General features: G+C 39.4%; 1 protein-coding gene across 1 annotated transcript; it reads right to left on the reverse strand.

Annotated features, from left to right (window-relative positions):
* Positions 1 to 45,266: 45,266 nt before the first annotated feature.
* Positions 45,267 to 86,540, reverse strand: TXLNB (taxilin beta). Its single transcript, XM_053592827.1, has 9 exons — positions 86,132 to 86,540; positions 78,909 to 79,000; positions 72,564 to 72,734; positions 64,676 to 64,870; positions 62,823 to 62,942; positions 58,659 to 58,733; positions 52,417 to 52,509; positions 49,961 to 50,056; positions 45,267 to 48,391 (listed from the first exon to the last, which is right to left on the reverse strand). Exons 1-9 carry the CDS (start codon positions 86,535 to 86,537, stop codon positions 47,603 to 47,605), a joined length of 2,037 nt encoding a protein of 678 aa, XP_053448802.1. The 5' UTR covers positions 86,538 to 86,540; the 3' UTR covers positions 45,267 to 47,602.
* Between the last annotated feature and the right edge of the window lie 57,639 nt (positions 86,541 to 144,179).

Genomic DNA, 144,179 nt, shown 5'->3' on the forward strand with positions numbered 1-144,179 from the left:
CCTCCCTTAGTCCAGCAGATTCACATTGTAGATGTTGCCCATGTGATGTCGCTCAAGAGCCAACCAAATCCCTTGAGGTATTGCAGAGACTTTTGTTCAAGTCACTTTTGTTTTACTTAATGGTGGGAAAGCCCAGTTAGAACATTGTTATAAATTTTCTCTTTTATTATTGTTGTTAATCTCTTAACAGTGCCTAATTTATGAATTAAATTTGTAAATTTTAAGTCTACAAATTGTCATAGGTATGTATGTATAGGAAAAAATATAGTGTATTAGGGTAAATTATATTTGGTACTGCATGTTTTCTCGGTTTCCAGCATCGTGTGGAGGTCTTGAAACATATTCCTCAAGGATGAGCAAGGACCACTGTATAGACCAGGCGTCCTCAAACTGCAGCCCATGGGCCACATGAGGTGGTGTGAATTGTATTTGTTCCTGTTTTGTTTTTTCTTCAAATAAGATATGTGCCGTGTGCATAGGAATTTGTTCATAGTTTTTTTTTTAAACTATAGTCTGGCCCTCCAATGGTCTGAGGGATAGTGAATTGGCCCCCTGGTTAAAAAGTTTGAGGACGCCTGGTATAAACAAATCAACTCAACTGTTCTTTATTTAAAAAGAATGTTAATGTATAACAGCCATCACAAAAGAGGGCAAAACACTTCCTCTGTTAGGCTCTGAGTGGGGCTACTTGCAACCTGGGTTTGAGATCTCCCAGTTTGCTGTCTGTTCTCTTGTATATAAGATAAAATCCTATAACTTTTAAATTTGATCTGATTTTATTTTTGTCAACAAATAAGCCTGCTTTACAAATGTTTTCTTTGCTTTCTAGGCCTGTAACAATCTTCAAATGCAGAGATTTGATTTTGTGCTTTTTCTTTCTTTTCTTTTTGCAGTTTTTGGCTGGGGCTGGGTTTGAACCCACCACCTCTGGCATATGGGGCTGGTGCTCCACCCATTTGAGCCACAGGCGTCGCCCCCAATTTTATGCTTTTTCATTTGACGTAAAGTGAAACTGCGTCTAATTAAACTTGTTGCTGACCTTGAGCATTGTGGTAATTGTACTAGCTCAATTTGTCATTGCTAAGCCTCAGAAACAGCAAAAGGAAAAAGAAAGAACTTTGTCTCATGAAGTTTGGTGGAATACCACTGGTTACATTTATCGATGTTCAAATGGAATTGGCCACCTTGGCACCAACTCTTGGTCATGGGTACCATGTAGTTTTTTACTCTCTAATAAAAATTCAGACGATGTCTTAAAAGCAGATTTAGAACTCTCTATTGTATTCCTAATAAACTCAATTATTCTAAAGTGGAAAAGTCAGTCATAATAGTCATAGAATTTAAAGAGGCCAGAATTTAGAGTAAGGTCAGTGCTTTTTGTTTTATTCACATAATATTTGTTAAATTACACTGACAATTGTATTCATTACAGAGATTCAAAAAAACTGAGGCCCAGAGAACTTCAGTCTAAATAAGTTTACACAAGCAACAGCTAACTAGGAATTGAATCTGGATTCCCTCTTCTAGTTGTCAAATGAGATTTTGGTAAATATTCAGCTGGTTAATGGTGGTTTAGAGGGCAGGTATCCAGGTCTTCAGCTTTCCCTTCTGTTTTGTTACTATTTGCATACAAGCCACCTTTAGTGCATTAATGCCCTTTTGCTTGGAAAGATGTTTGTGTGACTTGAGAAACTGTTTTTAACATGAACTTTATCGAGATCGGTGATTTTCAACTGGTGTGCAATGTGCTGTGAAAGGATCTTAAGTGTGCCATGAAAAATTTTAAAGATCATTAATTTTCAAAAGAAGTGCAAAGCACAGTAAGTATATTCTTTTTTTTTAATCAACATAATTTAAGTGTGCCACGGAAGTTTAACTACAGGTTCAAGTGTGCTGTGAAATAAAAAAGTTTGAAAAACACTGACCTAGATCCTGGAATTCTGTTTTTATGTTTACTGATTTTCATTGTCTGATGCTAATGATAACAAATTTGGGAGCCTAGTTGAATGGCAGTTAATACTTGCTGTAAGGGGGAGAAAATGTCAGTTACAAGCGTGTACACACTTACCGGGTAGGCAAAAAGGAAGATATCTATTTAACCTGTTTGACGTGTATTCAGAGGAATGGGTATAATGGGAAAACACAGAAGGAAAAGTGTCTGGACCCTCTATGGAGCAGTGAGTCCCCGGAAGTGAGAGGAGCTTTGCGGGTGAGTAACTACAGATGCTGGTAAATAGTGATGTATTTCTTATCAGTGGATGGGCACTTTGTTTTATTTGAGAAATAATTTATACTTGTATATATTTTAGCTCTACTAGGTTCTTGTTCAGTTGAGCAATAATTAGGCTTTGTTTTGACAAGGCAGCTGTTGTAAAAGGTATTGGTAGCCTTTCAGCAATGCAGATGCTAAAATGGAAGTCATTCTGCATGGGTGGCAAGTACATTTGGAAGCATCCCCTATTTTTAGAAAAAGACAAAAAAGTACTAAGAGGGAAAAGCAATATTTGAAATCAATAATTGTATCTTCTACCTCATTTTTCATGCATTCATTTGTTGACATCTGTTCCCTTTTGTTGAGATAAATTGCTTGAGGAGAACCGTGTCTAGGTGCAAGATGGTGTTTTTAACAGCCTATATTAAGAATCCATCATTTTATTCACTTTGGGATCTAACTTTGAGTTATTTTTAGATTCAGACTGTCAAGCTGTTGGATTTGAGAGCATTGATCTTCCAGTTTGGGCAGGATTTTTTTTTTTTTTTTTTTTTTACTTTTTGAACAGCCTCTCTGGGTGTGTTTCATTTTCACTTTCTTGCACTCTTGTTGGAAGCTCTGTTATCTCAGACTTTTAGGAGCTGCTTAACCTGATCACTGTTTATTTGATTCCACACAGCCTTAGAGGGAAATAATACTGGTTGCACATTTCTCTTAGAGAATTAAAATTTTTCATTATTGAAATTTGGTTAGTGATGGTCCAAGTCACTGTAAAACCAGGGGTTGAATCAGTGCTTTACACTTTATTGTTATTTTCATCATATTAACAGAGCACATATTTTTCTGAAGCTCTGATGACCCAGCAGGTGAATGACAAGGTGTGCAAAGCAGGTGAAACCTACAGGGGAGTGTTTCTCTGAAGCTCCCAGATCCCTGTGGTTCTAAAAAGAGAGTGATTTGGGCAGGCAGTGGGATAGTAGGTGTCTTGGGGGCTACTGCAAATGTTTTATGAAGCTTAATAGAGATCAAAAAAGTTACCATGAGGCTGTATGGGGTATGTAAAAGTCAGTCTACTTTTGGCAGGAGTTACAGCAACCTTGGTTATCTGAAGCTGCTCAGAAATGCATTAGCAGATGCCTTTGATGATTAATATGGGAGCATGAATTAATTATTATCTAATAAATGTTAGATATAAATGTTTACTTTATAGACACTACCTTTCTAAACATAGGGTAGGGTCATATTGGGTGGAGGGTGGCCTAAGGTGATGGCAAAATTGAGAAAATGCCATTATAAAAGAAGTCCTCTTTTTTCTGGTCCTTTTCCTTTTGCCTGTTGTGATGCTTTGCCTTATCTTATCCCTGCCTGACCATCTCTCTCCTACCTTGTCCTTTTTCTTGCCTGTCTTGTTGCATCAAGTTTCTTAACCCTCAGCATATAGTAAAAGCCCCCTGACAAATAGCAGACATGAATTGGTCAGTAATAAAACCTGTTAAAAAAAAATAGATACCTATCAAATGGTATAAAGATAGACAAGTTGGTCATATGGTCCAATGATTTTTGACAAAGGTACAAAGAGAATTGAGTGAATAAAGGATAGTGTAACACGGAGCTGGAATAATTTGCAAAAAAATTTAAACCAAAGCTGGATGTATACTCACACTCTGTTAAATGAATTCAAAATGGATTGTAGATACTAGTAAAAATGTAAGATCCAAAAATGGTTAAATTAGATTTTATTAAAATTAAGAACTCCTTCTTAGAAGAAATTGAGAATAAAAAAACACAGACTGGAATAGAAGGTCTTCTGTTAAGAATATATAAAGAACTCCAAATGTATTTTAATAGTAAAATAAATGACCTACTTTAAAAAAGGGGTGGGAGGCCAAGATATTGAACAGATTCACCAAAAATAATAAGGGAATGATAAACACAAGATCAGTCATCGACATCATCAGTCATCAGGGAAATGCAAATTAAAACCATAAGTGATGCCACTTCATGCCCATTGGAATGACCAAAATTAAAAAGACAGAATACTAAGTGATGTGAATTAACTAAATTCAAAGATGACTAACTAAATTCAAAAACACAAAGATAAGTAACTAAAATTCAATTACACTGCTGGTGGGAAATAAATTTGGCAATTTTTTAAAAATTTAAGTATGCCCCAGCTATTCCACTCCTGTATGTTTACTCAGGAAATGAAAGCATGCATCTATACAAAGGCGTTTTCATGAAAGTTTATGGCAACTTCATTTGTAATAGCTCCAAACAAACAATCCAAGTGTCCATTGCCAGGAGAATGGATGAACAGAAGTGTAATATCCCTTTAGTAGAATCCTACTCAGCAGTAGGAAAGGAACAAACTCTTGATAGATACAATAACATGAAAGAACTTCAAAATAATTACATTGGACTGAAAGAAGCCAGAGGAAAAAGTACAGACTGTAAGATTCCATTTCTGTAAATCGCTAGAAAATGCAAATGAAACTATTGTGATAGATTGGTGGTTACCTGGGCATAGGCAGAGTGGTATTAATGGTGGGAGGAGAGACAATGCTTACAAAGGGCTGTGGGGAAACTTGTGGGGGTGATGTGTTCATAATCTTGATTGTGGTGATGGATGGTTTCACAGATACATACACTAGTCAAAACTTACTAAATTGCATTCTTTCAGTAAATTAAGTTGTATGGCACTTATACCTCCATAAGGCAGAAAATAATACCCAGCCCTTGAAAGGATAACTTCTGTATTATAAACATTTAAGTTAAATTTAAATCAGTATTCCACCTTCATTTGATAGAGTTGACTCTTTGGTTTATCATCTTTCCAGTTGTAGACCATGCTGGTTTTCTTGTAGAAGCTCTGCTTATGATGCATTCTTTCTTTCTTTCTTTTTTTTTTTATTAAATCATAGCTGTGTACATTGATATATTCATGGGGCATCATTCACTAGCTTCACAGACCGTTTACCAAGTTTCACATATACCCTTGTAAGATGCACCGCTGGTGTAATCCCACCAATCCCCTTCCCTCTACCCACCTCCCCCCTCCCTCCCCTCCTTTTCCCCCTTCCCCCTATTCTTAGGTTGTAACTGGGTTATAGCTTTCATGTGAAAACCCTAAATTAGTTTCATAGGGCTGAGTACATTGGGTACTTTTTCTTCCATTCTTGACATACTTTACTAAGAAGAATATGTTCCAGCTCCATCCATGTAAACATGAAAGAGGTAAAGTCTCCATCTTTCTTTAAGGCTGCATAATATTCCATGGTGTACATATGCCACAATTTATTAATCCATTTGTGGATCGATGGGCACTTGCCATGACTTAGCAATTATGAATTGGGCTGCAATAAACATTCTGGTACAAATATCTTTGTTATGATGTGATTTTTGGTCCTTCTGCCCAGTAGAGGGATTACAGGATTGAATGGCAGATCTATTTTTAGATCTAAGTGTTCTCCATATCTCTTTCCAAAAGGAATGTATTAATTTGCATTCCCACCAGCAGTGCAAAAGTGTTCCCTTTTCTCCACATCCGCGCCAAGATCTCTGGTCTTGGGATTTTGTGATATAGGCTAGTCTCACTGAAGTTAGAGGGTATCTCAAAGTAGTTTTGATTTGCATTTCTCTGATGATTAAAGATGAGCATTTTTTCATATGCCTGAAGGCCGTGCGCCTGTCTTCTTCAGAGAAATTTCTCTTCAAATCCCTTGCCCAGCCTGTGATGGGATCCCTTGTTCTATTCTTGCTAATGTGTTTGAGTTCTCTGTGGATTCTGGTTATTAAACCTTTGTCAGAGACATAACCTGCAAATATCTTCTCCAATTCTGAGGGGTGTTTGCTTGCTTTACTTAATGCGTTCATGGCTGTGCAGAAGCTTTTTAGTTTGATCAAGTCCCAGTAGTGTATTTTTGAAGCTACTTCAATTGCCCGGGGGGTCCTCCTCATAAAATACTCACCCAGACCAATTTCTTCAAGGGTTTTCCCTGCACTCTCCTCTAGTATCTTTATAGTTTCATGTCTTAAGTTTAACTCTTTGATCCAGTGAGAGTCTATCTTAGGTAATGGTGAAAGGTGTGGGTCCAGTTTCAGTCTTCTACAGGTTGCCAGCCAGTTCACCCAGCACCATTTGTTAAATAGGGAATCTTTTCCCCACTGAATGTTTTTAATTGGCTTGTCAAAGATTAAATAACGGTAAGTAGCTGGGTTCATCTCTTGGTTCTCTATTCTGTTCCAGACATCTACTTCTCTGTTTTTGTGCCAATACCATGTTGTTTTGATCACTATCGATTTGTAGTGTAGTCTGAGGTCTGGTAGCATAATTCCTCCTGCTTTGTTTTTATTTCTGAGTAATGTCTTGGCTATTCGAGGTTTTTTCTGATTCCATATAAAACGAAGTATTGTTTTTTCAAGATCCTTGAAGTATAACAGTGGAGCTTTAATAGGGATTGCATTGAAATTATATATTGCTTTGGGTAGTATGGACATTTTAACAATGTTGATTCTTCCCAGCCATGAGCATGGTATGTTTTTCCATTTGTTAACATTTTCAGCTATTTCTTTTCTTAGAGTTTCATAGTTCTCTTTATAGAGATCTTTCACGTCCTTTGTTAGATAAATTCCCAAATATTTCATCTTCTTTGGCACTACTGTGAATGGGATAGAGTCCTTAACTGTTTTTTCAACTTGACTATTGTTGGTATATATAAAGGCTACCGATTTATGAATGTTGATTTTGTAACCTGAGACGCTGCTGTATTCCTTGATCACTTCTAAGAGTTTTGTAGTAGAGTCCCTAGTGTTTTCCAGATATACAATCATATCCTCTGCGAAGAGCGAAAGTTTGATCTTTTCTGACCCTATATGGATACCCTTGATGGCCTTTTTTTCCCTAATTGTGGTGGCTAAAACTTCCATTACGATGTTAAACAGCAATGGAGACAATGGGCAGCCTTGTCTGGTTCCTGATCTGAGTGGAAATGATTCCAATTTAACTCCATTCAATATGATATTGGCTGTGGGTTTGCTGTAGATGGTCTCTATCAGTTTAAGAAATGTCCCTTTTATACCGATTTTCTTAAGTGTTCTGATCATGAAGGGATGCTGGATATTATCAAAAACTTTTTCTGCATCAATTGAGAGAATCATATGGTCTTTGTTTTTTAATTTGTTTATGTGCTGGATTACATTTACGTATATTGAACCAGCCTTGAGACCCTGGGATAAAACTGACTTGGTCGTGGTATATAATTTGTTTGATGTGTTGCTGGATTATGATGCATTTCTCATCCCATTTGTTTGTCTTTAAAGTGGAATAAGAACTTAAAGCCACATGAGAATCTATAATTACAAAACCTGGCTAGACTTTTAGGATTTCCCCCACCCCCCATCTTTTGCTGTATTCTGTCCTGTATTTAATGCAACAATATTTTTTGTATGTATGATTTGCCTTAACTGTTCAAATCATCTTGCTGAATTATTGAATCACTGTTTTTTTTCTATAATTCTATTTCATTGGTTGATGCACTGTTTACATCACGTCATTGCAATGGCAAGCGAAACTAGCGTAAACAAGTTTGGGAACAAACACTACTAACTTTTGGTAAGCTAACAACTTTGCTCAGGGGAAACTATATGCAGACTGCACCTAGCAGAGAGGAGGATCCATGATACCAGCATTCACCCTGGTGAGGTCATTCATCACAGTGTAGTTTTACAAAAATGAATTATGAGTCAGTAAATTTGCTGGACTGGTTAAGTAAAGGTCCATGGAGAGAGAGTCTACTCCCTGAGCTCTCCATTCCTCATTCTCGTCATCTGTAAATATTAGTAAGAGTTACATGAAATAACATAAAGTGTTCAGTGCAATCCCTGGCGTGTAGTAGGTGCCAAATATATTCCTTAGTAGGAAGTTATTTCTGGAAGCATTCTTGTAATATTGGGGCAAGAGGGACCTTAGAGATTGTTTGCCTCAATACCTTTGTTTTACAGATGTGAAAGAGTGTTTAGTCTTAGAAGTCAGCATAGAGGGTTGAAGGCCTTTTCCACCACCAAGTTGGTAACCAGTAATGAGGCTGCCTGGAAACCTGGTGACTTCTCTCCCATGGCAGACACACACAGGCGCTTTTGAGAGCAGACTTTATGTCTCTCAAATGGATGGATGTGGGAAGGAAGGCTGAACGAGGCCTCCACGTGGCAGTGAGAGAAGAGTAAGGCCCAGGAGATAAAATCTGGCTCCATAAGGTGGGTTAAACATTTTGTGTAAGCCGTATTTGTTTTTTCCTACCTGTGTTTAGCTTCAGACTAAGATATATGCTCAAAAGTTATTTCAAAAATGATCCATTTTTTTCCTTAGTGTGAAAACAAACAGCTTTTAATCAATTGAGCTATAATGATTTTTTTTTTAATTGAATTACGCCTGTGAAGGATGGCATCCACACTCCTGAATTAATTCAGTGAATGTCACTTGCCAATATGATATGGAATGTGGTGGAAGCAGATTATGGTCACTGTGTGCTGGCTAGAATAATACCCTCTAGGGCCAGCATTTGCCTCTACTGGCTTGATCTTGCTTGGGGAGTGTTATGGTCTGAATGTTTGTGTCTCCTCAAAATCCATATGCTGAAATCTTTACCACCACCACCCCCTTCCCCGTGATAGTATTAAGATGTATGGTGTTTGGGGAGGTGATTAGATCATGAGGGCAAAGCCCTCTTGACTGACTGGTGCTCTCATAAAGAGGCCCAGAGGAGCTAGTTTGCCTCCTTCACCATGTGAGGACACAGCCAGCAGGCACCATCTGTGAAGAGGGCCCTCACCAGACATTGAATCTGCTGGCATCTTGAGGTTGGACTTCCCAGCAATGAATAAATTTCTCTTTGTAAGTAAGCCATTCTAAAGTATTTTGTTACAGCAGCCTGCATGGACAAAGACAGAGGGGTCTGGGTTGCAAGGTGCACCCTCTGAAACGCTGCAGGTTGCTAACCCCTGACAGGCATCTGCACTGGCTCAGCCAACCAGGGCCAGTGGGATGCAGGTTTCAGATCAAAGTCTGGATTTGAATTGTGACTGTCACAGAACCAAATCACTTAAACTTCAGGATCATGTTGTCTGTTACAGCATGAGAACACAAACACCAACTTTCTAATATTTGTACAGTGAGATTTAATGAATTAGTCTAGAAGAATTTATAAACTTTTCAATGAGAAATAGGCACAAGATGTTTGGTCTTTGGTGTTAACTATGTCTGCTTGCCAAAATTAGTCTTCACATGCCATGCTTGATAAGCTAACTGCTATTCAATTCAGCATTTACTGAGCACATTCCATGTGTGGTGGTAGGAGCTAAAAGGAGCCATGATTTTCTTTTTCGGAAGGCCTATCTATCATCTTTAATACCTGTGAACATCTTTTAAAAATGTTTGCCAAATTCTAATTTTGAAGTGGTGGTGGCGTTCTGTGAGAGTTGACAAGACTCCTGGAGGCATATACACCTAAAATAGTTCTTGCTGAGAATTGCTGTGTTCATCTGTGATCTAACACTGAAATGAAAACTTAAATGTAGGGCCTTAAAAAAAAAAAAAACTGATTGAAATTCTAACAAAGCATTTGACTTGTAAGGCTTGCAGTTTTAGATTAAGAATAATTTTATTGAACTGAAAAAAGTCTGAAAGAAAAATCTCCCTTCTGGCATGTCTCTCATTTACATTTTTTGTCAGGTTTATTAATGCATATGTAGCACTTTGTGTGCAGAAAGCAAGAGCTTTTTGAAGAATTGTGTTGGAATCTCAATCATTTTCCAGATGTCTTTAATCTGGTGTTCTGTGTAGGTGGAATATGGCCCATGGTTCTTATTCTTTTGAAACTGAGGTTTTAACATTAAGCATTTATATGATGCTTAGTGCAAGAAGTACTAATGTTGTAGCTTTTGGGATAAAAATATTGCAAAGGAGGTGACAGGCATATTCTGTTGTTAAAAACTTTATGATTTTTCTTAAAGCTGATGCTTTTCATGTTGCATATTTGGATTTGCATTAGTTGAAAGTTTTAAGGAAATATTTCTAGCAAATCATCTAAGCTATGTGAAAAAAAGCTTATTCAAAATTGCTAAGCATGAAAATTCAAGAGTGGCGATTTTATCTCAGAGAATAATGTTTAAAATAGTCAAATTGATGTTTTTGTTTTTAGAACTGCCTCTTTTTTGATATTGGAGCAAGTCCTTTGGCACTTAGCTTCTTGTTTTACATTTAATTTTAATTCACAAGATATTAATTATAAGTCTGAAGAGTTCAGAATTTACATGTATTATTAAACCCCAAAAAAAGGAAATAAGAAAGATCTGAAATAAATGGAGTTCTCAGCTTGTGGAGATGTGCTGTTTTTGGAAATGTAGACTTCCGGGTCAGATTTCTAGTTTGAGCAAAGGAAGTAAACTTTGAATTAATTCTTCAGTTGCCTTTGCAGCTGTGGGGGGTGTAGGTAGGGTGAGAACAGAGCCAAATGACAATAGTTTAAAATAGGATTTAGCAAAGATGATCTTGTTGAGCAAGTAATCTATGTCCTCATGTGGCAAAAAGGCAAAAGAACCCTGGATCTCTTTTATAAGGGCACTAATCCCATTCATGAGGCCTTCGCTCTCATGACCCACTCACCTTCCCAAGGGTCCTCCTCTTAATGCTATTATCTTGAGTGTTAGGATTTCAATGTATGTATTTGTGGAATATAAACATTAATATCATAATAGTGATGTGAACTGAGATTATTTAAGTAGTTAAATTAAAAATTGAGAATCAATAAATGTCAGAAATAGAAGGAACCTTAAAAATTCTTTCTTGATCCCTGTACTGTATAGAAAGAGAAACAGATACTGGGATTGCTTAGAATCAAGGCCTCTCTAGCTGTCCCATCCAGTATAGTAGCCACTAGTCACTTATGGCCATTCAAATTAATTTAAAAAAGTTTTTAATTAAAAGTTAAGTTTATCATCTGCACTAGCCACATTTCAGGTTCTCAACAGTCACATGCAGCCAGTTGTTACCATAATGGACAGTGGCAGTAATAAAACATTTCCATTGTTGGAGAAAGTTCTATGGTATAGTGCTAGCCCAGACTTTTTTCACTAAAGACTTTTCCTTTCCATTGTATCAGCCTTCATGAGCGAGTTCCTAAAGCTTGTCTCTTAACATATATCACGTATTTCAGTAAATAAAATTAGAAACAATTTATGAAATATTTTTGTATTATTCATTTTTGGTTATCCTGGGAATGAGAGGTGTAACCAGGAGACTCATGGAGGGTGTGGGGTTCCCTCAGACATCACTAACCTTAAGTGAACACTCACAGGGGCTTAAGAAACAGAACAGAAATGGGCTTACTTGGCCCTTGTCTGTCTCATGTGAAACATAAGGTTAATTTCAGGTCTGCCTCAAGGGAAAGTAACTTCCTAAAGCTGGAGTTCTTAATATCCCTGCTTAATTTATCCTCTTCTATAAGCAGCTAAGCATACAGTTAATTCAGTTTTTAATAACCTAATATTAATGGCTTTTTTGAGTTGGTAATCCCTTATGAACCTTCATTGGACTTAATCCAAGATGATTTTTCTTTGCTGAGTGGTTCTGATAGATCACAGTACTAATTGGATTATTCTAAATGTAACAGTGAAGTAAGTGGAGGCTGATTCTTGGTTTTTACTTCTGGTTTGTTTATTCAACCAATTAACATTCTGGGAAGCCTCTAGAGTCACAGGTCTTGTAGATAGACTTGATTGCTTAGAGGGCCAGAGCATTGAGAAAAAATCTTAGCATGTAGTCTTGCACCAGGGAGTCAGCTCTTTAAAGCTATTGCTTAAATGTCACGTTTTTACGAAGCTTACCCTGACACACTAAGTTGCAACCCTTCTGACGCTCCTGATTCCCTTTTCCCTGCATTCTGTTCTAATAACACTTACCATCTCTGAATTGTTTATTATGCTTATTGTTTATTGTTTGACTCTCTCCACTAAAGTCTAAGCCTGTTAAAGGCATGGGGTTTGTTTTGTTTTTATTTGGGTTTTTTTGGGGGGGTGGGGCCGACTTCATTGGTATATGCTAAGTGTCTCCAATAGCACTTGTCAATAGTAGATGCTCTAAAAGTAGTTAATAAGTGAATATGATCATGAGAGATTTTCATTTGATCACTCCATTAAAACTACTGTTGTGAAGATCACCAGTGACCTCCATATGTGAAAATCAGTGGTCATTTCTCAGTACTCATCATATTAAATTATGAATAGCCTTTCATATATTGATTGTTTTTTCTTCCAGGAGTCCACACATTCCAGTTTTTCCTTCTACTTTACTGGCTAGCTCCTTCTCAATTCCTCTTTAACTGGTCCTTCTTCTTCCCCAAGTCTCCTAACAGTGGAATTCCACTGCCCAGTCTTTGACCCTCATTTCTTTTTGATCTATAGTCATCCTAGAGATCTCAGCCTGTCTCATGACTTAAATGCCAGCCATATAGTGAGAACTTCTAAATTTATATACCTAGCCTAGCCTTCTCCTCTAAACTCTAGACTGTATTAGTTTGAAAACAACCCCCAAATTTCAGTGGCTTGAACTTACATTTGTTTCTAGCTCATGGGACTGCAGCTAAGCTCCGCTCAAATTTCCTCCTTGTTCCATATGTTAATGTTCTCTGGCTGTCTTCTCATTCTAGGACCCGTGCTGAAGAAACCATCTCTGTATGGTCTGTGCTATTTTCCTATAGCAGGAAGCAGGAACAAGAGGGCAGGTAGAAATTTTTGGTCCCTCTAACCTTGGCACATGTCACATCAACTTGCATTCTATTGGCCAAAGAATGGCACATTGTCAAGACCAAGGTCTGTGAGACAGGAGTATATTCCATCAGTGGGAACAGGACTGAATAATTTTGAATAGTAATACAGTCTCACAGAATATGTATCAGACATTTTAGGCTGAGCATATCCAACACAGAGTTCCTGATCTTTCTCTCCAAATTTGTCCCTCCTATATCCCCCTGCCCCATTTCAATTACTGACAACTCCAGTTGCTTGGACCCAAATCCTTGGATCATCCTGGAGTCTTTCTTTTTCATACTCCATACCTAGTATGTTTTAGAAAAATTCCATCAACTCAGTTATCAAAAAATATCTCAAATTCCAGCCCTACTGCTTAGTACAGGACACTGTGTCTTAGCCTATTGAAATAAGACTTCTAGTTGATATGACTACCCCTTTTCTCACCATATATTTTCAACACAACTGCCCTGATCAAAACGATTTTTTTCCCTTTCAGAATATAAATCAAAGCCCTTAAAATAACCATCAAAAATCCACATGATCTAGCCCCTAATTACTTCTCTAAACTCACGTATTATGTGACATCTTTGTGTTATTTCTCTAACATACCAGAAGTGTTACCACTTATATTAGTTTTTTATCACTCCTATAACGAATTACCATAAACACAACACAAATTTATCATCTTAGAGGTCTGTAGCCAAAAGTCTGACACAGGTGTTGGGCAAGCTTCATTCCTTTCTTGGGGGCCTTCAGGGACAGTCTTTTTCCTTGCTCTTTCAGCATTGAGGGGACATTCATGTTTTTAGGCTCATGGCCCCTTCCTCTGTCTTGAAAGCCATGCAGAGTGAGTTGAGTCCTTCTCAGATGGCATTATTCTAACCTTATTTTCTGCTGCCCTTACTTTTTAGGACCTCTGTGAGTACATTGGACTTCCCCCGTAATCCAGAATAATCTTTTTATTTTAGGGTCAGCTGATGAGCAACCTCCATTCCATCTGCAGTCTTCCTTCACCTCTGCCCTGTAAGCTAACACAGTCACACATTCTGGGGATCAGGAGATCTTTAAGGGAGGAGGTTGGCTATTATTCTCCCTACTATACCTTGTCAGGGAAACTATGCTTGCGGTGCTCTTTGCCTCAACTACTTTCCTCGCAGTTATCTCCCGATCATGTCCTCTTCTAGGGTTTTCCTGGATGTGTTCTTCTCAGCTAGGTCTTTTCTGACTGTTGAAAATTATAACTGCCACCTAATTTCCCTCTGCTTAATAATTTTATTTTCTCCAAGGCACTTCTAATCAGCTCACATACTATATATTGTATCTATGTATTTTCTGTTTTTCCCCCTAGAATGTGAGCTCCATGTAGGCAGGGATGTTTGTCTGTCTGTTCACTGCTGTGTCCCCAGCATCTGCAGTACTTGCTGGCACACGGTGAACACTCAACATTTGTTGAGCATGTGAATAAAGACTTTGTCTTTCATCAGTTGAAGGTGTGAAGCATTACAGCCAATTAGGGAAATCAAGCAATCAATCATTGATTGCCAAATATTCCTTGAGAATTATATGACTAAAAAGATACAAAGCAAATGGTCTCTGTAGTCTAGGGAGATTGTACACAGGAATCACAGGAACCAGTAGAATCTAAACAGATGTTCGGGTATGAAGTCAGTGTCTTAGACTATTGGTGCTATTATAATAGAACACCCAGACCGGGTAATTTATAACAAATGGAAATGTATTGGCTCACAGATCTGGAGGCTGGGAAGTCTGAGGTCAAGGTGCCCACATATTACGAGGATGCTGAAACCACATCTCTTCCAGGATGGCTCTTTGCATGCTGTGTCCTCTGGAGGGGAGGACGGCTGGATCTTCACATGGCAAAAGGCAGAAACATCAACAGAAGAGTGGTCCAGACTCTCCCTTATGCATTACTCCTGCATCATGAGGGCAGAGCCCTCAAGGCCTGATTACCTCCTAAATGTCTCACCTCTTTCTACTGTTACATTGGCAAGTAAATTTCAACATGCATTTTAGTTTTGAGGGAAATAAACATTCAAACCATAGCTACCTCCTCCCTGCCAAATTCCCTGGGAAGACTCACACCATCTCTCAGTAGCTCCATCTCTGGCAGTGTTCCCTCAAGCATGGCTTCAGGAGAGCCTACCCAGTATCCATTCTATACTTTTTTTAAACTAAAAAGTGATGATTTTGTTCTGGAAAGCAACATTCCCAAAGTACAACATACATTTTCTAGTCTCCTTGCAGCTATTGGTGGCTGAGCAAATATAATGTGGGAGTGCTGGTTAGGGCCACTGGGCGGCTCCTTAAAGGGCCTTGCTCAACTGGAAGGTGCTCACCTTCTCCCCTTTCTCCTCTTCCTAGAAAACGAGTGGGCTGTCAGGAGATCCAGAAGTCATCCTGGGATGGGAGGTGACTATAAGGAAGGAAGCCGAGTGTTAGGATGATAGATCAGAAAGCTAGAAGGAGCCAGCTGGACTCTCAGTCCTGGGGCACCTCCCTCCAGACTTGTTTTCACGTGAGCTGATTAAATCACTGTGTTGGTTATTTTCCTTTTTGCAGCCCTCTTCTTCAGGTCCATTCTCCACTCTCTCTCCCATGATCTGCACCCTACAAGGCTCCCTTACCCTCTGCCAATTGAGGCACTTGGCAGGAAATCAGTACAGGAGAAGAGAAGGCTTGTTTTCCCTACTCATTGCTGGCATTGTCTTGGGTCTATCAGAGGCCAGCTCCTCTGTGGTCATTGAACCTGACCTGCACCCCTTCCTTAGTCTGAATTAACACCATCCCTCCTCAAGTCCCTTCAGTCTGGGGGGTGGTAATGGCCTCCTACTGCTGCAAACACCTGGGAGCTTTACATTCTTAGTGGGTTTCCTTAATCCTGCTGCCACACATCTATAAATAATGGCTTCTTTAAACTTTGTTTCAGTTAAAACCCTTTTGAATGTGCCATCTCTTCCCTGCTGGGGCCCCCCAACTGAGAGAACTTCCTATTTAGGTTCCCTGTTGTATGCAGCTAAATTTAATCCTGTCTGATACAGCCTGTGGGGGGCCATGTTTGAAAAATATCTATCTTTAGACCCGAAATTCACACTCCGTTCAGCAAAATGATCACAGTGTTAGTATGATCTTTGCCTTAATTTTTCATTGCAAACTAAATGATATATTTTTTTGGATTTTCCTTTCTAATTCTCCTGTTCTAGATCTCTCACTAAATTTTTCCTCCTAAGCTTCAATGTTTTCTACTATCTAAGCCCATGCATGCTCTATTTTTTTGCTAGCCATCCTCTCCTACCTGATGTCCTTTTCGTTGTCAGTCAAATGGGTTATGGGACATCTCTTGAGCATCACCTCTGGGTCCAGTAGAGGACAAGCAGGCGGGCTCTGCTGTCACGGCGCTACCTCAGCAGAGTCACGCCCTAGAGTCCAGGCGGGTCTTTACCTGTGTGACTCAGTCCACCAGGGAGAGGAACTGACCTCTGCAGGGGCATGCAAAGTCACATATGGCCCAGTCTGAGGGAAAGAGACAGAGGAGTTGGGGAGATGGCATTTTTTACTCAGTAAAAAATACACATAGCTGGGCAAAGCTGGAGGTGGGATCAGGGCAAGCTCTCCTGGTAGGGGACACAGAATAAATAAAGGCCTTTTAGGGAAGGCTGGGTTTCTGGAGCTGAGAGAAGGCTGATGTGACTGGGGCAGTGAAAAATCAGGCTAGGTTAAGGCTAGAGTAGTGGGTGAAGGCCAGAATTTATAGAGTCTGTGAGGGTTTCTAAGGATTTGAAACTTTAGCCAAGGGTAATGGGAAGCCATTTGTGGTGGCCTCAGAGTAGGCCTCACAGACGTCCAGTGACAGGGTGCAAAGTCATCCAAGGGCCCTGCAGCTGCGTGTGCTCTGACACAGGCACAGAGGGCTCCAGGCAACACCCGACCAGAGCGGGGCCATCGAGGATAAGGCAGGCCAGCCTGGGCTGGGGGCATTTCCCCCGGCAGCCTTGCCTGTTTCCCTCAGACTCCAGGGATGCCAAGGGCACTTTTGTCCACCTTCCCTCTCTCTTTCTTGTGGGGTCGGGCTTGAATCGTGGTCCGACAGGCTCTTCCAGACTCCTTTGTCTCCCCTCTATTTTCTCCCATAGGCATCTCCCCTATTAACAAATGCCTTGCATGCTTAATCCTTTCTTGGTGTTGAAAATCTGGGCTATACATTTTAAGAGGAACATTTGCTACCCGGAGTACATCAGAGGAGAGAAATACAAGACCATGTCCCATGCAGTGCCATCGAAAGGCCTCCGTGTTTAGCAAGGACCCTGGCTAGCACACCGCGGAAGGATTTTGAGCAGACAAAAGCTAGAGAAGTTTGGGTATTTAAGAAGAAATTTTGGGATGCTGTGATCAACAGGTGGATATGTGGGGATGAGTTGGGAGGTAACGGATGCTCCATCCTCTCCACCTCTCTCCACTTCCACTCTCAAACTGGGGTGAGAGTGGAAGTGGAGAGAGGTGGAGAGGATGGAGAAAAATTTAGGATGCAGAGTCAAAGGGCTTAGCGATTAGGTTTGGTGGGAACCTTATTAGCCTTCTACTTTCTAATTTTCTTTTGACAAAGATTTATTGAGTAACTGGTAACCCAGATCCAGCTTAGACTTCATGGTCTGGTGCTTCAGTTTCTGACTTGCCTAAAATCTCTCTCCATTCTCTCCACCACGCTCCACTTCTGCTCTCACCACAGACTCACCAGCATCCCTTCCTTCCCAACTCACCCCACACATCCACCGTTAATCTCAGCACCCCAAAATCTCTTCTTTTAATCTTTTTGTTCTTTTTAAACCTAACCCACCAACCTCTCCTCCTCGTTCCCAGGAGTTAACCTTTGCCTTTTGTTTCACCTTAAAATAAATTAACAAATCTTTCCACGAAACCAGCAAACTTCACAATATTCAAAACTTTATGGCTGAACAGGATTCTACGTTAGAGTGTGTGTGGCTTCTATACCACATTCTCTTTATCAGTTGGTCTGTTATTGGATACCTAGGTTGATTCCATTTATTGGTGATTGTGACTAGTACTTCAGTAAACATAGAGAAGAGACAGATACTGCTTTGATATACTGAATTATTTTTATGTTTATAACTTCTGTCTCTATATGTTCTTTTTAAATTTCTGCTTACTATGACAGTACATGCCATTAGGTCACAGTGTTTGCACTTGGAAGGTAAAGTGCCAGTTGTGTGCCGTGTAGCTGTACATTGTACTCAGTACGTGGGATCTTATCCAAGCCCCATCCCCTCCCTTTCTTGAATTTAATTGAGTTTTTCTCTCATGTGAGCCAAGAGTTGTTAATACCAATTTCTTTTCCTTTGTATAAATAAACTCCTAATTTTAACTCTTAAAACTTTCTTGCTTGGAATTTACATTTACCTTCAGTTACTAGTCTTTCTATCTCTCTCCTTTCACAGCCTAATTCAAAGAATCATCAGAATTTTCTCTCATTAGCGCTTTACCTACTGCAGGCTTACTTCCGCCCTCCCAACTCTGGGGAAATTGCTCTAATCAAGGAAGCCAATGTCCTCTTATTGCTAAATACAATAAATGCTTTTCATTTCTTAGTTTAACCTCTCAGCAGCACTTGATAAAGCTGCCCACTCCTTTTTTCTTGAAACGCTTTCTTCCCTTGGTTTCCATGACAATGTATTCACTTTTTTTTTTTTCTACCTCTCTGGATGCTTCTTACTCCCATCTTTTAAGTTTTCTTATACTAAATACCCTCTCAAAGGGAGGAGAGAGAAATCACTCAGCAGCCTGGAAACTGCCTTCAAAGACTTCCAGACCCACCAGTGTTTCCTCTCTTCATCATCCTAATTTTCTCCAATATAAGCTAAAGGGGGTTGACAGACTGCTGATGGTGATTTGAGGCCACCTCCTGAGAAAATTCTGCCAAGACACTCTTTAGAAAATGTGGAGTGCCTTAGCACTTACACTCAGTCTTGGAACTTGAGTTGAAATTGGGGCAATAGGAAAAAAAAATCTCATTTGATATTTTCTGATATATATAATATATGAATCTTTTTTAACATTCAAAGTCTTGCTTTAGAGCAAAATGTTCTTTGCTCTAAACTTCAAATGCATCTCTCTGCCCTGTGTGACATGTTAGACAGCTTGCTAAAATGAAATTGCCATTAATGCCCTAGTTTTCACATTCTTCTTGATGGACATGGGAATGTGCTGTTGGCTGAGTGAATTACTAGGAAGAGAATGAGTATTAAATATCTCCAAATTCAGGATGAGTTCAAGAAGAAATCATGGTAGATTGATCACATTCTATTTCTTAAAAAGTTTTGAGTAGAGGCGGAGCAAGATGGCAGCCGAGTAACAGCTTCCTTGCATCTGGGCACCGTGAGTCTGGGGAAATAGGACTCCAGGCATCTCTGGTTGGTGGCATCTGCCTCCTATCACCCCTGCAAGGATGCAGGGAGTCAGCGAGAGACTTCTGGACCCCAAGAGGAGGACTAAAACAGTGGAAAACTGGCAAGTGGTCGCGTGTGTTCAATCCGTCTAAACCCACCCGCAACTGTAAGTTCAGTAGCAGTGAGACTGCAGACCAGAAAGGCCTTGCCTGTGAACTGTTTTGGTGTCTTTGGACTTGGCACTCAGCTGAACTGCCTTGGGGAGAGCCTGAGCGGGAGTGCGGAGAACTTTGGCCTTTGTCTAGGGCCCCAGTCTGAGCCGCTGAGCCAGACGGAGCTAATAGTGTTTGGCTCTGGGTCACAGCCATTGTGAGCAATCTGCCCCGGCAAGCTCCACCCTCAGGGTCCCAGAGCTAGAATTGGGTGGGAGCTGGTAACCCAGCAACCAAGTAGCCTAAGGGCGGGGTCTGAGCTGCCTTGCAGGGGGCAGAGGGAGACCAGTTTTGGCACACAGGGTAAGTGGATAGCCACTTCAGCAGTGATTCCAGCGACAAGCACTTCCCTGGGAAAGCTTCTGCTCAGCAAGTGAACAAGTTCAAAGTGCCTTTTAAGTGGGCTGAAGAGAGATTTAGGGTATCTACCTGCTGGGATTTGAGAAATTAGCAGCCTCCAGTCGTATCAGAACTGTGATTAACATCTCATACCCCAGAAGACCACGTGTTGCCCAGACAATATTCAATAACATATACATACTGCTTTGTTTTTGGTTGTGTGTGTTTTTTTTTTTTTTGGTTTGTTTTTTTTTTGTTTATTTTGATGTTGTTGATGTTGTTTTGTTTTTTAAGTTCAACCTTTTCCATACAGATCCTTTTTCTTTCTCAATTTTTCTAGTTTAATTATTTCCCATTGCTGCCTACTTCAATAATTAGAACTTCATTTTTGTTAGTGTTTCTACTGCTATTATTTGGTTTTCCACCCAATTTTATCCCGTAAAGTTTTCTGTTTGCTTGTTTTGGTTTGATTTATAGCATTTTTGTCTTTCCTCTCTACTGGGTGGAGGTGGGGTACTGTGTCTGATCAGGTTAGCAAAGAGCTACTGACCTCAAGGGAACCACCCAACTGGGCACCCCCAGAAGGTGGTTTTTTTTTAAGGTTGTATCAAAGTACCCTACTGTACACCTATATTGCTCTGTCTCCCTCTTTCTGTGCCTCTCTTCTTTTTGTCAATATCCCTTTTACCCACCCCCTCTCCTTTCTCTATTTTTCTTTTTTTCCTTATCACTTGGTCCTCCTTTCTTTCATCCCTTTTTTGCTCTTCAACCTTCTCACCCTTCTGGTCCTGTAACCCTTACTCCACAGGCACAAGAACTTAAAGAGCAAGAGGAAGTGAAAGGAAAATTAGGGCAAGGAAACAGATAAAAGAAATCACTCATGAGGAAGAATCAGCAGAAAACTCCAGGCAACATGAAGAACCAGTCCAGAACAACCCCGCCAAGGGACCATGAGGTAGCTACTGCAGAGGATTCCACCTCTAAAGAAATGTTAGGAATGACAGAAAGGGAATTTAGAATACACAAGATGAAAACAATGAAAGAAATGATGGAAACAATGAAGGAAACTGCTAATAAAGTGGAAAATAACCTGGCTTATTGTACCCTCAATGAATCCCCAACAATAAAAAAAAAAAAAGTTTTGAGTAGTTCAGAGTGGTGTGAATAGACATTGCGAGTATATGTTGCAACAAGAGATTGACAAGGACTCATAAAATTCTTGTGAATGTGACAAAAATACTGTCTTGAATCAAGGACAATTACAACTGAAAGATGGTGGACAAAATGTAGGTTAATTACTGATGTGTGTGAGGAAGAAAGTTTTAAGTGTTGTGTGTATGTTTCTAAGAGCGAATGTAGTGAGAATAAGATGAAGTTACTCAGGCTAGGGCTGACATGACGCAGCTGGTCTAGTTGTTTTGTCCTACATGACCTTCACCCATGTCTTCTATTCTTGTTGTTTTATAAATTTAACTTTAACCTAAAAGTGTATATCTTGAATTGTTTAGGGCAATTGATTTAGGACCTTAACTTTTTGTTGTTGTTGCAATTTTTGGCCAGGGCCAGGTTTGAACCTGCCACCTCTGGCACATGGGACCCGTGCCCTACTTGTTGAGCCACAGGCACCGCCCTTAGGACCTTACTTGTGAATTAGAAATGTTTTGGGTCATGGGTTATGCAGATTATTGTTTATTATGGGTTATGGGTTATGCTGATTGTTGCTTAAGCTAAGGGCTAATTATTGTTGTTTAAGATAAGGGTTAACACGATTTTTGCTGCGAACTTTTATGTATAAAACTGTGGTTTTGCAAATGGAAGGGTAGAACAGTCTTGGAGAAGCTATTCTCACTATTCTCCAGAATTGCTGGTGTTCTGATAATAAAGCTCATTAGACATATCCCTCATCTCTGCATACTGGCTGCACAATGAAGGCAGCTAGACTCTCTTTATCTGGTAACACTTCCCTGATGTGGAAGGCAGTCTAGTCAGTAGATATGGAACTACATAGTCCTGGGTTTAGATGAGGTGCATGTAGAGTTCTGGAATGCATAGTATAATTCCTGGCACTTAGTAAGCCTTTAGTAAATATCAGCTACATTTATTACTATTATGCATTAGTTGTATTCTGGGAAGCGATAGCAAGTGTGCTTAGCCAACTTGCAGGTGACAGTAAGCAACAGAGAACATTCCTAAAATGTTCTGAATGACAAAATCAGATTGGGAATGACTTTGACAGACTGGAATGATCATGAGATGACAGTTGTCAGAGATAAATGTAAAATCAGCTCAGGGCTTCCAGAAGCCAGCTGTGTATTATAGGATGAGGATGAGATAATCATTGAGAACATGGATCAGGAAGGCTGTGATATAGAATAGAGACTCTAAAACTAGGCTCTTCAATACTTAGTATTTACTATGTGTGGCCATGTAAAATAAAGTTATTTAGGTAAAGTATGAAATTTTGTTTCTCAGTTGCAGTAACCATGCATGGCTACTGGCTACCGAGGACAGCACAGGTATAGAACATGGGCATCCCTGTGGAAGGCTGCATTGGACTGCACGGCACTTGTCAAGCCACACTCAGGATAGGATTACGTTAGCATCCAGGGAACACCATTTGGGCGGACATAGACCAAATGGAGCCTGCCAGATCAGAGGGCCTGGAGATCGAGGGAAACAAAAACGATGTCACATGAGGTGTGTTGAAAGACCTTTGGTTAGCTGGAAGGTGAGATAGCATCTCTGATCTCTGTAATGTGGAGGAGGAATTAGATGCCCTTAAAGCTGAAAGGCTAGGCCAAATACAAATTAGTGGAAGTCAGAGGAAGCAGGGATCATACTCTGCATATCAAATAATTTAAAGGGGCTCTACAATCAGACAGCTTATATTCCAATCCTGTACTGTTTCTTTCTTACTGGATGACCTTAGGCAGGTTATTTAAGCTTGCCCAGTCTCCGTTTCTTCACTTGTGGAATAGGATAATAATAATATCTTCCTCAAGGCATTATTGGGGAGAATAAACAATACAATATATACAAAGCAGAATATGTTTAACAAATATTAGCTATTATTATTTTGTCATAGTCTGGCTGATATATAAGGAAGACTCACCTGAACATTGACTGCATTGCTTTGGAGTAAGTTCTTACCACCAGAGGTGTTTCAGACTTTTTGGGCAGGAGGTATAAAGGCCACTGAAGCAAGTCAGTGGTTGAATTGGAGTTTTAAGATTCCTTCCCATATAAGAATCTATGGTTGTTTTATTTCATTTGGTATCATTTCATGTTTATTTTCATAAAGGCTGTCTCCAGTCCTTGAGCATTGTTTGACTTGATCAGGTGACACTTAACAGTTCCTTGCTGACCTGGAGGGATGAGGCAAGAGGGAGAAGAAAGGAGGATGGAAGTTGATGCCCAGCCCCTGTCTCCTGACTGGTTCTGTATACCTCAAGAAGAGACCTGAGGCTGGGATTATACCTGTAATCCTAGCACTTTGGGAGGTGGAGGCAGAAGGATCACTTGAGGAGTTTGAGCTTAAGCAAGAGCAAGAGCCCGTCTTTATAAAAAAAATGGAAAAAGTAGCCAGGTGTGCACTTGTAGTCGCAGCTACTTGGGAGGCTGAGGCGGGGGCACTTGAGCCCAGGACTTTGATGTTGCAGTGAGCTATGATGACACCATTGCACTCTAGCCCAGGCAACAGAGAGAGGTGTGCACATGTGTGTATGCATGTATTTAAGTAAAGTTTTAGGATGTCATTGGACACTGAAAACATTAAAAATGTATTTTTACATAGTAATTGCATTAATAATATAATTATTAATTATTGGTAGATGCATGCTGTTAACACACATTTGTGAATACAGGGAAAGGATTTAACACTTTGAGGGTTTGTCCTAACAAGCTTTTTCAAGAGGCAGTCCACACAGATACTTAGGGGATCTGCACAGTAGCTATTTTGCAAAGAAAATTGCAAAAATATTATTTATTAATTGATAATTTAAGAACACCCTCCCAAATCCTTGAAGAAGTCTTCAAGACTTGAGTCTAAGCTTGGTGACTGTAGCAACAGAAACTAAGGAAAAGCAGAAATGCAGACCCTTTGAGACATGTTTCCTGTGAAGTGAATGATGGCTGAGTCCCTTGAGTGGATTTTGTGACTGTGGGATACAGGTGTTGGTTTACCTTCTTCCTGTTGCCTCTTGAGGGTAGATTCATTCTTCTGTTCCTGGTGCCTCACCAGTGTCTATCACAAGGTAAGTGCTTAAGAACTGCGTTCAGAGTTCTGCTCTGCATTTGCAGGCTTGCCTCCTTGCACTGAAGTGGAACACAGCCTGGGTCCAAATGCCATTCGGTTTCATTTATTCTGAGCAGAATAAACTTCCTTGAGACTTTTTCATCCTAACATTGCTAAACAATCACTGAACTTGGCAGAAGAGGAGGCCTACTTAATCCCTGGACAAAGGTGGTTTTCAGCCCCATTGCCGGTTATGAAAATCCCGCCAGATTTAGTGACAAGCGGGCCGAAGCTGCCCGGGACGCTGGCTGCATCTCCAGCGTTTCAGTAGGTGGCGCTGCTGTCCTCTCTGTGCGGGAGCCGGCCGCGGCCGGAGGCTGGGTGTTTGGGCAGGCTGGAATGCAAATCAGCTCAACGCAGCCTTTTTGGGCGAGAGACAGCGCAAACCCATTATCAGTGTGGTGGCAGCTGCTGCTGTATGTCCCCACTTGCAGGCTGTTTCAGACCAAGGCCTCTGGAATCAGACTGTGAGACTGGAGACAGCAAGAAGCTATGCCACTGGGCTAACATAAGCAGGTTAGGCGTCAGTTATCTGGTTCCCTGCGGAGGTGTCCAGGAGCAGCTGGGGGAGATTGGGAAAGCAAGCAGGCCCTTTCCTCCTGTGACTACTCTGGAAAAATCTCATCAAAATGGCCAACTCCCTAAGACCTTATCTTGGAACCAAGTTAGCGAAAATCTAGAATATCTTGAACCAGCAATGGAATTGTGTTCTTTATACTTACGTGCTAGCTTCTCCTGGTCAATCTTGATATCTAAAGCTCTGTCTTCTCCCTGACATAAGAGTATTATTCCTTTTCTGACAGCCTCTCTACTTTTGGTTTAGAAAATATGGTCACCATTATTAATTACCCTTCATTTCCTAACAGCTGAATCTCAACTGATCTTATGGACTGAATGTTAGCACCCCCGCTTCATATGTTGACATCCTTAAACCCAAGGTGGTAATAATAGGAGGTGGGATCTTTTGGAGATATTTGAGTCATTAGGGTGGGGCCTCAGGAATGGGATTAGTGTCCTTGTAAAAGAGGTCCAGAGAGTGCCTGTACCTCCTATCATGAGACAACACAGTGAGAAGGCAGTATCAGGAAATCAGCCCTCACCAGACACTGAGCCTACTGTCACCTTAATCTTGGACTTCACAGCCTCCAGGACTGTGAGAAAAAATTTCTTTTGCTTATAAGCCACCCATTCTATGGTATTTTGTTATAGTAGTCCAAACAGACTAGGACAACCAACAGTCTGCCATCTGCTTCTAATTCAAATGTGTCAAAATTCATATGCAAAGTGATAGGAAACCGGGAGTCACTGGGATTGCTGTTTGGTAGCATTTTAGTTTATGGGGTGAATATCTGCTATGTTAGCAAATCCTTGTGCACCTTCAAGATAGAGGCAGAGGAGAGGTACCACGTCTCTCAAAGCTTAAATGTATACAAAGCCATTCCTTGGAGAGATGGATCCTCTGTGGAACATCATGTCTGTGTCTGACACAGGCCTGGCTCATGTGCTGCCACAGCCCCTCTTTCCGGGTAGGTGTAATCAACTGATCTTGGCCTACTTTCCTCCTGGACCCGTTCTGGCCCTCTGGCATACGGATAAAACTTACTTGCCCAGTTTCAACCATGGATAATTTTTAATGTTTCCCTTGTATTAGATAATGATAAAGGCCAAAATCTTAGCTAAAATAATAAAACAGATCCTCCATAACAGGCTCTTAAATAAACTCAGAGGAGCCAAAATCATAGGGAATCATTTAATTTTAGAACTCAAAGGAAATCTGATGAATCTTCAGAATCTCAAGATGATAGATGACATTGTTGCTCAAAAGACAAGCTGGTGGGAATTCTGCTTCTTGTGAAGGGAGAATAAGTTGTTGCAGGGCAACCCTGCATCCAAGAATAACTAGGAAAGCTTGATAACATGCATGGAATGTTACTGGAGAGTTACCTAGGCAGTAAAAGTATGAAGGGTCAAGAAAAAGAAAAGGAAAAATGAAGTGACATTCAGGCCAGTTTTCCCCCTCTAGGCACTGGTGAAAAGGCAAGCTGTGACAGGGAGGATGAGGTGCTAAGCAAAGCTTCCTGTAGGTTTAAGTGACATTGGAAACAAAAATTGGAGTTTAGAGATGGACAATGGTTTAGGGCCTTAGCAAACACTAGGCTTTTAGTTGGGACGTCAAATGGCTATTCCATAGGAAATAAACTTCTCTAAAAAGCCTGAAGCCCAACTTTGAAGTACCTCAATTTTAAGATTAGGGATGATAATCTGCTACACCTTAATTACCGGATGCAAACCAAAATAAATATCTTCTTCAGGAAAATAACGCCGTACAGAGCTTTAAATTATCTCCAAAAAAAATTTTTTTACAGAAATCATCCTGCAGTCAAATAAGACTTGTGTACTATAAGAAAAATTGCTTAAAAACCAAAAAAATACTTCTCCAAGAGATTTAGATATTGCAATAATCAGGCACAGACTTTAAAATAATTGTGATTGTTATGTTAAAAAATTGAATGGTGAAAAAGAGAATTTCACAAGAAAATCAGAAAGTATAGAAAAGAAAATGGAAACTATGTAACTAATTTATGGCTTTCACATGAAAGCTATAACCCAGTTATAACCTAAGAATAGGAGGAAGGGGGAAAGAAAGGGACGGAGGGAAAGAGGCACGGAGGGAGGGTGATTGGTTGGATTACACCTGCGGTGCATCTTACAAGGGTATATGTGAAACTTAGTAAATGTAGAATGTAAATGTCTTAACAATAACTAAGAAAATGCCAGGAAGGCCATGTTAACCAGTGTGATGAAAATGTGTCAAACGGTCTATAAAACCAGTGTATGGTGCCCCATGATCGCACTAATGTACACAGCTATGATTTAATAATAAAAAAAATTAAAAAAATGGAATATCTAGAGCTATAAAATGTGATGACTAAAATTAAGAATTCAATGAATTGGTTTAACAATGGCTTAGATACAGTGAAGAGAAGATGAGCATGCACCGGAAGATGAATCAGGGGGCAATCAATAGAAAAGGGTTAAATGGAGATAAAATGTCTAAGGTCTTGGTTTGGCCAACAAGTGGCAAAAGCCATACATTTATTAGACTTTAATAAGTCTGACATAGATGTTCAAATTTTTCTGATAACCACTAACATCATAACAAAACATCAAATAACTGAAAAGAGCTAACAGAATGGGAAATGGGATAATAAAAGTGATAGAAACTGATAATCCAAAAGAGGATAAGAAAGGGAAGGAATACAAAGAAGCATAAAACAACTGGACAAATACAACAAAGAAGCATAAAACAACTGGACAAATACAAATAGGAAAGAGGTAAGCTTATTTTTATATATATCAGGTATATAATATTATATGTAAATGAGTCAAAACTCCAATTAGAAGACAAAAATTGTCAGACTAGATAAAACAAACACAAAACAAAATAAAACTCTCTGCTGTATAGAAGTGCATATTGCAAATTGAAAGAATTTAGGAAAATTGAAAATAAACAGAAAAGATATAGCATGGGAACAATAACCACAAGAAAGCTCTATACCTAAACTTGTATCAGACAAAGCAGACTTTAAGGCAACAAGCATTACTACAGATAAAAACAGGTATTTCATTATAAAGTGGTCATTCTATTATAAAAATATCACAAGTATACATTTATTTATACCTAATATATAAGATAATACTTGATAAATCAAAATGGAGAAATTTAAAAATCTGTAATTATATTAAGAGCTTTAACTTATAGAACCAGGTCAAAAATAGATAAATAAAAATCTAGGAATAGGCTCAGTGCCTGTAGCTCAGTGGCTAGGGCGCCAGCCACATACACCAGCCTAGGCCTGCCAAACAACAATGACAACTATAATCAAAAAATAGCCGGGCATTGTGGTGGGCACTGTAGTCCCAGCTATTTGGGAGGCTGAGGCAAAAGAATCGCTTAAGCCTAAGATTTTGAGGTTTCTGTGAGCTATGACACCATGGCTTTCTACCCAGAGTGACAGCTTGAGACTCCTGTCTCAAAAAAAAAAAAAATCTGTAGCGATAAAGATTTGAGCAATATGATTAACAAAATTGACCTCATTGTATTTGACAACTGTACATGGAACATTTGCCACAGCTGACCATATGCTGGACTATAAAAAAGTTTAAATGTATTTCAAATGATACAAATCAAACGGAATATGGTCTATGACTGTAAGAGTTAAGGATCAAAGCTAAAAGATAAGTAGAAAAATTTCTATGTTCAGAGATTAATCAGTATAATTTTAAATAGATGCCAAAGAAGAAATCACAGAAAAAAGTTAAAAATATTTTGAATTGAATGATAATAATAGATCAAAACTTGTGGGATGCAATTTGAGCCATACTTTGGTTGTCTTAGAATGCGTTAGGAAAGAAAGAAGAAAGAAATCAATGATCTAAGATTCTAGCTCAAGAAATAAGGAAAAGAACAGCAAATTAAGTATCGACAAATTAACACAGGTCAGATACGGTGAAAATGCAAGCTGTGACAGAGGACGAGAAGCTCAGCTAGGCGGGAGGATCACTTGAGCCCAGGAGTTTGAGATTGCTGTGAGCTAGGCTGATGCCATGGCATTCTAGCCTGGGCAACAGCGTGAGACTCTGTCTAAAAAAGAAAAAAAATAAATAAAAAGAAATGAACACAACTAACGATACAGGAAATCAACATACAATAGAAAAAATAAAATAGAGAAAAGCTAATAGGTGGTTCTGTGAACAGTGTAGTATAATTGATAGCTTTCTGATAAGACTAATAGAAGAGGCTTACTGCCTGTAACTCAGTGGGTAGGGCGCCATCCATGTCAAGGCTGCTGGGTTCAAATCTGGCCTGGGCCTGCTAAAAAAAACCAACAATGACAACTACAACAAAAAAATAGCTGGGCATTGTGGTGGGTGCCTGTAGTCCTAGCTACTTGAGAGGCTGAGGAAAGAGAATCACTTAAGCCCAAGAGTTTGAGGTTGCTGTGAGCTGTGATGCCATGGCATCTCACCAGGGTGAGAGACATAGTGAGACTCTGTCTCAAAAAAAAAAAAAAAAGACTAATAGAAGACACAGGAGTGGGCATCAATAACCAATATCAGGAGTGAAAAAGTGAAAAATGCTACAGGTACTTAAAAGAAAATTATAGAAAATGAAGAGGATATCATGAATAATCTAGGCCCATAAATATGAAAAGTTAGATGCAATGCATTAATTTTTTTTAAAAGATAGCATACAATAACTGACACTAAAAATTAGATAATTTATTAAGGAAGATTAAATCCATAATTTCAACTTTTTCTGCAAACTATTATAGACCTCAGTAACTTAACCAAAGTATTCTTCTAAATATTTAAGGAAAGTCACATGCTTAATACATACAAATCCTCTCCCCACAATAGAAAAATAAGGCATACTTCCCAACTTAAAATGACAAGAACATTATAAGAAAAAAAATTACATATAGTCTCTCTCACGGATATAGATACAAGAAGCCTGAACAAAACACTAGGAAACCGAATCTAATAATGTAAAAAGGATATTACTTCATGACCAAGTGGAATTTATTCCAAAAATTAAAGTTAGCTTGCCATCCGAAAACTGATTATTGTAATTTGCAACCTTAATAGAATAAAAAGAGAAAAATCATGACTATCTCAATAGATACAGAAAAAATATGATAAAATTCACACCTATTCATGGTAAACACAGCAAACTTAGTATAAAAGAGAATGTCCTTAATCTGATAGAAAATGTCTATAAAAGTCATATAGAAAACATTTAATAATGAAATTGTGTAAGCTTTCCCCTAAGATCAGGAATAAGCAAGGAAGCCCTCTATCACCATTAATATTCAAATTCTACCAGAGGTCCTTGCAAGTACAATAATGCAAGAAAAATTAATAAAAGGGATAAGGAGTGCAAAGGGAGAAAGAATTGCCATTATTTGTGAATGACACGATTGTGTGCTTAGAGAATCCAAAGCATCTGCAAATAGCCTATTAGAATTAACCAGTGGATTTGATAAGGTTGCTAGCTACAAGGTCAAATATAAAAAATTGAATTATGTTTCTATGTGTGAGCAGCAAACTATTTGAAAGTGAAATTTAAGTATGTAATTTTTAATAGTAACATAAAACATCAAACATCTAGAATTAAAACAAATAAAAAATGAAAACTATAAAATGTTATTGAAAAATAATCAAGCAAGACCTGAATAAATGCATATATTTACCACATTCATGGATTGGAAAACTTAATATTATATTGATTCTCTTCAAATTGATTTATAGATTAAATTCAATTCCCATGAAAATCCCAGTGTGTATGTGTTTGTAAATTGACAAGGTTATTCTAAATTATACATGAAAATAAAATAGCTAAGAATAGTTAAGGCGATTTTAACCACAAAGTAGGAAGACCTACATTATTATTTATAAAGACTTCTCATAAAGCTATAGTATTGGTGTTCAGAAAAACAAATCACTGAACAGATTGGAGAGTCTAGACAAAGACCCACCCACAGGTGGACATGCAATTTATGACTAAGATGGGACAACGATGGCTTACACAAGACATAAATATACTACGTATTTGCCAAAAAAGTAAATGATTGATAAATTGAACACTATTAAAAAGAGATATTCTGTTTGTCAATATATATCAAGAGAATAAAAAGGCAGACCACAGGAGAATTGATCTGAGATTATATTAATTAGTAAAGTTCTCATCTCTAGAAGAATAAAATACTCTTACAAAAGTACAAGGAGAAGACAAATGACCTGATAGGAAAAGAAGAAGAGAAAACCATGAATGTGCATGTCACAAAAGGGGTGATCAACCTCCTTAGTCATAAGGGAAAAGCATGTTGAAACTACAGCGAGATATTCTGCATACTGCCAAATGGTTAAAATGAACACAAACAGTACATCATGGGTTGCAGAGAACATGGAGCAACTGGAACTCTCACACCCTGATTGTTAAATAACTGGTACAATCTCTTTGGAAAACTGACAGATCTCCTATAGTGGAATAGACACACGCATACAACCCACCAATTCCTCACTCAGTTAATATGTATAGTAAATGTCATAGTAACATTATCTGTAGTGGCCAATAATTAGAAACAATTTCAACATCAGCCTACATTGAAATGGATAAATTGTGATACATTCATACTGTGCATTACCATATAACAATGAAAAGAAACAAACTATTCCTTCCACCCACAATATGGATGAATCTCACATACATAGTCTTGAGCAAAGGATGGCAGACACAAAAGAATAATTTCATAGAGTTAAAAAAAAATCCTCCTCATACCGCCATGCACATTCACACACAGAGACACACAGTCCACACCTATGCACACACACAGGCAAAAACAAATCCATTTTAGGAAAGTGGTTCTCTTTAGAGAGGAGGAGGGGGGAAAACTTCTAGAATGCTTTATTATACTCTTATTTCTTGACCCAGGTGGTGGATTATGTGAAAGAATTTTGTAATAATTCACCAGTTTTGAAATAAATGGTTTTTAAAGATAAGTTGAGAACTTAAAGAGAAAAAGGAGATTTAAAAAAATATTTGCTATAATACATCTAAGGCAATTATTACCATGGTGAACTCTTCTTATTGGTGCCACCCCCTGTAGCCATTTGGTCTTCTTTGTTACTCAGAGCTCTTTAGATGCAGAGGACAGCAACCCAAGCACATACCCTTAAGAGGGGAAACCATTTGATCTGAAAAGACCATCTGGAGTATGATTATCACTCACCTCCTCGTGACTTTATTCTGCATTCAGGTTATTTCCCCTTGGGTAGGAAGGATTCCGGCAGGAAAAAAACCAAGAACTAGATTAGATTGGATCCTTCTTAGTAAATCTGGGCATATTGGATGAGAGGGGCTTCAGTGCCTGCAGCCCCTCAGGTAGCTATGGGTAAAAACAATATGGTTGGTACAAAGCAAGTGTAACTTCACGGCAAGTGAAATAGCCTCCTTCCTGCCTCTCTTTCAACCAGCTTGCAGACCTTAAGCTTCTCTGTGGAAATTCTGGAGCTGCCACTGTCTATGAACTTAACACTGTATCAAGAGTTAAGCTGCTGAAGACCTCGCCTTGAGGCTGGGACTAGGGGAGGGGAGGGCTCTGTGCTCGATGGCCCCACCCAGACTGTTTGTATCCAAGGTGAAGTGCTTTCTCCAAAGGATATCCCTATGTGTGAGGGAAGGCAAAAGCCATAGGTCTGTTTTTTGCAAAATGGTTTTATTTTTGTACATTAGAAAGCGTACTAAATGTTGCAATTGCCCTTTAAAAAAACTCCTGCAAATAGACAAGAATAAAAAAAGACAGATGACCTGCTACCGTACCAACAGTATTTGTATCCGTTTGCCCTCATCCTTGCTAATTCTGGGTGTTATTAATGTTTAAAGTTTTGTCCGTTTCCAATGAGCAATAGTGATGATATCTCACTGTTCTATTTTTTTATTTGCCTGCTGTGTTTTAGTCATTTGCATTTCTTTTTCTACAAACTGCGCATTCATATTCCATGTCAGGGGCTTACAAACGGGGGGTGGGGGGGCATATGGGACAACTGCCACTGACATTATTTGGGATTGCTGTGCATAATGATAATAAAAAGTGGATCTGACTTGTAGTTGGTTTCATTACTATTTAAAAATGCTCTGCAGACAATGCACCTCCCACCCCATCCCATCATTCTCTGCCCACTTTCTTCTGAGTTGTTTGTTTTTTCTTATTCCTTTATACTATTTCTGTTTGTGTTCTGGTGGTTAATACTTCATTGTATTTATTGTGACTATCTTCTCCTGTTTTGTTCTTGACTTTTGATTTTATTTATGTTTACTTGTTCTGCTCCCTTTAACTTCTGAAGATCATCTGTGAAAGTGTATGACGGGCAATGAATTTGTTGTAAAAAGCTTCCTTTCTCCTTACTTTGGGTATTGCTTTAAATTACTCCCTGGCTGAATTGGAGGACTTTTAGATCACTTTTCTAGTAATGGGCAAAGGAGCGGCCAGATGGTCCAGCTATGACAGCACAGTTAATAGGAGGTATTTTGGGGTGGTGAATTGTATCACAGCAAAAAATCTCTTGGTGAAAAGAATGAGTCATGGGCAACACTGAATTCTTACTAGGATCTGCAATCAGTCCTGGTTTGCTACCTTCTGCAGCACTGATTGAAACATAAATAAATTGGATACTATTTCTATTTGGCTTTTAGTTTAGGGAAACATTCTTAACTTTCAGGGGTGTGGTTTCAGCTGGATAGTAGTGAAGCAGAGATGAAGGAGACTTTCACTCTGCTTCTGGGATGTCACCCAGGTTAGAGACAGTGACCATGTAAAGAGCTCCTGTCTCACTTAGGAGGGCTAGAATCAGGTCAGCCTGTCTGGTACCAGTTCTTATGTTCTGGGCCTCAGGGACAAAGGGCATTGAGAATTTGTTAAGTCATCCTCATTGTCTTGCCTGAAGGTGGGAGTTGTAATCCATGGTAGCTGTCACCTGGGGCTGGAGGTATGTGCAATTACTTCATGAATAGCTGCCACTGTATTTGCAGGCTCACCCACCTGTCCGTTAGTTCAGAAGGCAGATTGTCAGCCAAAAAAAAAAAGTGAGTCTTGTGATATTGTAACCAAAGAAGATTGGTTGAGCGAACAAAAGTCTGCAGCAAGAGGTGATCCTATGAAAAACCAACTTGCTGTGTGACTCGGATCACATCTGCAGCCTTTCGGCTTTCAGTTCCTGGCTCCAGTAAGCTGGCACTGTAAACCTGCACACAGCTGTGTACCCTCACGTGCTACAATGTCTCATGCATGAATGCAGTCACACACAATTATAAACACTCACAGAAAACGTACTCACACAAAACCAAACACATTGGCACACATTCCACACAAGGGTATATTCATATATACCCTCACACACAGGTACACACTCACACATGCACACACAAATAATCACACATGCATTTTATAAAACCCTCATTCTTAACCAGAAACCCAAACTCTTCCACTTGAGATCTGGGCATCATTTATAATAAAAATACTTCCAGGGGTCTCCTTCCTGCTTTTTAGTTGCTCAACATTTCTGGGTAAGTGGGACAGCTCAGAATCTCTTCTAGCCCCTTCCCATGGCACCAAGTTCCCAGCGCAGACCATGGGAGGCATCCTCAAGCCTGAGTTAGAAGACAAGGTGCTCTGACTTTGAGCAGACAACGTCAAGGTATAGGTGGTCTGAAACGCTTTGTTTAGCTTTGTAACCATTATCATCCTAGGGGCTGGCACAGAACCTCACACATAGAAGGCCCTCAACATATGTTGAATAAGCCTTAATTCCTCCTTCATCTAATTTTTAAATTTAATATATATATATATTTGAATAATTTCTTGTCTCCTTTCCCTTGTGTGACTTTTAATAGAAGTACCCCAGGTGATGTGCAGGTCTCTTAGTATATAACCCTCCTGGGAGAGTAGAAAACCCTACATAACTTCATGGTATTGTAAGGATTTAATTAGAGACACTAAATCCTCAGATATCATCATATCTGGAGATATTAAGTAATCTCTTCAAAGTCAGCCTGCTGGTTGGCATAGAATAAGGACTAGCAACCCCAGTAGCCTAATTCCAGGACTGGTGTTGTCCTTGATTAGATTTGAATAATTATATTCCAGGAATAATTCCTTGATAAGAATGTTTAGGGGGAAGAAGGAAGATGGCCAACTGGAGGCAGCTTTCACCAGATGCTCCTGTCCAGAGGGAGAGACACTGGACAGAAGTGGACTCGGTGAAGCCAAAGCTGGGGAGCTGAGCTAAGAAAGAAGATAAACAAGTGCACATCATCTCTGCTGAGGCAAACGGCGACTCCAAGAAAGAGGATCCAAGAAAACAAATCCCAGGTACAAAGCCCATTGCCAAGAGGGCAAGAAACCCTCCCCCAACTGGGAGGCTCATGTGGGCTCTCTGCAAACGGGCAGGGAACAAAAGACCTCTCATTTTACCCTACGGGAGAGAACTGCTAAACACCGGGCTTCCTTCTCCAGGGAGGTCCCACTTGTGAACATTGGCATCGTCCTGACTGGCATAAAATTGAACAAACATTTCCCCCCCTAACCCGACAGTCTGAAGATCTGTCCCTTGCAGAGCCCAGAGTGTGTGGCAATTCCCTGAGAGGCCTGGGCATTGTGTAGGCCACTGGACAGCAGCCAGAAACCGTGACTCGAGTGGAAGCAGGGGGGCGCAGGAATAGAGGGAGGTATGAGAGAGAGATGCACCTTGAAGGTGCACCAGAGGTGATCTTTTCTGACTCAGTGGCCCACCAGAGGGGTCTAGGCTACATCCCCTCGGGTTTGTGGGACAGAACTGCATGTGGATTTCTACTGTCAGCTGGAGACCATTGGACTCTCCCTGTTGAGCAGTGATTGTAATGCCTGGGACTATCTGATTAGAATTCTCGACATGGGCTGTCTACCTGGGGACCCTCCAAGGCTGAGTGGTGTTTATTTTATAGTTGGAGGGACTGATTCTCCTCTTCCAGCTGTTGCTGGTGGGGCGCAGAGGGCTGCAGTTGATTGTATCTCTCCCCAGCTTATTATTTTCTAATACTGCAACTTGTTAGATTGGGTAGAGGCTGGATGACTTCAAGACAGAGCCAGCTTGCACCATCTCACCAAGATCTTCAGAGTCTCTGGCTGCAGCTCTGAAAGGGACCTTTGTAAGACTGCAGGGGGAAAGCCACACTCACAAGCCCCAGCTCATTGGTAAAGGGCTGGTTAACTCCACATCCTGGGGCCTCCAATCCAATCTCACCCTACCAGTTTTAATTGCTAATTGTGGAAAATACTCATGGGGAGGAACCAGTGGAAGAACTCTGGCAACATGAATAATCAGAGTAGATCAACTCCCCCAAGGATGACAAAGGAGACACAACAGAAGATGCCATTCATAGAAAAATGGCTGAATTGTCAGAAATAGAATTCAGAATATAGATGGGAAATAAGATGAATAGAATGGAGGAAAAGATGGAAATAGAAATCCAAAGAGTAGTTCAAAAGTTGTCTCAAGAAATTAATGAGGGTGGTGCCTGTGGCTCAAGGAGTAGGGCTCCGGCCCCAAATATTGGAGGTGTGGATTCAAACCCAGCCCCAGCCAAAAAAAGAAAGTAATGAATTCAAAGACAAAGTCATCAAGGATATGGACATAATGAGAAAAGATATAGCAGATCTCAAGGAAGTGAAAAAGTTATTTGAGGAACTTTGAAATACAGTAGAATCCCTCAGTTGTGTAGGCAGAAGAAAGGATCTTCAGAAATTGAAGACAAAGCTTTTGAATGATCCCAAGCTTTCAAAGAGGCAGAAAAATGGAAAACAAGAACAGAATATTCCCTGAGAGAGTTGTGGGGTCATGCTAAAAGATCAAACACCTGACTTACAGGAATTCCTGAAGAGAAGAGTATGGTCCTCAAGGCACTGATGCTCTACTCCAGGATATTATGAAGGAGAATTTCCCAAGCATTGAAAGAAATACAGAAATTCAGATAGTAGATAGTTTCATAACCCTAGCAAGACTCAATCCAAATAAAGCATCTCCTAGACACATTAACTTTGCCAAAGTTAAGATGAAGGAGAAAATCCTGCAAGCAGCCAGATGTAAGAAAAGCACTACCTACAAAGGGAGAAATATTAGAATGACTGCAGATCTTTCACCTGAAACTTTTCAAGGCAGAAGAGGATAGTCATCAACCTTCAATCTTCTAAAATAAAATAATTTTCAGCCCAGGTTCCTGTATCCAGCTAAACTGAGTTTCATTTGTGATAGAACTTTACTGACATATACATGTTGAGGAAATTTGCCATAACTAAACCAGGTCTCTAGGAAATACTCAGACCCATTTTCCATAATGACCAGCATAATGGTCTACCACCAAAGTAAACTCACCCAGAATTTATTGAACAAAACCTAACTTTCACAATGGTGAAAGGATTAAAAATATGCACTGGACTTTTGAAAAACATGATGGTCAAGGCACTATCTTACTTGTTGATTCTCTCAGTTAATGTGAATGGCTTCAATTCTCTCAGTTAACGTGAATGGCACAGGTTGGCTGACTGGATACAAAAACTCAGCCCAGGTATCTGTTGTCTACAAGAGACTCATCTTACCTCAGAGGATAAAAAAAGACTCAGGATGGGGCAGTGCCTGTGGCTTAAAGGAGTAGGGTGCTGGCCCCATATACTGGAGGTGGCAGGTTCAAACCACGTCCAGGTCAAAAAAGGCAAAAAAAAAAAAGACTCAGGATGAGGGATGGACATCTATAATACCAGCAAATGGAAATAAAAAAAAAATCAGAGGTTGCAATTTTATTTGCAGATACAACAGGATTTAAACCAACAAAGATAAGAAAAGAAAAGGATGGACCCTACATATTTGTCAAGGGAAATACTCAACATGAAGAAATTTCAATGATTAACATTTATGTGCCCTACCAGAAGGCTCTTCAATTTATAAAGCAAACCCTAATGATATCTTCCTGCACTTTAATAGTTGGAGATTTTAACATCCCTTTGTCAGTTCTGGATAGATTCTCCAAGAAACTAAACAAACAAAAAAAAAATGGACTTAAACTTGATCCTAAACAAATGGACTTAATAGACATCTATAGAACATTTCATCCTAATAAAACTGAAAACACATTCTTCTCATCAGCCTATGGATCATCCTCCAAAATTGACCATATCTTAGGACACATGTCTAATCTCAGCAAATTTAAAAGAATAGAAATTATTCCTTGTATTTCTTGGACCATCATGGAATAAAAGTTGAACTCTACAGCAACAGAAATCTTTGTACTTAAACAAAGTGATGGAAACTGAATAATCTTAGGCTGAATGATAGCTGGGTTAAAGACGAGATTAGGAAGGAAATCATCAAATTTTTGGAACAAAATGATAATGAAGACAAAATTATCAAAACCTGTGGGATACTGCAAAGGCAGTCCTAAGAGGGAATTATTCCTTATTTAACATATGGTGCTGGGAGAACTGGCTAGTGATCTGTAGAAGACTGAAACTGAACCCTCACCTTTAACCACTAACAAAAATTGATTCTCACTGGATAAGACATTTAAACTTAAGACATGAAACTATAAAAATGCTAGAAGAGAGTGCAGGGAAAATGCTTGAAGATATTGGCCTGGGAAAGTATTTTATGAGGAGGACCCATTGGTAATTGAAACAACATCAAAAATATATTACTGGGTTCTGATTGAGCTAAAAAGCTTCTGTACAACTAAGGGCATTATAAGTAAAGCGAACAGCCTTCAGAATGGGAGATTTTGGGAAGTTATGATTCCAACAAAGTTCTGATAACTAGAAGATGTAGAGAACTCAAATTAATCAAACAACCCCATTTCTTTGTTTAAGAGACTTAAACAGAAACTTTTCTGAAGATAACAGGCAAATGGCCAAGAAAAACATGAAAAAAGGAAATCATCTTTAATCATCAGGGAAATGCAAATCAACCACTTTGAGATATCACCTAACTCCAGTAAGATTAGCCCACATCACAAAATCTCAAAACTACAGATGTTCACGTGGATGTGGAGAGAAAGGAACACTTCTACTCTGGTGGTGGGATTGAAAACTAACACGGCGCCTGTGGCTCAGTGAGTAGGGTGCCGGCCCCATATGCCGAGGGTGGTGGGTTCAAACCCAGCCCCGGCCAAACTGCAACAACAACAACAACAAAAAAATAGCCGGGCATTGTGGCAGGTGCCTGTAGTCCCAGCTGCTTGGGAGGCTGAGGCAAGAGAATTGCGTAAGCCCAAGAGTTAGAGGTTGCTGTGAGCCGTGTGACTCCACGGCACTCTACCCGAAGGCGGTACAGTGAGACTCTGTCTCTACAAAAAAAAAAAAAGAAAACGAATACAGCCTTTTTAGAAAGAAGTATGGAGAATTCTCAAGGAACTAAAAGTTGACCTACCATTTGATACTGCAATTCCCTTACTAGGTATCTACCCAGATGATCAAAAATCATTTTACAAGAAATAAATTTGCACCAGAATGTTTATTATTCCTAATTGCCAAGTTGTGGAAGCAGCCCAAATGTCCATTAACCCATGGATTGTGGGTTTAACAAATTGTGGTATATGTATACCATGGAATACTATGCAGCCATAAAAAATGGAGACTGTACATCTCTTATGTTTACCTGGATGGAGCTGAAACATTCTTCTTACTAAAGTATCTCAAGAATGGGAAAAAAGTATCTAATGTACTCAATGCTATTATGTAAGAAATATATAATCACTTATACATTCATATGAATGATAAAACACAAATATGGTCCAGAATAAAGGAGGGGAGTGGAGGGAAGGGAGTGAATGCAGGGAAACTATTTGGTAGGATCTCACCTAATGTGCACAATGCAGTGGTACAGTTCAAAACAACTAAGAGTATATTATAAACGTCTTACCTCAAAAAATAAGTAAGTGAGGTGATGGTTATGTTTATTAGTTTGATTTAAGCATTTCACATTGAATATCAAATTATCATTGTACCCCATAAATGTATACAGTTATGAGTTAATAAAAATTAAGTTACCAAAAAAGAATGTTTATAAAAACAAGTGAATGGAGCAAGTTTCCTTTACTCAGTGTGTTACAATAGTCTGACTGTGAAGAATTACACTGGTTTTGATAGATCATTTACTATAGCCTGATAAATCTGGCCTATAATATCACACCAGAAGTCCTATCATTTAATATATATTTAACCTCATGATTTTAGGTATGATGACCAGGGCTGCACTATTTCTATAAATATGAACTCTGACTTTTGAATGTTTTTAGAATATGGAATTTCTGATTATTGCATGGCTTGCTCTGTCTGCCTGGTCCATATGTGAAAGCAAGCTCAGGTTCACAACGGCTGTTAGCTTTGCCTTACTTAATACATAGCTAATTCTGGTGACCATCACTTCTTTGGAGCAACAAGACCACTAACTGCCTCATCAATTTTGAAGGGTTCAGATTTGTTTTAGAACTTTTACCTTTATTTAGCCAGTGCTATGATTTATGGTATTATCATATTTTTCTTGTCACTTCATAAGCAGGAATATGAGTTTTTCTCTTGTTATTTACTGCATTTGTATTTTTCTAGTGTTGGTATTTTGTTTATTTATTTATTGGGGTGTGTTGAGTTTAAACATCTCACTCTACCCCATGACCAGGAAGTTTAGGTGGAAACCTTAGTATCTGTGGTGGGATGTTTAATTTTCCATCCTGTAGGACCTTGCCAGACATAATGGGTTCTTTTGTTTGTTTGTTTGCAGTTTTTGGCCGGGGCTGGTTTTGAACCCGCCACCTCCGGCATATGGGGCCGGTGTCCTAATTATTTTATGTAACTAAAATAGATAATAAAATCATCTGGTGAGTTCATATTTATGAACATCAGGTGAGTTCATGTTTTTCTCTTTTAAAACTGCAGGATAATTATAAGTAATCCACTAACCTTTTTCTCACCACAAATAAATAAGAGCTAGGGGGTAATGTGTGGCATACACAACACGTCTATGGTGTGTATTTGTATTCACACACTCACGTCTATTCTATAATTAATGTAATATCCTTCTATGTTTATATAGCAAAGTGTATGAAATTTGAATACACAGTGTAAACATTCAAATCTGGTAGTTATTAATAGCTATTACTCTCACCTGAACTATTGTGCCCTCCTCAAAATGTGCCCTCCTAACATAATGTTCAATGTAAAAAGATACCTCACTAATTTAAACTATCCTAGAATGTAGTGAATGCTGCCAGTGGTTAAATCGGGTAATGGAATTATGGGTAATATTTTCTTTTCTCTATTTAATTTTTGTAATGCAATTTTATTATTTTTATAAAAAATACATTTGTTATTTTAAAGGAAAGACAAACAAGAAGAAAGACAAAGAAGCTGCACCAAAATCATGTTTGTAAAAATACCCTGGGTTGGAGTTGGGGTGTTGCAGTACATGAAAGCCATTGTTCCTATTTGCCTTTCTACTTTCCCAAAAGGCCCACAAGTTTATCAGCCTTTTCCTTTCATGTTTTTAATTATATCTTTTAATTTTTCCTTTTACATAATAGCTATAAATCTGAACTCTCACTTTCAAATTTTCTTTGAAAAATATGTATTACATATATATAGGCACATTATTTATATGCATGTATATATAACACTTATCAAAGTGAAAGGTTTTTTTCCCTCCTTTTTCCTTTCTCTGTCTTAACCTAATGTCTTCTTGCTTGGTTTTTGTGTTATTTGACATAATATGTCATCAACTAAATGTCAGTTGTGAAATAATGAGTTTTATACATAGTATGTTTTAGTTATGACATGAGGTAATTGAACATTATATCACTTTAAAAAAACCAGTGTTAATGTGGGATAGACATGGGCATTAATACAAATCGTGGGCTCTAAAATCCAGCAGGAAGAACTGGGATTTAGCCAACCAAGCTTGATTGTGCTGTTGAAGTGATTTATCCCTTTTGTTATCTCCCTGTAAGGTGAAATAGCTTCTGTGAGTAATATTTGTGCCATGAATCAACGAATTTCTATGTTTATTGGGCTAGTTAAGTGATTCTATCAAATTTCCTTATTCACACAGGAAATGATTCTTTTTTTATAGTTTGGTCTTGTCAGGAAAGATAATATAATACCAAGTATCTTTTGAAAATAATGGTGACAATAACTACAGGAATAGAATCAAACTGAGGTCAGATTTTATACATGCATATTTATGTGCATGTGTGTACATTTACTTGTACACGCAACAGCAATTAGCGTTTGTAGAAATTCTGTCAGGAGATAGTGCCAAGGAGACTTAACTTGAGGTGTTGAGGATACAACTTAACAGAGTGGAGAAAAATCTTCATTACTACCATGAGACAGCTTCTGTTCCAATGGAGTGCCCACATGGTTGATCTAATGATAACTTTGATTTCCAGGTTCTACAGTACACAGATGGAAATTATCTAAACCTTGTGAAAATCGAACCCTCAAGTGGTGTGCAGCCAGAGGCTCTTCAGTGTGCCATGAAAATATTAAAGGTCGCTAATGAAAGTATTATCAAAAAGTTCAAAGCAGAGTAAGTGCTTTTTTACTCTTTTTTTGATTGACATACTTTAAGTGTGCCATGGAAGTTTGACTATAGGTTCAGTGTGCCATGAGATTAAAAAAGGTTGAAAAACACTGCCTTACACCCTACTTGTTGATCCTTGCCAGTTTTTGAGGAGAACAAACTTTAGAGGCCAGAGTCATCATTTTTAATTTTTTCCCTGAGACAGAGTTTTACTATGTCACCCTCGGTAGAATGCGGCAGTGCGGCAGTGTCATAGCTCACAGCAACCTCAAGCTCTTGGGCTCCAGTGGTCCTCTTGCCTCAGCCTCTGGAGTAACTGGGGCTACCAGTGCCCCCCAACGGCCTGGTTATTTTTAGAGATGGGGTCTGGCTCTTGTTCAGACTGGTCCCCAACTCCTGAGCTCAGGCAATGCAGCCTCCTCTGTCTCCCAGAGTGCTGGGATGACAGGCATGAGCCACCACATCTGGCCCCTCAGAGTCATCATTTTTATTTATCTCCTTTTGGTAAATTCCTTAGTTTTTAAATTGCTTTATTTTTTTCTAAAATCTGGGTTTGACTACTGGTTACAGGAAAATGGGCTGAAGGAATTTTCCTGAAACAACCTTACTCTGTCTATTCTAGCTAGGCTTATTGAGAAGCCTCCGTTTTCTAATGAACACATATTACTCCTGTGACTAAAAAAAGTAGGGGGGAGGGAGCTGTTTCAAAAATGTGTATCTACACAAGGCAAAAAGGAGCAAAAGCAGTCTCGGGGGTTTAACCTTGTCCTTCTAGCTAAGGAATCCTTTTCTCAAAGCACGCTGAGAACTGCTGTGAGGGGAAAACGCCAGTTCCCCACCACACACCAGGGAACTAACTCTGTGCTCAATGAAACGGTTGCAAAGTGGATTAAGCAAATGCCAAACTGTAGTTAGAAGGCCCCTGAGATTCGCCTTGGTACTACGAGAGCCGGTGTAAACCAATCCCGCCTGCTTTAGCACTGCTTCAGCTGACCTCTAAGACCTTTAGCTAACATCTCTGCCTGGTGGAGAACTGCAATGTCATTAATGTAATACGGGCTGTATGAAGGTGCTTGGTGATCGCCGCGCTTCTTGCTGGATTTGTTTCAGCTGCAACACCTGATGCGAGGCCGCCGGCGCTCTGCCTCCCTCACGGGAAGGGACTCAGAGCTCCACCGGGGCCCTCCCCAGCTGGGCAGACGCCCAGAGCGCTGACCGCGGCCCTGCTGCTGCCCCCCAGAAGTGTGTGCCACCAGGCCCTGTGCTGAGCAGGGACAGACGTCTGCAGGATCCCGCACCGACCTGAGCACGTGCAAAGCGGCCTCTGATCAGCCTGTCCACCTCGCCCAGCTGGGCTCCCCGAGTCATTCCTTGGGCTCCCAGCTCCATCTCAGTTTGGGTTTTTTCTATACACCAGGTGTCCTCAAACTTTTTAAACAGGGGGCCAATTCACTGTCCCTCAGACCGTTGGAGGGCCGGACTATAGTTAAAAGAAAAAAAAAAAACTATGAACAAATTCCTATGCACACTGCACATACCTTATTTTGTCGGTGGGGCGCCGGCCCCATATACCGAGGGTGGCGGGTTCAAGCCCGGCCCCGGTCAAACTGCAACCAAAAAATAGCCGGGCGTTGTGGCGGGCACCTGTAGTCCCAGCTACTCGGGAGGCTGAGGCAAGAGAATCGCTTAAGCCCAGGAGTTGGAGGTTGCTGTGAGCTGTGTGAGGCCACGGCACTCTACCGAGGGCCATCAAGTGAGACTCTGTCTCTACAAAAACAAACAAACAAAAAAAACAAAAAAAAAAAAACAAAACGGGAACAAATACAGTTCACACCGCTTCGTGTGGGCCGTGGGCTGTAGTTTGAGGACGCCTGCTATCCACTGTCTCAGGATGTTCCAGAAACAACCTCTCAGATCAATATGGACTGAGAAGAGAGAAAGATGGAAAGGTAGACAGCTGGGCCTCTTCAGTTAAGAGAAAATTCCTGGAGTGGTCGGGAGGACTGAAGGAAGGAGACGTGACTGGCATCTTCTACGCTCCCTCCCTCCTGAGTGTTTCAGAGGACTCAGGGCAGCGACTCCTGCGGGAACACGGCCTCACGGGGGACAGGACACTGCTGCAGCAGAGACAAGCGGTCTGTGACAACCGCCTCCCAGCCGAGCAGTCTGGGTTCTGTTCTCTCATTGGCCCTGGGCGCTCTGTTTCTAGCGCTTCTCTCGAGTAGGCCTCAGTGAGTTTTGACTGTGGCCTAATTGTTTCTCCCTTCCCCTTTCTCCCCCTTCCCCTCCCCCCCTTCCCCTTCCCTTCCCTCCCTCCCTCCTTCCTTCCTTCCTTCTCTTTCTTTTCTTTCTTTCTTTTTCTTAGTGTCTCACTCTGTCTCCCTGGGTAGAGTGCTATGGAATCACAGCTCACAGCAACCTCAAACTCTTGGGCTCAAGCAATTTTCTTGTCTCAGCCTCCCATGTAGCTGGGACTACAGGCGCCCGCCACAATGCCCGGCTATTTTTAGAGACAGGGTCTCACTCTAGCTCAGGCTGGTCTCAAACTCCTGAGCTCAAGTGATCCACCCACCTGGGCCCCCAGAGCGCTGGGATTTCAAGCATGAACCACCATGCCCGGCTCTTTTCTTATCTTCTTCCCTCCCTACCTCTCTCAATTCTCTGCAACCTCCCTCCCCAATATTTTCGAAGTGTTGACACCATGTAATTCTACTCAGTGACCACAAGCTCAACCAACAGTAGAATAAAACCATAATTTCTGAAACATAAAAGAAACAGAAATTAACATAAAAACGAGTGAAAATAAAACCACTGCTAAAGAATTTGGGAAGAGAAGTACCTTTTTAATAGATACATAATTTATAATACACCAATGACTCTAGTGTTTCTAGAAAGTGGACTTGGCATCTTTAAAAATAGTTACTTGAACTTGATAAAGAACAGATACTTCTTTTGTTTTTAGTTCTTTATGAGTTATTGTTAAAATTAGTAAGGCCAAATTCTAACATGACTATATTAAAACATTCTGGGAATATTAAAATAATTCTCCCAAAGCCTTTACAAATTTTAGGCCAGTTATTCTATCTGAAACTCTGCCCAAGATAGACACCATAATGAGTAATGTGTAGCTGCGAAAGCTTTTTGGATCAACATAATGAACTTTGGGTGCTGGAATATTTGATTTCCTGGATTTTTGCTCTTCTGCCTATTTCTTGCTAAACATTCAGACTGAGACTTCACTGTGATTATCTAATCTTACTCCATTCTTGGAAGTTCAGCCTCTGTAAATAGCGAGGAAGGAGACCCTCCTGGATTTTTAGGGCGAATCTTTAGCTCTGAATTAAATGAATGTTTAAATCTCTAAGACATCCAGTAGTGTTGAATTTGGCTGGATACCTCATGGTTTTAAGCCTTTAAAAATACACAGATTCTGAAATAGTAACATGCTTTTTTCCCCGACTTTTCTTTCTGCCTAGCGATTTTGTTATTACCCTCACTGTCTACTTCAAACAAGTCGTATGCAGTTTACCGTTCTTGCAGCATATGGTTGCTGCCTAGAAGCACTTTGTGTGCCTTGGCAAACAGCCACGTGCAACATTGAAGAATGATTTCCTGGATGCATAGTAGAGACTCTTGCTTCTATTTTCCTACTTGAGTTCGACTTATAAGGTAGGATTGGGTTAGGTATTTTTTTCTTTCCTCTCTTCACCCTTCTTTTCTTCCTCCCCCCCTCCCTGTCTTCCTTCTTATTTCATCTTTGCAGTCTTCCTTTCCCCTAGGTAGAGTAATTTATGCTGTCAGTCTCCTCAGAGAGTCTCCTCAAGCAATGATAATGTAATACTCATGTAGACAACCCCAGGTGTTCCCAGCTTATGCCTTCTCCTGAATCCCCACCTATTTTTCAAATCATTTTGAGTAAGGATCCATTAATGTTTTGCTTTGTACTCCAGTCTGCAGAGAAATCCTCTAAGCAGAGAATGTGTTGGTTTATAAGCCTCATCACTCATATTGAGACCCTCTGTGAATTTCTGTTTTGGAAAAATAATAGTTTTTTTAGCATTAATTGAAATAAGGGCTGAGTGTAATTTCCTCCTGCAAAGGAGGGAGTTTGGAAGGAGGGAGCCAGATGCTTCCAGAACATATGCAGTGAGACCAAGAGGTGAATCTTCTGTCTTGAGACATTTGTAGCAAAAGAGTTGGAAGACCAGGGCACAGCCCGTTTCCAGGCTGAGATCCCTCAGCCCGTCAATCCCTTGCTTCCTTTCCCACTTCCAATCCTTTCCTTACAGAGTGGGCTGCCTGGCCACGGAGGAGGCTGCAAGGCAATGAGCTGAAGCAATCATTTCCCTTTCCTGTTTAGGGTCTCTGGGGACCATCTTTCTGTCCATGCTGCCTGCACAGACTTGCAGTCTAACTCAATAGCTGCCTTATTGTCTGATCAGTTGGTTGAATTTGTTGATTTACTACTAGGTTACTTATTTTTGCTCAAAAATAGCCTAAATACTTACGTTCTGAACATACTTATGATTCGTTAAGCATGAGTCTATCATAGCCCCAGAGCAAGTAAAAGATAAGTTTTTGATTAGCATCTAAATATATTGCATAGAGGAAAATCCATAAAAGAGAGAAATGTATGTGTAATGTATACATTTATATACACACATATAAAATATATATGTGTATATTACATGTGTGTAAACACATATCCATATATTAGGTACATATACTGTTTAAATGCGATCTGAAAATCCATAAATTACTATGGAACTTATTAAACTATATGTAGAAATAAATAGAACATCACATTTTCAGTATTTGTATATTGTAGTGGAAGTCTTCACACACCAAATCTTATTGTTGATTAAGACGTTCAATTAAGTATCATCTAAATGGAAAGGTAATATGAATTTGCTATTGGTACATGTTGTTGCCATTTGGGAAAATTATACTGTCAACCAGTGTTAAATGGAAAAGCTCCAAATTAGTTGTAAATTGAGAACAAATAGCAAAGGTGAATCAATATGCTCTGCATAACTTTAAAAACTGTCTCGATCCTAATTTTCTTCCATTCGACATGGCTACCTTTTATTGTCTCTTTCAGAAGACAATCTTTTATGAGGAAGGTGCCAAGAGTCAAGAACAGCCTCTGAAGGCCTGGTGAGGCCTAGTCCACACCTTCCAGATTGGTGTCGGTCACCTCCAGCAGGTGGGGCCCCACCAAGGCCCCTGGAGACAGCTCCCTGGATGCTGCTGGAGGAGGTTGCCTACTGGATTCACCTCCAGGCACCGCAGTTGACCCTTGCCCATATGCTGGGGATGGTGGCACAGGGCCACTTGGCCCCACTCCCTGTAGCGGGGACTTGGCTGGGGACTCAGGAGCCTGACCTAAAGCTTCTGCCCCTGGCTTACAGAACTGCTGCTGAGCTTGGGCTTCAGTGGGGAGACCCTCACCTTGGGCTTCTGCTTCTGACCCTGCAGGGGGATTACTGGACGTGGAGGGAGGTTCTGTCTCACCGCCTCCTGGGGTTTCAGCCTGAGGAGTTGGGAGAGGCAAGAGACTCTCTGACTCCCCTGAATTAACCAGATGGGGTTGCTGTGGCTCCTTGAGTGTAGTGTTACAACTCCCTTGAGGAATGCCCAATTCTCGTTGGGTTTCTTTGGACTCTGGTGCTGTTACCTCTGGATGATGAATTACCATGAAGGCCGTGGCCAGACTTTGCACAGCATTTTGCACACGATTGGCCTCTTCTGGATCAATCTCTTTATCTACAGAGACATTGGACTCTTGCTCTTCATCAGAAGTGTGCTGACTTTGGTCATCCTTTTCAGACGTTTTTGCCTCTCTGATTTTTTTGTAGAGTTCATTTCTCTCTTCTTGTAAAGCACGACAGAGGTTCTCTAGCCTCCCAATTTTCATCACGAAGCACTCGTATTCTTTAGCTCTCAGTGCTTTCTGTGATTGGAAAACACACACATACACATACACACATAAACAGACATGAAAAGCAAAGTTGCCAGGATGCTCTCTGGAGACAAGCAAAACCATTTATTCCAGAATTTGTCTGTTAGGCTCTGGGACCTGGCCACAGCGTGGTGGTTGAATAGACATTTGGTCATGGAGACCACTTTTTTTCTTGCATTGTGTGCTAGACTGGTAGAATTTTAATTAGCGTAGGCTGTTTATTTAGGGTAAAAAAGATGGCAAGACTTCTTTCTGCTTTGGTCCAGAGCCTTGCATATCTTAAAGTAGATGAATTTTCTGCTTCCAAGACTAAGAAGCCAGAAGCAAAACTTGTAGCAAGATGAATGAGATGGACTGGGAGCCGGCCCTCAGCAGTGCCTAAACTATTCTATGAATAAACTGCTGTGTGTGAATCCCAGCAACAATTTGATTTATGTTGATGAGTAATAAGCATATCTCTTTGGAATTGGTTGCAATTTGGGATGAATTGTTTAGAACAGTAATTACTACCATAGAAACTCACCACATACTAATTCACAATGCTGGCTGCTTAAACTGTTCAGAAATGTTGGTGTATTTGTGCATGAAAATGTTCCTATTTATCTCACTCCTTCACCTCTACCCTACAGTTACTCTTTACCATGAAGATCTTTTTAAAAAATTTGTTTATATGGAGAGACCTTCACCTGTAAGGCCTGCCTCTTAGGTTAGGGGCCATGTATCTTTGTCTTTAAAGTCTCAAAACCTCATCAAAACCTGCTTGAAATAAGTATTTAAATGTCTGTTGTAGAAATTAAAGAGATATATCTTCCTACCTGTCTCTAAAATAGCACATACAATGAGCAGTTGGGCTGGCATCTTCTTTCGGTATATTCAAATCAGTTAATTAACTTACTCTGTGCCTGTGATGTACCAGACAGGGGAAGTTCAAAGTAAAGCAAGCCACTCATCCTACCTTTAAGGCAGCAGCCCCCAACCTTTTTGGTACCAGGGACTGGTTTCGTGGAAGGCAATTTTTCCATGGACCAGGGGATGGGGTGGCATTAGATTCTCATAAGAAGCCTACAACCTAAATCCCTTGCATGTCAGATTTGGCTTCTACGAGAATCTAAAGCCTCTGCTGATGGGACAGGAGGGCGAGCTCAGGTGGTGATAAGCATGATGGGGAGGGGGTGTAAATACAGAGGAAGCTTCGCTTGGCTTGGCTCACAAGCTCTTCCACCTCCTGCTGGTAGCTTCTTTCTAACAGGCCATCAGCAGGTGGGGAGGTGGGTGTTGGGAGCCACATTGCAGCTTTAAGAAATTTATAGGTGTGTTGCTGCTCTGGGGACAGCTATTGAATCAACAAGGAAGCATGTGACAAGCTTTTCATGAGTCTAGACCCAATTCTAAATGACCTTTGCTTTTAGTATTTTTATTATAATTTAATATGTCTCTCCTCCAAAAAATTCAGTTCTTTTTCAAACATAATCATTTATACTATTATCCTGTTATTATATTCTAAGCGTGAATATTTTGACTTAACCTGGAGGATGACATCTGAGGGGAGAATTTCCTCACCTCTTCAATCATGTCCAGCAGAGCTTTGTTACAGTTCTCAAACCGTGCTTTCCACGTGGCTGTGTCCTTCTCCAGCTTCTTCATTTTCTTAGTTGTCTACAGAAATCAGAGCATGTTAGTGTTAATCTTGAAGAGTTACTATCTCAAGGAAACTATCAATCCCGTGTGCGACATCAAGGGAAGTCCTTCTGTTACCAGTTGCCGAAGCAAACAAATGTTCAGTATCAAGAATGAAGATTGCAGGAGAGTCGTGATTTATTTCTGAGCCATCTGGGTCAGGGGTGAGCAAACTTATTTGCACCTGAGCCAATTCAGGAAAAAGGAAATTACTTAGGGGCATGATGTTTGCTCATTGCTTTTTCTTCCACTTAAAAGAAGAATATCTTTATTGAGTCCTACGAATAAGCTTGTCATTTAGGTTATTTGCTTTTTTTGAATAGGAGACTATTACAGTGAGAAAGCTGTGTGGCTTTTTAGTCATTAAAATGTTGATAGCATCTGGGCACATTTGGGAAGCAGCCATACAAAAGCAGCAGCTTTCTATTTTCTCAGTCTTTACATTTGTAGGATGAGGTACAGTTTACAAAATGCAATTACGTGCATTATTTATTTCATCCTTGAAAACAGTCCCATAAGCAAGGTCCTATTTTTATCCCCATTTTATAAATGGGAGAAACTGAGGCTTAGAGAAGATGAATTAATAGAATTCACATAAGAGCAGGGCTGTAGTTATTTTATTCCATTGAATGCAACATGTGCAGAGTATCTGCTGGTCCCCAGGCCTAGAGCTGGGTGTAGAGGATAGTAGAGTGATAAAATTTGGCCTGTTTTCTTCGAGACTGAGACTACTCACATTCTTGGTTGTAGGACCTCCTCTCTGCCTGAGTGAAGTGAAGAACAAGACATGCAATCAGGTGTGATCTCCTGGATGAACCGGACCTGTGCACTTGCTGTCTGGTGCAAACCTGCCCGAGGCAGGGTACCCGTGAAGCCAGAGACTCGGCCTAGATTCTCAGCCTCTGGCTCTACCGAGAGGCTAGGTTTTTAAATTTTGATCATGTATTAACCAGGTTAGTAATTTATAAACTTTTAAAGCACATCGATCCCTTTAAGAATTTGATGAAATTTTTGGGATCATATTTCAGGAAAATGCAAACATGCACATCAATATATTTTTTTCTAATTTCTAGGGAATTCCTGGGTCTACTACTTAAGTCTATAAATGAACTCCAGATTAAGAACTCCTGGTTTATTCCAACCTTAAAACTACACAATTTTGAAGTAAAAACTTCTTTTCTGTTTTAATATTTCTTCTAATCTTAAAATTCTAAAATTTCAAAAATATTTTTTTAAATGCATAGATTCATCCTAGAATGAGAGAACTTTAACTTTTTTTTTAGACACAGTCTCACTCTGTTGCCCAGGATAGATTGGGTCTACTGGGTTCAAGCAGTCCTCCTGACTCAGCCTCTAGAGTAGCTAGGACTACAGGTGTCCCCACAATGCTCCACTAATTTTTAAATTTTTGGTAGAGATGGAGTCTTGCTCTTGCTGAGGCTGCTCTTACCACCTTGGCCTCCTAGAGTGCTAGGAGTATAGTTGTGAGCTATTGTACCCAGCTAGAACTAGTATTAATAAGTGTCAACCTTCTTAAGTTTGCTCACTTAATTGTAAAATTTGTCAGATTATTTTATGAAAATATTCATGAAAGGATGTTTCTCCACTTAAAAACGATTAATGCCAATGCCTGCTTAGAAACACAGTTCTGATTCTGTTTGGAAAAGAATTGAACAAGATTCAAGCATAAGATCCAGTAATAATAATAGTAACTTTAGATTCTTAAAAAGTGTAAGACTCTTCTAAAATACATTAATTTATTTGACCTTTACCAACTTGTAAGGTAGGCAGGAGATGTAAAATATCTCTATAGATTAAAAAAAAAAATTCTGGGAAGTGAAATGAATTATCTAACACTACAACACACCAGAACTTGAGTTCAGGATTCCATCTTCTTTTACCATGTCACACATCTTCCCTTCTAAGAAGGCTCCTCTAAATGGTATCTCCTACTCTAATATTCCTCTTTTATTTGTATAAAAGTTGTTTTAATATTTAGATTAGATATTTTTTGACTTCAGTATATACAACATAATGTTAAATTGCTACTTCTTGTCTTTTTTTTTCTTTTCCTTTTAAAACTGTGGAAAAGAAGTAGGAAAAGAATTATTCTTCTTGAGAGTGAAAATATATCCTAGCATTTTTGGACTCTTGCTCATATTAATTCACCAGATACTTACCAATAAAAAAAATGCATCCTAACCTCAATCCCACCTATAAACATTTCATGACTTCATGAATGTGCTGAAATATCTTAGTGAGAGAAAAATAAAACCAATGGAGAATTGCCTGTCAAGATAGAAAATGTCAATATTTTGTGGGCAGCTGGCAATACTCACTTTATCCATTTCCTGTTTGAAAGTGGCAAACACTTCGTTGCTCTTTGTCAGTGTGCTCTGGAATTCTTCAAACCTTCCGGAGTAGAGCGTAAGCTGCCAACAGGGGGACGGGAGAGCTATTTTAGGGCTGCTTTCAGAATGCATCCAGGACAAAACAACATGTCATTGTTCGTTATTTGGGAAGAAAAATGACCTCTCACAAAAGGAATTCTCAGTACGATGTTAGTAACATGTTATTTTGTTTACTACAAGATCAGCCTACGTCAGTGAGCATGATTCAAGTGCCTCTTTCAAGAAAATGACATAAAGGAAATAGAACAAGAAAATACAAAAAGTACAAAATGACATATAAAATATACCATCATTTCATTATATCATAAACTTGTATCAAGCACCTGAATATTCACTGGGCACTGAGCATGTGTGCAGACTATATACACAAAAGTCTTTAGCACTGGGATCCTGCTTTTAAGGGACCTCTACTTCTCACGGGAAGCCATTCTCAAAGACAACTTGACTACAGGACAGTGGCTACAAAGTGCCAAGTCAGTTAAAGACAGCAGGAAAGGTGAGCATGGTGGGTGATCGTGTGAGCCACATGTTTGTGGAGAAGGTGAGCCTTGAATTTGGTCTTTAAGGAGAGGAGCAGGCAGACAAATAATAAAGAAAATGCAGGCTGCCCCTCTCCAAGCAATTGCCATTTCTGTTTTAGACACCATCGTCTTACATACTTATGAATAGCAGTCCCCATTCCATTAAAATCAGCTTATTATACCAACTTTCTACTGACGGAAGTAATGAGTCTTGAGGAAGGGATGTCTTTCTCTAATTTACACAAAAGCATTGCATGGGTTAGCGCTGCTGTGTATGTGGCTCACCAGAGGGATACGCAGGAGATCCTCCGCGTCTCCACGTCCCTGACCCCAACACTGCATTTGGGGCGGCAATGGGGCAGTGCAGGGAAGGAAAGTGTGTAAATACTTGGTTGTTAGTGACAGTAATAAAATAATAAAATCTTGCTTTTGAAAATAATGTTAGGGTAGCATGTTTTGAGTGAGTGGAGATTTAGGGTGGATGATTCACATTAATAAAGCCTCCATTTTTAAATGAGTCTTTGGTTCTCTTGAGTGTTTAGACCAGAACCAAGTTCTCACGTGGGCACAAAAACATCCCATGTGAAGAAGCAGACGTTTGGCATCCAGTGATGAACAAGAACCCGTGGCTGTACTGCTGGGCTGGAAGGGCACCAGCTGACCAACTGTAGTGCCAGGGGGGCTGTATTTATTCCCCAACCTCTAGTGGGACTGGATTTTGTACAGAGGAGCACCTGACTGGAAGCTGGCAGGTTGGAGAGTTCCTAGGCTTGGGAATACATGTGAATCAGATAATCCCTAGACCCTAGAAAACTGCTTATCTAGAATGATTTCTTCCCCAATAATTCAGAACAGTACAGGTTGTACTGCAGTCAACAATAATAAAAAAATGATAACATAACTCCTTTCCACAGAATATATCTCACCCAAGAAAAGTCAGCAATGGCAGCCGACCATTGTTTTGAAATCACTCATTAGCGACGTATGTAAAAGAACTGAAATTCGTTTCTCATGGTTCCTTGGCATACAGATTGAAGAAGACAGAATAAAGGGGCACGAGGGAATTCAAGGCTGGGAGGGGGCCCTAAGGTTTACAAATACACACACACTCACACACACACACGCAGTGCACAAAACAATATTTACTCTTATGTGGAACATACTCTGACATTCTATTCAATTGTGTTTCATGTTTTTTCAACATACTGGCTGGGGTCCACTGAATTGATTTCAGGTCCCATGAATGGGTCAAGCTCTTAGTCTGAGACATTCTGTCCCAGGGTAAACTCTTGTGGGGCTGGCTACCTGCAATGCACATTATCCATTGGCCCAGGGTGAGGACAACTCCCCACCGTGGATCTGATCACCTTCTATCACAAAACTTGTTCATTGTATTCTCGGCCAAGTCTCTTCCGTTCACTATTTTTTTTCTTACTTCTTTGTCATTCTTTTTCTAACTTATTAGTAATTCCAGCAGAATTACAGATGGGCCTGAGATCCTGTGGTATCCTGTACTGGTCCCCCCTCTTGCAGCTCTGCTTTTTTTCCTGTTGGACCTTTCTGTCAGGTGGTAAACCTGTGTGGCTTACACATTTCTTAGATAACTGACCCTAACATTCTATTCTTATAGTAACTTATTGGATATTTGCTAGGTAGTGTTTTCCTCTGACTGTTGTGCTGACATGGTGCACACGTGGTTGGATGTGTCATGTTCCCACTCTTACGCTGGTATTTCAGAGAAGTGTGGAAGGGACATCCAGAGGTCATGTGTAGTATTTCCCCTGCCAGAAGCAGAAATAGAACCAATTCTATGGTTAGAATGATAATAATTGCCTCAATATTTCAATTTTATTTTATTTTATTTATTTATTTTATTTATTATTATTATTTTTTGAGACAGAACCTCAAACTATAGCCCTGGGAAGAGTGCCATGGTGTCCCAGGTCACAGCAATCTCAAACTCCTGGGCTTAAGCGATTCTCTTGCCTCAGCCTCCCAAGTAGCTGGGACTACAGGCGCCCGCCACAACACCCAACTATTTTTTGGTTATAGTTATCATTGTTGTTTGGCAGGCCCAGGCTGGATTCGAACCCGTCAGCTCTGGTGTATGTGGCTGGTGCCTTAGCTGCTTGAGCTATAGATGCCACCCACAATATTTCAATTTTAAATGAGCCCAGTGATAAACACATTCTTTTAACTCAGCAGCAAATTTTCTTATTTATTTATTTATTTATTTATTTGTAGAGACAGAGTTTCACTTTATTGCCCTCAGTAGAGTGCCGTGGAGTCACACAGCTCACAGCAACCTGCAACTCTCGGGCTTAGGCGATTCTCCTGCCTCAGCCTCCTGAGTAGCTGGGACTACAGGCGCCCACCACAACGCCCGGCTATTTTTTTTTTTTTGTTGTTGTTGTTGCAGTTTGGCGGGGGCTGGGTTTGACCCCGCCACCCTCGGTATATGGGGCTGGCGCCCTGCTCACTGAGCCACAGGCGACGCCCAGCAAATTTTCATTACAAACATTTATAGAGTATAGGAAACAGAACTGTGTCCCGGTTTGTCATAGACCATCTATGAGATGTGGTCTGAGAGTAAGTCCTGTCACGAGACTAGTCACCAGGGCACTGCTCATCCTCCGCAGGTCTGGTGAAGGGTTCAGATGTTAAAGACCATGATTACACACTTCACACAACTTACTGACTGGCCTTTCCCCTGGGATGGTGTTTTGTGTCTGGAGTCAGACATTGCTGCCTTTCCACATCTACTACTGTCTTCATCCTTATTGATCCAACGAACACTCTATTTGTAGTGACAATTGTAACCCATTGATCATCTCTGACACTTATTCTATTGCCTCGCTTTGTGTAATCGAAAGCCAGACATCTCTTCCCTAAGTGACAAACATGGCCCCAACCAGCAAGCAGTTGGCTTATGACTGAAAAGTGACTTTTGTCTAGGAGAGCAACAAATGATGTCTTTAATATGCATCTTGCTCACATCTTAAAAATGGGATGAAGGACTTGGCTTCCTGCCACTGGAGACTGTATGAAACCCAGGGAGGTGTTTGAGTGCTATGCAAAATAACCTGCGAGGGAGGGTTGTTTTTTTTTCTCAAGATGTAAACATTTAAAAAATACAGCATGGCCATAAACTTCATGTGCAATTTACGACATTAAACTATTTTAAATTGCACACAAACTTTATGGACACCCTGTATAATGTTGATACTTTTTATGGGGAACTTGTTTGAGCATTATTACACATACGGACTTGAGACCTCTATTTTCTTCTTGATGCTAAACTAATTATTGAAAGTGCCTTGGAGATAAAAGAGGAAGACCAAGGAGGGTCCTTGCAACTAGCGAAGCTGCCTGTGTAGAATACCAGAAAAGAAGGCACAGTCACCTTAGCTTAGGGCCACCCCTCCTCTGCTCTGCACTTCTCTGTGTTCACAAACTGAAGCTGAATGGAGTCATGAAATCAGCTTTTCCAGATCAGCTTTTCCAAATGTTGAAAATGTTGCTCATATTTTTTCATATAACCCTTACCTATGAAATACTACTGGGACTGGCTCATGTGCTCATTGATGGTTTGCCCCTTTTTTGGCATTATTATCACTAGCTCGTGAGTTCAGTAGGCAGAGGTTTTCCTCCCTCCTGTTGATTACTATGTCTCCAAACCTAGAACCGTGCCTAGCACTTAGTAGGTGCTTGATAAATACTGCTTGAGTTAATTATGCTTATTATGGGCCGGACACTGAGCCAAGGGCTTTGTGTGTATCATTTGAAAACAAAGTGCATATATTATGCATTCATTAAGTTGCTTTTCTTGTAAAAATGTAAACATATGAATAAATGTCACCCACAGATGCTAAGCAAGAGTGGATCTAATGTCAGTTAGATCTCAGCTGCCGCCTAGGTGCTGTTGTTTTGGAAACACTGAACTGTACTGGGCCTCTCAGAGATGGGAGGCCTTTTGCTTGAAATCATTGATTCATCACAGCATCTTCACTTTGCAGACAAGGACATTTAGGCCCAGTGAGGTTTAGGTGAGACCCATAGGGCCACACAGCTTTCCAGGGGAAGAGTTAGGAATCTGCCTGGAGCCTGGACTCAGGGATAAACAGGAATGATAGAAAGTCTAGAATCCAGGTGGATGCTTTTTCAGGTTTGAGGGGGTCCAGGTGGGAAATTGGATCACACCTTTATGTTCTTATTTCACAGGTCCTTAAAGGCCTAGATTGTCATGCCAACTGAAGGAGTCACTCTGTAGCCCAGAGTTTAACCATGTCAATCTACTCTTCATTTAGCAGCAGGGAGTCGAGACTGAGTGTCACAGGTGATGTGAACAGGGGACTACTTCACGTGGTGTCCACTGTCCCCCTCCAGGCTCTGTGTTGTGAATGAGGCAGAACCATGGCTTAATTCTTGGGGGTCTCTCCTGCAGATGGTGGGGCCACACCTCCTTCCCCCTGCCTGCCTCCTGGTGCAATAAGGGCATGGTGACTGCCTCAGGGACATCCTGAGTTTGTCACTCTGGGCCCTCCCATTCTATTAATAGTCAGCAACATGATAGCTCTAACCTCTGTGTAATTAGTACTTCAAAACTGTTCCTTCACATTATCAGAGAATAGATCATACTGGGGAAAAATTTATCATTTTTCCCATACACATTGCAAAAGTATGCGTTAAGAAAGCAAGATATGATGATGTTCTCTGTGTCTTTGCCTATGCAATGGTATAATTTGCTTTTTTCTTTCACAAGGAACAAGTATATATACTTTTTACAGTGAACCAATATTCAGCAATCAGCACACAAACATTTACAGATCTTAAATTAATTGTGCCTAATTTGGGAGGCTTATGATTTCCTCACCTTTTCCAAGTTTTCTCTATGTGATCTCACAATCATTTGAGCATTTGGGCATTTCCTCTGGCAGCGGAAATGTGGCCCATGACAGGATGGTTCTCCTGGAACCCACAGGAACAATTTTCGAGGAAGGGCCAAGACCCAAAGAAAGGGGGAGATGGATTGGCCTGGTTTTTCCCCAGTGTCAGCTGTGGCGTGAGGCCTTTTTTTTTTTGAGTCTAAAATAGGAATCCCCAGAGTCTAATTGAAACCCACAAATGATATCCATAGGCCAAATCAAAATGGTATCTGACTTGCCAGCTACTTCTTGTCATTTACCAGCCTCAAGGCCAACCTCTGCAAGCACAAAAATTTGGGTGCTATTTTTCTCATTTTCTACAATTATAAATACTATCAAGGTGTGAAGACGTTTTTTTAAGAGTTACCAGCCATGGATGATGCATGCACGCAGCTGGTATTTTCTTCTTACCTTAATAGGGCACAGGGAGAGGAGAGGGGGAGGAAGCATGGAAGGACAGATGGAAGCTGGACACTGGTGTCTTCTGACCACTTTGCGCCATCATTTGTCAACACACTTTTAGATGTTGGTGCTGAACATTTCTTTTTTGTAGGTATAATACTGTGATTTTATTTTCTCTTAAAAATAATAAGTGTGAAATTGTTCTTCATTTCCAGGTCCTGTGCCCCCACCCCCTGACCCTCATGAGGCCTGCAGACACCTGTGGTCCTGCCGCCTCCCTTGGGCCCAGAGAGCATGCCCACGCAGCATTCTCCCTGCTCACCTGAGCCTGCAGAACTGACTCTTGTTCCTTCAGCACTTTGGCCTGAAGTTTCCACTCTGCTGCCTGGTTCAGCAACTGTGAGAAGAGAGAATGTGTGAAAAGACTGTCAAACTGTTTTATAACAGTTTTATAATGGCTGCTGTAATAACTTGCTCATTAATTCTCAAGTAATTTTCAGAACTTTGTAAAGAGTCTAAGAAAGCTAAGAAAACAATTGGTCAAAATAGTTGGACTCTCAACTAAAAACTTGTGGTTTTAGGGCCAGGTGCCTCTAATTCTAGCACTCTGGGGGGCCAGGCCAGTGGATTGCTTGAACTCAGGAGTTTGGAGATCAGTCTGAGCAAGAGCAAGACCCCATCTCTAAAAATAGCTGGGTGTTGTGGTTGGCACCTATAGTCTCAGCTACTCCGGAGGCTGAGACAAGAGGATCACTTGAGCCGAAAGAATTGGAGGTTGTAGAGAGCTATGGTGCCCCGGCACTCTACTGAGGGTGACAAAGTGAGACTCTGCCTCAAAACAAAAAACACACAACAAAAAAATTGTGGTTTTAATTTTTTTTGAGAGAAAAATAGTCTGCAACTCAAGCATGAATCAAACAGAATTCAACTTCCCACCAAATTCTGGAACCTTGTCTAGCAATTCTGACCAACCATCTCTCTACCTATGGTGGGACATCTCCAGAACACCCCTAGGTAAGCATTGTCATCAGCAATTGTTCCTTTCTATCAAACCCAAAGTTACTCCCCTAGACCACCGTTCCCTACCACAGCGTGCATGATACAGTAAGAAATATGTGTATATTTTGTCTGCCTCTGGTTCCTGGCACAGAGTTTTTCTCACATATCAGAATCTCCTTGGGAACATGTTAAAATGCACCTCTCCCTCTCAGAGAATATGATTTAGGGAATACAGGGTGTGACCGAAATTTGTACTTACAGCAAATGCCCTGGATGGGTTGGCTATGGGTACAGTCTATGGATTACATTTTGAGAAACCCTGGGTTGGAAGTTTGATGTATTCGAAATCCTGCCCTCCAGGAGCTCGTGGGTGAAATTGAAAAGCTGATTTAGGTATAAAGAGGCACACATATTTAAAACATGTAATTTTAACTTAAGATGAATGTTCACTTATTTATCAGTTTTTGATGTAGGGCTGTGGTCTTTGTTTTGGGTATGGATCTTCTGCTTGGAGTTCAGAGTTGTATTTTATTTTTCAATCATGTCCATAATGTGCTATATAAGATTTCTATGTTGTTGGGTATGTGTGTTTGCCAGTAGTGCCAGAACCTAAAAAATACTTGTAAATCAGCTTGATGGGATAATTCTCTAGTTTTCCACTTTCCCCCCAGTCTTTAACAACCACTCACCCATCTAGTTTGATGACTATTGTTTTTGCTATTTGCTTGCATTTGGTCTTTCACAGCATTAAACATAGTTTTCAAAGAAACTAGTCTTTCTTTTCATAGTTGTATTTCATCAGTTTATGTCATCATTCTGTTGATTTACATGATACAAAAGCAAGTATTACTGGAAAGAAAAGAGCTGATTCTTGGTGAGCTGCATCTTACTGAACTGGGGCAAATACATGTGGCCACCCTGGAGCGTGGCTTGTAGATGCCAGAGTTGGCAAGCTGTGGGAGGGTCAGTGTGTTTTATGGAGAGGATGATGAATATCAGGGATCCATCTGGTTAGTCAGCCTAGTGGTCAAGATTTAAGAAGTTTCTATTGTATTTGAAGATACACTGATTTAAATTTTCTTCTTTTTGTTTATACCTATTGTAAAATATATCCATGAGGTCTATCAATTGCATATGGCATCAGAACCAAAAGAAAAAAAATCATTACTTTTGACCACTTGAAGGCATCTTTTTCCTTTTTCAAGTTAGTCCTTTTCCTTTGGCTCAACCTCTCTCCATTTGTAGGATGGGTTATATTTGCTCCTCAGCGCCTCCCAAGGGGCAGTGAAGATTAATTCTCCCAGTAGCACACCTGACTGGTCCCCTGAGCGGTCTGGGAGTAGCCGCTGCAGAGTAGAGCCCTACAGCGCCTCCTCTGGTCACTCAGGGGTGTGCCCAGCACCTGCTTTCGTGAGCCAGCTGCACAGCCCTACTGTGGTGGGTTGTCCCTGACAGGTGCGGTCCATTCCACTCAGGTGGACTTGGTTTCTCCTCACTCTCAAAACGGCTTGCCAGCTGCAACCCCAGTAGGTGGCCAGTTGGAAGAACTGAGGGAAGCCATGTCTCTTTGACTCAAACATGCTGTTTTGCTAAACCAGGGTAGGAGAATTGGGCTGTATGCTAGTTTCTTGCCAAGAATAAGTCATTCTGAATCTGCTCTCCAATACCTCTCATGTGCATCTCCGCCTAGTTTCTGCCTCTTTCACGTCTTATGTGTTATATGCCAAAGCACTGACACCCCAGGAGAAGCATACTTCACCTAACGGGGTAATTACACCAACAGTAGAGTACCGACCTTCTTGAGTTTTGAATAATTATTAAATGTTTTATTTCTTACTTTGTGAGCTCGGTTATAGATGGATTTCATAAATTAATCTTTTTCTTAAGAGAACATGGGATTCTGGTTTTGAAAGTATCCAATCTCCACCAGATTGTGTTCTCCAAAGTTTGTCTTTTTGTTGCCATGTTTGAAAACTAAAGTCATTTTAAAATTACTGTTCTAATCAATTCAATTGATGTTGGTCTGATTTTAGGTAAATGGAGAGCTCATGATCAAATGTTAAATGGCTAAATTTGAATAATTGACCCATTGACTATTCTCACATCTCTCTCACCCCAGCAACAACACACATGGCTTAGCTCCTACCTCTGAGCCACACCTCTGAGTATGACAAACTGTCACAGTGAGTTGGGCTCTGGGAACTGAAGCACATGGGATTGAAACACATCTTGCTCCCTGGGCAATGTGTGACCTTAAGCAAGTTGCATATCTTCTTTGAGACTCAATTCTCTGTAGAACGGCCCTATGGCTTTTTGGCGGGTGCTTGGGGTGAATGAAGTATCAGTAAACCCCACTGCTCAGTTTCTTCAACCCCAAACCTCACTACCCCCTTCGGGGGTTTGAAGAAACCTGAGTAGTGAGGTTTGGGGTGGAAGAAACTGAATAGTGGGGTTTACTGGGGTTTCTTCAAACCCCAAACTGTGTGTAAGTATTTTGTCCAGATGCTGTGGAAAGATCAGGTATACATATTAACCTTGACTAATCCTTGAGTCACTTCTTTTCTCCATTGTCACCAGCTTCAGGTCTGCAACGTCACCTGGTGGGTCCCGTTGAAAACAACTGTATCCGTCCCCACCTCTCTTCTCTGCTGCTACCTCCCTACTCCAGGTCATCGTCATAAGTCATCTGGTTTGCTGTCAGAGCCTCCTGTCTTCTTGCTTTCTTGTCCCTCTGCAGTCCCTTTTCCACCCAGGACCCAAATTAATCTTCTACAGATGCGCAGCAGATCATGTCACTTCCTTCACTAAAACTACCCAGCACGTTTCCATTATATTTAGATTAAAATCCAAAACACTGTTTAAGCCCTGCAAAGCTACAATTTGGCCCTGATGACCTCTGCAACTCTGTTTCAAACCTTTTCCCCGCGCTCATGCTTCCCTGACCCTTGTCTCTGGAGTGTGCCAAGCAGCATCAAGGACTTTGCCGCTGCTGAAGACGCGGCTCCCGTGGCAGCTCAACTGGCAGAGCTCGTCTCAAGCATCCTCCCCTCTGGGGGCTTCCTGGTCACCCAGTCTAAAGGAGGTGTCTTCCTTTGTCCCCTTCTTGTTCCTTCTTATTTCCCTAGTGACCACTTACTAGCTGAAACAGACCTTCCTGTCTGCTCATCCGCCGCCCTGCCTCTGCCCGCCCTTAGGCTCTAATCTCCATGGAAGGAGATGGCTCTCTCCATCCTCTGCACAGAACCGAACACAGAGCTTAGCAGAAAGCAGGCACTTTGCAAACTATGTGTTGAATGGCTGAGTGTATTTTATGTTATTATAGCATGGACAAGCGTCTTGCATCGGGCTGGCCAAGTTGGTTCTCCAAAGCAGCTCAGGCTTTTCCTCCTTCAGGGAAGTTCTCTCTGGCCATTATCCAAACAACTTTCTCAGGGAGGTTCTGACACAGGGCAAACCCGACTTGGGCAGTGACTGAAGCCCTACGTACATATTCCCTTTCCCGTGTGTGGCGCTCCTCTGCTTCCTTCATCATTTCCTGCGCCTGCTCCAGCTTCGCGTCCACCAGCTTCTGCTGCAGTTCTCTGTGTTTAAATATTTTGTCCAGATGCTGTGGAAAGATCAGATATGCACATAAACCTTGTTTTATTTAAACACATATTCTCCAGGTTTTAAATTTGCAAAGAAAAAAAGAGAGAGCTCACTACGTTGGCATCACTTATGGCTTTATATTAAAGCCATACACTGGTGAAGCCGCACCCCAGATGACGTACTGCACAACAGTAGCTGTAAAAGGTGGAGGAGCCAGAGTTCAGTGTGGATGCCAAGAGGCACCTACGTTATTTTTCCAACATGGTTAAACTATTAGATATGATGCTATTTATTATGCTAGACAGCACAAGGGCTATATGACTATCACTTGGTATTTTGGCTCTTTTGATTTATAAAACCACTTTAAATCACAACATTAGTATGATTTATCATGATGAATTCTGCACATTCTTGCGTTCAGGGTTATGAGAAAGCACTGGGGCGCCATCATCTGGTCTAAGGTCTGGGAGAGAGGCCTGAGCTCCGCGACATCTACTGCTGTTGCTCTGACAGTGCTGACAAGGTCAAGGGTCACAGATGGATTGATATGCAAATGTGCAGACTTCTTCACACCTTTTGACCTCTGGACTTGCTTGGTGAACAGAAGCTTCCAATTCCATCTCAGTGTGAATTACTTCTTGGTCACTGGAAGGTTCCATCAGAAAGAGGATGCATGGCATTCTACTCTTGGGCTTTCCCTGGATCCATTCCTAGGACTGTGCAGCTGGTATCCCAGGCTGTTCCCTTCTGAGCTCTTTCTGAAGAGTATGGGCATTTTCCCTTCATTCCTTCCCTCTTCCTGTACTGAACTTCTATTCTGGGGTAGGGTTGATTCTCCTGACAAGATCAACTGGTAGCCGGGCATTCCGGCTTACTGTGAGGAGTTTCTTAATACACCTAACTACTGTGACCATATGCTATTGGTTCTTTTTTAATTTTTTCTTGATAGAATCTTAGCATGTTGCCAACAGAGTCATTTTGACCACGTTATGTTACATTCTAAGATGGAGATTTAAAATTTGGGTGGAATGGGGAAAGGAATATGACATAAAAATCCTGAGGTGGTATCTAGAGCCTTAGACTCTGTTGAATATTATGATATAATTTTGGGATAAGAAAAGACCATTATATTTCTTCTAATATGAACTATTGAAAGGAAAAGTCTTTCGGCTTTTGTGACTGTGGGTAAGACATTAATCTTGTAGCCTCTTCTTCCTATCTATAAAGTATGGAGAATATATTATCTAGTGTATAAGATTATTGAGACAATTAAATGACATATTGTAGAGTACTAAGCACATTGCCTGATTCAAACCAAGCACTGAATAAGTTATAAGATCACGATTACTATTAATATGACATTATTAATACTAAGATTGGCTGTAGGGCATACAACCAATAATACAGACCCTTAAGTTAGATGATATGGCAATTCTTGAGAAGGACTGAGTGAGTTGTTTTTGGCTGCATAGAGAGGATTTTAAAAGACTGAAAAATAGTGTTTTTATGCATAACACTGCCCACAGCCTACCACTTTCTATTTATTGCTTTTACTTTGCAATGATTCCAGTTTTGAAGAAATCTGGTATTTTGTAAAACTTTGTCTTTATTTTGGCTCAAAAAGAAATCCAATCCTAAATATTCATCAGTGGAGAAGGTTGGCCACAAGTGTCTTGTTAACCAAGTTCTCCACCTTCACAGCCCAGAACCACCTCTAGGCGCTGCCTTCCATGGAGCTGGGGTGGTCCTCACCTCCTCTCGGAGCTCGTACTGATCGATGATGCTTTTCAGCTTTTCTGCGAGCTCCGTGTTCTCCTCACAGAGCTTCATGTTTCGCTCGCTCTGCTGCTCAATCTGAGCCTGGATGTCCGTCAGGGTGCCCTGGAAGTGACTTGTGATCTCCTTCCTTTTCTCTTCTTCCTCGCGTGCCCTCTGAAGCGTCTCTTCCTGAGGATAAAGAGCAGCGTATTTTGTTAGGTTTTGTTTAAACGTGCCTTTGTTTTACAGACAAAGGATTAGGTCACCCAAAGGAGATTGGTGTGGGATTTTTTTTTTTTCTCAGTTCTCTACAGCTAAAGTTGCTCAGCCCCAAAATAAATGTGTGAGCAAAGGTTTCAGCTGTGACCACATGGTCACTCAGAGGAGGTGCTCTGAGGGCCTGGAATTTGATAGTTGGTGATGAATAGGCTTGTTTTAGAGATGACAGGTCTCCTGCTGAGTGAATGAACGGCAGTGATTTCTAACAAACAGGAGATCACATGGTTTTGATCTCTTGGTTGTGGCCTGGAAGAAAGACCACTGAATTTTACTGACTGATGAGACAGATCGCCATTCCTTTGGTTTGGTACAAGAAGAACAACAGATCTTACATTCCTTTATAAAAACCATGGTGTATTAGCCACATAATTGTACTACCCAAGTGGAGTAAATATGAACTTTCTCTTAAGTGAGAAAAAACTTACAACGTTCATCAAAAAGCTAAAAGGAAACTAAGATAGCTATAGATAAAGTACAACTGTTCAAGAATATAAAATGGATCTTTCCAAATATGCTGGAAGAACAATCCTTACGGGTTTCTGAAAGAACAATCCTTACGGGTGTTACATAGGGTAATTAAAATGTACAATGTAAATTTTGAGTCTGAAAGCAATATTAAGTTTTAACTCTTCTTCAACTCTGAAATGAAACATCTAATTTTCCCCCTTCTGCTTTGTTAACATTGAAGAATTGGAAATTAACTTTTATATCATATCTGTTCTTTTTTCTCCTAAATCAAAACTCTCTATTCATTGCTAACCACTAACAATAAGCTCAAATTTCCTCCGTATCTATACTGAGAATTGCTTTATGATTATTCAGCTCATTCTTTTAGAATAAAAGGGTTTAATTTTGCTACATCATACCAAAGATAGAGATACTTACAGTGCTGACAAATGATACAGACATTTTAGGATTCCTTTCAGTTCTGATCAATTGTTAACATGAAGACTGCTTCATTGTTGGCAAGAATAAATCATACTGCATTTAATTGCCTACTAAGTTCAAATTATGTAACAGGATTTTTAAAAAGAAATATTAATAGAAATAATTGTGCAAATCTTTATTTGGATAGCATAGTGTGGGATCAAAATAAAAACTGATACCGAAAACATGTACATATGCTCTGGGAATATTTTATCACTGGATTTCTCCTTTCTTCTACACAGGGGTCCTCAAACTTTTTAAACAGGGGGCCAGTTCACTGTCCCTCAGACTGTTGGAGGGCCGGACTATAGTTTAAAAAAACAACTATGAACAAATTCCTATGCACACTGCACATATCTTATTTTGAAGTAAAAAAACAAAACGGGAACAAATATAATCACACTGCCTCATGTCGCCCGCGGGCCGTAGTTTGAGGACCCCCTACATACATTTTCTAACTTAATATGACTTCTGATAGCAGAATTATAATTTGTTCATGTTATAAACTTTTACTGAACAGCAACTTCTCAGGTATAGCAAGGGTATTATACTTTCTAATCTGAAGGAATTAACTGTGTGAGATGTTACTTCCTGAACTTTGTATACTAACGCTTACTATATGTGTATCACTAAAAATGGTTGTGGCCATCAGCTAAGAGAAACTAAATATACATATGATAGTTGCTGTCTCCTTAGGGCTCCCGATTAAGCCTAGAAGTCAGCAAGTTTGGAATCAGAAGCATAGACTATGATCTGAGTTCCATTTGTATTTTTAAATATTCCATCTATGAACAAATACATGAAAGCAAGTTTGGAATCAGAACCATAGACTATGATCTGAGTTCCATTTGTATTTATAAATATTCCATCTATGAACAAATACACTCCATGCTCCCCAGCAAGTTTGAGATTTTCACTGGAAGTTGACTACAGAATGAAGATACAGATGTTGAGATGGTATTAAACACATTTCAAACCGTCTTAGACACAACCCTGGCCTGCAAAACAGCATCTTGCATTTTACGTTGTGTTGTTTTTCAATGAGACAAAAATAAATCTAGCCAAACCTTATAAAATTTGATAAAGAATTTGCAATCATTTGGACAGTGTCAGAGGTAAAATTTTCTTTCTTTTTCAACCACATTATTCAAAGTGAAAATGAACATAATAAGATTGAGGCATAAAGTCTGAAATAACTAAGAAAAAAAATTTGCAAGCATCATTGTGCATCATAGAACTGGTGCTGTGCTTGGTACAAAATCCATAGCTATTCAGTAAATGTTTATTTAATGAATCAATGAATTATTCATTTATGTACAGACATATGAGCAGCTTGGACTAGATGATTCCTATGGACCTTTCCACATTAAAATTCTATGATAGTCTGACAGCAAATACTACCTTTTTTTTTTTTTTTTTTTAAAAAAAGGAAAATCCTGTTCCCTGAGACAGTTACCTATGTTTTACCAGGCAGTTCTTTTTCAGTAGAGTTTGAAGTTCAGATTTATTGCTTCAAATATATATATAATATTTTGTTGAAACAAGCCCATATATCAGATTTTCTTTGGTCTTTTCCTAAATTATCCTCAACTGTGAGGTTGTATGTGTGTATGACTCATTGAAGAAAGTCTTAATAAAAGTTAAAATTTATGGTGGTGGAAAGAGCTGGTTGTGCATTTTCTTTCTGTATCTTCCCAAGCTCCTAGCACATGAATTTTAGATTCAGGTTTACTTAGACTGTTTGTATGGCCAAGAAAGGAAGCTCATACCAAGTTGACCCTTCTGCAGACAACAACTGCAAGTGCTGGATGAAATGACTTACAGGCACCAGAGAGTAAAGAAGTTGGACAGATGCTGGCAGGAAGTTGGCACTTGTATATAATATAAATTTCCCCCTTTTTACAGCTTTTAGCTTATAGGAAGACTGCAATTGGAAGCAGCATAAGGTGGGTAAAACTCTCATAGAAAATGCACTCTTTTTATGAAGAATGAGAATACAGAGTTCTAGAAAATGATAGCCACTTAAAGGCGAGGGCAGATCACCAGGAAGGACAAAGTCAGAGAAGTACAGCTCTAAGTTCTGTGAATTAATAAGTACAGCTCTAAGTTCTGTAACTGCTCAAATCTCTGACTGACCTTGAACCACACATGTTCAGGTTAGACCCAGAGCAATCTAACTATGGGAAAAGGAACTTCAGTAAGGTTTGAGCTACTGCCCTAGAGATGAAGTGTATAGTTTAAATCTAACCAAATTAATTGCCTGCTTAAAAAAATGATTAAAATTCTTCAAGGAAGAGTAGAATCCATATTCTGTACAACATTGACCATCACAACATCCAGAATACAATCACCAAGGACTTGACATATGAAGAACCAAGAAAATGTGACTCATTCTCAAAAGACAGAGGAGGCTTGTTCTACAGTAACCCAGATGTGAAATTAGCAGACAAGAATTTAATTATTTAATTTAACTATTTTAGAGACAGGGTCTTGCTCTGGCACCCAGGCTAGGGTGCAGTGGCCTGATTATTGCTCACTGTGACCTTAAAATCTTGGGCTTAAGTGATCCTCCTGCTTCAGCCTCCCAAAGTGCTGGGATTTCAGGTATGAGCTGGATACTTAGCTCAGGAAGAGTTGAAAAACAGATAATATAACTATGCTCAATGATGTAACAGAAAATATTATCAGAATAAATTAAAAGATAGAAAATTTCAGGTGAGAGAAATAATCTATAAAAAAGAACTAAATGGTCTGGGTGCACAGGCTCACATCTGTAATCCCACCACTTTGGGAAGCTATGGTGGGAGAATTACCATGAGGCCAAGAGCTTGCAACTAGCCTAGGCAACATAGTGAGACCCTATCTCTAAAAATAAAAATAAAATCAGCTGGGTGTGGTGGCACATGACTATATTCCTAGTGACTATAGTAGTCCAAAAAGGACTGCCCCTCACCAAATAAACCCTGTCAATGCAGAATTTTATATCTACTATATGTAGCCTTCAGCAATTTTAACTTTTCTGATTTTTTATTAAAACTGTTTCTTCAATGAGTCATACATACAAACAAACTCAATAGTTTGATGTTACAGTGATTTATGATAGAGCCATTGTACTCCAGCCTGGGTGATAGAGTGAGATACGGTTTCAAACAAACAACAAACCAAAAACCAACCCAACCAAATAAAAATTCTGGAATTAATTTTATAGAATCTGAAATGTAAAAGTAACTGGATAGAGTTAGACCGTAATGAAAATGACTGAGAAAAACATAAGTGAAGGTGAAGATAGACCAATAGAAATGATATAAACTGAAGATAAAAGATTAAAAGGATTGGTGAAAGACATGAAGAGAGACTTAAAGACTTGTGGGGCAGTATCAACAGATCTAACACAAGTAGAAGTAGAATCTTAGAAGTAAAGGATAGAGAGAGAGACATGGAGTGGGAGAAATGGGGCAGAAAAAATATTTTTTAAAAATGGCTGAAAAAATTGCAAATTTGGTGAAAGACATGCAATTACAGATACAAAAAGCTTAGCAAATACCAAATAGAAGCCATATGAAGAAAACCACCCCTATGCTACAGTATTCAAAGTTCTGCAAACCAAAGATCAATAGAAGGACCTTGAAAGTAGCCAGGGAAAAACAGCGTATCAGGTACAGGGGAACAATTCAAATGATTGTTGACTTTCATCAGAAAATTTAAAGGCCAGAATATAGAAGAACATTTTTTTTTTTTTGTTTTTCTACTTCCAAATAGAAAAACATTTATATAAGATCAAAAAAAGAACTGCTCCTCACCAAACAAACCCTATCAATGCAGAATTTTATATCTACTGTATGGAGCCTTCAACAATAAAAGCAAAACAAAGTCATTATAAGGATAAAAAACAACTAAGAGAATTGATTGCCAGCGGAATTGTATTACACGTATAAGAAGTACTAAGGAAAGTTCTTTAAGCTGACACAAAGCAGAAACTTGAAGCTTCAGAATGAATAAAAAGTGTTAGGAATGGTATATATCTGGTCTTTTTGCCTTTAATTTTTAAAGATATACATATGATTGTTGAAAGTAAAAATTATAAAATTGTCTTGTGGGTTTTATAAATGTATGTAAATACATTACATATAACAATTGTAGCTTAAATGTTGGGGAATTAAATGGACCTATTTAGTTGCAGTGTTTCTCCTGTTATGTGAAACAATACAGTATTAACTCCAGATAGAGTATGAAGTGTTAAGAATGTATATTATTATCACTTGGACAACTACTAAAGATAACACAAAAAAATATGGCAGGAAAAGAACAGAAGAACAGAAACTAGAGGTAGCAAAGAGTAAACAAATAATAAAATGATACACATATGTCCAATTACATCAATAATTATATTAAATGTTAATGGACTAATACTCCAATTAAAAGGCAGATACTGTAAAAGTAAAAGGAAGCAAGATCTAGCTATATGATATCTTAAGAGGATGCACTTTAAATAACCAGGTTGAAAATACGTGGATGACAAGAGCTATACCATGCAAACAATAAGAGTAAGGCAACTGGAGTAGATATATTGATATCAGATAATGTGAACATTAAGGTAAAGATCATTACTAAAGGACATTTCATAATGATAAAATAGCCAGTTCTTCAAAGAGGTATATGTGTATAAAATATACGAAGTGAAAGTCGATATAATTAAAATAAGTAGGCAATTTTGCAATTATGCTAACAGATTTTTAATACTCATTTCTCAAGAATTGATAGACAAAAATTCAATAAAGACATAAATGATCTAAAGCTAATTGTTACTTTTAGAACACTACACCCAACATCTAAACAGCAGACATTCTTTCCAAGTACATATAGTATCAAGATAGACCATATGTAAGGGTCTATAATAATTAAAAAAAATACTTCTAAATGATCATGGGTCAAAGAAAAAATTAGAAAATAAATTGGAAAGTATTTCAAATTTGAATCCTGATTTTGATATATAAAATATGCATGATCTTGGACAACTGATTTGGATTGCTGGATGTCAGTTTATTTATCAAGAAAGTGGAGGTATTAACCGTCATAGGGTTTTTGTGAAGATTAAATAAAATAACACATGTAAAGCATTTAGTACAACTCCTGGTATCATAATTGTCCTTAATGTGATTTCCCATACTGTAAACCATTACTTGAGGGTGTAAACATTACTGTGAGGTCTCCTACCCCTCCCATCATCTGTCTTTGATCGCTACTCTTTAAATCTCTTTATTGATAAATTTTCCCACCCTGTCTAATTTAATTTTTTTGTGTGTGTTAACTCATTTTATTGTGGTGTTCTATGTCAATTTTTGTTTTATTACTATGTAGTATTACTGAGAGGCAAAAGATTTATGTGAACACAAACTACTATCACTTGGATATACATCTTGAGGTTAGGATGATGAGTCCATTCCCCCCCCCACCTCCCCGTCCAGCCTGAGTTTCTGAGTGTCCCTAGGGCAGTCATTGAAGAGATACCAGTGGCCCATCTCCTGAAACTTGTGATTTAAGATTTAGAGTTCATCCCACTGGCCTTACATTTCCCAGATATCAAAAACCATTATCTTCTTCTGATTTTTTTCTTCCTAGCTCATTGTAAAACTTCAGCAATAATTTTTATGTCTCTGCTTCTTGAAGTATCTCCGTTTAGACACATGTAATAATAACTACCTCACAGGAACAGGGGTGTCTGATTAATTGTTGTTTGTCAGAAGCTTTAGAATCTTCAGCTGGAAAGTGGACACATATGCTATTATCTTGGAGAGCCCTGCATCTTGCTTTATTGAATGGAACTAGTGTCTGTGTGTAATCAAATTAACTACACTACTAGGGGCTTATGCTGTAATTAATGAAACTCATGCAGGATGAATGAAGTGATCAGTCTATTATTTTTAGATTGAATAATTAAGTCTGAAGAGTTTTAGTGATTTTTTTTCCCCCAGTAGCTTCTTTTTTAAGATGACTATTGACATTCTGGCTCTCAATCTCACTTAATCGTGTCAACTAGCTTCGTGCCAATTTATCTCACGTTGTGCAGAATTCATTATAACACAAAAAAGGTGGACTCTTTACAAATTCATACTTTATAGAATATAAATCGTAAAGAAGGCCTTCGGGAACTTTAAAAACAAACTCAACATGATAAAAAGGGAAGGGGCATGGCGCACACTTTATGAAGGGCTTGCGCTGTATCAGGTATTGTGTGGGCACCTTGTACAAGGGACCTCAGTTAATTTTCCCCCAACCACACAGTGAGGGGATGAGGACAAAAGCTCTTAATTTATTCTGGCTCCCGCAGAGAGAGAAAGAAGGAGGGAGGGGTGGAGAAAGGAAGAGCAGAGAGAGGGAAGGAGGGAGAAGGGTGGGGCCTTGGTGTGTGCCACACCTTTTGGGGGCAAGACATGATTGCAAGAGGGACTTTGCCTAACAAATGCAATCAGTGTAATCTGGTTTATTGTACCCTCAATGAATCCCCAGCAATAAAAAAAAAAAAAATTATTTTGGCTTCCTTGCAAGCAAGTGGTGAGCCAGTATTTGAACCTACGCCTCGCTATTCTAAAGCTCAAGTTCTTTTCACCAGTCACAGAGTCCTGTGTCCACGCACCGTGCAAGGATGTGTGTGGTTTTGAACCAGGGAGACACATACCTTGAGCGTCTTGTTGTGCCTCTGCAGCTCCCGGCACAGACTTTCCAGTTTGCTCCGAGCGAGGATAGCTCTGCTGTGTTCACCTCGTAACTGGTCCTTTTCCTTTTGGGTTTGTACCTGTTTCTTTTGTAGGAGCTTTAGCTTCTTTTGCTCAGTGTGATGTTCATCCAGCTAGACAGAGGGGTACAAACGTGAAAGAAAATGGCGACAGTCTCTTTTGGAGTTGACAGAAAAGATGCAACATCTAAAGATCATTCAAGCATCCTTCGGACACTTTTTATTATCATTATTATTATTTTGCTATGATCTGTCCCGCTGGAAGTAGATGAACTTCACGAATGTCACCTTTGTAGTGCTAGCAGATAGTTTTTAGAGCATAATATGTATAGGTTTTCATTATTATTATCATTAATCTTTTCTTCAGTTTTTGGGGTGGTCTGTAAATAGTTTTCTTGAATCTGTCTAACAATGCCAGCCAATATTGAAAAGGATGTCTCGGAATTTATAAATTGTCAGAATTCATGAAAATATGTTGTGGCAAGGCAATAGTCAACAGTCTGCTTGGGTTCTATTTTATTTCTGTATAAATAGCAAGCAGATAGCACTGTGTTTAAAAGTAGGAAAAAGAAAAGCAGCCTCCGGGCAAATGGAAGATGAAGTCCTCTTCTTTATAATTTTGGGTTCTGGTTTGGATTGTTTGAGTGTGGGGAAGGAGGAGAGAAGAAGTACCCTTCCATTACCTCAGCACTGATGGGTTTTCACCAAAATATCAGAAATAGCCACTGCATAACTCAGCAGCACGAATGGCAAATATCTGTAACGTGCCCTGCACCCCGCCCACTGCCACTCCTCGGTGCTTGTAGAGAATAAATCACGATGCTGGTTTCTGCCGAGCCCAGGAACTCTTCTCACATTCCTCCGGCAGGCACAACAGAAGTAGCACATGGGGGGTGGTGTGGAAAATGAAACCACCTTACTGCTGTGCTTTCCATCTCAGGATGCTCAAGTTCTAGGGTAGCATTGCCAGGTAAAATGCAGGACACCAGATAAATAAGGAATCATTTTTTTTTGTGTGTAAGTATATCCCACATATTTCATGGGATACATTTTTACTAAAGAATTATCTGTTGTTTATCTGAAGTGTAAACTTAACTGAGTGTATTTTTATTTGTTAAATCTGGCAGAGTTATTAAGGGATTCTAGAGCTAGGGGAGGGATCACGAGGATCAACCTCCAAAGCCTCTGGGGAGAGGGACTAGTGGAGTCCAGGAGCATCAATCTCAGGCTGACCATCAGTGTGGCTGCATTCAAGCAGCAGCCCCTCTGTCCAGAGCTATTTCTTCTCCTGGACTCAGCTTCCTTAGTGCTTGATGTTACTTAAGCCAGGCAGGTAGTTCGAATAATGAGCTTTTTGGCAAATGGGGAGGAAAATCCTGGGAAGTCCCTGGGTGCTTCTGGGCTCCAGGAGCTCCTGGTGCCTCCTAGAGCCTGATACACATGCCACATGAGACATGAGTCCTGGCACGGGTCTCAGTTTCCCTGTGTTGAAAAAGCATTTGTTCTTTTTGAGCCAGATGAACAGGACTGGCACATTTTCTTCAGTTCACATCTCATTTCACTCCTTTTCTTACCCCCCACCCCCTGTTCTGCCACATGAGATAACCATTGTAAACCCTTGTCAGAATAAAGTAAGGATATGTATCTATGATAGTTTATCTTCATATTTGTATGAAAACTCTACTTATTAGTGGGAATTAGCATTGGAAAAAACAAGACCTATGCTACTAAAAATATTGACATTGATATCCTCCTTGCAAAATCGATGATATTTTGTTTTATGTATTTTCATGCTAAACTCCTGTTCATAAGATAAATGTGGTCCAGGTGGGCACAGTGGGTCATATCTATAATCTTAGCACTCTGGGAGGCCAACGCGGGTGGATTGCTTGAGCTCAGGAGTTTGAGACCAGCCTCAGCAAGAGTGAGACCCCCGTCTCCACTAAAACTAGAAAAATTAGCCAGGTGTTGTGGCAAGAGCCTATAGTCCCTGTTACTTGGAGGGTGAGGCAGGAGGATCGCTTGAACCCAGGAGTTTGATTTTCCTGTGAGCTAGGCTGATGCCATGGCACTCTAGCCTGGGGCAAGAGAGTAAGACTTGGTTTTAAAAAACAAAAAAAGAAAAAGAGATAGATGTGATCCTTTCCTTTTGAACCATAGTTGTTAGATAGGGGTGAAATTTCTTATGCTTAAATTTGGATTTTAAATGATCTATTGTTCTTTCTTGAAGTTTAAATACTGGTATTATTTTTGCAGCCATCCAGGGGTGCCCAGCCTCTGGGCCACATCAGACATGTGAGGACTTTCTGCTTAACCCTGTTACCAGATATCACAAAAATTATGCATGGGCCTTTTCTTCTTTTTTTGCTCATCAGCTTTGTTAGCATTTATATATTTAACATATGGTCTGAGACAACTCTCCGTCCAAGGCAGCACAGTGCAGCCCAAAGGTTGGGCACCCCCGACTGGGCATCTTGGCCTCAGCACTAGTGACACTGTAGACCAGATAATTTTTGTTATAGGCACTGCCCTGTGCATTGTAGACTGTTTAGTACCATTTCTGGGCCCTACCCATGATAAGCTATAGTGCTGCCCAATTGTGATGGCCACTCATACCTCCAGACAAACATGCCTGTTGACCCCTGTTTGGGGAACACTGCACTGTGAGGCTCTCTGGGTACACAGGAAAGCCTAAAGTTGGGAGAAAGAAGATCTGTGCTTGCTCACTGGCCACTCAGTGTTTTAGCTTTACTGCAAGATCATGCAAATTTATAATTCATATAGGTCTACCTCTCTTTGCTCTAAAATAAAAACTTTTAGCTTTCTTTTTTTTTTTTAGCATGTGGAGAATTTTGTTCAAATGCTTCCAGTCCACATGAATGCACATGAATGCGTGGATTTTCTTAAAAAACATATTCTTCTTGGCAAAGTATCTCAAGAATGGAAGAAAAAGTATCCAATGTACTCAGCCCTACTATATTAAACCAAGAAGAAGGGGACAGAGGAGAGGGAGGGGAGGTTAACCAGTTGGCCTCCCAGACTGCTAGGAGTATAGATATGAACCACTGTGCCCAGCTGGACCACATTTATCTTATGAACAGGAGTTTAGCATGAGAATACATAAAACAAGGCTGGGTGGAGGAAGGGTAATTGGTGGGACCACACCTACAGTGCATTTTACAAGGGTACATGTTAGATTTACTAGGTGTAGAATATAAATGTCTTAACACAATAACTAAGAAAATGCAGTGAAGGCTATGTTAACCAGTTTAATGAATATATTTCAAATTGTATATAAAACCAGCACATTGTACCCTATGATTGCATTAATGTACACAGATACGATTTAATTAAAAAAAATGAAAGCAAACATATTGCAACTGAGTCAACTTCACTCGAAGGCTGGCTCTGCCATTTAACAATTCATGCAGGCCTGGGGTCCTCTGTACGGTTGTAACAGGCATAAAGGGTCTATACATGTATCTGCAATTTCTCTTGTTCTTTCCTTCATTTTTACCAAGTTAAAAAAGTAAAATTAATGCCAAGTGTGAAATTAAAATCGTATTATTGATGTTGTTTTAATTATGTAAAAATTGAGGAAATTTACAAAAAGTATTTCTCCCAGACTATGTCTTAATTTAATTATGAGGTATCCTTATTTATTAATGCATATAATGACAGATAGTATTACAGGATTCAGACTGTAAGGATGAGTGAGCTGGAGAGGCAGTTTGATTCACAGCTTTGGATTTGATGATTTATTCCATGTGAACGCTTATATTTCAGACAATTTCTATATTAATATCCAAATCAGTGGGCAAGGAAATAGGCTTTAGTCTCCAAGCGAAAAAATTAAAATTCTCCATAATTTTTCTTTTCTGAAAAGGAAATGTAATAGGTTTTTTGGCTCAATTTTCTCCTGTTCATCTTTTCTAGAATGATCTTTTGGGTTTGAAAGCTTTTTTTATAGGGGGTGATACAAATGCTAAAGTATAGCAGGTAAGGCTTGAATTGAGTAGGGTCTCTAAAAAGTTAACCTCTGCTGGGGTGAATGCGTGGCTAGGAGATTGAGTAGGTGCAAAGTGTTCCCTGAGCCCAGGTGAAATAGCCCCAGCTCCCGGAGAAAGTCTTGGTCAGACTGGAGAAACAATTCTTCTCCAATGTGCTGTTGTGGGACTACAGCATTGTAAAAAGCTTCCTGTGCTAGTCTAGAATGCTGCCCAGTCCAGTCAAGTGTTGAACATAGCACTGGAAACTAAATGTGAATGGCCATTTAGGGGCAAAGGAAAAATGACATGAAATATACTTAAAACAGCAAGGATGGTAGGAAAGAATGGGATGGAAAGGTAAGGGGGGGATCAAATTTGGGGAAGGGATGTCATTTTTGAAAACTAACATTTCATGGCATTGAAATTGTTACTGGCCAATGCTATACAAGTTGCAATAAAATTGATACACTGATATTTGTTTTATAAATCTCTACCATTCTTTTGGAAAGCAATGTGGTCATAAGCTTTAAAACCAAAAAGCACTCATCTTGTTTGATTTAGTAATCTCATTTCTAGAATTTTTCTCAAAACCATAAAAACAAAGGAGAAGGAACACATATAATACACGATGATGTTCATTGCAGCAATGTTTGGCAAAGCAAAGCAGCGAGAGGACTCTAAATGTCTCCAAATCAGTAACTCTGTAGATAAAGCCACTTGATGGAGTATAACACAATTTTTACAAAATATAATTACAAAGACTATAAATACATGGGATAATGTCTGTCATATAAGTAAAAAAAAAATCTGATGCCCATTTATGTGTACCTTATGACTGTAATTATAATAAAAAATTTTCCCTACATATACACTAGAACTGGAAAAATGCATAAAGCAAAGTTTATGTTTTAGATGAGATTAGAGATATTTTTGTTTATGTATTCAGCCTTCTTATATCATCATGATATGTCTTGTGTGGTTAAAAAGTAATTAAAAAGTACTGTTGGCAGAGTTAAGCAATTAGCCAGTCACTTAGAGTTTCAGGATTTTCTGAGTCTATTGCATGACAATTCAGCATAATGGGCTGTGTCAAGGTGGAAGGAAAGAATAGATAAAGATCACAGGACTAAAGTCAGAGTGAAAAATAAAGAAAACAGGCACTCACAACAGTCTACTCCATACAATAGGGATGAAGGGTTTGTGGGTCTCTTTTAAAAAAATTAGAGGCCCTCTTTAAAAAGAAAATAAAAAAGAGAGTTAGGTCCAGGCCTCAGAGAGGGCCCTGCAAGTGAGAGACTCCAAGGTTTAAGCTTCTTTAGCTATGATGATAAATGGGCTATTGGGGGGAAGTTCAACCTGCTACTTGAAGGATTGTTTTTGCTATGTGTAGTCTTCAGCTTCATTTTCCTGTCATTTGTTCTCTAGTGCAGTAAGCAAGTGAAAGACATTTCTTCAAGAAAAGGAGCAGAATTGAAAGAGGCCATCGCCTCCCTTTCCTCCCTCCCAGAAAACGCTGGCCTGTCCGCTGTGGGTCTCATAATCTGTGGGTCTTAAAATCTGCAGGATTGGCTCAGACGTCACTATTTTTGGTTCATTCTCAGATCAGTAGGTGTTTGTGAAGATGTATTGAAACTAGAGATGCTGGTCTCACTGAGCCTTCTCCTTTTCTTCAACTGGCCCATTCTAGAGCGCTGGTGAGGAGACAATCCACTTCAAACATCCCCTGATGGCTGGGAGTGGCTGTCATTGCTCTCAGTGGCCCTAATTGATTGAGAGGGAGGCTGCATGGGGAGCATCTGGAATCTACGTGAAATAGGATAGGATGTGGATCACGAGAATAAACACAAACGTGGGCCAGGCCAGATGAGAATGTGCGTATGCGAAGGGTGGCATTGACTCACCCTCTTTCATTTCCACCTTTGTATGTCTCAGAAAACTTGGGCATGAGAACTGAATGAAAGTTTGAAGATTTATTGTTATGTCAAGTGTATTTCTATTTTATTGCAAAGCAAAGAGAATTTCAAAATATCCACAATTCAATCATCTATACTTCACTCTCCCATCCCCCAAATTACGTACATAATTGAAGGTGGCGTCAACTCCAATTCTAACCTCTGCCTTTCTTTTGCTGTCATTTTTTAGCTTTCCTTTTCCTTAAAAAATTCTTCTTTTATAAATTGCAGCTTGGGCTTGTTTGAGGTCACCAGCTGAGGTCTATAATGATGTACATTAAAACTAAGTCTCCCTTTCTCAGCCTAAATCTTTCTGACAAAGAGAACTAATCAAAAAAAAATCTTACCAGTTCAGCATACTTCTTGAATAAAAAATCAAGCTTTTCTTCAGGTGTTTCCAACTTGTTCAGATTTTGCATCAGCAGACTGGCTTCTTTACCTTAAAAAAAAAAAAAGACATTTGAAAAATAAGTGTTGAACTTGCAAATGGTGATGGCTGAAGTCTCAGATTAACCACTTGCTAATTACTACCAAACTTGGGCCAAGCTACTAACCTCTCAGACAGAATTTTCTTAAAAAGGATGACATCTGTTTTACAAAGGAAGTGAGGATTAGCTGAGAAGTCTGTGAAAATGTGTAGTTCAGTGTCAGGTTCATGGTAGTCTCTCAGTAAATGTTTACTATAACAGTAGTCCCAAGCGTCCGTTCTTATTACTTCCCCTCTGTTTCTAAATAATCAAAATATTTTATTTATGAAAGAATAAATTATGCATTTTCCCACCATAATTAACAAAAAAGAAGAAAAATAGTCCATCGAAATTTCTGAGTAGTATGACATGGCCAGTGTTGATACGTGGACTTGCTAGGATTCCAGCCCAAAGCAGAGGAATGTGACAGTATACTCTGCCCATTTTTTTTTTCCTATTTTTTTTCTTGTGGTATTTCTTTTTTGGGAGAACCAATTCTCTCTTTTCTACATGTAAGCCCATTCTATGAGGTTTAGATGGGAATAACTGATCGTATTTCTTACCAAACAGAGAATACAATCAAAAAAGAAGGAAAATCGAGGGCCTATCCACAGGCCTCTGTGACATGATGGTGGACTCAGCCTCCTTGGGCCTTCCTCTCTCTCAAACAAGCCTTAATCCCTGATAGCATTTCATTTTCTGTTCCCACTTGGAGTTTATGCCATCTTTAAAAATTCATCTGTTCATGATTATTTAACAAGGAGCATCAGGTTCTTTCTTTCTCCATGATTCTTCCTTTTGTACTGTTCAGCTCAAAGGGCCCATGTGCCTTCCTGCAGGTGTCTGGAAATCTTGTCTTCAATTAACTGTAGGGCTGAGTGTCTGGAGGGAGAGTGGGATGCTCAGGCCTGTGCTTACCTCTAATTCTGTTTTCAAACAGTACTGTCGAGGTGTCCTCACCTCACCTATCTGGAAAACCGTGCTGTTGAATCGAAGTAGGGAGAGAAAGCCACACTATAGAGCTCGTTTCCTGCTTCTGCTTAAGAATATTAACAACTTTGACAACCTTTCCTCCAAGAACAGACACTTCCCCTTGGCTAGAATAGTCTCTTTCATCCTAAACAGGGAGACGTATCATGGGGTTAAGGTTTCCAGATAAACTATTGAGCACAGGACATATACATACTAAAACATTATTTGTTATTTACCTGAAATTCAAATTATACTGGGTATCTTGTATTTTTATTTGCTAAATCTGGCAACCTTCCGTGGAATCAAAGAATTTTAGGTCTAGAGGGAACTTCAAAGAGCATCCATCAGTTAATTGTACAGATGAAGTATTGAAGGCCCAGAGAAGTCCAAAGTTACACGATTAGTGCTGGCAGAGTCTCTGCTTAAACCCCAGGCTAGTCTACTTGTTCTGAGTCACTCTGCTCCCACGTGATACTTTGATGCCAGGGAAACCTAGAGGAATAAAACTTTTTTTTTCTTTAAATGACCTTATTTCTGACAGTTAGTCTGTCTTTGCCCCGTGAGTCAGTTCAGAGTAGTGACATGGCCTCAAGTAGGGGGAAGGTGGGTGTGAGTTGGGCCCTCCCAGCTCTGCAATTATGGGCTGCAGCATAACGTGCTGACCTTTGCAGTTGACAATCACTGCTGCCCGCCCCTGCCAGGCATCTGCTTCTAATCATTCCTCTGGCAGCAGGGATGGATTTGCATTGGTCAGACTGGCCCTTCACCATTGTCTTCAGTTGAGGGAGGTGCCCTCATGAAGGCCACTGTCTTGAGTTAGAGCATCATCCGTCAAAGGCAAGAGACTGTGATCTTGATCAGTCTTGGCTCAGGACCCCACCCAGTGTCTGGATCAGGGCAAGTGCTCGGTAAATGCCAACTAACCAAACTGGTATCATGTGAATCAAAGGAGCACTGTCCTGAACACTGCTCTGTCACGGACTGGAGGAAAGGCAGGTCTTTCTCTTACCTCTGGCATTTAATGTATGCCAGGCCACCTCGCAGTGTGAGTGTGTGTCTTGTTGAGGGAGAGAGAAACAACTGAGTGAGTCCCCTGGTTCTCTGTCTTCCCACATTAGGTCTGCTTGGGCGTTGTTTCCTGTAACTGTGAGTTTTGTTTTATTTTTTAATCTTAGCACTCACTAAAGTCTCTTTTGCTCTAATTGTCTGTTATTTTGTAGAAGGTATTAAGGTTCAGATGTATCCCTATGCCTTCAAAAATTATTTCTCCCTTTAATAAAAAAAATCCAAGAAATTGGAGACAAACATGCACAGAACTCCCAGATTCGTGACATCAGAAACCTACATTTTAAGTTTCCATTGGTTTTGTTGGACTGGGGTGCTGTGTGGCACAGTCACAGGAAAGGGGCATAGACAGAGACGTGCTCATCTTCTAAGAAAGGCTATGATTACATCTCCATGGACACGGGGTCATTTGGTGACAGTGTCAAACACGAGGGGAAAAACTGACTTTATTCAGGGACATTTTATCAGGAGATCTCTTGCCTTCTCTCTACTGTCTCATTCCAAAGCAAAGCTTCATTTCTTCCCCATTAAAGCCGGGGAAGTCATATGGTGCTCATGTGGCCACCACACTGCCAAATGCTCCCTTCGGTAGGAAATCTACGCACCCCCTCCCGCCCCCACCCCCAGTGCAGCAAGAGCAACAGTGTTACACATGGCCATGGTCATTGGCACAGTTGTATCAGAACACAAAGGAGTTATTTTCACATGAAAGAAATTAAAACCTTAAATTAAAAGGCAACTAAACCAGCCACAGAAATGTGGACCAGCATTTTTCTCAAATCAGCAGAGTAATGATGAGTTTGTTTATACTAAGTTTGGTGATAATTTATGTAGATTTAATGTGTTCAAAACTGTGCTTTTTCTTTTCCAAAATTAAATGGGTGTCTAGAGACATTTCAGAATACTAACATCCTAGTCAGGGGGCTTTCAGATGGTGCAACTGAAACTCATCTGTACCTGGAAAGACAAAATCCAGCAACTGAGCTTAACGCTTCTCAGCCAACTTGCTGCTTTCTTCTGTACACCTTGATCCTGGGATGTCGGTCACACCAGTCTGCCCCTTTATGACTAATCTTGCAATCACCTCAACTGGTTGAATAACCTTTTTTAGTAAACTTAAACTCTCTGGGCTTCAATTTCCATGTCTATAAAATTAATAGGTTGACTAGATGGAGGTTGAACTCAGAATGGCTCTGCAGATCAGCTTTGTTTTTCTCCCAGGCTTAATGTTTCAAATCTATGATTTCCTGTTCATTCAGTTACAGCTTAAAAATCAAAAGGTATATTATATTTTATCAATGTTTTGTGCTTATTATTATTATGTGGTGCCTGTGCAGCCCACATAATGTTGCCAAAGACATGATTAGTAAAGTGATTAATAAGACACTTATGAGCCTGGGGGATGGCGGTGGGAGGAGCAAGGAGGATACTTCAGGTGTTAACAGACCAGGCCATGATGCTGCACAGTGGGAAATCTGGTTTTGTTTCTTTCAAAAAGAATACCAAGAAGAAAGAAAGGGAATCTACCAACTAAAGAGGTTTTAAGATGTTACCCCACCTGGCTCTAGCATAAAGCATATTGATTATGGGAGAGTATGCAGCCTTTACCCAAATACTCAAACCATACTGTGAAAAGGAGTCTCATTGGTCTAAAAACTTTAGGGAATAATGAAAACTATGTCATTCATTATTTGAGATTTTTAGTGTGTGTGTGTGTGTGAATATATACACACATATACACATATACATATACACAGGGTTTCAAAAAATGTATATTCATTTTAAGAAAGGAAAAAGCTGTATTAAAGTTGTAATATTCAATATATTCCAATAACAAAAGATAAATACAAGTCACCTTTGAGCACCTCTTATAATTGCAAAAGTCAAATGTGAGTTGGGTATTACAATTTTAATACAGTTTTTTCCCTTTTTAAAATTTGTATATTTTTTTGGTGCCTTCTATATATATGACTGTACACACATACACACACACACACACACTATAAGATCAGAGAATTTTGGCAGTAAAGAAATTGTTTATCTGAAATTTCATTATTTAGGATTTTCCCTGTATATATACACCCCCCATATGTATGGATATGTGTATATGCACATGTGTGTATACACACACACACACAAATATATGTATGAAGAAAATTCTGGTAGTAAATAAACTACTTAACTTTGTCTAAAATTTTAGATATTCCAAATTACACACCTTGGAAATGTTTGGATTAGAGGGTCAAAACCCTTCAGCATCTCAAACATACCAAAAAAGCAAATAGTACCTAATAATACAATAATTAAAGACATCTTTGGACAAGTACATAAACAAAATCTAAAGATATATCTTCAAGAACAGATTGAACAACTTATTAAATTTCAACAAAAGATCCAAATAGATTATAAAAGAAAACCACAGCCAGAATGTCATATTTTCTCCAAAGGAATGTCTGAAGCACGTTGCCGCATCAGAACCCTTACTTTCACGATTGGTTTGGGTCAAAATTACCCAGGTGCCTCGGCCTCATTCCAGACCAATATCTATGTATGGGGGCTCAGGAACAGCATTTATGGGAAATTCTGCAGTTGATTCTAAGTTGATTCTGCACACTTAAGTTTGAAAACAACTGGTTGAGGCAATTGCACGGGGCCATTTTGTTTAGTTGTTAAGTAGCTAAGAAGTCTGCCAAAGCCCCTTGCAGACAACTGAACTAAAGTTTCGAATGGTCGTTACATGTTTAGGTTAGCCTAAAAATGTTTTTAATGCATAATGTGGCTGAAACAGTATATTATTTAGAAGAATATGCTAATGATGTTGAGTGGGAAGGCTCAGAAAAACCAGCAGCCCTCACCCTTACTGAGAGGACCCATCTAGGTACTCTGGTTCACAAATATTGATCTGGTTAAACACATTCAGTTGAATTTTGGTAAGTTGTAGCTAGTGGCAGAGTCAGAGAGGTGAAATATTTTTCTTACTCTAAAAATTTCATCCTGAGTGTTTGGTCATTGTAAGGTTAACATGGATTATGAAACAACTCATGGAAGAGAAAATATAAACCCAAATTGGTTATCTTTAACTTTCCTCCTACTTTCTTTTTTTGCAGATTTTGGCCAGGGCTGGGTTTGAACCCGCCACCTCTGGCATATGGGGCCGGAGCCCTACTCCTTTGACCCACAGGCACCGTCCCAGCTTCACTCCTACTTTCTTCATATCTTTCCCCTCAATACAACACACACACATACACACACGCACACATGTACACACACAAATTCCTATGTAAAAGTTTCAGGAAGATAAAAATACCTACCTGGTTCCCCTTGAAGTTGTTCACCTCTGGAATGAGATTTTATATATAGTCTTATGGAAACTTTAATAATGACTACCGCAAAGAGGCACACCCACCTGAGATGTCTGGTCAGAGAAGGAAAAAATTGCTCTGTAACACAGAACAACTCTACTCTGTTTCTCTATGTTCCAAAAACATTCCAGTGATTCTAACGCTGACTCTGCAACTTGAACATACTGAAAGGTATTATCTGAGTTATTTTAATTTTTGTGCTGAGTGGGTCAAGTATGCTATGTGAACATGTCCTTTAGCCCTTCTGACAGCATTGTAGCCATGTGTTTGAAGCCTCCGTGATATCTGTAGGAAAACAGCCTGAGCATGGCAGGAATGACGCCATCTGGAAGTGAAAGCGCCCTGATGATTGAAGTTTGACTCCTGTGTATGAAGGCGTCTTGCGGCAGGCTCTTTAAACAACGCACAGATAAGCCCTAAAGATGCTTATTTAACCTCCCTACTGGTCACAAGTTTCAGCTAAGTCTAAGACACGAACAACTGCACGTGTCTTTACCCCAAAACTTGGCTGTACAAAGGACACTTTCTGGAGGGCTGGTCCTGTGGCCCTCCGAGACCCCACTTCTGTTTGTATGTCCCTATTAGATATTTCTTTCAGAGAAATTTGGATTTGTCAGTGTCCTTTCTGTGACCTTCAGTTCCCTTAGCCTTTGAGGGTAAGTTTGCATAGACCTGCTCACTGATGAACAGTATCCTGCTCGAGTGTAGACATACTTCTGGGCTTACAGGTCATCTGCTATTGGAGTTTGGACCCAGTTCTGACTCCCATACCCATGAACTTTCACTCTACACCTCTGCCTTCCAGAAATAAATAATACATGCTCACTGCCCTTGACAGATTCTCCATCTAGCATGCAAGGCATATAAACAAATGATTGCTAAGTTAAAAAACTTTGATGGAAAACTGACGAAGGTGGTGCTCGCTATATCTGGACATACTAGGGAAAGTATTGCATAAGAGATGGCATTTATAATGAGTGTTTCCACAAGGAAGAGAGACAGGAGGTCTTTCTCAGCCAATCCCCCACGCTCTCCTAAAAACTTTCCTCTGCCTGTTTCTATTGTTTATCCTCTATAATAATTATGTTAGATGCATGCTTCCCCCCCACTATACCTAGTGCCCCCTGACCAAAGGGCTATGACTTATCTTTATGCATCTGCTACAGGGCCTCACGAAGACCAGGAATTGGTAAATATTCATTGGAGGACTGGGGACTCTGTAGAGATTTCTAGGTAATGAAAATAAGATGTGCACAGGCCTGTAGGCCTGGAGCATCACACATTCCACCAACTGAATGTGGGATGGAGACGTTCAGAAGGGCTAGCTGCTAGGCTGCAGTGGTGGTGGTGATCAATGGGGCAGGGTGTTCAGGGAAGGGGTGTCGTGGAGTGGAATGATGTGAGATAAAACTGGACCTGGTTGGGATTAGACCACTAGAAACTTGGAGAACATGTTAAGAACTTTTGTCTTCATCCTAAGCATTGGGAAGCCCTTGGGACAGAGGGTAGGTGGGTACCATGTTGGAAAGTTCACTTGAGCCCTATTGAAGGGAACAGGCATGAGGCAAGAATAGGAAAAGAAAATGTGGGGAGACTCCGATGGAAGCTGTGACAGTCATTCAAATATTAGACACAACTTTTAGTACACGTTGGAAGAAGAATTCACCAAAAAGCCATATGTAATAATAGAACACAACAACTTGCCTAATCCTTTCAGGATTTTCTTTTCCAATTTTTGCTCTCTGTTGCTGACAGGCTCTCTGACTGTGGATGACTCTCCAGAAGCAGAGGGTTCTTTTTCGGCCTCCTCATTGGTTTCTTCACAGTCCACATCCTCGTGGTCAGGCGGGTCTGCACTCTCCGGCTGCTCCTCGGCCTTGGCAGGGCCCGCTTCCCCTACTGTGCCAGTGGCAGAGCCGTAGGTGCTGATGATGTCTTCCAGCTGTCGATTCAACTCTTCAGAGATGTCGGGGGGCCTGCTTGCCTCCCTTCCCAGTGTGTCCTGACTGGTGTGCTTCTCGAGGTCATTTGGGCTGGGTAGTGAAGAACTGTCTCCTGTGGGGGCTGCCTGTGGTTCTGCTGAGAGCTGTTCAGAATGATTTGTCTCCATGCTGGGGGGGAGTACCTAGTGGTAAGCACAGTTAGGTTGTGTAGCGTTAACCCAGTTGCAGGTTAATGGTAAGAAAAACCCCCAAGTGGATACTAACTAATTATGATTTTTTAACATTGAATGAACATATTTTTACAAACCACTGTTACTACAATGAATAAGGTAGGAACAGTGGGAAGCTGTTTTTGTAAATCATACTACTAACATATTTTTCATCTTGATCTTCAATTTTCAGCAGTATCTCTTACCATGGACTTTAAGAGACTAATTCATGCTAATGTTTTTCATGGCCATATTTGTCATTTTGCTTAGAATAGTCATTTTCTTATATAACTCTGTGTAGATTAACAATCATTGGAGGGATGGGTGTATACATTTTAAGTGTTTAAAATGGTGTTAGTTTTCTTTTGAACTTGAGATATTTAACACGACAGTCATGGAACTTATTAAAATTATTCATAACAATAGCATCCCTAAACATTCTTTGAATCTGTAAATTAAGGTTTGATTGGTATGAATACTTTGGTCTAAATGTATTATTACACTGGATACAGGAGGCATTTCTTGCTTTTCTGGTATTTTCTTTTCCCTGACAAGCAAACCCAATGCACTCACGCACATTATCAATCAACAGAACCCTTCTATAAAATTTTTTTTAGACAAGTCTCACTCTATTGTCCCAGGCTAGAGTGCTGTGGCTCAGCCTAGCTCACAGCAACCTCAAACTCCTGGGTTCAAGGGATCCTCCTACCTCAGTCTCCCAAGTAGCTGGAACTACAGGGCCTGACATAACACCTGGCTAATTTCTCTAAATTAGTAGAGATGGGGGCTCCCTCTTGCTCAGGCTAGTCTCAAACTCCTAAGTTCAACTGATCCTCCCACCTTGGTCTCCTAGAATGCAGGATGACAGGCGTGAGCCACTGCACCCATGTTCTCGAACACTTTTTCTAAGGTTCAAACTAGCATCATTTTTGGAATAAGACGGGGAAGGAGAAAAGGTATATATAAACCAACTAGTGTGAAAACGCGGAAATACTTACAGTAATAATTCTTTAAATTTCTACAAAACCCTTTTATTCCAATATAAAAAAATGACTTTTTATTATTTTTCAATTTTTCCCACACTATTGGCAGTTCAGAAAAAAGAAAGACCTTAAAAAAACAAACAGATTACCACTTTCTCTTCTAAGTCAAGAAGCTCTGGGAAAGCTTAATAATTTTTAAGAAATAGCAATATCTGACAGACAAGGAGAGGATGAACTGGGCAAATAATTTAGATATCATCAGGAGCCTTAGGAAAGAGTGACGGACAAATAGGGTTGCAACAGATTGGCTTAGGCCTTTAAGTTACGGGGCATCTTATTTTTAAATAACACTTACGGTCATGGTACTAATTAGCAGCCTAAAATGATGGCAAAAGCCCTGTAATTCACTAGTTCTACTCTTGGGGTGGCATGAAAGTGAAAACATAAGCATACTGTTCTAAAAACTGCACCACTTCCTCTGCCCATTCTCAGTTGTCAAATGCTTGGATTTCAACAAAAACAGAAGGTTCAACGGACAGACATTACCACCCACTTGTGATACTCACCCAGTACTTGGAACTTAGAGGAAGTATTTTTTTTCTTCTACTATTCACCAACTTGACTATAAAATAACGCAGTAAACAGTTTTGTTGTCTTCCTCACTGGAATTTGTTTATCCTGACCTCCACGCATCTATATATAACTTACGCTTTCCCCGAACTCAGAGAAAGACACGTGGCACCTGTTGTCCGGCCAGAAGTTATTTTAAGCTATTCTGAAATGAGTCAGGGCATTTAGCATTTCAGCCTTGAAAATCAAGAGACTACTTTTTCAATCAAATCAAAAACAGTAAAGATTTGCTGGTTTAAATCCCTATGTGACTTTTAAAGTGTTTGGAGACACTACCTTTGGGATGAAATAAAATCTAAAGTAAACCAAACTTCAGAACAATGAACTTAAACATAGTTCTCCATAGGAATTTTACTGTGGTTAGTCTACGTGCATGTTTTTTATTTGTATTTGGTTTATTCATTATCAGATGCCACACTCACTGATTTTAAATACTTAATTCCATGGATATTCATTAAACTCATGTTCCACATTTATTTTAAAACAGAAGATTCACAACTATTTGGTATAGTACATATTGGAGGGGGGGCATAACTTTGACTCAGCTTGTGCAAAAAACGAAGAATGTAAACAAAACACACGTACTCCCTAATATTCTGGAATAAAAGAGAGAAAAAGGAAAACATTGGGAAAAAACCCCTAGAATAATTGAATCATTGTAAACCCAGGACAAGTCCATTTCTAAAAGTGGCCTTAAGACAAACCAATAAAAGGGGTGGGGGGGAGTCACGGAACTTTGTTACTTTTAATTTATTCCTTTTATATTAATAAATTTTATGGCAAATAATTTATTTCTGAATTTTATATTATATAAACTTTATGGCGTTCTCCTCCTCTCCCTGGAGGGAGAATTTTCTCACAGTCCCGGGGGACCATCTTACACACTGCCCTTCCTGAGCAACACGTTTTAATTATAAATACAATAATGGAAAGTTCTCCAGTCTCAAAGATGGAAGTTTCGGACAGCACACACAGCACGCTACATCTTCTCGTGGGGCCGGGGGGAGTGTTTGTCATACTTACCAGAGGCAAGGAGCTAAGCTAGGAGAGAGAGGAGAAGAAAGAGGCCGCAGAAAGCAAGTCAGGACAGCAACAGCAGAAGGGGGCTGGCTGCGTTCTCACAGGGAGAGAAACCCAACACACACACGCACACACACGCACACACACCCGCTCACTCCAGGCCGGCAGCAGGAGGGCGGTGGGCTGGGGGTGGAGAAAGGCACATCAAATGACACAGCGAGCGAGAAATACACCCAAGCTTCTCTAGCTGTTGCCAGGGGAGACATCTCAGAAAAGAGAAGCAGCCGGTGGATCTCATCAGATGTTTCCACGTTTTGTTCTTGTAAAAACTCACTCCTGAGGACAGAGCCCTTTTGGCAAGTGAATCTTTCAGCATTGTTGTTCTTTCAGGCAGAGTCTTTATTATTTCTGGGTTTATCTCCAGTGTGGTTGATGATTCATCTTTCTTTTTTTTTCCTCTTTGTGCAAGTCTAATTAGTGTCAAGTTTCTTAGAGGGATGGTGGGAAAAGGCAAACAGTGGCATGAGAACAGGGAGGTGCTAGAACCCACTTTAATTATGATGTCATTGTTTGGCTCGTTTCGCAAAATTTGAAGTAAAAATTTTGATGGCTATTTTGGAATAGGGTTGAATGTAACCTTATTGCCCGTGGTGATGGGTGTGACCCCAGAGCACGGTCTGCCACAGGTAACTGCATTCACATCTCAGACAAGACCTTTGGGAAGCTGTCTGCTTTTTCTTCATTATTTGGGGGTGTCTCCACCTTTCCACAGCAGCTTGCCCACCCTTTCCAAATCCTCAACACGTTCCTTAATCCTCTTCAGAAAAAGAACCTCCTTGTTTACCATAAAACGCCTCTCTCTTGAGTCCATTCCCTTTTCCCTTCTGTATTTGGAGAATGTTCTTCCAAAGCAAATTCCTGTGTCTGAATTTCTGCTCTGGGGACAGGCTGGACATAGTTGCACTCCTTGTGGTAGGCAGAGTAATGCCAACCAAGAGATACCCACGTCCTGATGCCTAGAATCTGTGAACAGGTTACTTTATATAGCAAGAAGGACTTTGCAGATATGATTAAATCCTTAGATTGATTATCCCAGATTATCTGGGAGGGCCCATTGTACTCTGCAAGGGTCTTTGTATTAACAAAAATAAGAGAGGGAGGCTGGAAGATCAGAGTCAGAAGAGATTTGGTGACTGAGCATAAGCCAGAGTGATGTAGGCCTATGAACCAAGGAATCCAGGAAACCTCTAGAACAGTGTTTCTCAACCGGTGGGTCGCGACCCTTTTGTAACAATGAAAATACATCGTGGCATTAGGAAGGTTGAGAACCACTGCTCTAGAAGCTGGGGAAGGTAAGGAAAAGAATTGTCCTTGAGAGCCTCCAGAGGAATGCAAGCCTGCTGACATGTTGATTTTAGTCTAGTGAAACTCATTTTGGATTTCTGAACCCCAGAACTGTAAAATAGTAAGTTTCTGTTGTTTTTAAGCCACTAAATTGTTATAGCAGCAAACGGAAACTGAAGCATTCCACCCCCCAACATTTTCCTACCACTTTCTGTGAGTTCAGAGGAGGCGTAAGATATACTTAGATGAGTTCACCCAACAAGTAGGGGGTGGGATAAAGAAATACCAAGGACGAAGACAGGGAAGCTGTTTACACTGACATTTGATAAAACAGTGGGTGAATTAAAATCAAGGAAAGAAGGAGTTAGGTTGATACATAGTTGGTGAGTGCCACAAGTTGGGTGGGATTCCAACCTGCATTGTGACAAACTGACCTGATCAGATCTTTCAGAAATAACAATAAGTCAGTGCTCCTCACATTTGAGGACTCTATAGATTCTCTTAACAGAATAACTTAACATTGAAATTACTTAAAGGATTATATTATTATGTGCACCAATATATACAAATAAGAAAATAAGGATATTCTTCTTGTGCTTAGAGTAATTATAAAATATTCATGTACAAATAAATATATTTTTTAAATTCCATAAAATCAATAAATACACTTCAAGTTAACAACACCTTTATGTGGCAGATAGTGTTCTGCTGAACCCAAATTGCTACTGTTGTTTGAGTTCATGGTATTTTTCTTTTTTTTTTATTGTTGGGGATTCATTGAGGGTACAATAAGCCAGGTTACACTGATTGCAATTGTTAGGCAAAGTCCCCCTTGCAATCATGTCTTTCCCCCATAAAGTGTGACACACACCAAGGCCTCACCCCCTCCCTCCTTCCCTCTCTCTGCTTTTCCTCCCCCCCCATGACCTTAATTGTCATTAATTGTCCTCATATCAAAATTGAGTACATAGGATTCATGCTTCTCCATTCTTGTGATGCTTTACTAAGAATAATGTCTTCCACTTCCATCTAGGTTAATACGAAGGATGTAAAGTCTCCATTTTTTTTAATAGCTGAATAGTATTCCATGGTATACATATACCACAGCTCGTTAATCCATTCCTGGGTTGGTGGGCATTTAGGCTGTTTCCACATTTTGGCGATTGTAAATTGAGCTGCCGTAAACAGTCTAGTGCAAGTGTCCTTATGATAAAAGGATTTTTTTCCTTCTGGGTAGATGCCCAGTAATGGGATTGCAGGATCAAATGGGAGGTCTAGCTTGAGTGCTTTGAGGTTTCTCCATACTTCCTTCCAGAAAGGTTGTACTAGTTTGCAGTCCCACCAGCAGTGTAAAAGTGTTCCCTTCTCTCCACATCCATGCCAGCATCTGCAGTTTTGAGATTTTGTGACATGGGCCATTCTCACTGGGGTTAGATGATATCTCAGGGTTGTTTTGATTAGCATTTCTCTAATATATAGAGATGATGAAAATTTTTTCATGTGTTTGTTAGCCATTCATCTGTCATCTTTAGAGAAGGTTCTATTCATGTCTCTTGCCCATTGATATATGAGCTTGTTGGCTTTTTTCATGTGGATTAATTTGAGTTCTCTATAGATCCTAGTTATCAAGCTTTTGTCTGATTGAAAATATGCAAATATCCTTTCCCATTGTGTAGGTTGTCTCTTTGCTTTGGTTATTGTCTCCTTAGCTGTACAGAAGCTTTTCAGTTTAATGAAGTCCCATTTGTTTATTTTTGTTGTTGTTGCAATTGCCATGGCAGTCTTCTTCATGAAGTCTTTCCCCAGGCCAATATCTTCCAGTGTTTTTCCTATGCTTTCTTTGAGGATTTTTATTGTTTCATGCCTTAAATTTAAGTCCTTTATCCATCTTCATGGTATTTTTCTACAATGTGCTTTGGGAAGTGACAGTTTCTTCAACATTTGATCTATTCTAATTATTGCATAATTTTTATTTCTATGGTCTCCTTCTCCTTTTGTCATTGTTCCTCATCTGTGTCCACATCCCTGATTCCAGAGCCTTTCTGGTTGTTGAGCTTCTCCAGAGAGCAGACAGAGGTACCTGAAAGTGACTTGATTTTGTAGGGTGGGATTGGGGACTCTTTGTACTAACTGTTCCTTCTCCTGGTTAAAAAAAAAAAAAAAAATCAGGCTGGGCACAGTGGCTCACACCTGTAATCCTAGCACTCTGGGAGGCTGAGGTGGGTGGATTGCCTGAACTCAGGAGTTCAAGGCCAGCCTGAGCAAGAGCGAGACCCTGTCTCTACAAAATTGTGGTGGTGCCTGTAGTCCCAACTACTCAGGACGCTGAGGCAAGAGGATCACTTGAACCCAAGAGTTTGAGGTTGCTGTGAGCTATGATGCCAAAGCACCCTACTAAGGGTTACAACGTGAGGCTTAAAAAAGAAAAGCAAATAAACTAAGTGTGGGGGCACATGTCTGTGGTCATAGTTACTGAGGAGGATCCAGTCTACCTTGGGCAATGTAATAAGCCCTTATCTCTTAAAACAAACAAACAAAGAAACAATACAACAGTTGGGTACAATGGACGGATAAACTGTCCTACTAAGTCTCCTACCTTACTATCACTTTCAATAGTTTCTCCATGTGCTGGGTATTAAACCTCAAATTCTTTAGTCTTTTCAGAGTCTACCAGGCAAATCAGCTTGCTCTCACTGGTAGCCCTTTCCGCTGATATCCAGCCCCATTCTTGTAAAGTACATGTTTTCTGTCGAATCATTTACCACTAAGTCCTTTGTTCTATTCCTCATCTGTTGTGGTTTGGGGTTTAGGGACTCAATTCTTCTGGTTTCTTTGATGTTGGAATTTCCTTTTCTGCTTTTTTTTTCCTCTTGTTGTTTGCTGATAAATTTTAGAGGAAAAGAAAACAGAATTATCTTCATGCTGCCATTTTGGAGTTAGGAAGATTTATTTAACTATTACAGCAGTCCAGTACTGAAATAAACTGCCCCCCAAAATAAGAATCTTGAGCATTGGAAATATCCAATAGAAATTTGGTTGCTTTTTCTTTCAGGAACATTGGGGAAGAAATTTCTGGAAGGGAGAGGAATTAAATGATCCACTTAAGATCTCTTTCAATTGAAAAGTTCATAAATTCTCTACTTTTTTTACCATACGCTGAAGGGAAGCAGAAGTCATATGTTGATAAAAATTAAGATTATGAGCCTTATAATCAGGTAGCTTCCCTGTAAATTCCAGATAAGTTTTTTCCTTAAAATATATTTTAATTTCTTTAGCTCCAATTTCCTACTCAATAAAATGGGGCTACTTATTTGATATGATTGTTATAAGACTCTTACAGTAAATGTAGTCTAGTACGAATACACAATCTCTGTTAACTAATTTCAGTAATAATGTGTTTAAATTTAGCTTGTAAATGGGAATTAGTATCTCCTACACCGATAACATTTTCACACTGTTGCTGCCCAAAACCAAGTGGAAGTCTGAGAATCTAATGTATCATCTCTTGGTCGTGGTGTGTATGTATATATATATGTATGTACACACACACACACACACTATACACATACATACACACATTCACACACTTGACCTAGGCTAGATCTGGCTTAGGTTGGGGGGAGGCAAATCTTTGTATACTTTTCCTATTCAGAACACATTACCTTTCTCTTTCTAAAATGAGGGGAAAGTGTGAGCTTATGGCCAAGGAGAGATTATTTTCTATTAGTCTAAACACAAGTCATGTAGCAAGTTAAAATATTCATTTCCCATGGTGAATTTGTACTGGTTGTGTGCAGTTGATTTCCAGAAGTGAAATATGATTCCACCCTATGAAAAGAATTTGGTTTTATTATTATTTTATTATTTAAGGCAAGCATTAGGCGTTGGCGATATTTATTGTTTCTAGTAAAAGGTGAAGTGGACTAGCTTTCAAGAATAAAATAGCCTAAAATTTGTATAAACATTAGGTGCTACACTTATATTTGGAAAGAGTAACACTTCTTTTTTTTTTTGTAGAGATAGAGTTTCACTTTATTGCCCTCGGTAGAGTGCCGTGGCCTCACACAGCTCACAGCAACCTCCAACTCCTGGGCTTAGGCAATTCTCCTGCCTCAGCCTCCCGAGTAGCTGGGACTACAGGCCACAACGCCCGGCTATTTTTTTGTTGCAGTTTGGCCGGGGCTGGGTTTGAACCCGCCACCCTTGGTATATGGGGCCGGCGCCCTGCTCACTGAGCCACAGGCACCGCCCAAGAGTAACACTTCTTAAGTAGCTTTATTAAATTGTACTTATCTTTGGGCGGCGCCTGTGGCTCAGTCGGTAGGGCGCCGGCCCCATATACCGAGGGTGGCAGGTTCAAACCCGGCCCCGGCCAAACTGCAACCAAAAAATAGCCGGGCGTTGTGGCGGGCGCCTGTAGTCCCAGCTACTCGGGAGGCTGAGGCAAGAGAATCGCTTAAGCCCAGGAGTTGGAGGTTGCTGTGAGCTGTGTGAGGCCACGACACTCTACCGAGGGCCATAAAGTGAGACTCTGTCTCTACAAAAAAAAAAAAAAAAATTGCACTTATCTTTTTTAAAATAGCAATTTAATCATGAAGCTCTTCTTATAAATAATGCAGATAGATTCTAGGCTAAGCTTCTTTATATTGACTCTGTTTAATCTGAATCAACAAAATACTGCTATGTGCATTCTACAGGGGAGATTTGGCTTATCACTATTAAAAAAAAAATCAGAATAAGATGTGCTATTTGGCAATAATTTTGGACCTCTCCGTCTTGGAAGAGCCCCTCGTCACCCCACTGCTGGATGTGGGTGAGGTTCAGGAGCACAGGGCTGAATATGGACTTGTTCATTTAGTGTGTCCACTGAGGGCTACTGGCGGCTACAGTAACATTTCCCAGGAACAGGCTCTGTTGTCCCAACAGCCAGCAAGAGGGCTTGAGGGCCACATGATTGAAGAATGGGGACATCTCTCATCTCGATCCTGATTAAAGCATCTGTCATCTTTGGATGTCCAGTAGAGTTCCAGGCCACCCCTTTGGGTAGAAATCTACTCGTTGTGGCCTGTGGGCAGGAAAGCCCTGCTGGCTTTTGACTACTTTTAACATCACCTTGGATAGAGAAATGCTGGACTCTAGGAACTCAAGTTATTATTATCTTTTTTTTTTTGTGGTGTGCTTTTTCTTCTGGCTCATGTTACCCACAGGAAATTTGGGAAATATGTTCCACTTGAAAGAACTATTTTCATGCAATACCACAATGAACCTTCACTTATGACAAGAAGAAGGCAGTGATGCAGATTGACTGAAATGTCAACTGCCAGTGGTCCCAACTTTGAGGGTGCCAAGCCACCCATAGTTTGGACTGGTACCTCTTGCCAGTGATATTTTTTGCCTTGCCTTCCCTCTTCTCATTCCTCCTTTCCTGAGGTTTGATGAGTACTATGGGATGGAAGAGAGGAAGAGACCTCTCAGATGATCTCCCCACCTCCCTCAGACTCAGAGGTCCTAGAGCCATCCTCATCTGTCCTTTGGTAGATGATATTTGATGAAAAAATTGGCCCTTCCTCATGAGACAGCACTACTTGCCCACAGTTAAATAAAGAAATAAAGTCTCTGAAAATGATAGATCCATGCTGCTCTACCATACAGGCAGCGTGACCCCTTTGAAAAGTTTGATAAAGGCATCTCTTTCAAATAGCCCTTTTGAGGTTTTCTAACTAATGATTACAAGGTTCATATTTCCCTACACTGTTTAGTATCATAAGTTCTCTTTATTCTCTTCTTGGGGGTCATGAGTTCTTCTTTCCCCTCTTGAGAGTCACGAGGCCTCTCCTCCCCTGCCCATCACAAAGCAATTCTCCAGGTTTGAGGGGTCTAAGGTTGAACTTGTGTTTAAAGGAAAGCCTGTCATTAAGATATGTTAGAAAACAGGATGGTGGCTGTTTTAAGTCCCTTGTTCTGTATAAATTTGGAATTGTGTCAGGTAGGACCCCAAATTGTAGTTGGATCCTGCCTGAACAGCCTGATTACCTAACTCCAGGATCACTATTCATGCAAAATAGAGTCCGTGCCCCTACATTTATGGGATGTGGTGTTCCTAGATTCAACACCAGGAACCACGACCAGATGAAATCAGGGTACCTGTGACAAGGACATATTCCTAACTGCCCTCCTCACAGATACCCAAGGGAGGCTGTGAGATCATTAAAAACATGAAGGAAAACTTGCAGGGGTGTCCTCTCAGGTATCTTTACAGAGCCACCAAGTGCAAATGGTGACACCTTAGAAGACCTTGCTGGGGAATATGGCTATTATTAAAGGCATTGATACCAAGCAACATGGTGGGACCCCATCTCTGTAAGAAATAAAAAAATTAGCCAAGTGTAGTGATGTGCGAGCCCAGGAGTTAGAGGCTATAGTCAGCTATGAGGACATCACTGCACTTTAGCCAGGGAACAAAGCAAGACCCTGCCAAGTAATGGTACCTGCTAGCTCCCTGGACATGAATGCTGCGCAAATCTCCTCCAAGTTGCTCTGAGCTGCAAATCTTACCTTCCTATGAGGTCTCCAAAACCCTCCATATATCCTTTCTTTAGGGCTGCTAGGAAATCATCTATAGCTTATCTGGAAATGAAAGCAAGCCCCCAAAATATGGCCACTGAGTCTCCCAGGGATTAGAAGAGCACATTCTAGAAGGAATGGTGTGGAATATTCAGGGTCCTCCCCAGAGGAAGTGCTATACTGCAGCTCCCTACACGGAGTGGGACAAAGAGCCCTCACTGAAAGTCTGTTCACAGAAATCAAGGCTTCTGTTGCCTGGGCCTTACTTTCAGAGTAACTTGATATAGATAAAAATGAATGAACCCCTCCCTCCCTGGTACATATTCAAATACTTAAATTTGTGTATTATTGTAAACAACTCAGTGTACATTAACAGAAAGGACTTGTTTCTTCCCCCAAACAAAACGAAGAGATGAAATAAAGCAAGCAACCCTTGGCAGGCTCCTAACATCTTAGATAGTTTTAAAATTCAAAGGTCTCAGGATTTAAAGAACGAGTGTCTTTTATTAGGGGGCCAGGAGGCCAGTGGGTGGGTGGGGGAAGGAGGCACAAACAAGCACATAAAAGTTATATTTAATTGAAACTATGAATCTTTATTGGGTGAAAGCATAGATGATATGATACAAAAAGTTGTATTTGGATATTTTGCTTTAATGAATTTTATGAATGCTTAGCTAAAAAATATAATGACAATATATGTGTATGTATATAAAGTTAAATATTATACAAATAAGCTGTTTTAAATGAATACTTTTTTGTATGTTGAAGATTTAAGCTCACTAAAAGAAATTTAACTTTGTGCTAATAAAAAAAAAAAAGGTCAAGAAATAAATGAGAAACTTGGCCTGAGAGAGAGGAAAGAATGACTATTTAAAAACTGTCCTAACAGCAAAATTCCCAGTTCTAGAGAGAAAACGGTTGAACATCAGCAACAATAAAAATAAATCTAGTGGGTTTTCTACAATATTTATTCCCAAATTGGCTGATGCTGTATTAAAAAATCTGGTAAATTTTGAAAGGTAATCATATCTATATTGTATAATAAAACAGTGAAATTTAATGTGATTTGCGTTTTTCTCCATAAGGATAAGCGACACAAATTCAGATTTCTGCATAAAAACTGATATAAAAATATGCAATTACCTTATGTAAATGTACATCATATTTCTATTAAACTATCTCGTTTTGATACTTTCTGCTTATTTTGTGATATTCTAAAGTGGTTAGTGGAAGTTCGGATTCATAAAATATTAAAGTAATGGATATTTTTATTTATCCAGAGGCCTCTGAGAAATTGGAGTTCTATACTAGTGTCACTGGTAATTAAATTGACATATGTGTTTTTGATAAGTGATGATCCATCAGATGATATTTCAAAATTTATGAATTTTGGATCATGTGCCAAGGAAAGACTTTCAGTCTAAAACTCATAAGCCTGAGTTTGCATGTAATGTTACATATGTATTTGCAGATAGAGTCATCCCTTGATCTTCCTGCAGATTATGAAACACATTGAACTGGCCTGGCACTGGGGAAGTAGTACTGACTGGGCAAATCACTTGGGTTCATAAAATTAGAACAAAACATTCCATGACATGTTGGGTTGCTGAGGGAGGCAGAGTGTGTTGCATGGGGTATCTACAAGGAAGGATTTATGGCTCAAGAGAGGAAGCAAGATCCATTTCAAAAAATTTAAAGTAAAGCCAAAGTTTAGGAGGGGTAAAATTTAATTGAATGTGAAATAGAAAGAGGAGTAGGAAGAATTAATTTGCCATCAATTTGTGTAAATGATTTTGAACTTTTAATTGTGCAGTAAGTCATCATGAAGCACCATCTCTGTCAAAGCACCATGCTGTCAAAGTGGACTGTACTGGCGCCTGGACTCTCTTCCAACAGCTGAGTATCAGTGCATGAAGGAAGTAGTAGCCCGATGCTGCCACTTAATGAGAAGGCAAAAGTTTGATAGCCTGCAGTACCTGTGAGGATGCTGAAGATCTCAGATTCAAAAGCACTGAAATTAGTGAAATAAGCCATTGTCAAAGAAGCACCTCCAAAGCCACAGAGAATGGAGGCTGAAGAATGAACTTTAGAACCAAGTACTGTAGTTCAAATGCATATCATTCCCAGATCCCTTCTAAAAACAATGCAGTAGAAAATGCTGAGTTTCATTAAGTACTTTATCGTTCATATCCATGTTGGTGTGGGTATCTTGGAACTTTTAATAAAATGAAGAAAATAAGTGATTATTTTTACTTGTATAAGAGAAAATGTGTTACAATGATAGAATTCCTCATCATAAGGAGGAACAGTATAAATTTATACTGTTAGACAGAATTAGAAATATCAAAATAAACTTTAAAAGAAAAATGTAGTAGTTTTGTCACAGAAATATCCTAGGAAAAACGATGCCCCATGTTATACCCCATTAAGAATCCTTAGAGACAATGAATCCCCAACAATAAAAAAAAAAAAAAAAAAGAATCCTTAGAGAAACATCTCAGTCTATGTGTGGCTCAGAAATAGATAAGAGAGTTTGCGTCATCTTGTGCTAGAAAGCAAAAAAGCTTTCAGAGTTTAATACAGTCATATCAAAAAGACACAGGAACCTGGTTAAAGGAAGCTACCCCTAGTCAAAGCTGTACCATTAATAATCATAATAAATCTTCCAGCTAACTGAAATGCATTTAATCTAGAAAGCCATTAATTCCATAACAATGAACAAAAAGGAAAAAACTAACATGAAGTATTTGAAAAGAAGGTGAAGAATTTATTACTGCTGAGCTTTGTCACTTATTTGGCATTATTAACTCATCTACTGTACCCATAAAGAATACAGAAATGAGTAATGCTAAATATATCAGTTAGGAGGCCTTTTCTGACACAAGGTGGGAGTATCAGCAGAAAAACACCATAGCTTGGGGCTGTAGGGCAGGCAAAAGTCATGGAAAGTATTCAAAATTCAACCGCATCAGTTTTTAAATGATGCAGACAGTGGGAAGGAATGTATCACACAAAACGTCTATTAAGGGACACGGAAAAGGCAAACACCACCACGGTGGACAAAAGGAGGTCACTTCAACTAAAACGGCAGCAAAAGAAGAGTTCAAGAGGTGACAGGCAAAGTTGTCAGTCACCGCCGCTCCTGCAGATGAAAAAAGAGCTGCAGCAGACAGCCAGTTAAAATGGGTCTTCAGACGAACATAAACCCACACCAGAGAGATGGGCAGAGGCAGCTAGCCAAGATCTTTAGAAGATTTCTCTGCAGAAACCAGAGAAACTAAAAATGAAGGGACTCTAGCCCCTGGCAAAGAGAGTGAAAAAGAAGCCATACCGCTCAGAGGCATAAACCAAGTCTGACCAGTCCTCATACAGCTTTTCTTGTTAAATCCAGGCGTACTTTCCTTCCCTCTTTCAGAAAGTCAAGTTTCTGGTAGCTTTAAGAAGACAGTTCATAGGAGAAAATTCTGCTTCATCCCATTAAAAAAAAAAAAAGAAAAGAAGAGAAGATTTAGGCCAGTGTTTTGTTTTAAGAGCAAATGCTTTCTTTAAAAAAGATGCGAATGACCACCTTGTATGTGAACATTCCGTAGACTGTGGAAAGGAAGTTCCATAGCCTGCAATACAAAGTCTAACTAAATAGCAAGTTGAAGTCATGAGCATGCATTCAACATGACTTAAATATTTTTATTCACTTACCCTTTTCAGCCCCCAAAGCCTGCTCCTTGTTCTTAGCTCTTCCATTAGCACCATGGCATGTTTGGCAGTGGTAGACCAGTTCTCCTTATTACTTGATTGACGTGTTGTGAAAGATTGGAAATTTTTGAACATGTGGTGTGTATATATGCAATCGTAAATTGGAGGGAAATGAGATCTGGCAGCTTATTAATATTTTAAAATATTAGTATTTGTGATCTTCTATTTAAGGACAATTTGACTACAAATTTTGAGATATAATGTCTCTGGACAAATTGCTAGGGATCATGACTGTATGTATTTTTAAGCTGTGGTATTTGTATCAAAAAGTGTTTATCAATAGTTATAACACATCTGTGGATGGACCATAGAACCAAATCTCACTTACATAATAAAAAACAATTAAATGTAAAGTCATCTATATACAGTACAGCCTGCACCTCCTCTATTGGCCACCTCCTAAAGTTGACCTAATTTAAATAGAACAAACATGCACCACATGTACATATCAGTATAATAGGCCTATGACTACCCAGTCTCCGGTGTGGTCAACTTACAGAGGTTCTGCAGTATTTTACGATGTTAACAGTTTATAAATCTTACAGCGGTTCTCAACCTGTGGGTCGCAAGCCACAGGAACTGTATTAAAGGGTTGCAGCATTAGGAAGGTTGAGAACCACTGCTTTAGAGTAAAAAAGGTATTTACATATTTTTAAGAATCTCAAACACATTTAATGGATCAATCTTAACAAGAGTTGTACATTACTATAGGAAAATTAAATATTGTCTATAATATAAATCAATGGAAGTGGGCTGAGTGAGGATTTCTGTCAGAGATGTGGAATCATGAACATAACTCTAAGTAGAGTTTTGCCTGTACCATCAGGTCTGGGGGAAGAATCCAGGTCCTCCATCTGTTTCTGATAGCAAATAATCTTAATTAATTAGGAAGGGATTCATCTTTAATAAGTATGCATTTTTTTAATCCACAGAAGATTTTTTAGATAAACTTAAAAGAATCAAAACAATTTATTAGTATTTCTATCAAATAGGGTATTGCAAGATCTACTTAGGAAAATAGCCCTGATTGTAGCATTTCATCAAGTTTCATTTATTTGCCCATCTCCCCACAAAACTGTGACTTCTTTTAGACCAAGGACGGTGTCTTTCCTGTTAGCCTTCTCAACACAGGGCCTTACCCAGAGTCAGTGCCCAGTAAATATTTACAAATGAATAAAGGAGGGTTTGATGTGGTAGTGAGAGTGGTTCTCATCAGTATCTCCTGCCAAGACATCAGAGAAAAATCTGTCTCATTCCAGTACTACTGAGCTGCTCTCATTTTGAAGGCTTCCTCCTGTAGCCATTTCAGAAACAGAGGAAAGGTTTTCTCTGATGTTTTTGATGTTTATTCCAGGGCCTGCTTATAGATGGCAAGGGTCAAGCTGGGATGCTCCGGAGACACAGCCCCTGCCATTCTCAGTGAAAGCATGTATGATACAAAACGTGCCTGCCAGCAGTCGGATGGCTGAAGGATGAAGACAGTTTTTCTTCAGACCCTGGCTAAGCATTCATTATCAGGAGCCACAGACAACCACACTTCAAACCACTTCCTCGTGACAGCCTTTCCGATGTTTGAAAATTCTATGGACCTTTGCTAAAGAATTCCTTGCTTTCTACAATTGTTCTTCCTGGGACCTAGCCTCCCAACCTTTCCTCCACTTGGTTTTTCTCCCTTAGTTTGTCCCTGTTTCTCTTACATGTTGTTGTGAAGACTCAGAAGTGAACACACTAGGTGGGAGCAACCTGACCAAAGCAGGGAGCAGGGGACTCCCGCTGCCCTTCTGGGCACCACACTTCCGCTGTAGCCAATGGCTGTCATCTATTTGGCGACCTTACCATGTTTTTGACTCTCCCAGCTTATGTCCCTGGGTTTTGTTTTAGTTGATGTGTTTTTAATGGGATGCTTTAAAAATGTGATTCTCCAATTCTGTACTGTAGAGTTGCTATTGGGAATTTAAGGACTTAATTTCTATCTCTATGAAACTGATGGAATTGACTCATTGTTCCAACCACTGGAACATTTGGAAATTGTGATTTCTTCCATTAAATGTCTTAAATCCTGAGCCCCTCTCATCTATACTTTTGATAAGTTTATTGCCACATCTTCATCTAAGTCACTGATAAAAGTATTGACCAAGGCAGGCTGAACAGACATGCCATAACATACCACCTATGCTCAACAAACATTTATGAATTAAATCATGAATCTAACTGAAAGGAAAAGTAGTAGTTTTTGTCTATAGTACCTCTCTCAGATCAGCATGTCCCCTTTCAATTATCCTCATAAGAGGTTGTAACATGTTTTTCCAAGAGACAGTCTTATTGTTTCTGGAGGTTCCCAGGACAGCATTATCATTTCCAATCACTTCTTTTCTCTTTCATTATTCTTGCACAACACAAATATTAATAATGCATGACACTTGTAGTATACTTTATCAGATATCTAATACTGCATACCTAACCACTCCAAAACGTAGGAGTCTTACAACAATGACAATTATTTTTATCGCAATTTTGTTGGCAAGCTAGTCAGTTCTCCTGCTGGGGTTACTCAGATTCCCTCATGCAGATAATCTGCTGGTTCGTCCATGTGCTGGGCACAGTTAGGACAGCTGGATGACCGGCTTTCTCCTTCCACGTGGCTTTGTCTTCAAGGAGGCTATTTTGGGCTTCTTCACCTGGTAGTGGTGGCAGTATTTCAATAGGAGAAAGTCCCAGTGAGGTTCAGTGGGCAACATTAATGTAACAACCACAAACACTCACAAATTTAGGACTTAGTGTATGTAGGTGACATGCCTTGTAATTTATGTAATGAATTGGTTTTAAAGATAATCTCTATTGCTACAAACTTTACTTAGCATGTGATATGGGAGACATTTTATGAAAGAAGAACTGAGTATTGGATAAGTATTAAAAAAACTAAAGTTACAAATGTCCCACAGGACGTGGTTGCACATGCCTTTAGTCCCAGCTGCTCAGAAGGTTGAGAGTGGAGAGTCGCTTGAGCCCAGGAGCTGGAGGCTGCTGTGAGCTATGATCTCACCACTGCCCTCCATCCTGGGTGACAAAGCAAGACCTCATCTTTATAAAAAAAAATTCAACATAAGTAGGGTTTTTACAAATCAACTAATATCTAAAGTATATTTTCCATTAATTTATTATCTTTGTGATGAATATCTCAAAATTTCTACCCTGCTGTGACTGTGCTCTAATACATAGGGTGTCCCTCTGCATTAGGGATTTTTATTAAATAAGTAGATTTTAGCTGCTTTTGTCACAAAGAAGCAACTATGTGATGTGACAGATATGTTAATTTGCTTCACTATGATAACCACTGTACTCTATATATGCATGGTATTATATATATATATTATATATATAGTATATATGTATATATATATATTTGTAACTATAACAGTACATATCTATGTACCCCAGAACATTTTATTACAAACTTCAAATATATACAATACAGTTTACTTATTTTTTAAAAAGAGCCCTGGCAAGCAAATTGAAAGCAGAATTAGTGATATGGTACTGGGTAGCTTCTTTGATTATAAACAGTTATAATGCTTAGGTGGTTGAAAAAGTTAAATATGTTTATTTTTATCTTTCAAACAATATGGGAATTCCTTAAAATTTTTTCTTTGAGCCACTAGTTTCTAAGAATAACTCTGAAAAAAAGTTTGCTTCTATGAATGAATAGAATAAATTTTAAATTGTAGTCATTTTATTTCCTTTAATGATACTTTCAAAAAATCGTGACTTTTCTTCCTTAAAGATCTTAACAATGAGAAGCTATCTTAAGAGGTTGCCATCCACAGGCAGTTTGGGAAGTCTTTTTTATGTTGATGACATTTGAGCTGAAACTCAAATGATTACATAGAATTGGTCATATGAAACCTCAGGGCATGGGGTCCAGGCAGAGGGCCGGCAGGTGTGCCTGACACTCTTGTCCTTGGCAAAGACCTTCCTCTTTCCTTCCTTACACAGGCTCTGTGCTCTCCTTACCTTTTTTGTTGGCACTAGAGGGAAACTGACAATTTCCTTGGGGTTAAAACTCCTTCCTCAGAGAAGTACTACTTTTCCTGGGACAACCTTTAACATTAGTAAACAAAATGCTTACCCTCTGGGGCTGGAGCCTGTGCATCCAGATTTCTCCCGCCAAGCCCAGAGCTATCCAAAGGGAAATCGACTTTGATAAGCTCACTAAAGTGAAATCTTCCAAAACAGAACCCTATCTACCCTCAATATAATTTCCTAGTCTCACAATTTACTGTACACAATCCATCAGAAGTAAGTAAACTTCTGGCAGGTTAGGGACAGCTATTCTCTCTATATATCCAATGATGAACCCTTCACACCAAGCTCAGAGTACCCAGCTACCTAATGAAGAAGAGTTTTAATATTAAAAAGGACACATACATGTCTTTTAAATTCAAAAATTAAATTTAAAATTAAAATTTAGTATTACTGCATTAGAGGAAATGTTATCGTATCTCAATACAATGACTATACTTAAGTTCGTGTGTGTAAGTTCGAACAATTGATGAAATAATAATTTAAGTATCACTCAGTTAATCTAGAGCTGAGACAAATATACAAGTTTTTCAGCTTCCCGAGGGTTTCGTTAGCTCTTCACCTATGCTGTACCTGTTGTCGCCAGGAATTCTGGCCCTAATGCCTTTTGAAATCCTGATCAGTAGAGTAGGAAAAGCTTTTCAAAAATGGCATGCAATTCCGCTTGCTAAAATAGAGACTTCCGTTTATCTCTGCGCCATGGCTTTCCTTGGTTTTGCATAAAACCTCTGGAAAGGATAATTTAGTTATACAAAAGTAAATTGAGACTCTGTGGGTGGATCTGGACACAGGGCATTGCTACAAAGTGTTCTTTTTGGTGACCCACAAGGAATGTGTCTACAAGGCCAGGACATGACTCTGACACTTTGTGATTTGTGTGTGTGTGGTGTCTTGCATTATGAATTTAGAGTCTACTGTTGAAGAAGATGCTCTTGCATACCCTTGTGAACTGTGTACATTCTGCCTTAGTTTGTTGTTAGTTTTGTTTTTACGTGAGATGCCTGAAATGCAGGAGCCAGAAGGAAGGACGGCCATCCAGAAGGAATCTTTACTTTGTGTAGACTAAAAAATAGTGATCAGGCCTGGGTTGTCTGCAGCTCTATCTGGACTGGACTGTTCTGTGTCCTGACTGAGTCAATTCCAGCAACAATTACAAAGTACCATAGCCTGGGTGGCTTAGACAACAGACGTTTATTTCTCAAAGTTTTAGTAATCTGTTCCTAGTCAAGTTCCTCTTCCTGGTTTATAGAAGATTTATTCTTAGAAGGCAGAGAGAATGAACTGTACTACAGTTTTCACAAGGGCATTAATCTCATTGTGAGCGCTCCACTCTCATGACCTAATAATTACCTCTCCAAAGCACACTTCATAATGCAGTGTCATTGGGAGTTAGGTTTCAACTGTGAATTTTGGAGGTATGTGCACACGTAGTCCATAATGTCCTATGTGCTACATGAGTTAAGAGTGAATAATCTGCATTAATTAAACACTACACTACTATGTTTCAGTATTCTGATGGGGTCATGATGTAAGATCACAGTCCTGTGGGGAAGAGGCAGACTTTTTTTTATGAAGGACGCATTTCTTCTTCCTGAATAAGTGGAGTCAGTCTTAGGATGTGAGGCTTGAGAAAAAGTTACAATCAATCTCTTTTTCTCTCTCAACATAGATGACCCCTCTGGGAAGACAAGGCAGGTGGATAACTTGAGCTCACGAGTTTGAGACCAGCCTGAGCAAAAGGGAGACCCTGTCTCTACTAAAAACAATAAAACAAAACAAACAGAAAAACTGAGACAAGATGATCTCTCAAGCCCAAGAGTTAGAGGTTATTGTGAGCTATGATGCCACAGCACTCTACCCAGGGCAACAGCTTGAGACTCAGTCTCAAACAAAACAACATAGATGACCTGGACTCTTAGACACAGTTATAGTCAGAGAATTCCTGCTCAGAGTAATCTGCCCCTTAATCATGTTCAAGCTGGCTTATAAGGGGCAACCTTATAAGGACCCTGAAGGCAAGGTGAGACTAAACTGTGAAGGCAGCCACCTCTGGTATCGTTTGTAGATTACTTTCCATTTGGGTGCACTGCATCAGACAAACTACAGTACAGCTTTATTAAATGCTGCAGTCTGAACTTAGCTGCATGATGAAGAGTTAAGGGAAGGATTTGATCCCTAGGCCTGAGTGATTTTGGCAATGGCCCATTGACAGAGTTGTAGGAAACCAGAATATGCTACCCTAAAATATGCCTCTGGCATAAGGATTATTTAGAGCTGATTATTTTGGGAAATATATACACAGAGTAGCTCTGAGACCATTTTGTAAGGAAAATGTACATTTATAAAGGAAATCTCAATTTGTAAGTGTGTCTCCCTCTCTGTACCAGGAAGAGAAGGCTGACTGTAGCAGAAGAGACTCCTATCCATGGAGAAGGCGCTGACTTCAACCTGCATAACACACCTTACCTTTTTTTACCATACTTTTTGTGGTTGTCTTTCCACAATTTACCTTCTCACATCCTTTGTTTCAGTTGAAATGGTACTTAAGCCCAAATTTAGCCACCTCTTTAAGTTACTCATTTCTGAGTTTCTCCAACGTATACTTATGTTCATTGTACATATTAATAAACTTCTGTTGATTTTTCTCTTGTTAATCTATCTTTTGTTATAAGGGCCCTACCTACAAATCTAGAAAGAAGGAAAACTTCTTTTCTTCTCCTATAGAGAGAGTGTAGCTGCTCTTGTGATTTCAGGATGCTCGTCAGGACAAGAGACTGGGAAAGAGTTTCTTGACCAGGAGTTGGAGCCAAAGAACCAAATGCAGGATGTGTTGTTGAGCAGGTAGGAGAAAGAGCTCTGTGTGTGCTTTCAGGAACAACTGAGGATGATGGTTTGTTATTGGAAAGATCATGCTGGAAAGGTAAATTTTGGCAAATTGTTGAGCTGCAATATTATTTTTGAAGTCATTTGTATGGCAGGCAGCCCTAGTATTCATTTACATGAGGAATTTTTGTCTGTGTATGGTTCGCAAAATGAGATTTCAAACTTTGTGATAACTTGTATCTGGAACAATACTAAGTAGCTTTTTTCCTCACTTGTTACTGACATAAAACAGAGTAAATTATGAGTAAAATTCATGATCTATGCATTCTTTGAATGAAGCCTGCATCCATATAATTATTTGTTAGTCAGCTCTCTTGCTGAGAATAGTACTCAAATGAATGTTGTAATAAAGAAACACTATTCGAATATAAATTTCATACAAATAGAATATTTATAACATCTCTGAAAAGTTTGAATTTCAGAATCTCTTTAAGTAGAATATATTATGAAAATTGTGAAAGGCCAGGGTGGGTATTCATTCAGGCAAGGGAGTTTGAAATTCTTTATGGGAATCAAATAAGTCATAGAAGAAAAAGAATTTAAACTGAGATGAATAAAATGTATGTGGGCTAGTTTTTTAAAAAAATCACGCTTGTTTTCTTGTAATTTTAGGGAAAATAGGCATTTAATGATGAGAATTACAATGGATGCTATTTTAGACATAGGGAATTTAAAAGGGGAATTTGGATTATGAAATCAAGTTACAGGCTGAAAAGAGACAACATTTGTGACTGATACAGTTTTAAATAATTAGGAAGAAATGTGAATACTAAATTGTGTAATATAATAACAATAGTAAAATTTTATCAAGCTTAAATAATAAGTGAAAAATGACAGGGTGCATTGGGTGCACTGCATCAGAGAAACTGCAGTATACCTTTATTAAATGTTGCAGTCTGCACTTAGCTGCATGATGAAGAGTTAAGGGAAGGGTTTGATCCCTAGGCCTGGGTGATTTTGGCAGTGGCCATCATTGACATATGCTGCCCTAAAATATGCCTCTGGCATCAGGATTATTTTGAGCTGATATTTGGTAAGAGTATACAGAGAAGAATACGAAAATCTTGTTAGAAAATAGATTGTTTCTGCTAAGCATGGTAGCTCACTCATGTAATCCTGGTACGCTAGAAGGCTGAGGTGGGAAGATCTTACCTGAGGTTAGAGTTTGATACCAGCTTGAGAAAGAGGACAATCATGAGCTTCTGGAAAGCTCTTCTTCCCTTTCCCACTTTCTTCTTCTTACTGCCTGAGATGGATGTGTTGGTTAGAGATGCCCTGGCTGCATTCCACCTCTGAGACAAGAGGAAGGTAGGAGCCATGGGCTTGGGATCACAAAGCAGAACAGTAGAAGGAACCTAGGCGGTCATGCTTATGCCTGCTAGTCCTGGAATACTTACCACCAGACTGTCTCCTTTAAGATTCTATTATTTGGGTTTTCTACCATATTGAATTGAATTTTAACTAATACATAGCCTGACAATGTAACAGTGTCTCAGGGTCAGTTGTTGGAACTTACTACAGTCTGAATGTTCGTGGCCTCCTACAATTTATACGTTGAAATTCCAACACCCAAGGTAATAGCATTAGGACCTTTTGGGAGGTAATTGGGCTATTAGGGTCAAGCCCTCATGAATAAGATTAGTTCCCTTATAAAAGAGGTCTGCAGTGCTGCCTTGTACCCTATTATGTAAAGGTGCAGTGAGAAGGCAAAATCTATGAATCAGGAAATCAGCCCTCACCAGACATTGAATCTGCTGGTGCCTTAATCTTGGACTTCCCAGCCTCCAGAACTGTGAGAAATAAGTTTCTGCTATTTATAAGCCACCCATTCTGTGGTATTTTGTTATAACAGTCCAAACAACAGTCTAAACAGACTAGGACAACCAACAGTCTGCCCTCTGTTTCTATGTAATTCAAGCATACCAAAACTCATATGCAAAGTGATGGGAAACCGTGAGTCATTGGGATTTGCTGTTTGGTAGCATTTTAGTTTATGGGGTGAATATCTGCTATGTTAGCAAATCCTTGTGCACCTTCAAGATAGAGGCAGGGGAGAGGTACCACATCTCTCAAAGCTTAAGTGTATACAAAGCCATTCCTTGGAGAGGTGGCTCTTCTGTGGAGCATCATGTCTGTGTCTGACACAGGCCTGGCTCATGTGCTGCCACAGCCCAGCTCATGTGTTGCCATAGCCCCTCTTTCCAGGGTAGGTGTTACCAACTCATCTTGGCACACTTTCCCTCCTGGACAAGTTCTGGCCTCAGACTCTTTGGCATATGGGATAAAACATATTTGCTAATAGTTTTCATGCTACAGTCTGAATGTTTGTATATCCCCTCAAATTCATATACTGAAGTTCTCACCCCCGAGTGATAGCACAAGGAAGTGGGGCGTTTGGGAGATGATTATGTCATGAGGCCAAGGCCCTCATGAATGGGGTGAGTACCTTTGTAAGAGAGGCCTTGGAGAGACTCCTCACCCCTTCTGCCGTATGAGGTTAGATCAAGAAGAAAGCTGTGTGTAAGAAATGGACCATCACTGCCAGATGCTAAATCTGCCTTGATCTTGGACTTGCCAGTCTCCATAACCGTAAGAAAGAAATTTCTGTTGTTTAGAAGGCACCATGTCTGTGGCAGTTTGTTACAGTGCCCAGAAAGGACTAAGGTGGGCCTCTTTTCTTTTTTATTAACACAGACTCCATCCATATCCTGAAGACTTTCATGTTTATACCTGTAGCCCAGCCTGCTCCTTTGGACTCCAGGTTCATATATCCAGCAGCTCATTGACAACTGTGCTTGGGTGCTGTCTTATGCTGGTTTCTGCTGCTATAACAGATTACTGCTGCTGGGTAATTTATAAAGAACAGAAATTTATTTCTCATTGTTCTGGAGATAGGAAGTCCAAGATCAAGATGCTGGCCTCTGGTGAGGACTTTCCTGCTGCATCTTCTCATGACAGAAGAGCAGCAGAGGGCAAACCCACCCCTAAAGCCCTTCCATAGTGCCATTACTTCATTCAGGAGGGCAGAGCCCTGGGCTTTAAACACCTTCCATTAGGCCCCACCTCCCTGTTGCATGGAGGATTAAGTGTCCAACACCTGCATTTGGGAGGACCCGTTCAGACCACAGGGGGCAAATAAAATTTATAATGTACAAAATATATTCCTTCATATTCCCCTCCAAAAGAGTTCCTCCTCTAGTCATCTCTATTTCAGAAAATAGGGAGTGCATCCTTTAGTTCCTCAGACCAAAAACTTTGGAGTCATACTTGACTCCTCCCTTTCTTTCCTGTTCCTCTTACCATAAATTCCTCTTAGTTCTGTCTTCAGTACATGTGCAGAATTCAGCCCTTCTCATCCTCTTCAATGACAGCAACCTGATCCACTCACTGTTGTCTCTCCCAGGATTAATACAATGATGTCTTAATTGGCTCTGGCTTTGACTCTTGTCCTCTTCTGTTACTTTCAAAGCAGTGGCCAGTGTGATTTGGTTCAAATGTAGGTCTGGGCACATCACCCTGACACTTACAACCTTCCAGGGGCTTCTTATCTACTTAAGGTAAAAGCCAAAAGCCCATGCAGTGCCCTGGGGGGATCGCGGGACCTGGCCCCTCACTTGGCTCCCCTCTTTCCCTGGTTCACCTGCTCCTTGCACCATGGGGCCTTTCCTCTTTGCCTTTCTACCAATACTCCGGGTGAGCTCTGAACTCAGGGCTTTGGCACTAGCTGTTTGTGGTACATATATACCATGGAATATTATGCAGCCTTAAAGAAAGATGGAGACTTTACCTCTTTCATGTTTACATGGATGGACCTGGAACATATTTTTCTTAGCAAAGTATCTCAGGAATGGAAGAAAAAGTATCCAATGTACTCAGCTCTACTATGAAGCTAAATTATAGCTTTCACATGAAGGCTATAACCCAACTATAGCACAAGACTATGGGGAAAGGGCCAAGGGAGGGGAAGGGAGTGGGGAGGTTAGGGTGGAGGGAGAGTAATGGGTGGGGCCACACCTAAGGTGCATCTTAGAATGGGTACAGGCGAAACTTACTAAAGGCAGAATACAAATGCCTACATACAGTAACTATGAAGGCTATGTTGAACAGTTTGATGAGAATATTTCAGATTGTATATGAAACTAGCACATTGTACCCCTTAATTGCACTAATATGCAGCTATGATTTAACAATAAAAATAAATTAATTAATAAAAAAAAGAGAGAGAGAAAGAAGGTCCCAACCCCCCACCCCTCAATAACTGTAGGGAGAGTTCCTTACTTTCTTGAGCTCTTCATATAAAAGTCACCTTGGTGACAATTATTTCCCTGGTGGCCCCTCTAAAATAGCAATGTTTCCCACCCCCAGGTTTATATCACCATTGTTTGTTTTTCTCTTTAGAAAATGCATACTGTATATTTTACTGTTACATTTTTTACTTATTTACTTCGTTTATCCTATGCCTCCTCCTCTGGTCTGTATGTTGCATGGGGACAGGAATTTTTGTCATGGTTTTTCCCCTGCTGAATCCTTCTGTCCCAGGACCTAGGCCCTTGAAGTGATCACTTTTTAATGTCCATTTCCCTAATCCCTTTATCTCTTCTGGACTTTTCCTTATTTGAAATACTAAAGTAGAATTTCTGGGAGAGACTAGAAATACTTTCAATTGTCTTTTCAGCAAGAAGCTTCATTTTGGACCAGCGATGGTGCTTTCCTTCCTCAAAGACAGAAAATCGTTTTCTTGGTGGTGACATTTCTGGCCAGCCTAAGATAAAGAAGGGACGTGGATCGGAGTGTGCTTGGAGTCTTTTGTTTGCAGGGACCTCTAGAGATTTATCACAGTGACCCTAAGAAAAAGTGTCAGTTTACTTTTTAATTTACTTAAGTAGTAATAAAGAAACATGGACTTGAGCTTGGAGAAAGTCACTAAGAATCATGAAGTGCGTGGTTTGCTTCTCAGCATCTTCTCCCTTCACATCTGCTCCATCTTCCTCTCCAGGGTAACTAACCAACTTCCGCTGCTTACTCATAATTTCTGTTTCCTCTTCATTTTTCAAGGGCCCTAGTCTACCTCAGAGCTTCTATTGCTGTCAGCTCCCATGCCCTGTATCTGACTTGGTCAGCCTCTGTTTCTCAAAATTAGTCCAGTTCTGGTTTCTGATAGGGGACAGTCTGTGGATTGCTCCAGTTAGGGCTCATCTGTCTGCGACAGTCGTGGTTTGGAAAGGGTCTCATACACCAAAACATGCCTCAAGAAGCTTTGTGCAGGGAGTACCTTCCCACCCCATTACCATCTCCATAGAAACAGTTCCTGTTTATTCTGATTACTATTTATTTAACTGTTAACAGCTCCACTATTGACTTTGACAAGTACTGTAGGACCCTGACATTGATTTATGAGTCTCATCTTTGATCGTTTTATCCTAGCTCACAGGTTCAGCCCGCAGACTTAATGCTTGAGCTTAATTTTGTGTTTGCAAACCTTTGCCCACGGTTTCTAGTGAATTTGTCTTTTAACTTCTTTCCAAGTTCTGGGGACAGGGTATAACCTCTCTTTTGAGGAGTATAGTCAGTATAGATTTATTTTTTTTACTATGATTAGTTCATTGAAAAACAAAATGTCTTGTTTTGTGTATGATTGTTTCTGGAAAGGAAAGTTTTATTTAAATGGTTTCAATTTGAATGTTGACTACTTTTCATTTAGAGATTAGGGTTTATTTCGAAAACATTCTTAAATTTAGTTTGAGTGGATGCCAATACTTTGCCGAGTCAGGTGCTAATAAGAGATTATTGTTCTTGATCAGAGAAAAGATAGAGAAAATTCTGGAATATTATTATTGCCACTGCATAGCTAAACGATTGCTGGAGTCTTCAGCCGCCATAAAGAAAAAGACATGGAGAAATATGTGGGTATGAGGAGAGCTTCATAAATTTGATATCTGAATATTATTCACATGTTATTTTGATTCAGAACATCATCTGTGACTGGAAGATAAAATTAATTCCTTTTTTCCTATGCTTTCACGATATTGTGTTTGATTCTCAATGTTCTGAAAAATGCTAATCTGTGTTTTTCATAGTGAAACTAAAATACATTTCCTTTAAGAAAACAACTGACTGAGCCCAACTGTAGAAATTATAGTCAGTTTGTACATCAAATTTGTTGCTCGCCTCTGCTTCTACGGTCAGAGATAGAAACAATTCACTAACTTCCTTCCTATTCTTCAGGGGCTGTTAATTTTATGCATGCTTATAGCCACAATTTCCTTCAAATGCAAACACACGAGCCAAATAATTTGACATTTAATAGTCAAATAATTTGACATTATAGTTATAAAGCAAAAACTGTTTCTTAAACACCCCCCACCCAAACTCCAAGCTGCATGGTTCTCCATGTCTGTAGCACTTCTATTTTATGAGGGAAATAAAAGCAATAGTCCTTGGATAATCAAGAGCTAGGACAGAATTGCTCTGGGCAATGGCAGCGCCAAAGCTCCCCTTCCCCATATCTGGCTACGATGCAGAAGGTCAGCCTCTGTCCCTGTCTCTTGGCTGGGGAATGTTTTCTTTGCCACCAGAGCCTTGGGCTTCTGGCCAGTCTTCACAGCTGTGTTCCCCATGCCACTGTGGCTGTTGTCTACCATTGCTGTCTCCCCTCCCTTCTCTATGGAATGGCCATCTCCACTGCTGCAAACCTATGAGTAAGTCCCAGGTGTTTACTTCTTTGTCTTTATGTATATAGACTCCAGGTCGCTTGTGGGCAGAAGAGGTGTCTCTCCTATCATCTCTGTACACCCAACCCTAGTACAGCGTGGGTGCTCAATAAATATTTGTTGACTAATGAGAGAATAACTCAGCATAATTAGCAATTAGCAGTCATGTACTTCTTCTCTTTAAAAAAAAAAAAACAATAAAACAATAAGCAACTTTCATTATTTATTTATTTTGCAGTTTTTGGCCGGGGCTGGGTTTGAATCCACCACCTCCGGCTTATGGGGGCGGCACCCTACTCCTTTGAGCCACAGGCGCCGGCTTTTTTTTTTTTTTATTGTTTTAGGTTCATTGAGGGTACAAAGAATTAGGTTACACTGATTGCATTTGTTAGGTAAAGTCCCTCTTATAATTGTGTCCTATCCCCAAGTGGTTTGCCATACACCTGAACCCCCATCTTCCTCCTTCCTCCCCTCTCCCCATTCCCTTGTTCCCCTCTGCCCCACCTTCAATTGATTGGAGTTTTTCTCTTATGTGGGTATGTATTAGGTTGTCTACTGGCTTCATTAGAATTGAGTACATTGGATCTTGCTTCTCCAGTCTTGTGATGCTTTACTAAGAAGAAATCCAACCTAAATGTTATTTCCTCAACCTAATGTCATTAGTCCAACCTAAATATCACCCCCATCCAGGTTAATACAAAAGATATAAGGTCTCCATTTTTTTTAATGGCTGAATAGTATTTCATGGTATACATATACCACAGCTTGTTAATCCATGTCTGGGTTGGTGGGCATTTAGGTTTCCACATTTTGGCAATTGTAAATTGAGCTGCAATAAACAATTTAGTGCACAACAACAAAAATTAACAAAAAACTCACTTTATTAAAAATCAATACCATATGCACAGACAGTAGAACCTTTGTAGTTGACCCACCTCCTTAAATTGACCTAATTTTCATAGCCTGGACATGCACCACATGTACATATCAGTACAGTAGGCCTAGTTCCTTATGTTGACCACCTCCTTATGTTGTCCAGTTTGTACAGTCTCTTGGGTGGCCAAGTCCCTTGGGTGAACCCTTTCCAGAAGTTCTACTGTGTATTAATCTCTGATTCAGTAGTCTAGCAATGAGAATCTAGGGTAATACATTTATCATATCTATTGCTCTCTTGTTGGGACTCAGAAAACGATATTCCAAAATGAAGGCCTCGGTAGTAAAGGTTCTCTCTGTCCTTCTGCCCTCATTCTTTCCTGAGGCAAGCCATAGAAACTAGAATTTCTCTTCTCCAAGGTGGGTCATAGAAACCAGAAGCCCTTTTCCCCCGAACTAGAATAAAGCCTAAAAATATTACTCTAACTTTCCCTTAACTTTCTGTGTAACAGCTCACCACAAAGAAATTAAGAGCCTCATTCCAGAGAGGTCCTGCCTTATATCTGAAGGAAGAATCTGAGCAGACAGGCCTTCTGGGTTTTCCTGATCACTCCATTTTCATCAACTCATACCCTGTTGTCCAATCACAGTTCTATAGGACTGTCTGCTCTTCATTGAACCAATCTACACATACAGATAGTTTTCCCTATATCTTTGGTGTTCATTCTGATGGTCCCTTTTCAGGTAAAACTATTATCAAATAAATTTGTTAGGCTTTTCTCTTGTTAACCTGTCTTTTGTAATAGGGGTGTCAGCACTGACCTTCAAGATGGAGGACGGATCACCCGCTTCCTGCCCCTGCACTGTTTATCCCACCATTAGCTTTATTTGTCTGATCTGACAGTTTAAACAGGTGTTCGTTTCTGAACCATGTTTTTGCCTCCTCCCCCCTCCACACTAGCTGCAGCCACACTGGCCTTTCAGTTCCTCAAATGCACCAGGCTCTTTCTTGCCTCTGGACCTTCTGGCTGTTTTTCCTTCAGCTTGGAAGTTTCCCCCACCTTGCCCTCCTTAACTTGGCCAACTCGTGCTATTCTTTCAGAGTCCAACCTAGATGTCATTTCCTCAGGGTTGCTTTCTCCGATGCCCTGATATAAATGATCTCCTAATACTCTATTTTTGAATTTTGTATAGCACTTTTCATTTTATACTGATATATTTATCTGACTTTTTTTTTTTTTTGTCTGTTTGATGCCTGTCTCCTTCATTTGGCTCTGAGTTCCATAAGAATAGGGTTGAAAATTTAGTTCCTAACAGATAGTGGGTACTCAGTAAATACCTGTTGAAAGAATGATAAATGACTGAATGAGCAAGAAATCCCCTTTCTTCCCTTCTGCTCAATGTGTGTTAAAAGGGCTGAATGACTCAATCGTTTTTTTTCAGGTGGCAGTACAGACACAGTGTGAATCAAGTAATGAATAAATCAGACCAAAATTCAAGAATGCCAATACTGAGAGATAATGTAGTATTCCATTTCAGGTTATCTCCCTCTTGTCACATAACTAGAAGTTGTGTTTACTTATCAAATTTTCAAAAAAAATCTTAAGCCGATACTTTATGGTTAGTGAAACTTCACAGTACTCTCCTTTATTATTATTTTTTATTAAATCATAGCTGTGTACATTAATGCAATCATGGGGTACAATGTGCTGGTTTTATATACAGTTTGAAATATTTTCATCAAACTGGTTAACATAGCCTTCATGGCGTTTTCTTAGTTATTGTGCTAAGACATTTATATTCTACACCTAGTAAATTCCACATGTACCCTTGTAAGATGCACCGTAGGTGTGATCCCACCAAATACTCACCCTCCACCCGTCCTCTTCACTCCTTCCCCTCCCTCTCCCCCTTTTCCTTCTTTGTGGGCTATAATTGGGTTATAGCTTTCATAAGAAAGCTATAAATTGGTTTCATAGTAAGACTGAGACACTGGATACTTTTTCTTCCATTCTTGCTAAGAAGAATATGTTCCAGCTTCATCCATGTAAACATGAAAGAGGTAAAGTCTCCATCTTTCTTTAAGGCTGCATAATATTCCATGGTGTACATATACCACAATTTATTGATCCATTCATGGGTCAATGGGCACTTGGACTTCTTCCATTACTTAGCAATTATGAATTGGGCTACAATAAACATTCTGGTACAAATATCTTTGTTATAATGTGATTTTTGGTCTTCAGGATATATAGCTAGTAGAGGAATTGTAGGTTTGAATGAAGGGTCTATTTTTAGATCTCTAAGTGTTCTCCAAACATCTTTCCAAAAGGAACGTATTAATTTGCATTCCCACCAGCAGTGTAGAAGTGTTCCCTTTTCTCCACATCCACACCAACATCTCTGGTCTTGGGATTTTGTGATATGGGCTAATCTTACTAAAGTTAAATGATATCTCCAAGTAGTTTTGATTTTCATTTCTCTGATGATTAAGGATGATGAGCATTTTTTTATGTGTCTGTAGGCTGTGTGCCTGTCTTCTTCAGAGAAGTTTCTCTTCAAGTCTCTTGCCCAGCCTGTGATGGGATCACTTGTTCTTTTCTTGCTAATGCATTTGAGTTCTCTGGTTATTAAACCTTTATCAGAGACATAACCTGCAAATATCTTCTCCCATTCTGAGGGCTGTTTGCTTACTTTCCTCAGTGTATTCTTGGCTGTGCAGAAGCTTTTTAGTTTGATCAGGTCCCAGTAGTGTATTTTTGATACTGCTTCAATTGCCCTGGGAGAGGTCCTCCTCATAAAATATTCCCCCAGGCCAATTTCTTCAAGAGTTTTCCCTGTTCTTTCTTCTAGTATTTTTATAGTTCCATGTCTTAAGTTTAAATCTTTAATCCTGTGAGAACCTATCTTAGTTAATGGTGGGAGGTGTGGGTCCAGTTTCAGTCTTCTACAGGTTGCCAGCCAGTTCACCCAGCACCATTTAAATAGGGAATCTTTTCCCACCTGAATGTTTTTAATTGGCTTGTCAAAGATCACATAACAGTAAGTAGCTGGGTTCATCTCTTGGTTCTCTATTCTGTTCCATACGTGGAGGGGACTTCTGTCTGCTTGGCGATGGATTTTGTACCTTTTGTTTGTATCCTTGGGGTCGAAGCCTCACCTCAGCAGGGTTGATGTGCATTCTTCAACCTTCTCTCTTGGCTCAGTTCCAAACCATCAGGTTATTTGCTAAACTTCTATCCTTTAACTCTCTTGGACGGGAGTCTCTGTGGAAAGCTGGCTCCAGTCAGCCATCTTGCCTCCGCCTCTCCCACAGTATTCTCCATTTGCACAATACTTTTGGTTTCATTATTGAAATATTCTTGGCTGGGCATGGTGCCTCACACCTAATCCTGGCACTCTGGGAGGCTGAGGAGGATAGATTGCCTGAACTCAGGAGTTCAAGACCAGCCTGAGCAAGAGTGAGACTCTGTCTCTACTAAATATAGAAAAACGAGCAAGGTGTTGTAGCAGGCACTTATAGTTCTAGCTACTTGGGAGGCTGAGGCAAGAGAATCTTTTGGGCCCACAAATTTGAGGTCATTGTGAGTTATGATGTCACAGCACTCTACCCAGTGTAAGAGTGAGACTCTGTCTCAAAAATAAAAATTCTTGTACATAACTTTTCCTTCAACTTTAACTATGTGTAAGTTGGGAAGTTAATATATGTTAATAATATATCATTATACCTTTACTTCCAAATAAAATTTGAGGCTATTTCCATGCTATTAAAACATTTTTCAGATATCAGGAAAAGCAGGTAATATAAAAATTAAATTAATAGTGAGAATTTTAAGAGGAAAAATGATTGCCACAGAAATCTAACATTGTATATTAATGTAATTTAACATGAATTTAGCAATATGTGTTATATATATATATATATTTTTTTTTTAGTTTCCTGATAGATAAGACCAAAAAAAGACACATAAAGGGTACTAGAGGCCCCTTTACATATTTATTATAAAAGAAGCATATATATTCAGTCAAGAAAAAGAAAATCAGTATTCCTAACTATGTTCTGGACAAGGATTATGTTCCAGAGTAAATTCTTTACATGATACATACAGAGGAAAAATTGATAACACAGCAAGCAATACCTTTAAATATTGTTTTGTAGAAGATACATAAAAATTTACAAATGGCCATATCTTATTCAACCTTTAATAGATTCTAGTAGATAATATTAAACTTTCATAGAGCCTTTTCAGGGAAAAGCTAAGACAGTGTATGCATGTTGCTTTTTGATGAATCAGTCTAAAAGAAACGAAAAGTTGATTTAAAAAGAGACAAGTAGAGGTCAACATATCCTTGTCAAATATCACTTACAATAATAGAACTCTAAAATAAAGAGAAATGTTATTTTCCCCCTATACCTCCTACCCAAGTTTCCTTCCTCAGCTTTTGGGCTAAGTAGGGCATTATTCTAAATCTAATTTTAGTTATCATTAAATTCTGAGAATTAGTAGCAAAAATACACCATTACCTAACAGGATAAACTGGTCTATAAAGGAGTTCTTTTTTATTGTCTGTGTAGATTTGAAATATGTCCTGAAGTATTTCAGTATGTTTTATCTAAAGCTTACTCTTCTGAACATAATTAGTGAGTTTAGCTGCTTACTAACTGTCCTCATAAATTTTTATACAAATATTTGAAAACTGAAAGATAATTCTTGTTTTCTGTAATGTATTTTTCATAGAAGATAGGTGCTCCTGGGCATCCATTCACCATTTTGGTAACAAAAATGCATGGTTCAGAGATGGGCCAGCCCATCCAGTCTGAGTCAAGGGGATATGTTAATATTTGCTGGTTTCTGGGAAGAGATTCTTCTTCCCAGGTGGGCAAGAAGCTTCATGGGATGGGAAGGCCTAGAGGTGGTGTTCCTGGTTTGCTTCCAGGAAGAGCCAAAGATGACAGACCACACAATGTAAAGCTGAGTAGAAAGGCAGCTGCATGACAGATACATGCTTTTAGAAACATCCCTTTTGTTTAGGCTAATTTAGGTTCATTTTTATGTTGTATGCAACCAAAAACATCTACCTAAACATCTTATTCAGAAGGCAGGAGTACTTACATTTAACTAAGATCTAAATAATAGCCTACACACACACATCTACACACACAGATTCAAAGAAGTAAAATATTCTCAAGTTTGAAAGCATTAAAATTAACTCTCTCTGTCAGAATGTCACTCATTCATTCTCATTCTGCCAGAATGCTACACGCAGGCTGGAAAAGAATCTGAAGGCTGGTTTCTATACCAAGATTCTATACACAGGAAGAAAACCATTAAAGAATTTGAATGAATGCCAACATGATTCTGACATGAGTTTAACTATTTCATGAGCCTGGAGGGAAAATAAAACCATGCTCAGTGGGTTGGATGGTTGTGTTTTGTGCCTTTTCCCTTTGCAAAAGATTGAGACACCCAAACCTGAAGTCTGAAAATCCTGTACTTTCAAAGGAAGAGAGAACAGACTTATGCATTTGTAACATAAAGTAACAACAGAATTCTCAAAGGTTAATTCCACACAGAATTCAATTTGAAGAAACTATACCTAAGGTATTCAAGAACATAAACACTTGACCAGGATAGAGATTGGCAATTCAGGATCGTTCCTAAGAGATTTGTCTCTCTCTCTCTCTTTTTTTATTATTAAATCACACTTGTGTACATTAATGTGATCATGGGGCAACAAACAGTGGTTTTATAGAACATTTGACATATTTTCATCACACTGGTTAACATAGCCTTTCTGACATTTTCTTAGTTATTGTGTTAAGACATTCATATTCTACATTTACTAAGTTTCACATATACCCTTGTAAGATGTACCGTGGGTGTAATCTCACCAATCACCCTCCCTCTGCCCATACTCTCCCCTCCCTCCTCTCCCTCTTCCCCTTCCCCATATTCTTAGGTTATAACTTTCATATGAAAGCCATAAATTAGTTTCATAGTAGGGTGGAGTACATTGGATACTTTTTCTTCCATTCTTGAGATACTTTACTAAGAAGAATATGTTCCAGCTCGATCCATGTAAACATGAAAGAGGTAAAGTCTCCATATTTCTTTAAGGCTGCATAATATTCCATGTTGTACATATACCATAATTTATTAATTCATTCGTAGATTGATGGGCACTTGGGCTTTTTCCATGACTTAACAATTATGAATTGGGCTGCAATAAACATTCTGGTACAAATATCTTTGTTATAATGTGATTTTTGGTCTTCTGGGTATATACCTACTAGAGGAATTATAGGATTGAATGGCAGGTCTATTTTTAGATCTTTAAGTGTTCTCCAAACATCTTTCCAAAAGGAATGTATTAGTTTGCATTCCCACCAGCAGTGTAGAAGTGTTCCCTTTTCTCCACATCCACACCAACATCTCTGGTCTTGGGATTTTGTGATATGGGCTAATCTTACTGGAATTATATGATATCTCCAAGTAGTTTTGATTTGCATTTCTCTGATGATTCAGGATGATGAGCATTTTTTGCATGTGTCTGTAGGCCGTGTGCCTGTCTTTTTCAGAGAAGTTTCTCTTCAAGTCCCTTGCCCAGCCTGTGATGGGATCACTTGTTCTTTTCTTGCTTATACGTTTGAGTTCTCTGTGGATTCTGGTTATTAAACCTTTGTCGGAGACATAACCTGCAAATATCTTCTCCCATTCTGAGGGCTGTCTGCTTTCTTTACTTACTGTGTTCTTGGCTGTGCAGTAGCTTTTTAGTTTGATCAGGTCCCAGTGGTGTATTTTTGAAGCTGCTTCAATTCCCTGGGGATCCTCCTCATAAAATATTCCCTCAGACCGATTTCTTCAAAAGTTTTCCCTGCACTCTCTTCTAGTATTTTTATAGTTTCATGTCCTAAGTTTAAATCTTTGATCCAGTGAGAGTCTATCTTAATTAATGGTGAGAGGTGTGTGTCCAGTTTCAGTCTTCTACAGGTTTCCAGCCAGTTCATCCAGCACCACTTTTTAAGTAGGGTATCTTTTCCCCACTGAATGTTTTTAATTGGCTTGTCAAAGATCAAATAAAGGTAAGTAGCTGGCTTCATCTCTTGGTTCTCTATTCTGTTCCATACATCTACCTCTCTGTTTTTGTGCCAGTAACATGCTGTTTTGATCACTATGGATTTATAGTATAGTCTGAGGTCTGGTAGCGTGATTCCTCCTGCTTTGTTTTTATTTCTGAGTAATGTGTTGGCTATTCGAGGTTTTTTCTGATTCCATATAAAATGAAATATTATTTTTTTGAGATCTTTAAAGTATGACAGAGGAGCTTTAATAGGGATTGCATTAAAATTGTATATTGCTTTGGGTAGTATGGACATTTTAACAATGTTGATTCTTCCCAGCCATGAGCATGGTATGTTTTTTCATTTGTTAACATTTTCAGTTATTTCTTTTCTTAGAGTTTCATAGTTCTCTTTATAGAGATCTTTCCCATCCTTTGTTAGATAAACTCCCAAATATTTCATCTTCTTTGGCACTACTGTGAATGGCATAGAGTCTTTAACTGTTTTTTCAGCTCGACTATTGTTGGTATATATAAAGGCTATAGATTTATGAATGTTGATTTTGTAACCTGAGACGCTGCTGTATTCATTGATCACTTCTAAGAGTTGTGTAGTATAATCCCTGGTGTTTTCCAGATATACAATCATATCATCTGTGAAGAGTGAAAGTTTGATCTCTTCTGACCCTATATGAATACCCTTGATCACCTTTTCTTCCCTAATTGCGGTGGCTAAAACTTCCATTACAATGTTAGAGAGCAGTGGAGACAATGAGCAACTTTGTCTGTTACCTGATCTGAGTAAAAATGACTTCAATTTAACTCCATTCAAGACAATATTGGCTGTGGGTTTGTTGTAGATGGCCTCTATCAGTTTAAAAAATATCCCTTTTATACCAATTTTCTTAAGTGTTCTGATCATGAAGGGATGCTGGATATTATCAAAAGCTTTTCCTGCATCAATTGAGAGAATCATATGGTCTTTGTTTTCTAATTTGTTTATGTGTTGAATTATATTTATAGATTTACATACATTGAACCAGCCTTGAGACCTTGGGATAAAACCGACTTGGTCATGATGTATAATTTGTTTGATGTGTTGCTAGATTCTGTTTGTTAGGATCTTGTTGAATATTTTTGCATCTATATTCATTAGTGATATTGGTCTATAATTTTCTTTTCTTATTGGGTCTTTTCCTGGTTTGGGGATCAGGGTGATGTTTGTTTCATAGAATGTGTTGGGTAGTCTTCCTTCTTTTTCTATATTTTGGAAGAGGTTTAGTAATATAGGTACTAGTTCTTCTTTAAAGGTTTGGTGGAATTCTGACATGAAGCCATCTGGTCCTGGGCTTTTCTTTTTAGGGAGATTTTGTATGGTTGATGCTATTTCAGAACTTGATATGGGTCTGTTCAACATTTCCACTTGATTCTGGCGAAGTCTTGGAAAGTGACATGCTTCCAAGTATTGGTCAATTTCCTTCAGTTTTTTATATTTCTGACAATAAAGTTTCCTGTAATATTCATTAAGGATTTTTTGAATTTCTGAGGAGTCTGTTGTTATTTTGTCTTCGTTGTTTCTGATTGTTGAGATTAGAGATTTTACTCTTTTTTTCCTGGTTAGGTTAGCCAAAGGTTTATCTATTTTATTGACCTTTTCAAAAAACCAACTTTTTGATTTATTGATCTGTTGTATAATTCTTTTGTTTTGAATTTCATTTAATTCTGCTCTAATTTTGGTTATTTCTTTTCTTCTACTGGGTTTGGGGTTGGAATGTTCTTCCTTTTCCAGTTGTTTGAGATGTCCCATTAAGTTGTTAATTTCCTCTCTTTCCGTTCTCTTGAGGAAGGCTTGTAGTGCTATAAATTTCCCTCTTAGGACTGCCTTTGCGGTATCCTAGAGGTTCTGAGAATTCGTGTCTTGATTGTTGTTTTGTTCCAAAAATTTGGCAATTTCCTTCTTAATCTCATCTCTGACTCAGCTATCATTCAGCGTAAGGTTATTTACCTTCCATCTTTTTGTATGAGTATGCAGATTCCTGCTGTTACTGAGTTCAACTTTTATTACATGGTCATACAAGAAGATGCAAGGAATAATTTCTATTTCTTTAAATTTACTGAGGTTAGACTTGTGACCTAAGATGTGATCGATTTTGGAGTATGTTCCGTAGGCTGATTAGAAGAATGTGTATTCAGTTTTTTGGGGATGAAATGTTCTGTAGATGTCTGTTAAATCCAAATGTTGGATGGCTGGGTTTAAATCTAAAATATCTTTGCTCAGCTTCTTATTGGAGGATCTATCCAATACTGCCAAAGGAGTGTTGAAATCTCTGACAATTATGGAGGTGGAGGAAATCAAGTTGCTCATGTCTGTTAGAGTTTCTCTTATAAATTGAAGCACATTCTGGTTGGGTGCATAAATATTAATAATTGAAATCTCATCATATCGAGTATTACCCTTAAGAAATATGACGTGACCATTCTTATCCTTCCTTACTTTTGTTGGTTTAAATCCAATATTATCTGCAAATAGATTTGCAACACTTGCTTTTTTTCGTTACCATTTGCCTGAAATATGTACGACCATCTTTTCACCCTGTGTCTATATTTATCTATTAAATATAGATATATTTAAAAGATATTGTGATTCTTTAAATATATATAGATATATTTAAAAGATACAAGTGATTCTTGTATGCAGCAAATATCTGGCCTGGTTAGTCAGCCAACCTGTGCCTCTTTAGAGGACAGTTTAAGCCATTCGCATTAATGGAGAATATTCATAAGTCTGGTAAAATTTTGGGTATCGAGTTTTTCAAAAGTCCAGTGGAAATTTTTAATCCTTTCACCACTGTGGAAGTTGGAGTTTGATTAAAAGTTTCTGAGTTAGTTTACTTTTGTGGTAGAGGATTGGGCTGGTCATTATGGAGGATAGGTCTGAGAATATTCTGTAGAGCTGTTTTATTTATGGCAAAGTTCTTCAACATGTGAATGTCATTAAAGTATTTAATTTCTCCATTATCAATGAAACTCAGTGTAGTTGGATACAGGATCTGGGGTTGAAAGTTATTGTTGTTTAGGAGATTAAAAGTCAATGACCACCCTCTTCTGGCTTGAAAAGTTTTAGCAGAGAGATCTGCAGTCATTCTAATATTCTTCCCTTTGTAGGTAATGGTTTTCTTATGTCTGGCTACTTTCAGAATTTTCTCCTTCATATTAACTTTAGTGAAGTTAATTATGATGTGCCTGGGGGATGTCTTTTTGGGTTGAGTACTGCTGGGGTTCTGAAACTGTCTGCTCTCTGACTACTGAATCTCTGGGCATGTCTGGAACATTCTCTTTCATAATTTCATGGAGAAGGGCCTCTTTGCCTTGTGAAGCCACTTTATCACTTTCAGGGATTCGAATGAGGCAGATATTAGCCTTCTACGAATTATCCCAGAGCTCTCTGAGAGAATGATCTGTTTTTGCTCTCCATTTCTCTTCCTCTGTGAAAGTTCGGGAGCATTCAAAGGCTTTGTCTTCAATGTCAGAATTCCTTTCTTCTGCTTGCTCCACTCTCTTACTGAGGGTTCTACTGTATTTTTCAGATCTTTGAGGACTGCAAATTCTTGAGTCAATGTGTCAAAATCTTTGGTGATTTTGTCTTTAAATTTGTTGAATTCTTGAGACAATTTTTGAATTTCTTCTAAAATTTCTAATTCCAACTTTTGAATTGCTCCTCGAATTTCTAATTCCAAATTTTCCTCCATTCTACTAATCTTGTTTGCAATCCAAATTCTGAATTCGATTTCTGACATCTAGGCCAGCTGTTTATGAATGGGATCTTCAGTTACATTTGCCATATCTTTCCTTGGGGGGGGGGGTTGGGCTACTCTGGTTATTCATGTTACCAGAGTTTTTCTGCTGATTCCACCTCATGATTATTTTACACCATTTGACTTTTCCCCTGGAGCTTTGCTGAGGACTCATACAATGCTATGTCCTGAGAAACTGGGGACCTGTTTGATGTGGCGGGGCTAAGTGGCTCTGTCTTGTTTTTAGCAGGTCTCTGTCTGACCATAGTGAAATAGTTACTCTTGGTTGAAGTCTCAGCTGTGGAGAAATACCAGCAATTAAGTCACCTTGCTCCCCACAGGCAACAACTGGAAAAGGAAAATCAAACCTTCCTACAACCACACATCCAGGGTACCACTTGGATAGTCCTTGGGCGATTAGCTCAGTTCAAAAAGTCCAAATCAATTGTATCAGTCAGCACCTGTCTCAGGTGGGAGAGTTTAAAAGGTCTCTGGCAACTAGATCGCAGGGGTCTGCTGACAACTCAAATATGACTTGCTCCAGTGCTCTGTGAGGTCAGGAGGACTCACCCAGCAAATAGATCAGTCTGGGAAGGTCGATGCCTCCTTCCCCACCTTGCATCTCTGGCACACCCAGTCACTGATAACCCTGCAGGGCTGTGACCCAGTTGCCTCCAATGAGCAGATACTCCAGGGGTTTGCACCTGCCTGAATCACAAGAAAATCTGTGTCTCCTCAGCCAGGCCACTGCTTTCTGCCTCTCTCCAGCAGGGGGAGTTGAGGCCTGACAACCTTGGGTGCTTAATGGAGGCTGGGGGGTGTTCATTCAGTTCCAGCCCCGACTCTCATTGATGTTAATGATGGAACAGAGCAACTTTGTGGAATTTGTTTCTGTCCCGGCTAAATTCCCCTGCAGAAGCGAAGCTGTGTTGAGTTCACAGAACCTTCGCCTCAGTCCTTGTCTTTGCTGCTTCCTGGTAGTTTTTATTTGTAGCACAGTTAGCTGTCAATTTTAGCCTCCTCCCCTCCTTTGTCTAGGCTGATGATCCCCTGGGGGCCGAGTGCATCTTACAGTCAGTAAAGTGGTCCTCTGTGTCAGTCCCGCCCTGGGAGTCAGCTGGCACTGCGCGTGCATTTTCTAGTCCCCATGCTCCACCCAGGCCGGTAGCACCTCAGGCAAACCCTTTATTCACGAGGCCTGTGTTACCATCCCAGATCTGTTCTGCTGGTGGTTGCAACCTGAGAAGATGCCTGACCTCCTCTGGTTGTTCAGAGAGACAAGGGGTGTGACTCCAGAATATCCAGGGGTGAGCCCTATTGTTGCTAAAAATGGCTGCTGCTCTGCACCTTGGAGCACCACCACTCCGGCATGGTTCCCTCTCAGCCTACTCTCTTGTCCTCACTCCCATGTCGCAGAATTAGCACTGACCAGCTGCAGTCCAGGCCCTGTCCACACTCCTTGAGAAACCCCCAAGAATCTGGACTCCTGGGGGACGGGCCTCCAGACCTCAGAATGAGAGTGGAGGGGAGTGCTGGGAGCTCAGAATTTTATGTAGTGGATATATACAGTTTTACACAGTTTTATGCCTGGCAGGAGAGTGCCATGGCATCCTAATAGGGGAAGTAGGTCCAGTTCTTAGAGGGTTTCTCCCGTGGAGTTCAATGGGAGGACTTTTGAACTCTGCTCGTTTGTTTATGGGGTACTCTGAGCTGTTCTTACTGGGGAGGGGACTCCCATCCACTTGGATTTTGTACCTTTTGTTTGTACCCTTGGGGTTGAAGCTTGCCTTAGCAGGGTTGATATGCGTTCTTCAACCTTCTCTCTTGGCGCAGCTCTAATCCACCAGGTTACTTGCTAAATTTCTGTCCTTTAACTGTCCTTCTGGACGGGAGCCTCTGTGGAAAGTTGGCTTCAGTCAGCCATCTTGTCTCTGCCCCCAGAGACTTGTCTCTTGAGTCTCTATTCCTCTTGAGGTGGCTGAGGAGATGGCATTACCCAGCTATAAATATTTGTTCAAATAAATTATTTAGTGGGAAGAGTCCTTGGAGATACAGAAGAAGGAGAGATTGTTATAATCCTGTAAAGCTGAGGGAAATAGCTCAGCTGGTCAGAATTAGAATTGGTGCTTTCATGGTCCTCTTATAAAAGACACACCATGGCCATCCATGTCTTCAAATCTATATTCATTATCGATCCTCTTAGCTATATCAAAGACCCTTCATTCTAGTCATTTTTAAAGAAAATATGGATTAAATATTTGAATTTAATATATTTCAATGTAAGTATAACAGTGATAGCTATGTATGTAATTTATAAATTATGAACACCTATGTATGCTTTTAATTTGTTTCGTTTTCTCTCAGATTAATGAAAGTTGTTTTTGAAAATTTGTCTCTAATAACGATTTAATTAAGATATAAAATGAAATAGTAAAGAAGCTCAAATGCCAATTAGGATTTTTTTTAAATTGCAAACATTTGAAAATTAAATTCTAACTTAGCATTTGATGTTCCTTTTGATGAAATTAAACCATCCAGGGAGAGGCCTATTTTAATGTACTCCTTGATTCTGGGCTTAGACAAAGCTACTAGGGTCCATTTCTAGGTTGTACACTGTGGTCCCCACAGATTCTGGTTAATATTATTCTACTTTCAAATTCTACAGAGGGAGAATCACTTCCTGCAGCTTCTTCATAAGTGTAGGGATTTCCACACTCTTCCTCTGGCCCAGTTCAGTGTGCTCATCCCAACCTTCAAGCAATCCCTGTGTCTGGGGCCTGGACAGAGGGACATGGTGCTGAAATAAGTTTCTCATCTTAGGCCTCACCCTGAATTAAAAGAGAGTCACTTTTTTTCTGAGCACATGCAGTGGGAATGGGGTTGTTCATCAAAAACAAAATCAGGGTGTTCTTTCCATCATAAGGAAGAGGGGATAAGCTGGACACAACTAAAATAGAACTCTGGTGTTCCAGTAGTAGGGCTAGCCACAGTTTGAGGTCAATGACCTTGGAGGCCTTTTCATGAAACTTTTCCTTCTGATCTGGGACATCAGGAATAAATGGCATAAATACCAGACTAGTTATTAAATATTGTTGCATTAGTGCTATGCTCAGGGGTGTCCAACCCACAGTCCATGGGCCACATGGACTTTATTGCTTATTTGTGGTGGATATCGTAAAAATTATGCATGGACATTTTGGGGTTTCATTCTTTTTTTGCCTATCAGCTTTTAGTGTTTGTGTGTTTTAATGTGTGACCCAAGATGACCCTTCTCTTTTATTGTGGCCCAGAGAAGCCAAAAGGTTGGACACCCCATTGTGGTTCCCTGTCTGCCTCCAAATTGCTTATGGAAGCCTAACTCCCAATATGATGATGGAATTTGGAAATGAGGATTTGGCAAGGTGATTAGGATGAGATAAGGTCATAATGGGATTAGTGTCTTTATAAGAAGGGGAAGAGAGAGAGAGAATGCTTACTGTCTGTCACATGCAGACACAGGGTGAAGGCAGCTGTTAGCAAGCCAGAAAGCAAGCCCTCACCAGCCATCAGGTCTGCTGGCATGTTTGATCTTGGACTTTCCAACCCACCGAACTGAGAGAGGTAAATGTCTCTGACTTACGCCATCCAGTCCTAGTACACCTCTCTAAGCAGACTAATACAATTACATACAGGAAATGAATAATTCAAAGAACTGGCTCATATCCAAAATGTCCTAGTGGGGTGGAATGAGTTATTCTAGAAAAGGTCAAGTGTTTCTATTGAAAAAATTTTAAAGCATAAAATTTCCTTTAACTGTTTAACATGTTTTTTTCACATATTTATCTAACAATGGTAAATGTGTAATCCAATCTGTACATACGTATCTTATGGACAACTACAAAGCATCTTGATTTAGAAATATGTATACTACATTCCAATAAGATTAGCCATTTAGAAATATATTTTATGAGGAAACTAAAAGTCACACATTTTAGCCATTTTGTCAACTAATGAAGGGAGGTATTTATTTTATTTATTTATTTTTTATTAAATCATAGCGGTGTAAATTAATGCAATCATGGGGCACAATACACTGGTTTTATATACAATTTGACATATTTTCATCACACTGGTTAACATAGCCTTCCTGGCATTTTCTTAGTTATTATGTTAAGACATTTATATTCTACATTTAGTAAGTTTCACATGTACACTTGTAAGATGCACCATAGGTGTGGTCCCACCAATTACTCTCCCTTCACCCATCTTCCCCCTCCCCTCCCTTTCCCCTTTCCCCATATTCTTAGGTTATAATTGGGGTTATAGCTTTCATAAAGCTATAAATTAGTTTCATAGTAGGGCTGAGTACATTGGATACTTTTTCTTCCATTCTTGAGATACCTTGCTAAGAAAAATATGTTCCAGCTCCATCTATGTAAACATGAAAGAGGTAAAGTCTCCATCTTTCTTTAAGGCGGCATAATATTCCATGGTGTACATATACCACAATTTATTAATCCATTTGTGGGTCGATGGGCACTTGGGCTTCTTCCATGACTTAGCAATTATGAATTGGGCTGCAAAAAACATTCTGGTACAATGTGATTTTTGGTCTTCTGGATATATACCTAGTAGAGGAATTGTAGGATTGAATGACAGGTCAGGTCTATTTTTAGATCTCAAAGTGTTCTCCAAACATCTTTCCAAAAGGAATGTATTAGTTTGCATTCCCACCAGCAATGTAGAAGTGTTCCCTTTTCTCCACATCCATGCCAACATCTCTGGTTTTGGGATTTTGTGATATGGGCTAATCTTACTTGAGTTAGATGATATCTCAAAGTAGTTTTGATTTGCATTTCTCTGATGATTAAGGATGATGGGCATTTTTTCATAAGTCTGTAGGCCGTGCGCGAGGACTTTATTTTTTAATATAAAGTTTAAGACATGAGCATTAGTTTCACAGCCAATATTTACCTGGTTATTTTTTTCATCTTCAATTTTTGGGCCCCAGGTAACAATGACGAAGGGAATCACACAAATTTACTGATTTTGCATAAGCTCAAAGAGAAGCATTCTAGTACAGAAACATAATTTAATTCTAAATCTGTGACTGAAGAAATGTCATATATAGGTTTTCGCTGCAAACTGTTCTAAGAATATAGAGGTATTCCCCGTGGTTTTGACTGTGTTCATCCTGAAAGTTTTGATTTAATCATAGAAAGGTTTGGGTCTTTTGAAAACAGCAAGAAAATTAATTATCAGGGTTTCAATTTTCTTCAGGCAATTTTTGCCATTTCAGCATGCCCAAGAGAGAAACGACCTATAATTTTGTTATGATGAAGAATTTGGCAAGCAGGTTAATGGTCTTACTTAAAGTAAAGAAATCCCTTTGGTGGCCAATGCAGGAAGTTACGTCTGAATAATTTGGAGCCATTAAAGAGAAGCTTTTGTTTTTGAAGAGATTCGTGGGGGATTTTCTTGGAAAAAAAAGGTGTCTGAATATTCTTAAACCTAGAAAAGATTTATCAAACTCATTGTTTCATTTAAATCTTTGCCAAATGTGACTCATCTTCCATCAAACAGACCTCTCCCTGGTCATCTTTATCTTCAAAACAGAATTGATGCTAAAAAATTATCTTATATTTCTTTCACGGCTGTGATGATGAAATCTGTCAAAGAAAAATATTTATGTCGATTTTTATAATCTTAGAGGCTGTAACATCCAGGTAAGCCTGTTACCTAGAAACATACTCTCGAAAAGGATTTTGGGAGGTTTTGGGGAGATGAGAGAGGGAGGGAGTGTGGAAAGCTGGATGGTGAAGAGAATGGCCTGAAAACATGGGTCAAGGTCAAAAGCAAAAATGAATCAAATCGTTGAAATTTGGTGACTGTCAAAAGTAATTGAATCAGACTACAGGGAAAATGAGTAAATTTAGTATCCATAAATACTATTAATGGGAAGTTCTCTTAGCTTGTCTCCCAATAGAGATAGGTGAGGTAATGGTCTCCCAAAGGTGGGGCCATTACCTCTGCAGGTTTTTAGAACTGGTCTGAACAAAGCCCCTGCCAGCCTCTTGTGGAGAATAGCACTGCAGCTGAGGAGGCAAGTACAGACTGTCTTTTGACTCCCTCTGGTTTCCTTTCATCACGTACAGGCAATTCAAAAATCCTCCTATCTCTTTCTTGCCAATTTGAGTACAAATTTCCTTGGCCAGAAAACTGATCACTTGGTATGTAATTTTTTGTTGTTGTTGTTGTTTCCCTAGGTTCTCTGCAGAATACCTGCATTCTGCTACACAAGTAGTTATAATTTTAAATAAAATGAGTTAAATACTAGTGCCAGGCATTTATAGATGCATCTCACACTTCAAGATTGCTATGTGCCTCTGTTATGTAAGAGGCAGGGCTGCCCAGACACCAAGCTGGTGCAGTGGAATTCCAACCCTGAGCCAGCTCATCAAAAAGAGAAAGGGAGCAGAGTTGTGGATCGAAATAAACTTTTGCGTGAATTCTGATCTGGCTTTTCCATTTCTGTCCCAGAGCCTTTTTCCAATCTATTGTGTAACCTCCTCTATCCTTGCAGTGGAATTATTTCAAATTCTAGCTTGAGGCTCTTTTCTGAGTTTATGCAATTCACATCAATCACTGTCCAAATGAGATAGTGATTCCTCCTCGTACTAGAAACTAATAATTTTTTTAGTGAATATAAATATAGCAATCTATGACTTAACTATGCACAAAATAGAGCCTTTTATTTTTTTCTACAACTAAATTGAATTTCTATTATAAATGCTCATTTACATCTGGTAATGAGAAATTTAATTTTTTTGAATCCAGAATAAACACAGTCAAATCGGGCTTAAAAAACATTATTTTAGAGTAAATTTATTCATTTTAGGTTTCTTCTCCTAAATTTCAATTTTGCCCAAGTGGCACTTAACTTTAGGGAGGTGTTTGGGATTAAGTAATCCCAGGTTATGTCCATTTCTTCTTTTTCTGAGACTGGAAGTAACAAGGTATGAAGTGTATAAATGGCTAGTCATTTGCAAAGAAGTAAGACTGTTTTAGATGTAAGCCAGCTTGCTGGAAATGTGTATTTCCAGTTAATCACCAAAATTGTATAGCCTTAGCACCAAGGAAGTCCCTGAAACTATGCCAGCAGAAGCTGCCAGAAATTTGGCTGTGGCTGCTGTAGCCTTGAGGCAAGGTAGGTCTTTGGCACTGGATCAAAAAGAAACTGTAATAAGCTTTGCATTTTTGGTGCTTTCCTTGTAATTAAAGCTATTATAGAATCAGAATTTGTTTAGAAGCTTTTTTATACCAATGAAAAAAGACGGTACTTTGAACATTAGAAATTTACTTCTCATTTGCTCTCAGAACATTGTGGGATAGACAATTTTAGAAACCTATAGAATTCTCCCAAAGTGGCCCCTATAATTCTAAATCATCATTGGTAAAACTGAGCCAGGTTGTGAGATGGGTGAAAGAATTTGAGTAATGATAGAGAAAAAGGTGCCTGGACTGGCAGAAATGCAAACCTGGGCTTGACTGTTACTGGAGAAGTGATCACGGTCAGTCTAATGTGCTGATTCTATCTCATGTCTTGAGCCCCTAACTAGTGGTTGGCCATTTTTGACAAGAGACTTGATAATTTGTGGCTCTCAGCAGGGAGAAGAGTTTTGAATATTCTGTCTCCCAGATTAACTCTTAGGGTTGTAAACATAGAACAGGGGAAAACTAGGCCTTGTAGGGTTTTTGGTTGGTAACTCAAAGTGAGTTTGGTCTACATCTACTTTGATGCTCCCCAGATCAAAGTAAATTTGATCTTAGGAACAGCAGCTTGGTGAAATTTTTACTGATGGCATTATTAAGATTTAATTGATATAAAATACACATAACTAAAGTACGAAATTTGATGAGTTTGGACTTATGTATGAACCTGTGAATCCATCATCAAATCCATTACCATGAGCGAGATAATGAAAATATCCATCACTTCCAAAGGTTCCTCATGCCCACTGGTAATTCCTCCTTTTGTCTTCCTGCTCCCCCCTGAGTTCCCAGACAAGTATGATACAGAATTTTATGTAAACGGAACATTGTGCACATCCTTTTCTGACGTTTTTCATTCAGCCTTATTTTGAGATTCTCCCATGTTGTGTGTGAGTCAATAGTTCATTTGTTTCTATGGTTGATGTGTATTACTTTAGATGGGTGTACCACAAATTGTTTACCCGGCCACCTGAACATGAATAGTTGAAGTTCTTTCAGGTTTTTGCTGTTTCAAATGAAGCGACTGTAAACATTCACATCCATGTCTGCATGTGGCTGTACACTTTGTTTTCTTTTGAGTAAATATCTAGGAAAAGAAGAGCTGCAATATGTCAGTTATATAATTAGTTTTACCTTTTTAAGGAAATTATAGAACTGTTTTCCAAGGTTGATAGGAAAACCTTGGAAAAGTCTTCATCAGCAATGTAGGAGGAGAGTGTTTGAAAGTTTTAATTCCTCCATTTCCTCACTTGGATGGCCTTTTAAATTTTAGCCACCTTAATAAGCATGTGGTTGTATCTCATTGTGGTTTTAATTCGCATTTCCCTAATGATTGATATTAACCATCTTTTGTGTTTATTTGCCATCCATGTATCTTCTTTGGTCAAGTGTTCATTTAAGTCCTGTGCCCATTTTAAAACTGGCTTGTTATAGGAATTCTTTACTGTGCACAAGTCCTTTATCAGATGTATGACTTACAAATATTTATTTTCAGTCTGTGGCTTCTCTTTGTGCCTTTCAAGAACACAATTCTCTTGTGCCTTCCGAAGAACACAATTTCTTAAATTTTTAAAAAAGTATTTTGTACTTTTTGGCCAGGCATGGTGGCTCATGCTGTAATCCTATCACATTGAGAAGCTGAGGTGGGTGGATTGCTTGAGCAATGTCCTTGTCTGCTAATTTGAACATCTAGGTTGTTTTCAGTTGGTTGACTTTCCTCTTCATTAAGGATTGTATTTTACTTCTTTGCATGTCCAGTAATCTTTGATTAGATGCTAGTCATCATGAATTTTTTTCTTGTTTGCTGCTGAATATTTTTATATTTCTAAAAAGATTGTTAACCATTTTACTGGGATGCAGTTAAGTTTCTTGGAAAAGTTTGGTCCTTTCATGCTTAACTTTTAAGATTTATTCAATAGTCCCAGTGCTGTGTTTATTCTAGGGTTAATCATTGCCTACTATTGTGGCAAGACACTTTACCAAAGTAAAGCTTTGTGAAATATGAGTTTTTTCAGTTTGTCTAATGGGAATGGGCACTATTTCCAGTCATGTGTGATTACCAATTACCGTTAGTGCTAATCCTTTGGGGTGTTTTTTTTCCCAGCAGCAATCTCTGGTGCTTTGGCCTGTAAACTTCTAGCCACCCTGCTTTTCCCAGACTCTCAGAAAATTCTTCTCACTTCAGAGAGTCTGCCAAGCTCCTCCTTAGTGTCCTTATTCTATGTTGTGGCCTATAAGATGAAGCAATAATAGGGCCATCTCTCAGTAATCAGTGTTCTTTTATGCCTGATATCCAGTAAATTATATTGTTTCATATAAATTGTCCATTTGTTTTGGTTGTTTTAGACCAGAGGGTAAATCTGCTTGTGCTACTCTATCTTGGCCATGAGAATTTCTCAGGGCCATTTATTTTTATGGACTTAGAATTATTGAGACTATGTGGACCATTCTATATTATTTTTCTTCTTATTGACAAATGATGTTTATGAAAAGACAGAACAATATGAAGTTCAGATTGGAAGGAGAACACAGTATCACCAAGAATTTTTAGTGACAAAAGTATAATCAGAAAGTACAAGATATCAATGAATAAAATATAACTTTCTTAAGAAAAAAAAAATTTGGTGTTTGGAAACATTAATGAAGTCATATCTCAAATCCAGTGTATTTCTCCAACATAGGCCAGGAACTTAGAACAACAAAGACATACAGGACCTAAGGAATGCACTCAGAAGTTATCTGACTCAAGGGTCCTGATCTGTGGCAGGGGGTTAGAGCTGAGGGTTAGTGGGTTCATTCTCTAAACTATGGAAAACATACTCCTTAAGTTAAACAATCTGTTATGATATAAACAAATGATGTTTATAAACGTATAGAGATAAGAGAAAATATTTTTATTTATTTATTTATTTATTTATTTTTGAGACAGAGTCTCACTATATTGCCCTTGGTAGAAGTGCCATGGTGTCACAGCTCAAAGGGACCTCAAACTCTTGGGCTTAAGCAATTCTCTTGCCTCAGCCTCCTGAGTATCTGGGACTATAGGCGTCCACTACAGCACCCGGCTATTTTTTGTTGCAGTTGTCATTGTTGTTTAGCAGGCCTGGGCCAGGTTTGAAACCACCACCCTCAGTGTATGTGGCTGGCACCATAACTACTGTACTACGGGCACTGAGCCAAGATAAGAGAAAACATTTTAATTCTGAAATGGTATCTTCTTACAGGAAAGTGTTGCACAATTTTTATTGTTTGTTGTTTGATGTTAGGATATGAAAAGTGGTTGGTTTCTTAATGTTGAGGTTGATGCAAGTGATGTGAGGTTCTGAATGAAGAAGAAAGTGTTATGTGAAACCTAAGGCATTCTAAGTTGAAATCAGAAGTAGTTATTCCAATTCTCAGTTTTGCATTATTGAGGGAGGTGGCTGTTCTGGTTCTAACCTATTAATATATGGTAAGCCCTATGTAATGTTGGCTGTTATTATATATGTAGACAGGGAGAACTAACTCACTAGACTGTAATCTGTACTTTCGATGCAAGGCACATTTGGGTAGATTCCCCAAATGCTGTCTACTGTACTATTTTAAGTTTAGATGGGTACGTGTTGCAACATGGTGGTTTTCTTTTCCATAGCTTCTTTTTATGTTGTTTATTTTGTGCTTGGCAAATAGATTGGATGACAAGGCTTAAGAAAAGTGAAGTAGTTGAGCATGGTGACTCATGCCTACAATCCTAGAACGTGGGGAGGCTGAAGTGGGAAGACTACTTGAGACTAGCCTGGGCACCATAGCAAGATTCTATCCTACAAAAAGTTTAAAAAGTAGCTGGGTGTGATGGAATATGCCTATAGTCCTAGCTACTCGGGAGACTCAGGCACAAGAATTGCTTGAGTCCAGGAGCTCAAGGTTGCCACGAACTATGATAACACCACTGTACTTCAGTCTGGGAAACAGAGTGAGACCCTGTCAATCACACAGGAAGAAGAAGAAGGAGGAGGAGGAGGTGAGGGAGTGGGAGGGGAATGAGGGGAGAGAGGGAGAAGAGGAAGAAGAAGGAGAAGAAGGAGGAGTAGGACAGGGAGGAGGAGAAGGAGTAGAAGAGAGAAAGAAAAGTGAAGCCAAGACTGGATATTACAATGCATTTTTTACGTTAACTAAGGAAATCTTCAAAGAAAGAGTTATGGAAATAGGCAGTTGGAGTGGGGGAGTGGCTCTCTATTGTGGTATGTACTCTACTCAGCTGTAAACTGTGAAAGTTGACCAGGGAAAAGCATGTTCCAGAGGCATGTCATTGCGAGATTTCAGAACAAGAAAGTGAGTACTGACTTTCTTTTTTTTTTGAGACAGAGTTTCACTATATCACCCTCATAGAGTGCTGTGACGTCACAGCTCACAGCAACCTTAAACTCTTGGGCTTAAGCAATTCTCCTGCCTCAGCCTCCCAAGTAGCTGGGACTACAGGTGCTTGCCACAACGCCCAGCTAATTTTGTTTTTTGGCTGTAGTTGTCATTGTTTGGCAGGCCTGGGCTGGGTTTGAACCCATCAGCTCTGGTGTATGTGGCTGGCACCCTAGCCCCTGAGCTATAGGTGCCAACCTGAGTACTTATTTTCAATGCTGAGGAATGCATCTCCATGGGGACTGTTATAATAATGTCAGCCACAGCTGATGCAGTTAATACTGCCATTGCTAGATGCACATTTCTTATTTGAAATAAGATATATCTACTTGATACACCATACTGTTTTCATCTTTAAACTCATCTTTAAACTCCTACTTAAGATAAGATAGGCTGGGTTATACTAGAAATAAATAACCCCAATTTTTTTGCAGTCAAACACAACAAAAATTTATTTCTTATAATACAGTCTGCTGCAGGTCCAACAATGCTTCAGGGCAACTACCCTGTTTCCCCGAAAATAAGACATCCTCCGAAAATAAGACCTATTTACAGGAAAGATAAGACGTCCCCTGAAAATAAGACCTAGCGCATCTTTGGGAGCACACCTTAAAATAAGACACTGTCTTATTTTCGGGGAAACAGGGTACTATCCATATGATGACTCTGTGAGCTAGGTATGATCCTATAACCTATACCCTCTGGAAAGCATAGACCACTCAGAAGGTCAGAGGAGGAAAGAGACCCTCTTAGCCTGGAACTGGTGCATGTTGACTCCTGCTCACATTTTAGTGAACAGAAATAGTCACCACTATTGAGAAGTCAGAAATAGTCACCACTTCTCTGCCTGAGAAGCAGAGTCCTCTGTGAGCAGGCAAAGATGAGAGAACAGGCAAAGATGAGACAGCAAGGCACTTGCCTTCTTGCCTTTGGAGTTGTGATGTATACTTCCCTCTGCCTTGCTTACCTCTCAACTTGGCCTGGCTAACACTCACTTATCTTTCTGTTTTCGGGCTCCTAATTAGTTGCTTTATATTTGTATCTCCCATTAGACTATAAATTTTCTAATACTTATTTTGTTTCCCAGCCCATTACACATACAGAACCTAGTATCTGGTTAGACAGATATTTATGAATGAATAACTACTTTGGATAAAAGCAGAAGGTGTCTGGAAATTTTTATTCTTGAATTTGTTCCTAATTTATATTTTTCTGGCTATATAAACATGATTTTATAGGTGGCAGACATGAAGTTGGAAGACATTTACACACATGAACGGCATGGATGCTACATATTGTCAATATCTTCCATAGTTTCTGAAACTGGGTAATTATCTCATTTGTTGCATGTAATTCCAACAGATAATATTGTTAATTATTAGAAGATAGGTTATTAAAAAATTAATACTCCACTTATTTAAAATTTTCTTTATGCATCATAGAAAAAATTGGACAGCCTACTGGATATAAAGAAGTCTTAATTCTAGTTTTCAAGAAATAGTATATTATCACTTCAATATATTTGTTTTCAGATTCTTTTTTTTTTTTGTAAAGACAGAGTCTTACTTTATGGCCCTCGATAGAGTGCCATGGCATCACACAGCTCACAGCAGCCTCCAACTCCTGAGCTTAAGTGATTCTCTTGCCTCAGCCTCCCAAGTAGCTGGGACTACAGGCGCCCGCCACAACGCCCGGCTATTTTTTGGTTGCAGTTCAGCCAGGGCCGGGTTTGAACCCGCCACCCTTGGTATATGGGGCCGGCACCTTACCAACTGAGCTACAGGTGCCGCCCCTGTTTTCAGATTCTTATCAATTCACATATCATCACATAGTTGAGCTCAAATGGTAAAATTGATTTTCGTCTTGAATTTTTTTAACATTTTGTCACAGCATTTTAAACTTTTAATTGAAGTTTAAAAATAACTCTTTAAGTGGCTACAAAATTTGTCTTTCTAGTTTTAAACCATAATTTGCTGAATCATTTTTAAATTTTTATTTTCTTTTATTATTATTTGCATTTTTTTTTGACTGGGGCTGGGTTTGAATTTGCCACTTCTGGTATGTGGGGCTGGTGCCCTACTCCTTTGAACCACAGGCACCACCCTGAACCATTTTTTTAAACTAATAAGGGGCATTTATACTGTTTCTAAAAGTTTTTCACTACATAAAATGCTGCAATGAATATTTTAAGGTATAAACATTTTTCTATATATTGGGTATTTTCTTAGAATAGATTTATAGAAGGCAAACAAATGAAAGGTTATGAACATTTATATAAGTAATAAAACATTATATAAGTATTAAAATATTAATGTAAGTATTGAGCACTTTATTTTTTATTTTTTTATTAAATTATAGCCGTGTACATTAATGCGATCATGGGGCACCATACACTGGTTTTATAGACCGTTTGACACATTTTCATCACACTGGTTAACATAGCCTTCCTGGCATTTTCTTAGTTATTGTGTTAAGACATTTACATTCTACATTTACTAAGTTTCACATGTACCCTTGTAAGGTGCACCGCAGGTGTAATCCCACCAATCACCTTCACTCTGCCTATCCTCTCCCCTCCCTCCCCTCCTTCCCCTCCCTCTCTCCCTTCTCCATATTCTTAGGTTGTAACTGGGTTATAGCTTTCATATGAAAGCCATAAATTAGTTTCATAGTAGGGCTGAGTACATTGGATACTTTTTCTTCCATTCTTGACGTACTTTACTAAGAAGAATATGTTCCAGCTCCATCCATGTAAACATGAAAGAGGTAAAGTCTCCATCTTTCTTTAAGGCTACATAATATTCCATGGTGTACATATACCAAAATTTATTAATCCATTCGTGGATCGATGGGCACTTGGGCTTTTTACATGAATTAGCAATTATGAGTTGGGCTACAATAAACATTCTGGTACAAATATCTTTGTTATAATGTGATTTTTGGTCTTCTGGATATATATCTAGTAGAGAGATTATAGGATTGAATGGCAGATCTATTTTTAGACCTCTAAGTGTTCTCCAACATCTTTCCAAAAGGAAAGTATTAATTTGCATTCCCACCAGCAGTGTAGAAGTGTTCCCTTTTCTCCACATCTACACCAACATCTCAGGTCTTGGGATTTTGTGATATGGGCTAATCTTACTGGAGTTAGATGATATCTCAAAGTAGTTTTGATTTGCATTTCTCTGCTGATTAAAGATGATGAGCATTTTTTCATATGTCTGTGGGCCGTGTGCCTGTCTTCTTCAGAGAAGGTTCTCTTCAAGTCCCTTGCTCAACCTGCGATGGAATCACTTGTTCTTTTCTTGCTTATACGTTTGAGTTCTCTGTGGATTCTGGTTATTAAACCTTTGTTGGAGACATAACCTGCAAATATCTTCTCCCATTCTGAAGGCTGTTTGCTTGCTTTACTTACTGTGTTCTTGGCTGTGTAGAAGCTTTTTAGTTTGATCAGGTCATAGTAGTGTATTTTTGAAGCTGCTTCAATTGCCTGGGGGGTCCTCCTCATAAAATATTCCCCCAGACCGATTTCTTCAAAAGTTTTCCCTGCACTCTCTTCTAGTATTTTTATAGTTTCATGTCCTATGTTTAAATCTTTAATCCAGTGAGAGTCTATCTTAGTTAATGGTGAGAGGTGTGGGTCAAGTTTCAGTTTTCTACAGGTTGCCAGCCAGTTCACCCAGCACCATTTGTTAAATAGGGAATCTTTTCCCCACTGAATGTTTTTAATTGGCTTGTGAAAGATCAAATAATGGTAAGTAGCTGGGTTCATCTCTTGGTTCTCTATTCTGTTCCACACATCTACCTCTCTGTTTTTGTGCCAATACCATGCTGTTTTGATCACTATCGATTTATAGTATAGTCTGAGGTCCAGTAGAGTGATTCCTCCTGTTTTGTTTTTATTTCTGAGTAATGTCTTAGCTATTTGAAGTTTTTTCTGATTCCATATAAAACTAAGTATTATTTTTTCAAGATCTTTAAAGTATGACAGAGGAGCTTTAATAGGGATTGCATTAAAATTGTATATTGCTTTGGGTAGTATGGACATTTTAACAATGTTGATTCTTCCCAGCCATGAGCACGGTATATTTTTCCATTTGTTAACATCTTCAGCTATTTCTTTTATTAGAGTTTCATAATTCTCTTTATAGTGATCTTTCCCATCCTTTGTTAGATAAACTCCCAAATATTTCATCTTCTTTGGCACTACTGTGAAAGGAATAGAGTCCTTAACTGTTTTTTCAGCTTGACTATTGTTGTATATATAAAGGCTACCGATTTATGAATGTTGATTTTGTAAACTGAGACGCTGCTGTATTCCTTGATCACTTCTAAGAGTTTTGTAGTAGAATCCCTGGTGTTTTCCAGATATACAGTCATTTCATCTGTGAAGAGCGAAAGTTTGATCTCTTCTAACCCTATATAGATGCCCTTGATCACCTTTTCTTCCCTAATTGCAATGGGTAAAACTTCCATTACAATGTTAAAGAGCAGTGGAGATAATGGTCAGCCTTGTCTGGTTCCTGATCTGAGTGGAAATGATTTCAATTTAACTCCATTCAATATGATATTGGCTGTGGATTTGCTGTAGATGGCCTCTATCAGTTTAAGAAATGTCCCTTCTATACCAATTTTCTTAAATGTTCTGATCATGAAGAGATGCTGGATATTATGAAAAGCTTTTTCTGCATCAATTGAGAGAATCATATGGTCTTTGTTTTTTAATTTGTTTATGTGCTGAATTATACTTATAATTTACGTATATTGAACTAGCCTTGAGACCCTGGGATAAAACTGACTTGGTCATGATGTATAATTTGTGTTGCTGGATTCTGTTTGTTAGGATCTTGTTGAATATTTTGCATCTATATTCATTAGTGACATTAGTGATATTGGTCTATAATTTTCTTTTCTTCTTAGATCTTTTCCTGGTTGGGGATCAGGGTGATGTTTGCTTCATAGAACATGTTGGGTAGTCTTCCTTCTTTTTTAATATTTTGAAAGAGTTGGAGTAATATAGGTACTAGTTCCTCTTTAAAGGTTTGGTGGAATTCTTACATGAAGCCATCTGGTCCCGGGCTTTCCTTCTTAGGGAGATTTTGTATGGTTGATGCTATTTCAGATCTTGATATTGGCCTGTTCAACATTTCCACTTGATTCTGGCTAAGTCTTGGAAGTCACGTGCTTCCATGTATTGGTCAATTTTCTACATATTTTCATATTTCTGAGAATAAAGTTTCTTGTAATATTCAGTAAGGATTTTTTGAATTTCTGAGGAGTTTGTTGTTATTTCATCATTGTCATTTCTGATTGGTGAGATTAGAGATTTTATTCTTTTTTTCCTGGTTAGGTTAGCCAAAGGTTTATCTATTTTTTGACCTTTTCAAAAAAACAACTTTTTGATTTATTGGTCTGTTATATAATTCTTTTGTTTTCAATTTCATTTACTTCTGCTCTAATTTTGGTTATTTCTTTTCTTCTGCTGGGTTTGGGGTTGGAATGTTTTTCCTTTTTCAGTTGTTTGAGATGTCCCATCAAGTTGTTAACTTCCTGTCTTTCAGTTCTCTTGAGGAAGGCTTGCATTGCTATAAATTTCCCTTTTATGACTGCCTTTGCAGTATCCCAGAAGTTCTGATAATTCATGTCTTCATTGATGTTTTGTTCCAAAAATTTGGCAATTTCCTTTTTAATCTCATGTATGACCTAGCTATCATTCAGCATAAGGTTATTTAATTTCCATGTTTTTGCATGAATATGCAGATCCCTGTTGTTACTGAATTCAACTTTTATTCCATGGTGGTCTGAGAAGATGCAAGGACTCATTTCTATTCCTTTAAATTTACTGAGGTTAGACTTGTGACCTAAGATGTGATCAATTTTAGAGTATGTTCTGTGGGCCGATGAGAAGTATGTGTATTCAGTTTTGTTGGGATGAAATGTTCTAGAGATGTATGTTAAATACAAATGTTGGATGGATAGGTTTAAATCTAAAATTTCTTTGCTCAGCTTCTTATTGGAGGATCTATCCAACACTGCCAAAGGGTTGTTAAAGTCTCCGACTATTATGGAGCTGGAGGAAATCAAGTTGCTCATGTCTGTTAGAGTTTCTCTTATAAATTGAGGTGCATTCTGGTTGGGTGCATAAATATTAATAGTTGAAATCTCATCATATTGAGTATTATCCTTAACAAATATGAAGTGACCATTCTTATCCTTCCTTACTTTTGTTGGTTTAAAGCCTATTGTGTCTGCAAATAG

The sequence above is a fragment of the Nycticebus coucang genome, chromosome 5 (assembly GCF_027406575.1).
Source record: "Nycticebus coucang isolate mNycCou1 chromosome 5, mNycCou1.pri, whole genome shotgun sequence".
In the NCBI taxonomy this organism is placed as follows: Eukaryota; Metazoa; Chordata; class Mammalia; order Primates; family Lorisidae; genus Nycticebus; species Nycticebus coucang.

Bases quoted from the DNA above. Each gene is read 5' to 3' on its own strand.
- TXLNB (XM_053592827.1), bottom strand. From the start codon at position 86,537: ATGGAGACAAATCATTCTGAACAGCTCTCAGCAGAACCACAGGCAGCC. The intron at 79,001-86,131 runs GCAAGTTGTTGT...TTTTTTTTTAAG, and splicing joins GAAAATCCTGAAAGGATTAG to GTAAAGAAGCCAGTCTGCTG. The intron at 50,057-52,416 runs GTGAGTATTGCC...TGATTTCTGTAG, and splicing joins TCAAACAGGAAATGGATAAA to ACAACTAAGAAAATGAAGAA.